Source organism: Hordeum vulgare, chromosome 1H (genome assembly GCF_904849725.1).
Source record: "Hordeum vulgare subsp. vulgare chromosome 1H, MorexV3_pseudomolecules_assembly, whole genome shotgun sequence".
In the NCBI taxonomy this organism is placed as follows: Eukaryota; Viridiplantae; Streptophyta; class Magnoliopsida; order Poales; family Poaceae; genus Hordeum; species Hordeum vulgare.
In genome coordinates, this window is record NC_058518.1 from 53,309,880 (window position 1) to 53,454,058 (window position 144,179).

A 144,179-nucleotide genomic window follows, 5' to 3' on the forward strand; every position below is an offset into this window, starting at 1 on the left:
ATCATGTATCACGTAGATGACTAGAGGGATGTCGATTTAAGTGGGAGTTCATACTTAATTTGATTAAATGAACTTAATTGTCATGAACTTAGTCTAAAAGTTGTCTTTATAAATATTGTAGATGGCCAACGTCAACCTCAATTTCAACGCATGCCTAGAGAAAAACAAGCTGAAAGATGATGGTAGCAACTATGCGGACTGGGTTCGCAACTTGAAGCTCATCCTTGAAGCAGCTAAAAAGGCTTATGTCCTTGATGCGCCGCTAGATGACCCTCCCGCTCCCGCAGCAGCCCAGGACATTCTGAACGTCTGGCAAACGCGGAGTGATGACTACTCTCTGGTTAGGTGTGGCATGTTATACAGTTTAGAAACGGGGCTACAAAGGCGTTTTGAGCAACACGGAGCATATGAGATGTTCCACGAGCTGAAGCTAGTTTTTCAAGCTCATGCCCGTGTCGAGACATATGAAGTCTCCGACAAGTTCTTTAGCTGTAAGATGGAGGAGAACAGTTTTGTCAGTGAGCACATACTCAAAATGTCTGGGTTACACGGTCGTCTGACTTCATTTGGAGTCGAACTTCCGGATGATGCTATAATTGACAGAATCCTCCAGTCTCTCCCACCAAGCTACAAAGTCTATGTGCTTAGCTACAACATGCAAGGGATGGAAAAGACCATTCCCGAGTTGTACTCGATGCTCAAGTCTGCAGAAGTAGAAATCAAGAAAGAGCATCAAGTGTTGATGGTCAACAAGACCACTAGTTTCAAGAAAGGCAAGGGTAAGAAGAACTTCCAAAAAGACGACAAAGCTGTTGCCATGCCCGGTAAGCCAGATGCCGGGAAGAAGAAAAAGAATGGACCCAAGCCTAAGACTGAGTGCTTCTATTGCAAGGGAAAGGGTCACTGGAAGCGGAACTGCCCCAAATACTTAGCAGACAAGAAGGCCGGCAACGTTAAAGGTATATGTGATATACATGTTATAGATGTGTACCTTACTAGCGCTCATAGTAGCTCCTGGGTATTTGATACCAGTGCTGTTGCTCACATTTGCAACTCAAAGCAGGAACTGCGGAATAAGCGGAGACTCGCCAAGGACGAGGTGACGATGCGCGTCGGGAATAGTTCAAAGGTCGATGTGATCGCCGTCGGCACGCTAGCTCTACATCTACCGTCGGGATTAGTTTTAAACCTTAATAATTGTTATTTAGCACCAGCTTTAAGCATGAACATTGTATCAGGGTCTTGCTTAATGCGAGACGGCTACTCATTTAAGTCAGAGAATAATGGTTGTTCTATTTATATGAGTGATATGTTTTATGGTCATGCTCCGCTTGTGAATAGTTTATTCTTGATGAATCTCGATCGTGATGTTACACATAGTCATAGTGTGAGTACCAAAGGATGTAAAGTTGATAATGATAGTCCCACATACTTGTGGCACTGCCGCCTTGGTCATATCGGCGTTAAGCGCATGAAGAACCTCCATACTGATGGACTATTAGAGTCTCTTGATTTTGAATCGTTTGACACATGCGAACCGTGCCTCATGGGCAAGATGACTAAGACTCCATTCTCAGGACTAATGGAGAGAGCAACCGACTTATTGGAAATAATGCATACTGATGTGTGTGGTCCGATGAACGTTGAAGCTCGCGGTGGCTATCGTTATGTTCTCACTCTCACCGATGATTTGAGTAGGTACGGGTATATCTACTTGATGAAGCACAAATCTGAGACCTTTGAAAAGTTCAAGGAATTTTAGAGTGAGGTTGAGAATCAACGTGACAGAAAAATTAAATGTCTACGATCTGATCGTGGAGGAGAATATTTGAGTCACGAGTTTCGCACACACCTAAGGAAGTGTGGAATCGTTTCAGAACTCACGTTGCCTGGCACACCGCAACGCAACGGAGTGTCTGAACGTCGTAATCGCACTTTATTAGATATGGTACGATCTATGATGTCTCTTACCGACTTACCGCTATCATTTTGGGGATACGCATTAGAAACTGCAGCATTCACTTTAAATAGGGCACTGTCTAAATCCGTTGAGATGACACCGTATGAACCATGGTTTGGCAAGAAACCTAAGTTGTCGTTTCTTAAAGTTTGAGGCTGCGATGCTTATGTGAAGAAACTTCAACCAGAAAAGCTCGAACCCAAAGCAAAGAAATGTGTATTCAGAGGATACCCTAAGGAAACTATTGGGTATACCTTCTATCTTAGATCCGAAGGTAAAACCTTTGTTGCCAAGAACAGATCCTTTCTAGAGAAAGAGTTTCTCTCGAAAGAAGTAAGTGGGAGGAAGGTAGAACTTGATGAGGTAATTACACCCCCTCTCGAATAGGATAGTAACACAGCGCGGGAAGTTGTTCCTGTGGCGCCTACACCAACTGAAGAGGAAGTTAATGATGATGATCATGAAGCTTCGGATCAAGTTACTACTAAACCGCGAAGGTCCACAAGGGCACGCTCCGGACCAGAGTGGTACGGCAACCCTGTGATGGAAATCATGTTGTTAGACGACGGTGAACCTTCGAACTATGAAGAAGTGATGGCGGGCCCAGATTCCAACAAATGGCTTGAGGCTATGAAATCCGAGATAGGATCCATGTATGAGAACAAAGTATGGACTTTGGTGGACTTGCCCGATGACCGGCGAGCCATAGAAAATAAATGGATCTTCAAGAACAAGACTGATGCAAACGGTAATGTAACCATTTACAATGCTCGACCTATCGCAAAGGGTTTTCGACAAATTCAATGAGTTGACTACGAAGAGACTTTCTCTCCCGTAGCGAAGCTGAAATCAGTCCGAATCATGTTAGCAATTGCCGCCTTTTATGATTATGAAATTTGGCAAATAGACGTCAAAACAGCGTTCCTTAACGGGAACCTTAAGGAAGAGTTGTATATGATGCAACCAGAAGGTTTTGTCAACCCTAAGGGTGCTAACAAAGTGTGCAAGCTCCAGCGCTCCATCTATGGGTTGGTGCAAGCATCTCGGAGTTGGAACATTCGCTTTAATGAGGTGATTAAAGTGTTTGGGTTCATACAGGTTTACGGAGAAGCATATCCGTACAAGAAAGTGAGTGGGAGCTCTGTAGCTTTCCTCATACTATATGTGGATGACATATTATTGATGGGGAATAATATAGAGATGTTGGAGAGCATAAAGGCCTATTTGAACAAGAGTTTTTCAATGAAGGACCTTGGAGAAGTTGCATACATATTAGGCATCAAGATCTATAGAGATAGATCGAGACGCCTGATAGGTATTTTGCAAAGTACTTACCTTGACAAGATATTGAAGAAGTTCAATATGGAAAACTCAAAGAAGGGGTTCTTGTCAGTTTCGCAAGGTATGAGATTGAGTAAGACTCAGTCACCGACCATGGCATCAGATAGAGAGAAGATGAGTTATGTCCCCTACGCATCAGCCGTGGGCTCTCTAATGTATGCCATGTTGTGTACCAGACCTGATATAAACCTTGCCATAAGCTTGGTAGGGAGGTACCAAAGTGATCCCGGTATGGAACACTGGACAGCGGTCAAGAATATCCTTAAGTACCTGAAAAGGACTAAGGAAATGTTTCTCGTTTATGGAGGTGACGAAGAGCTCGTCGTAAAGGGTTACGTCGACGCTAGCTTCGACACAGATCCGGATGACTCTAAGTCACAGACCGGATACGTATATGTGTTGAATGGTGGGGCAGTGAGCTGGTGCAGCAACAAGCAAGAAGTCGTGGCAGCATCTACATGTGAAGCGGAGTACATAGCTGCTTCAGAAGCAGCTCATGAAGGAATTTGGATGAAGGAGCTCATTACCGACCTTGGAGTGGTTCCAAGCGCGTTGGGTCCAATGACACTCTTCTGTGATAACACTGGGGCCATTGCCATAGCCAAGGAGCCCAGGTTTCGCCGGAAGACGAAGCGCATCAAACGCCGGTACAACTCCATCCAGGACCATGTCCAGAGTGGAGTGATAGATATTTGTAAAGTACACACGGATCTGAATATTGCAGACCCGTTGACTAAACCTCTTCCACGAGTGAAACATGATCAACACCATAATGCTATGGGTGTTCGATACATCACAATGTAACTAAATTATTGACTCTAGTGCAAGTGGGAGACTGTTGGAAATATGCCCTAGAGGCAATAATAAAATGGTTATTATCATATTTCCTTGTTCATGATAATCGTCTATTGTTCATGCTATAATTGTATTAACAGGAAACATTAATACATGTGTGAATAAATAGATCACAAAGTGTCCCTAGCAAGCCTCTAGTTGGCTAGCTCGTTAGTCAATAGATGATCATGGTTTCCTAATCATGGGCATTAGATGTCATTGATAACGGGATCACATCATTGGGAGAATGATGTGATGGACAAGACCCAATCCTAAGCATAGCACTAGATCGTATTGTTCGTATGCTAAAGCTTTTCTAATGTCAAGTATCTTTTCCTTCGACCGTGAGATTGTGCAACTCCCGGATACCATAGGAGTGCTTTGGGTATATCAAACGTCACAACGTAATTGGGTGACTATAAAGGTGCACTACGGGTACCTCCGAAAGTGTATGTTGGGTTGGTACGAATCGAGATCGGGATTTGTCACTCCGTGTGACGGAGAGGTATCTCTAGGCCCACTCGGTAGAACATCATCATGAGCTCAATGTGACTAAGGAGTTAGTCACACGATGACGTGCTACGGAACGAGTAAAGAGACTTACCGGTAACGAGATTGAACAAGGTATTGGTATACCGACGATCGAATCTCGGGCAAGTTCTATACCGACAGACAAAGGGAATTGTGTACGGGATTGATTGAATCCTTGACATCGTGGTTCATACATGAGATCATCATGGAGCAAGTGGGAGCCACCATGGGTATCCAGACCCCGCTGATGGTTATTGGCCAGAGAGGTGTCTCGGTCATGGCTACCTGTCTCCCGAACCCGTAGGGTCTACACACTTAAGGTTTGGTGACGCTAGGGTTATAGGGAATTGTTATATGAGGTTACCGAATGTTTTTCGGATTCCCGGATGAGATCCCGGACGTCACGAGGAGCTCCGGAATGGTCCGGAGGTAAAGATTGATATATACGACGGATGGTTTCGGACACCGGAAGTGTTTCGGGCATCACCGGTAACGTACCGGGACCACCTGGACCACCGGAGGTGGCCCCGGGGGTCCACCAAAGGGGGGAAACGACCCCGGGAGGTAAGGTGGGCCAAGTGGGGGTGGCAACCAGCCCCTAGGTGGGCTGGTGCGCCTCCCCACTCAGCCCAATGCGCAGGGGAGAGGGAAGGAGGGCAAACCCTAGGCACAGGTGGGCCTTAGGCCCACCAGGTGGTGCACCACCCCTTCCCACCCTAGCCACCGCCCCTTTCCCATCTGATGGCTGCCGCACCACCTAGGGGGGAACCCTAGGGGTGGTGCACCCCCCTCCCCCTCCTCCTATAAATAGAGAGGGGTTTTGGCCATTGGGAGACAGACTTCTCCCCTCTCCCTCGGCGCAGCCCTGCCCTTCTTCCTCCTTCTCTCTGCCGGTGCTTGGCGAAGCCCTGCCGGGAGACCTCTTCTCTCCATAGACACCACGCCGTCGTGCTGCTGGATTTCTTCCCCAACCTCTCCCTCCTCCTTGCTGGATCAAGGTGCGGGAGACGTCACCGGGCTGCACGTGTGTTGAACGCGGAGGTGTCGTAGTTCGGCACTAGATCGGAATCGCTGCGAGTACGACTCCATCAACTGCGTTCTAGCAACGCTTCTGCTTAGCGATCTTCAAAGGTATGAAGATGCTCTTAACCCACTCTCGTTGCTGGTCTCTCCATAGGAAGAACTGAATATGCGTAGGAAAATTTTGAATTTATGCTACGTTACCCGACATACTCATGTACCTAGCTAGCGCTACAAGACCAGACATCTCTTTTGCTGTGAGCAAACTGAGTAGGTTCAAGTCCAACCCGGGTAATGATCATTGGCATGCACTAGAAAGGGTCTTGCATTATATGAGAGGTACTATTAGTTATGGAATTGACTATTCAGGGCACCCTATTGTGCTAGAAGGATATAGTGATTCACATTGGATACCTGATGTTGATGTACTCTATGCTACAAGGGGGTATGTGTTTATTCATGGAGGTGGTACGGTGTCATGGAGGTCTTGCAAGCAAACCATATTGAAAAGGTCAACTATGGAAGCATAACTGCTTTAGACAGAAACACTGTAGAGGTAGAATGGCTGCGTGAACTCTTGATGGACTTGCGTGTGGTTGAAAACCCCGTACCGGCTATTCTTATGAATTGTGACAACCAAAAAGTTCTCGCTAAAGTAAATAATTCTAAGGATAAATCAAAGTCATCAAGACGCGTGAAGAGACGTTTGAAATCTTTCAGGAAGTTGAGAAACTCTGGAGTAATAACTGTTACGTATATTCAAATAAACAAAGAACCTGGCAGATCCTTTTACAAAGGGACTATCACGAAATGTGATAGATATTGCATCGAGGGAGATGGGTATGAGACCCTAATAACCCACAAGTATAGGGGATCGATCATAGTCCTTTCGATAAGTAAGAGTGTCGAACCCAACGAGGAGCAGAAGGATCTGACAAGTGGTTTTCAGCAAGGTAATATCTGCAAGCACTGAAATTATCGGTAACAAGTAGTTGTGTGGTGAGATGATTCATAGCAAGTAGCAAGTAACAAAAGTAACAACGGTGCAGCAAAGCGGCCCAATCCCTTTTGTAGCAAGGGAAAAGCCTGGACAAAGTCTTAGAGGAGGAAAAACGCTCCCGAGGACACACGGGAATTTCTGTCATGCTAGTTTTCATCATGTTCATATGATTCGCGTTCGTTACTTTGATAGTTTGATATGTGGGTGGACCGGCGCTTGGGTAGTGCCCTTACTTGGACAAGCATCCCACTTATGATTAACCCCTCTCGCAAGCATCCGCAACTACGAAAGAAGAATTAAGACAAAGTCTAACCATAACATTAAACTATTGGATCCAAATCAGCCCTTACGAAGCAACGCATAAACTAGGGTTTAAGCTTCTGTCACTCTAGCAACCCATCATCTAATTACTACTTCCCAATGCCTTCCTCTAGGCCCAAATAATGGTGAAGTGTTATGTAGTCGACGTTCACATAACACCACTAGAGGAAAAACAACATACAACACATCAAAATATCGAACGAATACCAAATTCACATGACTACTTATAGCATGACTTATCCCATGTCACTAGGAACAAAAGTAACTACTCTCAAAGCATAATAATATTCATGACCGGAGAGGTAATGAGTAGCATCAAAGATCTGAACATAAACTCTTCCACCAAGTAATCCAACTAGCATCAACTAAAAGGAGTAATTAACAGTACTAGCAACCTTACAAGTACCAATCAGAGTCGCGAGACGGAGACTGGTTACAAGTGATGGACTAGGGTTTGGAGATGAGATGGTGCTGATGAAGATGTTGATGGTGATGATCCCCTCCGATGAGAGGAGTGTTGGTGTCGACGATGGCGATGATTTCCCCCTCCGGGAGGGAAGTTTCCCCAGCAGGATCGTCCTGCCGGAGCTCTAGATTGGTTATGCTCAAGTTCCACCTCGTGGGTTGATACGTCTCCAACGTATCTATAATTTTTGATGGTTTCATGCTATTATCTTGTCAAACTTTGGATGTTTTGCATGCCTTTTATATATTTTTTGGGACTAACTTATTAACTCAGTGCCAAGTGACAATTCCTATTTTTTCATGTTTTTTACCCCTTTCAGAGGAGATTTTGAAACGGAGTCCAAACGGAAGAAAATCCCCGAATTTGTTTTTCGTCACGGAAGAAGATCGGGAAGCTTGAGAGCCAAGGCAGGGGAGCCTTAGGGGCCCCACGCGCCCCCACCCCGCGGCCAGGGTGGAGGCCACGGGCCACAGGCTTGTGGGCCCCCTGTGCGCCCTCTGCCCTAGAGGTTGCGCCTATATATTCCCTAAAAATCCCAAAAAAATCAGGAGATCATCGAAATCACTTTTCCGCCGCCGCAAGCTTCTGTCTCCGCAAGATCCCATCTGGGGCATGTTCTGGTGCCCTCCCGGAGGGGGGATTCGGATACGGAGGGCTTCTTCATCAACACCATGACCTCTCTGATGATGCGTGAGTAGTTCACCATAGACCTACGGTTCCATAGTTAGTATCTAGATGGCCTCTTCTCTCTCTTGGATCTTCAATACAAAGTTCTCCCTGATCTTCATGGAGATCTATCCGATGTAATCTTCTTTTGCGGTGTGTTTGTCGAGATACGATGAATTGTGTATTTATGATCAGATTATCTATGAATATTATTTGAGTTTCTTCTGATCTCTCTTATGCATGATTTCATATCCTTGTAATTCTCTTCAAGTTGTGGGTTTTGTTTGGCCAACTAGATCTATGATTCTTGCAATGGGAGAAGTCCTTGGTTTTGGGTTCATACCATGCGGTGACCTCAGCCAGTGACAGAAGGGGTAGCGAGGCACGCATCGTGTTGTTGCCATCAAGGGTAAAAAGATGGGGTTTTCATCATTGGTTTGAGATTATCCCTCTACATCATGTCACCTTGCTTAAGGCGTTACTCTGTTCGTCATGAACTCAATACACTAGATGCATGCTAGATAGCGGTCGATGTGTGGAGTAATAGTAGTAGATGCAGAAAGTATCGGTCTAGTTGTCTCGGACGTGATGCCTATATGTATGATCATTGCCTTAGATATCGTCATGACTTTGCGCGGTTCTATCAATTGCTCGACAGTAATTTGTTCACCCACCGTGATATTTGCTATTTTGAGAGAAGCCTCTAGTGAACGCTATGGCCCCCAGGGTTTGACACCATATTTTCAGCCTTACACACCATATTTGTAATTTTTTCAAACGCGGGTCTACTCCACACCATGTTTTCAGCCTTACACTTTTTACTTCGTTGCACTTTCCGCCTTCAGATCTCACTTTGCAAACAATCTTGAAGGGATTGACAACCCCTTTGAAGCGTTGGGTGCAAGCTTGTTTGTGTTTGCGCAGGTACACTGGATCGATACCTTGGTTCTCAAACTGAGGGAAATACTTACTGCTCCTGTGCTGCATCACCCTTTGCTCTTCAAGGGAAAAAAACCAACGCAAGCCGAGTCTCTGTCAACGTGTCAATTTCTGGCGCTGTTGTTTGAGAAGTAGCAGAAGGATTTCTGGTGCTGTTGCCAGGGAGGAAGATCAAGTCAAGAACTCATCCAAGTAGGTGTCGCAAACTCATCTCTTGCATTTACATTGTTTGCCAGTTGCCTCTCGTTTTCCTCTCCCCCACTTCACCAATTTGCCTTTTCCGCCCTTTTTCTCTCCTGCTCCTTGTTGTCTTGTGTGCCTGCTTGCTTGCTGAAGTCACCATGAATGAAAACACCAAACTTTGTGACTTCTCGAATACTAATAATAATGATTTTATTAGTACTCCGATTGCTCCCGCCACTAATGTGGGGTCATACGAAATCAATGCCGCTTTGCTGAATCTTGCTATGAAAGAGCAATTCTCTGGCCTTCCTAGTGAAGATGTCGCATCCCATCTCAATACCTTCATTGAGCTTTGCGATATGTAAAAGAAGAAATATGTGGATAATGACATGATTAAATTGAAGCTTTTTTCCTTTCTCGTTCCGAGATCGCGCAAAAACTTGGTTTTCTTCTTTGCCCAAAAATAGTATCGATTCATGGGATAAGTGCAAAGATGCTTATATATCCAAGTATTTTCCGCGGGCTAAGATCATCTCTCTCCGTAATGATATCATGAATTTTAAGCAACTTGATCATGAACATGTTGCACAATCTTTCGAGAGAATGAAATTAATGATTAGAAATTCTCCCGCTCATGGCTTGAGTCTTTGTATGATTATACAAATCTTTTACGCTGGCTTGAATTTCACTTATAGAAATATCTTGGACTCCGCCTCAGGTGGAACGTTCATGGAAATCACGTTAGGGGAATCCACAAAGCTCTTAGACAACATCATGACGAACTACTCTCAGTGGCACACTTAAAGGTCACCTACTAGTAAGAAGGTACACGCTATAGAGCAAATTAACTCGTTGAGTGCTAAGATGGACGAGTTAATGAATTTGGTTGCTAGTAGAAGTGCTCCTTTGGATCCTAATGATATGCCCTTGTATTCTTTGATTGAGAGTAGCAACGCTAGCTTGGACGTTAATTTTGTTGGTAGGAATAACTTTGGCAACAACAATGATTTTAGAGGAAACTATGTTCCTAGGCCTTTTCCTAGTAACTCCTCTAATAATTTTGGCAACTCCTACAACAATACTCATGGAAATTACAATAGATTACCCTCTAATCTAGAGAGTAATATCAAAGAGTTCATCAACTCTCAAAATTTTGCAATGCGTCCATAGAGGAAAACCTACTCAAAATTGACGATTTGGCTAAGAGCGATGATAGAATGTCTAGTGATGTTGATGCTTTGAAAGTTAGATGTTCTCATCCCAAAATCAACATGGATGAAACTTTGAAAGCTATGTGTGTTTCCATGATTGAGAGCCAAGAAAGAACCGCCAAAATTCGTGCTAGACATGAATGGCTTAAAAAGGCGTGTTCTCGTGATGAGAATCACGAAGATCTTAAAGTGCTTGGTGTGACTCCCATTGAATCTTTGTTTTCTTGTGTCAAACCTAATGATTATGTGGCTGGATATGAATCCACTTTGGTTGAAAAGTGCCCCAATGATTCAGAGTCCATCTATCTTGATGCTAAAAGAATTGAAAGTGGAGTGGAAGATGTTAAAACTTTGAGTAGTACTGAAATTACTATTGTGGATTTCAAGGAATTCAATTATGATAGTTTCTCCTTGATTGAATGCATTTCTTTGATGCAATCCATTTTAAACTCTCCACACGCTTATAGCAAAAACAAGGCCTTTACCGATCATATCGTAGAAGCTATGATAAAATATCTTGAAGAGCAACTTGAATTGGAAGTCTCTATCCGTAGAAAGCTTCATGATGAGTGGGAACCTACCATCAAAATCAAAATCAAAAACTATGAATGCAGTGCTTTGTGTGATTTGGGTGCTAGTGTTTCTGCGATTCCAAAGTCTTTGTGTGATGTTCTAGGTTTTAATGAGATTGAAGAGTGTTCTCTTAATTTGCATCTTGTTGATTCTATTGTCAAGAAACCCATGGGAAGGATCAATGATGTTCTTATTATTGCAAATAGGAACTATGTACCCGTGGATTTCATTGTGCTTGACATTGATTGCGATCCTACATGCCCTATTATTCTTGGTAGACCTTTCCCAAGGACTACTGGTGCTATCATCGATATGAAGGAAGGGAATATTAGATTTCAATTTCCTTTAAGGAAGGGCATGGAACACTTTCCTAGAAAGAAAATAAGATTGCCTTATGAATCCACGATGAGGGCCACTTATGGTTTGAGCACCAAAGACGACGATACGTGATTCTATCACTTTTCTGCCTAGCTAAGGGTGTTAAACAATAGCGTTTGTTGGGAGGCAACCCAATGAATTTATCTTTTTTCTTTCTGTTTTGTTGCGTCCACACCATCATAATTCTGTTGTGATTGTGATTTTTTTGTTTCCTTTTTTGTTTGAGCCAAGCCAAACCTTTATGACTAGTCTTGGTAATGGTTGATTCGTTCACCAGATGATTTTTCATTATTATTCAGAAAGATATTTTGAGTTGATTCGTTTTTCTTCTGGTTGATATGCTTTTTGCCCAGGCCTTCGTAATTTTTCAGATTTTTTGAGGTACCAGAAGTATACGAACTATACAGATTGCTACAGACTGGTCTGTTTTTGACAGATTCTGTTTTTGTTGAGTTGGTTGCTTGTTTTGATGAAACTATGGTTAGTATCAGGGGTACTAGCCATGGAAAAGTGAGAATAAAGTAACCCAACACCAATATACATAGAATTCAAGTTTGCTACAGTACCAAAAAAAAGTGGTAGTTTGTTTTTTTGTGCTAATGTTATCACGAGTTTCCATTTAAGTTTTGTGTTGTGAAGTTTTCAAGTTTTGGGTGATGTTCTCATGGACAAAGAGATAAGGAGTGTAAATAGCTCAAGCTTGGGGATGCCCAAGGCATCCCAAGACAAATTCAAGGACACCAAAAAGCCTAAGCTTGGGGATGCCCGGGAAGGCATCCCCTCTTTCGTCTTCAATCCATCGGTAACATTACTTGGACCTATATTTTTATTCACCACATGATATGTGTTTTTCTTGGAGCTTCTTGTACCATAGGAGTCTTTTATTTTTGTTGTGTCACAATCATCCTTGCTGCACACCTTTTTGATAGAGAGAGACATGCACTCATCGTGATTTTGCAAGAATGCTCATAGTGCTTCACTTATATCTTTTGAGCTAGATACTTTTGCTCTAGTGCTTCACTTATATCTTTTAGAGCACGGCGGTGCGTGACTTGGTATTTGGCTTATGCTATGAAAGTAGTCCCAAAGGTGATAGGTACCCAAAGAGGTTGCAAATACCTCCATCTTCATGTGCATTGAGTAGAAAGAGAAGTTTTGATTCCTCTCAATTAGTTTTGAGACATGGATTTGGTAATATTAAGAGCTATGTTAGTAGGGTGTTGTGAATTTACAAATACTTGTGTTGAAGTTAGTGATTCCCGTAGCATGCACGTATGGTGAACCGCTATGTTAGGAAGTCGAAGCATAATTGATCTATTGATTGTCATCCTTTGTGTTACACCTACCAACCCTTCCCCTCGGAGTATGCGTTTAGCATTTTGTTTCGATTACTAATAGAAACTTTTGCAACAAGTATGTGAGTTCTTCATGACTAATGCGAGTCCATGGTATAGATGCACTTTCACCTTCCACCATTGCTAGCCTCTCTAGTGCAGTGCAATTCTCGCCGGTACACAAACCCACCATATGCCTTCCTCAAAACAGCCACCATACCTACCTACTATGGCATTTTCATAGCCATTCCGAGATATATTGCGATGCAACACCCACCGTTCCGTCTCATGACTTGTGTCGTCACTCTCATATTGCCATTGCATGATCGTAAGATAGCTAGCGAGATGTTTCAACGTCATACGCCATGCTAGATCGTTGCACATCCCGGTACAGTGCCAGAGGCATTTCCTATGGAGTCATCATCATTATGAGCTTTGAGCTGTGAGTAAATAAAAGTGTGATGATCATCATTATTAGAGCATTGTCCCATGTGAGGGGGAAAAAGAGGCCAAAGAGCCCAAAAACAAAAACAAAAAAGAAAAGAAAAGAAAAGAAAAAAGAGAGGCATAAGAGCCCAAATGAAAAAAAGAGAAAAAGAGAGAAGGGACAATGCTATTATCTTTTTCCACACTTGTGCTTAATAATAGCACCATGTTCTTCACGATTGAGAGCTTCTTACTTTGTCACTACCATATGCTAGTGGGAATCTTCATTATAACACTTGGCTTGTATATTCCAATGTAGCGACCCGACTCAAAACATGTCAAGCCTCTGTGTTTCTGTGCCATCCCTGGATCAGTATGCTGGCACAAACAGTACATCAATGTATATATCAAAGTGCAATCACATGTAAATAGCGTAAAACTGATATATACCTTAAATATCTCAGCAGAAGCGGTCAAGGGAGTGGAGTCCCAATAAACACCAACGGCAAGTTGAGTGTAGACCGTAACCCTGAATCGTACTCTTACTCGTCGAAGAAAAATATCTGCAACATAAGACGTTGCAGCCGTGTAGGTCAGCATATTGAATATGCCGGCAAGTCACATAAGAGAGGGGTAAAATGTTATCGATACTATATGCATATATGGCAGGTGGGGTTATAAGTTTTAGCGTAAAGCAAATTTTTCTCCTACAACAAGAGAGGGCTAAAAGCAAAATGTTACTACATTGTTGGTTGTTAACGAGATGGTTTCGCCAACCAGTTCTCGTACCCGAGTTGTCAATAATTACCCTCATCAAATATATATATATAATGGTGTTGAGAAATCCAGATAACTTCAGTTCCTTTGGCTCAAGTTGTCCATGACCGTGGACACGGCTAATCGATTAGGTTTGAGTACTCTGCAGAGTTTTGCACACGTTCCCCACAAGATTTGATCGCCCCCGTGTATGTCCTCGCACTTCAGGATGTTTGAAGACCGGATGATCAAAACATGGTCTTTCAACGGGTCCCTCTGAATCCCTGTCGGTGCCCATCCATTCCTATCGTTCTTCTACATCTGCTAGCACCGCCTGTCCAGAGTCGCCGCGTTGTCCAACCAAGCCAGAGCCCATAATGACTTGTGGCTATGCAGGTAAGTCTTGGGTCTTGAAAATATCCATCCGTCTCTTTGAGCCTGGGTGAAGCTTTTCGTAGGATGTCATGGCCGTCCCCAACATCCTGGGCATCCACTGGGTTCTCCAGGGAGCCGATCAACCGTCCTTCATCCAGAGTTGCATTGCGTCCGAGGTCTTGAAAATCTTGTCTTAACCGGTCTTGATTATTTAATCAACCTCGCATCACTCGTGTTATGCACTCAACCGAAAACCCGTCTACTCAAGCATAGCAAATAGAAATTTTCGTCCCGGGGCCAAGTATCGGGGTTGTTGTGTGCCTACCACATGATACTACAACTTATACCAAAATTTCCAAGTACCTAAGCAGCATGCAATTTGGGCATAGGATGGTAGAACTACGATGCATAAAACATAGGTGATAGTATGATCAAAGTGACTTGCCTGGTGATGTTGACGAAGAAGAATTTCTCGAGAAAATAACTTGATAGCCTACTCGTCACTCTCCGATGAAATCTATATAACAAACATATCATTCACATAAGCACTCATACTAGCAATCATTCTAGCAATCAAAACAAAAGAGAGAGAGCGAATAAGAATTCGAAGGAAACTTCAAATAAGACTAGGGAATCTTCTACTACGTCAAACACTAAATAGTTTTTTTCTAACAGAAAATAATAACAAGGAACTAAAAAAAAATTAACTAAGATAAAATAAAGTATTTTTCACAAAACTTTTTGAAAGTATTCCCAAATGGGATTTGAAACAGTGCGGAAACCAATTGCAAGTTACTAAGGAACTAGAATTGATTTCACGAAAACAAATAAAAATAAAATCAACACTTGTTGCAAAACTACTTTTTAACTAACATAAACAAAACAATAATCTTTCTGAAATAATAAAGAAAATATTTTAAAACAAAGATAGAAAAGGAATTAGCCGAAATCCTAAAAGCGGTGAAACAGAAATTGTTTCACAAGAAACAGTGAGCGAAAATAATCAAACAAATCTGAATTTTTTAACACTGATATATAAGATCACTAGAGATCAGCACCAAAAGGAGTCAAATTAAAAGCTATTTTGAAACTCGTGGAATGGGCAAAACAATGTTTAAACTAAATCTGATCTAACTTATATTTGAAAATTTCAAAAATAGACAAATTATATGTTTTTAAAAACTACAGGAAATTTGTGAGCTACTGGAAAACGAATCACTATCATTGGACTTCGGGATCAAAAGTTAGAGGCGAAACAAGATTGGAACTTTCTGTTTTTGGAATTAAATCTGGAAAAACAGAATAAAAGCTAACTAACTACGGGCCACATGGCGATCTCTGGTTGGCTTAGACCTGTGCGCTGCGGTGCTAAACTAACAAACGTCCGTACGTTAGGAGAAAACTGTTTGGCTAACTAATTAAATAAAAACCACCGCCGGTTCTTTTTAGAAAACCAAAGGGGTAAGTCACTCTAATCTATACCGTTAAAAATAGATCTAAGGGCTACTACAAAAAAAACAAAAATGAAACAGGAGGGGGGGAGGTTACCTCGGCTCGGAAGCTGATCCCGTGCTGGCTGCTGGTGGCGAGGTGGAGTGGGGCTCCGGTGGGGTGGGTCGCCGGTGGGGAAGGGGGGCACTCCGGCGGGGGTGGGGAAGGAGTGGGGCGGCGAGGTAGAGCTGCAGGGGGAGGGAGGCGAGGTGGAGGGGGGGTTGCAGGGGGGGCGTGGTGGGAAAAGTTACTGGTGGTGCATGCTGCTCGTTGGTTTCCAGGGAGGGGAGGAGCAGCAGGGGGGCCGAAGGTGGGGTGGGGTGGCAGGGGGCCAAAGGGTGGAGGGAGTGCAGGGGGAGGGGCTGGGCAGGGAGGAGTTCCTGGGAGGAAAAGCTCCTAGTCGTGGCGAGGTGGAGGAGTTCTCTGGTGAGTTTTCCGGTGACGACTCCAGCGAGGGGTGCGTGAGCTAGAGGCGAGGAGAGGAGAAGATTTCAACGGGAATGGAACGAGGAGGACGTGGGGCTTCTTATAGAGGCGACGGGAGGCGCTGGGAGGGAAAGGATTTCGCGAATTCCGGAGGTGGGGATCTCCTCTCCATGGAAGGCAAGTTTTTTCTGTGACGTGAGGGAGAGATGGAGGTAGGAGATGATCTTCCTGGGCCAAAATAGGGAAAGGTCTTAATTGGGCCAGCTCCTATTTCCTAATAAAAGTGATTCTATTCCTATTTTCAAAACTAGGAAACTAAAACGTTAAAAAGAAAATCAAATCAATTCGCAATAAAGAGTTTTTATATACTAAAATTATCAGAACAATAAAATATAAATGATGGGCATTTTTCCACGGCAAAAATAAAAACTTCAGAAAAAATATTTTCACAAAATTGCCTAAAAGGTTTATTTTCTTTTGCAAATAATTTTCAAATGACCCTCTAAGTTTTAGGGTGCAAATAACATTCAAAATGCCCGGGTATTTGAGGGTCATGTTCCTCCGCTCTTTAGAATGTATTTCCCGGCATTTCTTGCACGAAGAAAACGAATGGAAATTCAATGCAAATATCTCCGTTCAAATTCTTTATAGTTGAAGAAGTCATGTCATCTTCTCTCTTTGCTTTTAAAAGATTGAATTTGAATTCACCGGAGAAGGGGAAAGTCATTTTATTCCCTCTCATTCAAAAGTTTCGAAAAGTTTCAAATTTCACACAAGTTTCAGTCACTCAGGCAACCAACAAACAATCAATCTAATAGTAATTATATTAACATTCCAAAATTTATAATTTTGGGATGTTACATTCCAATGATGGGCTTCCTCAAAATTGCCCTAGGTCTTCGTGAGCAAGCAAGTTGGATGCACACCCACTAGTTTTCCTTTTGAGCTTTCACATACTTATAGCTCTAGTGCATCCCTTGTATGGCAATCCCTACTCATTCACATTGATATCTATTAATGGGCATCTCCTTAGCCCTTTGATACGTCGAGTCAATGTGACCATCTCCTCCTTTTTGTATTGCGTGATAGTTATAAACAGTTTGAGAAAGTAAGAGCGCGAAGACAATAACTTGGCCAATACCCGGGTTGTGCATGATTTACATTAGTTGTGTGAGGATGATGGAGCATAGCCAAACTATATGATTTTGTAGGGATAACTTTCCTTGGCCTTGTTATTTTGAAAGTTAATGATTACCTTGCTAGTTTGCTTGAAGTATTATTGTTTTCATGTCAATAGCAAACTATTGTTTTGAATCTTACAGATCTGAACATTCATGTCACGTGAAAGAAGTTGCAAAGGACAATTATGCTAGGTAGCATTCCACCTCAAAAATTCAGTCTTTATCACTTCCCTACTCGAGGACGAGCAGGAGTTAAGCTTGGGGATGCTTGATATGTCTCCAACGTATTTATAATTTTTGATGGTTTCATGCTATTATCTTATCAAACTTTGGATGTTTTGCATGCCTTTTATATATTTTTTGGGACTAACTTATTAACTCAGTGCCAAGTGCCAGTTCCTGTTTTTTCCATGTTTTTGACCCCTTTCACAGGAGATTTTGAAACGGAGTCCAAACGGAAGAAAATCCCCGAAGAGATTTTTTTGTAACGGAAGAAGATCGGGAAGCTTGAGAGCCAAGGCAAGGGAGCCTAAGGGGCCCCACAAGCCCCCACCTCGCGGCCAGGGGGAGGCCGCGGCCCACAGGCTTGTGGGCCCCCTGGGCGCCCTCTGCCCTAGGGGTTGCGCCTATGTATTCCCTAAAAATCCCAAAAAAATCAGGAGATCATCGAAATCACTTTTCCGCCGCCGCAAGCTTCTGTCTCCGCAAGATCCCATCTGGGGCACATTCTGGTGCCCTGCCGGAGGGGGGATTCGGATACGAAGGGCTTCTTCATTAACACCATGACCTCTCCGATGATGCGTGAGTAGTTCACCATAGACCTACGGGTCCATAGTTAGTATCTAGATGGTTTCTTCTCTCTCTTGGATCTTCAATACAAAGTTCTCCATGATCTTCATGGAGATCTATCTGATGTAATCTTCTTTTGCGGTGTGTTTGTCGAGATCCGATGAATTATGGATTTATGATCAGATTATCTATGAATATTATTTGAGTTTCTTCTGATCTCTCTTATGCATGATTTCATATCCTTGTATATCGGGACCCCGATCCTAAGCCATCGGAATCCAGCCTGTAACACATCGCATCCCTTTGCGGTCTCACGCACGGTTAACTCCACGGCTGCAGCCTTACCTTAGCCGGGACCGTTTGCGTCTTTTGACTCACGTATGCAATAGTGTCGCTAGCATTCCAATCTCAAAGAACCCGAATCGACATGTCTAGACATAAACCAAAGTGGCAGTACCGCACAAGGACAGGCATACATGACCCAACAAAGCAGGTGTCGGTCATCAGCGAATGTAGACGAGTCGTAGCAAGCTACAAGGACTCCATTACATCGCGTGACATTTCCCCAAAGGGGACAGACACAGCAACTAAGAAGGACACATGCCGGTCAACCAATGTGTCCGGAGCAGTAGCGAACTACCAAGGCTCATTGGATCACAAAGGGGCATTTCCTTGTAAGGAGTGCTACTAAAGTTCACGACTAGGTAATCGAACCCCATACATATCAAGTACGACACACGTACGCATGGCATACCGATATGTATAGATATATCGATGGCATCACAACATAACCATAAACATACAAGCTTTATTTAAGAGGCTCGGAAGAGCCACACATATAATATTACACATTAAGGGCCTCACGACCCATAATAGCAGTCATTCAGTTACAAGCCAACGGAAGAGTTTAAACTATCTGAGTACAGACAGGGCAACTAGAAGGCACATGGCCTGACTATAGTACAGACCAAACATAGGGCCAGATCGTAGCTGGGACACCAGCTACTCGTCGTCGTCGATGTCTACGAAGAACCCTCCATTAGGGTCATTAGCAACCTCTACAACATTTATTAAGCAAACATGAGTACGAAGGTACTCAGCAAGACTTTAGGATAACTAACTACTCATGCAAGGTATCAAAAGGGTATTGTGGGGTATCATGCGGAAAGCCAGCATTTGACTCATGGCTAGACAACTTGCATTTTTAAATAATTTTGACAACTTGATTTCTCACACACGAGTCCACTAACACCACAACAATACACCATCGTGGAATCATTCCGTCACCATTCGGAATTGCCGTCCACGACACTCACGCTTATCTTGACAATTTTATGAGTAGCCATTGAAGTTATCTATGAACAACATATGTCTCCAAGTAGTCTATATCCGCGGACGCGGCTATTCGAATAGATCATAACCCTGCAGGAGTGTACTTCATCACACACGCTCTTGCCACTTATCGCCATGTGCACGTCATGCACCTCGGAAACCTTCAAGCGGAAGCCTAGCGAGGGAGTCGGCCACGACCGTTAACCACACTAGTACCTAGTCCGGGTTTATCGCCTATCTGAGAGTAACCCGTACGGAAGTCCGGCCGAGGTTTCCGCCACGGCCTCAAACGATGTGCGCAGGGTTCCCAAGCCCACCATCCGGGTGCCACTTGGTATACCATGCCACTACCTACCGCATCACGGCCCACCTCTCAGGTCAGCACCATGCACGGCCTCCAGCAATACTATAAACACCAGAAACTAGTTGCAACTCCAGGACCGAGTACTAAGCGATTAATAGGCCGAGCGGGGTCATATTTCAGGGCCCAGCATGTGGTAGTATCTAGTCTTGGATTACATACACGGAACTCAGTTCCTAAGGACGGTTCCAATGAAACAACCCGCCATGTACTCCTACACAGCCTTTCACCGGTACCTTTACCAAATCAGGTTCAACACACAACCTTTACTTACCGAACACATTCTCACAATTCTGTTCATCTCCCAGATGACAGACCATACACAACTCTAAGCATAGCATGCATCGCAGGATAAGGCACAACATAGCTCAAGCAACTATCAGGTATGCTAGGTTGCAAGGTTCGGCTATTTACTGTGACAAGGTTAGGTCATGCAAAGGAAGTGGTTTCAACTAACGTGGCAAAAGCATTTCAAGCATTTGATCCTAATGCAATAAGTAAGTGCAGGAGAAAGAACATGGGATTTATCGGGATGATCAAAATGGTTGCTTGCCTTGTTGCTCAGAGGAGGGACAATATCCGTCAGACGGATATTCGGTGGAATCCGGGGGTGCGGAGCCTACCGAGATGAAGGACAACAATTAATAACAATCATATGCAAACAAGATGATGCATGAGCATGGCATGAGAATGCAAGGTGGTATACTAATAAGGTCAACATGTATTAGGTTTGAAGTTGATTTGAATCACATTCAAATATCAATTCAAACGAGGTTTTCTCGGATACCGATTTAATTGATTCGACCAGATGCTCAGATCAACTTGAGGTTAGCATGCATGAGATGTCATGTTATGGTACTGGTTTTTTATTAGAACAATGTTTGATCATGTCAAACATAATGAAATTTGAATATTTTCCAAATTCCATTTATAAAGTATTTATAAGAATTGACTTATTCATTAATCTACATGTTTGGGTTCTGTAACTTTTCCAAACATGATTGAAAATAGCATATTCAGATTCCTTGAATTTTTCTGATACTTTTTCATATATAAATTATTTTCATTGGAGTTACAGATTAATTTCTATGAACTTTTGAAGTTTTAAACATTTCTGGAATTATTTTTATACTGGAAAATACTTTTATTGCATCAGCATGACATCAGCTGGTCCATTTGGCCGTTGAAAGTCAAACCTGACCAGTGGGACCCACTGGTCAGTCTCTGTGGTCAATTTTAGATTAGGATTAATCTTATTTAGTTAATGAAACTCACTGGACCCACATGTCAGTGTCTTATTTATTAATCTGATTTATTTATTTTTTGTCTCTAAACTATCCAGAGGCTGGCCCCACACGTCAGTGGCTCAGGCCAGCTGAGATCCACCGGCGGCGAGGTCGTTCTCGCCGGCGGGGAGCCTCCGGCGACCACCAGAACGGCGGAGGGGCTCGGAAACGGCGCACAGCGGGCCAAACGCTACGCGGAGAGCACCAGAGGAACGGCACATCTCCCGCAGCTCCATTTGTGCACTTAGCCGGGGCAGATCTGGCCGGAGATGACGCCGGCGACGAGCTTGGCGGCGGCCAAGGTTCGGGCGTCATCGAGGTCATCGATACAGAGAGAACTACGCACGGTTCTTAGCTCCTACAGCATCTACGCGACGGCCTGAAGCTGCTGGTGCCCTCGGAAGGACGAGCTGATCACCGGAGGGCTACCGGCGACGAGCTGCAGCGGCGGATCTTGACAGGCTCTGGTGGAACTAGGCCTAGAGGAGGGGATCGACGGGGAGATCTTAGGGGAAATGACCGCATGCTCACGGGGAGTGCAGTGGTGGCGCTAGTCTGCTCGGGGATGGCCTGGAGAGGGAGATCGTCGGCGGCAATCTTCGGTGACCCAAGGAAGAAGACGACAGCTGCGCGTCGATTCACTCCATCTGGGCGTCGGGTTCGTGGCTAGGAAGCTTCAGGGGGTTGCGGCGGAGCTAATGCGCGGCTCAGAAGGAAGGGAGGTCGGCTAGAACTACGACGATCTCGAGCTCTGCTCGAGCTCCAATGGCGGCAGAAGGAGGGAGGAGAGATCCGAGAGGAGGGGGAGAACTGGCGCTGGGAATGGATAGCCACGGGCTCGGGGAGCTTATCCCCGGCCATGCCAGCGCGAGGCGGCGGCCAGGCAGGCGCACAGGTGCGTGGCCGTGCCGGAGAACGCGGCGCCCACCTCCTGCTGCCCACTGGCGGGGGAGGAAGACGACAGGAGTTGAGATGGGCCGGGCCAAGTGAGCGACAGGTAACTTCTTTTCCCTTTTTTCTCTGTTTTGTTTCTGTTTTGCTATTTCACTGATTTTCTATTTATTTCAACTCCCAAATAAAATGTAAAGACTATGTTGATCACCCTAGAATATTTGTTGGAATAATTCCAACCATTCCTAAAGTTTTCAACATTTTTGAAAGCTTGAAGTTTCTGTTCTCAAATTTAAAACTTGAAACCAGTAGCTTTTTGCATTTATTTAAAATGCTTAATGTGTCAAGAAAATAGTTTTCTTCATTGCTCATTTACTTTCATGATTTATCAGTAAGTTTGAACTTTTCTTGAGGCCATTTTGGGTTCATTGATTTTAACTAGTTTGAGATTTCCTTTATTTAAAGAAGTGGCTAGGGTTTGAGTTTTTCCTTCACCTCTTTCTTTGTTCTTGTTGAAAGTTTCTTAGATGCAATGCAAAGAAGACATGAGCACAAGACTAACTTGCTTAAGGTGTCACGGATGTGACAACTCACCCCCACTCAAAGGAATCTCGTCCCGAGATTTAGAAGTCGTCGGGACTAACGCAGGATACTCAAGTCGGAGACGATCCTCTCTTTCCCAAGTTGCCTCCTTTTCAGAATAATTTGACCATTGAACTTTAAGAAACTTGAGGTTTCGACGTCGAGTGGTACGCTCAGCTTGATCAAGAATACGCACAGGGTATTCTTGGTATGAAAGGTTATCTTGGAGATCAAGCGTTTTGTGGTCCACTTCACGGATAGGATCCGAAAAGCAACGCCTGAGTTGCGAGACGTGGAAAACATCATGAACCTTGGAAAGATGTGGAGGAAGTTCCAACTGGTAGGAAACTTCTCCTCGTTTGGCAAGAATGTGAAAAGGACCAATGTAACGAGGAGCCAACTTGCCCTTGATACCGAATCGATGGGTACCCTTCAAAGGTGTAACCCGAAGGTAAGCCTTCTCGTCAACTTCAAAGGTCACAGCCTTATGATGACGATCATATTGGCTCTTTTGACGAGACTGGGCTGTTTTCAACTTTTCACGAATGATGCGAACCTGCTCTTCTGCATCCTGAATCATATCCGGGCCAAAGAGTTGCCTCTCTCCGGTTTCTGACCAATTAAGAGGTGTTCGACATCTTCGTCCATAGAGAACTTCAAAAGGGGCTTTGCCCAAGCTTGATTGATAACTATTGTTATAAGCGAATTCCGCGAATGGAAGACACTTCTCCCAATTCATACCGAACGATATAATACAAGCTCAGAGCATATCTTCTAGGATTTGATTCACTCTTTCTACTTGACCATTTGATTGGGGATGGAAAGCAGTGCTAAAAGATAAGTGAGCCCCCATGGCATTCTGAAAACTTTCCCAGAAGCGAGAAGTAAAGATACTCCCACGGTCCGAGTTAATCTCCAGGGGAACACCATGAAGAGACACTATTTGGGAGATATATAACTCTGCTAGCTGGCTAGCTGTTATGCTCTCACGAACAGGAAGAAAATGAGCCACTTTGGAAAGACGGTCAATGACCACAAAGATAGCATTATTTCCTTTCTTGGTCTTGGGAAATCCGGTAATGAAATCCATACTAACTTTATCCCATTTCCATTCAGGAATAGCTAGAGGTTGAAGGGTGCCAGCAGGCCTTTGATGTTCTGCCTTAACTCGACGACAAACGTCGCAGTTAGCAACGAACTCAGCAATTTCTCTCTTCATCCTAGTCCACCAGAACCTCTGGCGTAGGTCCTGATACATCTTAGTACTACCGAGATGAATGGTGAGAGGAGAATCATGAGCCTCCTCAAGGATTAACTGCCTTAGATGTGGGTTCTTAGGAACCACTAGACGATTCTGGAAGAACACAACACCTTGATCATTCATGGAAAATTCTTTAACGTTTCCGCTAAAAATATTCTCCTTGATCCGTGATATACCCTTACCACGCTTTTGGCCAGCTATAATTTGATCCTTAAGAGTAGGCTTCGCCACCAGGGTAGAAAGGAATCCTTGAGGAACAATATGAAGATTCAACTTCCGAAAGTCCTCATGGAGATGTGGTTGACCTTGTTGTAGCATCAAATTGTTACAATAAGATTTACGACTTAGTGCATCGGCCATAAGATTGGCCTTCCCCGGGGTGTAAGTTATCCCTAAGTCGTAATCCGAGATCAACTCAACCCACCGTCTTTGCCTGAGATTCAAATCCGGCTGGGTGAAGATATACTTCAGACTTTGGTGATCAGTCGATATTTCGCAACGATTACCCAGAAGGTAATGTCGCCAAGTTTTTAGTGCATGGACCACAGCTGCAAGCTCAGGGTCATGTGTGGGATAATTATCCTCATGTGGACGCAACTGTCGAGATGCGTATGCGATCACATGACGATCCTGCATGAGAATGCAACCTAATCCTTGTCGCGAGGCGTCGCAATAGATAACAAAGTCCTTAGAAAAATCTGGTGGTAGCAACATAGGTGCGGAAGTCAGGCGTCTTTTCAGTTCTTGAAAACTATGCTCACACTGTGATGTCCACTCGAACTTTTTATCCTTCTTGAGGAGTTCAGTTAGAGGCTTTGAAACCTTGGAGAAATTCTCGACAAAGCGGCGACAATAGCTCGCTAGACCAAGAAAACTCCTAACTTGCTTAACCGATTCAGGTTGAGTCCAATCAAGGACAGCTTGAACTCTCTCGGGATTGACAGCAATACCCTTACCAGAGATTACGTGTCCTAGATAGGTCACTTCTGGTAACCAGAATTCACATTTTGAAAACTTGGCATAAAGGCGATGCTCTCGAAGTTTCATCAATACCAGCCTTAGATGCTCGGCATGTTCTTGTTCATTCTTCGAGTAGATGAGAATATCATCGAGATATACCACGACGAATTTATCCAAATGCTCCATGAAGATTGAATTCATCAGATGAGAGAAAGTGGCTGGGGCATTGGTTAACCCGAAGGACATGACGGTGTACTCGTATTGGCCATAACGAGTAACAAAAGCCGTTTTTGGAATGTCCCCGTTCTTGATCTTGATTTGAAGGTATCCCAAACTCAAATCCATTTTGGAGAAGACTGAGGATCCAGCGAGCTGATCGTACAGGTCGTTGATCCTGGGGAGCGGATACTTGTTCTTTATGGTGACCAGATTAACTGGTCGGTAATCTACAACCATCCGATCCGTTCCGTCTTTCTTCTTGACGAAGAGGACGGGGCAAGCCCAAGGAGAAGAGCTAGGACGAATGAAACCTTTATTCAAGGCCTCATCTAGTTGCTTCTTAAGTTCGGCTAGCTCCAGGGGTGCCATCTTATATGGTCTTCTGGCTATTGGGACAGTTCCCGGAACAAGGTCTATCACGAACTCTACATCTCTGTCAGGTGGAATTCCTGGCAGTTCCTCTGGAAAAACATCCGGGAAGTCACGGACTACCGGAATGTCTTCAAGTTTCGAAGAGGGTTGGAATTCAAGGAATAGAGTTGGCATTTGGCAACTCGAGTAGAGACATTTAATATCTCACCCGAGGGATGGGTAAGCTGGACATTTCTATAATGAGTATCAATCTTGGCATAGTGAGCTGACATCCAGTCCATGCCCAAGATGATATTAATATTCGAAGATTTCAAGGCTATCAATGAGGCTAGAAAAACTAGCCTGTCTACTAGAACTTCATTGTCATAGGTTATCCTAGAGGTTTGCCATTTACTACCAGGGGTTTGGACAACCAATGGGATTGGCATATCACAAAAAGACATGTTATGCAACTGTGCATAACTTTCTGAAATGAAGGAATGAGAAGACCCAGTGTCAAAGAGAACGGACGCTAGGTGATGATTAACAAGAAGCGTACCCAGCATGACGTCGGGATCCTCTGCAGCTTCTTCTGCTGACACATAGTTCACACGGCCACGTGCAGGAGTTGGCTTCACATAGTAAGCTTTGCCCGACTTGGCCTGCCCAACGGACTTTCCGGGTTGCTTGGCACCCATATTCTGAGGACACTCACGGGAATAGTGCCCTGGTTCTCCACACTTGTAGCATATCACCTGGTTGGCACGTGGTGCAGCATTGCTAGCTGGACCACCATAAGCTTTTGCTGGAGGGTTGGCCTGATTCGTCTCAGGCGCCACGTAGGATGGCCTCGGAGTGTATCTTGGCGGCAGAGAACTGTTCGGAACCCACAGCCTGCATTTTGGAAACGCGGAACCAGAAGACGAGCCAAAATCACGGGAGTGCTTCCTTGTGGCTTCGAAGTCAGTATGACCAGTCTCGGCACTGATCGCCTTGTTGACCAGGGCTTGAAAGCTTGCACACTCATGGAGGCGCAGATCACGACGGAGCTCAGGGCTCAGACCCTTACGTAATCTTGCTTGCTTCTTGGCGTCAGTAGACACCTCCTCTGTTGCATAGCGGGCGAGGTTACCGAACTCGCGACTATAGGCATCCACGGTCAACTTGCCCTGAGTGAAGGCACATAACTCCTCTCTCTTTCTGTCCATCAGGCCCTCTAGAATATGGTGCAGACGAAAAGCTGCACTGAAGTCTGCCCATGTGACTACTGGTTCAGCGGGACGCATAGCTTCAAAGTTCTCCCACCATAGATTGGCGGGTCCCTCCAGGAAATATGCCGCAAAGGTCACCTTGTCGGCCTCAGACACATTCGCAGAGCGAATCTTGCGTGAGATGCTGCACAACCAGTCATCAGCGTCGAGGGGGTCGACGGAATGCTGAAACTTTGGAGGATTCAGCTTCACAAAGTCGTTGAGGGACACTGCAGCATTCCTAGGCTGACGAGCCGTATTCTGCTCAATACGCTCTAGCAGTCGGTTGGTCTCCCTTTTGTTTCTCTCTGCCTCAAGCATCACTTCCGCCACAGAGGGCGGGTGAGGCAGGTCTTCCTGCGACGCTTGACTACCCTCGCCTTGCTCATGACCAGGGGCACGGTTCAACCTGGTGAACACCATCCTGACAAACAAACTCATATCTTAGACCAATATCATATCAATACTAGCTATGGATTAAGAATGTACTGAACACACGGAATGCGGAAATGAATATCCGAACAGCATGGTAACAAGCAACTGCTATATATACACCATGGTTCATACACACCCTTACATAGTTCAGTACAGACTTACTCGAAGAGCAAACTACTGAAATTATGAAACTACTCATCAGAGGCTTACAAGCTTCCTATACATTATTTATCTAGGACTCCGGAATTCATTTCACATTACAGGCATACTTCACAAGTCACGCAGGACTGTGAATGTACGGCTACTACCATACTATCCTTCCGCTCACTGCTCAGGCATCCGCATAGAACACCTCATAGAGATTACCTCCATGACCTGGAAGCTCAACCTGCGGATCAGGAAACACTCTAGCCTAAGATCCCTGGGATCCATAAAGACACGGATGTGGCCTTGGTCCCCTGACTGGTGGTAAGAGGGGTCCCCGAAGAGGTGTGACTCCTCCTATAGCTGGCCAGTCAACGTGGGCCGGAAGATGGGTCCTAACAGGGTTCAGCATCTCCATATCTCCATACCCTGTCTGGACTACTGGTGCCAGCTGCGTCAAAGCCATCCACAGACGGGCACGGGTAGCATAAAGCTCCATGCGGAGAGCACGAGCATCCCTGTCTCTATTCTCTAGCATCTCAACAGTGGACTGCAGTAGTGGATCCTCCATAGAAGAATCAAAATAGACTCCACTTAGGTATCCCTCTTCACCAGGCTGAGAGGCCGGAACATAGCAGAACTCTGAATTCTGCAGCAGTGCATGTCTCGCTCTCATAATGGTCAGCATTGAATAGGCAGTATCTTGTACTGCCATGTCAACAGTGACTCCCAACCCATAGGACCAATGGATTGGCTCCTCAGCTCCAGGGTAGTCTGGAAATACCCTAACAGTGCAGATGTACTGACTCTGGTTGAATTCTCGGTACTGTTCCTCCACTGTGTACTCGGGGTACCAGCGGTAACCGCACACCGACATCACCCTCACCAGCATGGCCGTATGACCCGGTACATCAATGCACCTGGTCAGACGTACCACCTGACGAGAAGGACGGCCAGGCATCTGTAAATAGAGAGTAATGCAAAAGCATTAGAGCTCTGAATGCAAAATTGGGCAGCATAAGGCTGTAAATGCTCAAAAACAAATTTTTGAGACAACCCAAAATGGAATGGCGTAACCACTCAACTATCAACTTCAACTCTCTGATCATCAAACTTACTTCCTTTTTCCTAGGAATGAAAGAAACCCAATATCTCTTGACCCGTAGTCCTATAATCTACCGATCAGAAACACGAGCCTAGAAGAAGATGAGTAACCTAGTCCTTAATTCCCACAGAAAAGACAAGGATGACCAGAATAGAATAACTTGAGAAGAGAACAAGAGTCTTACGTTCCCTTCCACAAACAATTCCCTTATATATAACTAACGCAATTCTAGACTCAACTTCGACCAGTTTGGCTTAGTAATCCTACAGTCAGTCAGGCTCTGATACCAACGCTGTCGGGACCCCGATCCTAAGCCATAGGAATCCAGCCTGTAACACATCGCATCCCTTTGCGGTCTCACGCACGGTTAACTCCACGGCTGCAGCCTTACCTTAGCCGGGACCGTTTGCGTCTTTTGACTCACGTATGCAATAGTGTCGCTAGCATTCCAATGTCAAAGAACCCGGATCGACATGTCTAGTCATAAACCAAAGTGGCAGTACCGCACAAGGACAGGCATACATGACCCAACAAAGCAGGTGTCGGTCATCAGCGAATGTAGACGAGTCATAGCAAGCTACAAGGACTCCATTACATCGCGTGACATTTCCCCAAAGGGGACAGACACAGCAGCTAAGAAGGACACATGCCGGTCAACCAATGTGTCCGGAGCAGTAGCGAACTACCAAGGCTCATTGGATCACAAAGGGGTATTTCCTTGTAAGGAGTGCTACTAAAGTTCAAGACTTGGTAATCGAACCCCATACATATCAAGTACAACACACGTACGCATGGCATACCGATATGTATAGATACATCGATGGCATCACAACATAACCATAAACATACAACTTTATTTAAGAGGCTCGGAAGAGGCACACATATAATATTACACATTAAGGGCCTCACGACCCATAATAGCAGTCATTCAGTTACAAGCCAACGGAAGAGTTTAAACTATCTGAGTACAGACAGGGCAACTAGAAGGCACATGGCCTGACTATACTACAGACCAAACGTAGGGCCAGATCGTAGCTGGGACACCAGCTACTCGTCGTCGTCGATGTCTACGAAGAACCCTCCATTAGGGTCATTAGCAACCTCTACAACATTTATTAAGCAAACATGAGTACGAAGGTACTCAGCAAGACTTTAGGATAACTAACTACTCATGCAAGGTATCAAAAGGGTATTGTGGGGTATCATGCGGAAAGCCAGCATTTGACTCATGGCTAGACAACTTGCATTTTTAAATAATTTTGACAACTTGATTTCGCGCACACGAGTCCACTAACACCACAACAATACACCATCGTGGAATCATTCCGTCACCATTCGGAATTGCCGTCCACGACACTCACGCTTATCTTGACAATTTTATGAGTAGCCATTGAAGTTATCTATGAACAACATATGTCTCCAAGTAGTCCATATCCGCGGACGCGGCTATTCGAATAGATCATAACCCTGCAGGGGTGTACTTCGTCACACACGCTCTCGCCACTTATCGCCATGTGCACGTCATGCACCTCGGCAACCTTCAAGGGGAAGCCTAGCGAGGGAGTCGGCCACGACCGTTAACCACACAGTACCTAGTCCAGGTTTATCTCCTATCTGAGAGTAACCCGTACGGAAGTCCGGCCGAGGTTTCCGCCACGGCCTCAAACGATGTGCGCAGGGTTCCCAAGCCCACCATCCGGGTGCCACTTGGTACACCGTGCCACTGCCTACCGCATCACGGCCCACCTCTCAGGTCAGCACCATGCACGGCCTCCAGCAATACTATAAACACCAGAAACTACTTGCCACTCCTGGACCGAGTACTAAGCGATTAATAGGCCGAGCAGGGTCATATTTCAGGGCCCAGCATGTGGTAGTATCTAGTCTTGAATTACATACACGGAACTCAGTTCCTAAGGACGGTTCCAATGAAACAACCCGCCATGTACTCCTACACAGCCTTTCACCGGTACCTTTACCAAATCAGGTTCAACACACAACCTTTACTTACCGAACACATTCTCACAATTCTGTTCATCTCCCAGATGACAGATCATACACAACTCTAAGCATAGCATGCATAGCAGGATAAGGCACAACATAGCTCAAGCAACTATCAGGTATGCTAGGTTGCAAGGTTCGGCTATTTACTGTGACAAGGTTAGGTCATGCAAAGGAAGTGGTTTCAACTAACGTGGCAAAAGCATTTGAAGCATTTGATCCTAATGCAATAAGTAAGTGTAGGAGCAAGAACATGGGATTTATCGGGATGATCAAAATGGTTGCTTGCCTTGTTGCTCAGAGGAGGGACAATATCCGTCAGACGGATATTCGATGGAATCCAGGGGTGTGGAGCATACCGAGATGAAGGACAACAATCAATAACAATCATATGCAAACAATATTATGCATGAGCATGGCATGAGAATGCAAGGTGGTATACTAATAAGGTCAACATGTATTAGGTTTGAAGTTGATTTGAATCACATTCAAATATCAATTCAAACGAGGTTTTCTCGGATACCGATTTAATTGATTCGACCAGATGCTCAGATCAACTTGATGTTAGCATGCATGAGATGTCATGTTATGGTACTGGTTTGTTATTAGAACAATGTTTGATCATGTCAAAGATAATGAAATTTGAATATTTTCCAAATTCCATTTATAAAGTATTTATAAGAATTGACTTATTCATTAATCTACATGTTTGGGTTTTGTAACTTTTTCAAACATGATTGAAAATAGCATATTCAGATTCCTTGAATTTTTCTGATACTTTTTCATATATAAATTATTTTCATTGGAGTTACAGATTAATTTCTATGTAGTTTTGAAGTTTTAAACATTTCTGGAATTATTTTTATACTGGAAAATACTTTTATTGCATCAGCATGACATCGGCAGGTCCATCTGGCCGTTGAAAGTCAAACCTGACCAGTGGGACCCACTGGTCAGTCTCTGTGGTCAATTTTAGATTAGGATTAATCTTATTTAGTTAATTAAACTCACTGGACCCACATGTCAGTGTCTTATTTATTAATCTGATTTTTTTTAACTCTAAACTATCCAGAGGCTGGCCCCACACGTGAGTGGCTCAGGCCAGCTGAGATCCACCGGCGGCGAGGTTGTTCTCCCCGGCGGGGAGCCTCCGGCGACCACCAGAACGGCGGAGGGGCTCAGAAACGGCGCACAGCGGGCCAAACGCTGCGTGGAGAGCAACAGAGGAATGACACATCTCCCGCAGCTCCATTTCTGCACTTAGCCGGGGCAGATCTGGCCGGAGATGACGCCGGCGACGGGCTTGGCGGCGGCCAAGGTTCGGGCGTCATCGAGGTCATCGATACAGAGAGAACTACGCACGATTCTTAGCTCCTACAGCATCTACGGGACGGCCTGAAGCTGCTGGTGCACTCGGAAGGACGAGCTGATCACCGGAGGGCTACCGACGACGAGCTGCAGCGGCGGATCTTGACGGGCTCTGGTGGAACTAGGCCTAGAGGAGGGGATCAACGGGGAGATCTTAGGGGAAATGACCGCATGCTCACGGGGAGTGCAGTGGTGGCGCTAGTCTGCTCGGGGATGGCCTGGAGAGGGAGATCGTCGGGTGGGATCTTCGGTGACCCGAGGAAGAAGACGACAGCTGCGCGTCGATTCACTTCATCTGGGCGTCGGGCTCGTGGCTAGGCAGCTTCAGGGGGTTGCGGCGGAGCTAATGCGCGGCTCAGAAGGAAGGGAGGTCGGCTAGAACTACGACGAGCTCGAGCTCTGCTCGGGCTCCAATGGCGGCAGAAGGAGGGAGGAGAGATCCGAGAGGAGGGGGAGAACTGGCGCTGGGAATGGATAGCCACGGGCTCGGGGAGCTTATCCCCGGCCATGCCAGTGCGAGGCGGCGGCCAGGCAGGCGCACAGGTGCGTGGCCGCGCCGGAGAACGCGGCGCCCACCTCCTGCTGCCCACTGGCGGGGGAGGAAGACGACAGGAGTTGAGATGGGCCGGGCCAAGTGAGCGACAGGTAACTTCTTTTCCCTTTTTTCTCTGTTTTGTTTCTGTTTTGCTATTTCACTGATTTTCTATTTATTTCAACTCTCAAATAAAATGTAAAAACTATGTTGAGCGCCCTAGAATATTTGTTGGAATAATTCCAACCATTCCTAAAGTTTTCAACATTTTTGAAAGCTTAAAGTTTCTGTTTTCAAATTTAAAACTTGAAACCAGTAGCTTTTTGCATTTATTTAAAATTCTTAAAGTGTCAAGAAAATAGTTTTCTTCATTGCTCATTTACTTTCATGATTTATCAGTAAGTTTGAACTTTTCTTGAGGCCATTTTGGGTTCATTGATTTTAACTAGTTTGAAATTTCCTTTATTTAAAGAAGTGGCTAGGGTTTGAGTTTTTCCTTCATCTCTTTCTTTGTTCTTGTTGAAAGTTTCTTAGATACAATGCAAAGAAGACATGAGCACAAGACTAACTTGCTTAAGGTGTCCGGGATGTGACAATGTAATTCTCTTCAAGTTGTGGGTTTTGTTTGGCCAACTAGACCTATGATTCTTGCAATGGGAGAAGTGATTGGTTTTGGGTTCATACCGTGCGGTGACCTCATCCAGTGACAAAAGGGGTAGCGAGGCACGCATCGTGTTGTTGCCATCAAGGGTAAAAAGATGGGGTTTTCATCATTGGTTTGAGATTATCCCTCTACATCAAGTCATCTTGCTTAAGGCGTTACTCTGTTCGTCATGAACTCAATACACTAGATGCATGTTGGATGTCGGTCGATGTGTGGAGTAATAGTAGTAGATGAAGAAAGTATTGGTCTACTTGTCTCGGACGTGATGCCTATATGTATAATCATTGCCTTAGATATCGTCATGTTGTGCGGTTCTATCAATTGCTCGATAGTAATTTGTTCACCCACCGTGATATTTGCTATTTTGAGAGAAGCCTCTAGTGAACATTATGGCCCCCACGGTCTACTCCACACCATATTTTCAGCCTTACAATTTTTACTTCGTTGCACTTTCCGCCTTCAGATCTCACTTTGCAAACAATCTTGAAGGGATTGACAACCCCTTTGAAGCGTTGGGTGCAAGCTTGTTTGTGTTTGCGCAGGTACTCTGGACATGACGAGACCCTCCTTCTGGATCGATACCTTGGTTCTCAAACTGAGGGAAATACTTATTGCTCCTGTGTTGCATCACCATTTCCTCTTCAAGGGAAAAAACCAACGCAAGCCCAATCTTCGTCAACGTGTCAATTTATGCCGCTGTTGTTTGAGAAGTAGCATGGCGGCGGCGAATCCTCCGAAAAGCCCCCCCTTGATTTTTTCCAGACTGAAACCCTTCTTGTAGCAAAAGAGGGGGCCAGTGGGCGAGCAGGGAGCTCACAAGCCCCCTAGGCGTGGCCAGGGGGTGGCCGAGGCTAGTAGGCTTGTGGCCACCTGCTGGTGCCCCTCTGGCACTTCTTCGGCCTAGTATTTTTTATAAATCCCAAAAAAAATCCACGATGATTTTTACGGCTTTTGGAGTTGCGCAGAATAGGCATCTCAAACTTGCTCCTTTTTCAGGCCAGAATTCCAGCTGCCAGCATTCTCCCTCTTTATGTAAACCTTGCGAAATAAGAGAGAAAAGGCATAAGGATTGTACCGTGAAGTGTAATAACAGCCCAAAAATCGATAAATATCAACATGAAAGCATGGTGCAAAATGGACGTATCAACTCCCCAAGCTTAGACCTCGCTTGTCCTCAAGCGAAAGCCGAGATCAATAAATATACCCACATGTTTAGAGAGAGAGGTGTCGACAAAACAAGATACGAACATGCAGGCATCTTGATCATGATCTGAACAGCAATACCAACATATAATCTCTTATGCTAAAGTGATAATTCCTTCACAAAGTAAAGCATGGATCAAGAACCTTACCGAGAAATAACAACCGATAGCCTTTAGTCATTGAAGCAATTGCAATTTATCAAAACATCGGAAAGAGTCAAATAAGAGCTTGTAAAGCAAATCCAAATACTCATCATCTTTTCGTTCTCTACAATTGCTACAGCTCACGTGGTACTCATGAGATCAAAGTTTCAGCTGGACACAGAGAAAGATATGTTGGAATTATGCCCTAGAGGCAATAATAAATATAGTTATTATTATAATTCATGTATCAAGATAATCGTTTATTATCCATGCTATAATTGTATTGAATGAAGACTCATTTACATGTGTGGATACATAGACAAAACACCGTCCCTAGCAAGCCTCTAGTTGGCTAGCCAGTTGATCAAAGATAGTCAGTGCCTTCTGATTATGAACAAGGTGTTGTTGCTTGATAACTGGATCACGTCATTAGGAGAATCACGTGATGGACTAGACCCAAACTAATAGACGTAGCATGTTGATCGTGTCATTTTGTTGCTACTGTTTTCTGCGTGTCAAGTATTTATTCCTATGACCATGAGATCATATAACTCACTGACACCGGAGGAATGCTTTGTGTGTATCAAACGTCGCAACGTAACTGGGTGACTATAAAGATGCTCTACAGGTATCTCCGAAGGTGTTAGTTGAGTTAGTATGGATCAAGACTGGGATTTGTCACTCCGTGTGAACGGAGAGGTATCTCGGGGCCCACTCGGTAATACAACATCACACACAAGCCTTGCAAGCAATGTAACTTAGTGTAAGTTGCGGGATCTTGTATTACGGAACGAGTAAAGAGACTTGTTGGTAAACGAGATTGAAATAGGTATACAGATACTAACGATCGAATCTCGAGCAAGTAACATACCGAAGGACAAAGGGAATGACATACGGGATTATATGAATCCTTGGCACTGAGGTTCAAACGATAAGATCTTCGTAGAATATGTAGGATCCAATATGGGCATCCAGGTCCCGCTATTGGATATTGACCGAGGAGTCTCTCGGGTCATGTCTACATAGTTCTCGAACCTGCAGGGTCTGCACACTTAAGGTTCGACGTTGTTTTATGCGTATTTGAGTTATATGGTTGGTTACCGAATGTTGTTCGGAGTCCCGGATGAGATCATGGACGTCACGAGGGTTTCCGGAATAGTCCGGAAACGAAGATTGATATATAGGATGACCTTATTTGATTACCGGAAGGTTTTCGGAGTTACCGGGAATGTACCGGGAATGACGAATGGGTTCCGGGAGTTCACCGGGGGGGCAACCCACCCCGGGGAAGCCCATAGGCCTTGAGGGTGGCACACCAGCCCTTAGTGGGCTGGTGGGATAGCCCAAAAGGGCTCTATGCGCCAAGAAGAGAAAATCAAGAGAAAAAAAAAGGGAGGAGGTGGGAAGGAAGGGGGACTCCCTCCCACCAAACCAAGTCCAACTCGGTTTGGGGGGGGAGTCCTCCCCCCTTGGACTCGGCCGACCCCCTTGGGGCTCCTTGAGCCCCAAGGAAAGGTCCCCTCCCTCCCACCTATATATACGGAGGTTTTAGGGCTGATTTGAGACGACTTTTGCACGGCAGCCCGACCACATACCTCCACGGTTTTTCCTCTAGATCGCGTTTCTGCGGAGCTCGGGCGGAGCCCTGCTGACACAAGGTCATCACCAACCTCCGGAGCGCCGTCACGCTGCCGGAGAACTCTTCTACCTCTCCGTCTCTCTTGCTGGATCAAGAAGGCCGAGATCATCGTCGAGCTGTACGTGTGCTGAACGCGGAGGTGCCGTCCGTTCGGTACTAGATCGTGGGACTTATCGCGGGATTGTTCGCGAGGCGGATCGAGGGACGTGAGGACGTTCCACTACATCAACCGCGTTCACTAACGCTTCTGCTGTACGATCTACAAGGGTACGTAGATCACTCATCCCCTCTCGTAGATGGACATCACCATGATAGGTCTTCGTGCGCGTAGGAAAATTTTTGTTTCCCATGCGACGTTCCCAACAAGATAGGGGCTTATAGTTTCGCCTCCCAACCATTTATCTCAAGGGTAATGTCAACAATAATAATTCATGAATACTTACCTCCAAGTTGACATATGAATATAGATCTTTCCCAAGCATATGACGTTAGCCAAGATAAAGGCGAAATAAGGAATTGGTGAAGATCACCATGACTCTTTCAAGGGCAAAACGTAAAGGTACAAGAAAGGCCCTTCGCAGAGGGAAACAGAGGTTGTCATGCGCTTTTGAGGTTTGGATGCGTGTCCTCTTAGTGCGGAGGAACGTCACTTTATATTGCCTCCTGTGATAAAGAACTTTATTATGTAGTCTGTCGCTTTTATGTCTTCCTCATCACAGGTTCATACAAAGCTTATTTTACACACACTAATAGATCACACATATTAGGGAGCAATTTTTATTGCTTGCACCGATGACAACTTACTTGAGGGATCTTATTCAATCCATGGGTAGGTATGGTGGACTCTCATGGCAAAACTGGGTTGAAAGTTTATGGATGCACAATTAGTATCTCTACTTGGTGTGGGAGTTTTGGCTAGTATGAGGTGGAAGCAATCGTCACATGCTAAGGGATCTCTAATCATATAACATTGTTCGGAACCAAGCAAACACGATTCATTATGTTGTCTCCCAACATCTACTTCTAAGCATGTAATAGTTTAGTGAGTGTTCACAATCATAGATGGTGTTAAAGATGATATATTTATATGTGAACCTCTCCTTCTTAATCACTTCCTATTAATTGCAACAATGACCAAGGTCTACATTTGTCTACCCTCAACAAGTTTCAATCAACATTCTTTTTATATGTGAAGCCATCACTTTCCATAAGATCATTACATGATCTTTCATGCTTTTGTTCTTTTATCATTCTTTTGATCATGGCATGAGGCAAGGCCCTTCAACTAAGACACTCTTTGTTATATGGCTCACGAGCTCGAATACATCGGGGGTGACACAAAGCAAAACTCAAGCCTAAAACACTAAGACCTTTATTCTACTAGAGAAAGAGAAAACTGAAAAGGAACAAACTAAAACAAAGGTAAAGGCAAAAGATGTGATGGTGATACGATACCGGGGCAACTCCCCCAAGCTTGGCACAAGCTAAGGGGATTGCCCATACCCATGCTCAGTTTTCTTCCTTTGGAGGTGATGGTGGTGGTGTTGTTGCAACGTTTGATTCCAAGAGGGCCATCAATCTTTGATTTATACCTTGGAGATCTGTGATATGTTTCTCCAGCAAAACAACTTCATGAGTGAGGTAAGTATTGCGAGCACGAGTTGTTTCACAAAACCTCAAGAGTTCAATCAAGGATGGAGACAGTAGGTGGAGGTAGGGTTGGAGGAAATCCACTTCTTCAACTTCTTCCTTGTTGAACACAGATTGTACTTCGTCCCACGCCTGATTCTTCTCCTTAGTTTTGCCCTTGGTTTCTTTAGGTAGCCTTTCCCTAGCCTCCATCACCTCCATTCTTTTCGGATCAACATTTACTTCTCCATAGACTTGAGGGAGATTGTTCTCCCCCACAGATTCTTGAGAAGACATCTTGCTCTAAATCTGCAGCAGAAAACAGGCTCGAAACGAAAAAAGAGGAAATCTGCGTGATACGAGGGTCAGACCTTTCGGGAGAATATATAATGATTTTTTCCTGACCAGAAGGAGTACTCCGCACGAAACCGGAGTCTGTGAGGCACACGAGGTGGCCACGAGCCCCCCAGGTGCGGCCAGGGGGTGGCACGCGCCTGGCCGGCTTGTCGCCTCCTCGTGCGCTTTCCAGACTACTTCAAATTTTTCTCTTTTTTCAAATATTCCAAAACAGAGAAAAATTCCTACTAGAAAAGTTTTGGAGTCTGTTTTCTTACCGAATCACATAACTTTTCGTTTTCGGAGTCTGAAACACGCTGATAGATATCCCTTAGGTATTCTTCTGGAGTTATGGTATTGATAATATTGTTTTCAACATTTATGTGAGTACCTGAGATATAATGCTTGATTCTCTGCCCATTTACCACTCTCGAACAATTAGTTTCCGTGTTGTTGATCTTGATAGCACCGGAACGATATACTTCCTCAACAATATAGGGACCTTCCCATTTCGAGAGAAGCTTGCCTGCAAAAAATCATAAACGAGAATTATATAGCAAAACATAATCACCTACATTGAACTCACATTTTTGTATCCTCTTATCATGCCACCTCTTAACTTTTTCTTTGAACAACTTGGCATTTTCATATGCCTGAGTTCTCCATTCATCAAGCGAGCTAATATCAAATAACCTCTTCTCACCAGCAAGTTTGAAATCAAAGTTGAGCTCTTTGATTGCCCAATAAGCTTTATGCTCTAGCTCAAGAGGTAAATGACATGCTTTGTCGTACACCATTTTGTACGGAGACATGCCCATGGGATTCTTATAGGCAGTTCTATAAGCCCACAGTGCATCATCGAGCTTCATAGACCAATTCTTTCTAGACCTGTTGACAGTATTTTGCAAAATTAGTTTAATCTCTCTATTCCTTAGCTCTACTTGGCCACTGGACTGAGGGTGATAGGGAGACGCAATTCTATGGTTGACATCGTACTTAGCAAGCGTTTTACGGAAATCACCATGAATGAAGTGTGAACCACCGTCGGTCATTAGATATCTAGGGACTCAAAATCTAGGGAAAATAACTTCTTTAAGCATCCTGATAGAAGTGTTGTGATCAGCACTACTGGTTGGGATAGCTTCTACCCACTTAGTGACGTAGTCAACAACAACTAGGATATGAGTATACCCGTTGGATTTTGGAAAAGGTCCCATATAATCAAAGCCCCAAACATCAAATGGTTCAATGACGTGTGAATAGTTCATAGGCATTTCCTGACATTTACTGATATTACCTATTCTTTGACATTCGTCACAAGACAAGACAAACTTACGGGCATCCTTGAAGAGAGTGGGCCAATAGAAACCTGATTGCAATACCTCGTGTGCAGTTCTATCTCCCGCATGGTGTCCTCCGTAGGCCTCGGAGTGACACTTCTGTAGGATATGTCCCTGTTCATGTTTAGGTACACAATGTCTAATAACACCATCTACTCCTTCCTTATAGAGGTGAGGATCATCCCAGAAGTAATGTCTCAAGTCAAAGAAGAATTTCTTCTTTTGCTGGTATGTGAAACTAGGTCGTATATATTTGGCAATGATATAGTTTGCATAATCAGCATACCACGGTGCACTACGTGAAGCATTGATGACATTCAGTTGCTCATCAGGAAAGCTATCATCAATAGGTTGTGGGTCATCAAGAACGTTCTCCAACCTAGACAAATTATCTGCTACGGGATTATCAGCACCCTTCCTGTCGACAACGTGCAAATAAAATTCCTGTAGCAAGAGAACCCATCTGATAAGTTTAGGTTTAGCGTCTTTCTTCTCCATGAGGTACTTAATAGCAGCGTGATCAGTGTGAATAGTGACTTTGGAATCAACTATGTAAGACCTTAACTTTTCACATGCAAACACGACTGCTAAAAATTCCTTTTCCGTAGTAGCATAGTTTCTTTGGGCACTGTCTAGAGTTTTACTAGCATAGTGAATGACATTCAACTTCTTATCAACTCTTTGTCCTAGGACAACACCAACAGCATAATCACTAGCATCACACATGATTTCAAAAGGTAAGTTCCAATTAGGTGGTTGAACAATAGGCGCAATTATCAAGGCCTTCTTAAGTATTTAGAAGGCTTCCTCACAGTCATCGTCAAAAACAAAAGGAATATCCTTTTGTAAGAGATTGGTAAGAGGCCTAGAAATCTTAGAGGAGTCTTTAATGAACCTCCTATAGAAACCAGCATGACCAAGGAAACTTCTTATACCTTTGAGATATGTGGGGTATGGCATTTTCTCGATTGCATCAACCTTAGACTAATCGACTTCAATAACTCTTTCAGAAATTTTATGTCCTAAGATGATGCATTCATTAACCATAAAGTGGCACTTCTCCCAATTCAAGACAAGATTGGTGTCTTTACATCTCTGCAAGACTCGATCAAGGTTGTTGAGGCAATCATCAAAAGAAGACCCGTAAACGGAGAAGTCATCCATGAAAACCTCAACAATCTTTTCACAAAAGTTAGAGAATATAGCCATCATACATCTTTGAAAGGTGGCAGGTGCATTACATAAGCCAAAAGGCATACGTCTGTAAGCAAAGGTACCTAAAGGGCAGGTGAAAGTGGTTTTCTCCTGATCAGATTGTGCAACTGGTATTTGGGAGAAACCAGAATAACCGTCTAGAAAGCACAAGTGTGTGTGTTTAGACAGTCTTTCTAGCATTTGGTCGATAAAAGGCAAAGGTTGATGATCTTTCCTAGTGGCCTTATTCAATTTACTAAAATCGATCACCATCCTATAGCCAGTAATAATCCTCTGTGGGATCAATTCATCCTTATCATTAGGGACAACGGTAATACCTCCCTTCTTAGGGACGCAATGCACCGGACTCACCCAATCACTATGAGCAACAAGATATATAATACCTGCTTCCAGGAGCTTTAGTATTTCTTTTCTTACTACCTCTTTCATCTTAGGATTTAATCTCCTTTGATGATCAGCAACTGGTTTGGAATCAGGATCGGTTTTAATCTTGTGCTGGCATAGAGTGGGACTAATGCCCTTAAGATCATCAAGAGTATATCCCATAGCAGCACGGTGCTTCCTAGGAGTTTTTAGTAACTTCTTTTCTTCATGCTCTCAGAGGCTAGAACTAATAATAACAGGATATATCTCTTTTTCATCAAGGTAAGCATACTTAAGAGTATCAGGCAACTGTTTAAGCTCGAACACAGGATCACCCTTTGGTGGGGGTGGATCCCCAAGTAGTTCAACAGGCAAATTATTCTTAAGGATAGGATATTGTTCTAAGACAAGTCTATCTATCTCATCCCTTTCATCCATATGCATATCATTTTCATGCTCAAGCAAGTATTGCTCTAAGGGATCAGTAGGAGGCACGGCAATAGAAGCTAAGGCAATAGTTTCATCCTTATCGGGCAACTTTTTTTCATGAGGTTGTCTACCAAACTTGGAGAAATTGAACTCAAGTGACACACCTTCAAACCCAACAGTGACAGTTTGCTTCTCACAGTCAATATGAGCATTCACAGTATTGAGAAAAGGTCGGCCAAATATGATGGGACAAAAGCTATCTTGAGTGGTGGCAAGAACGAGGAAATCAGCAGGATATTTGTTTTACCACACAAGACTTCAACATCCCTAACAATTCCCACATGGCAGATAGTATCCCTATTGGCAAGCTAAATAGTGACATCAATAGGTTCTATCTCAATAGGTGCAATCTCGTCTTTGATTTTCATCATATAAGGATTGAGGTATTGCACTAACACTAGCACCCACATCACATAAACCATGATAACAATGATCTCCTATCTTAACAGAAACAACAGGCGTGCCAACAATAGGCCTATGTTTGTCTCTAGCGTGTGGTTTAGCAATTCTAGTATCATCTTCACAGAAGTGAATATCATGGCCATCAACATTGTCGGACAGGAGATCTTTGATAATAGCAATGCTAAGTTCAACTCTAATTTGCTCAGGGGGTGTAGGTGTTCCAATGTAGCCCCTACGTATCACAGTTGAAGCTTTAGAATGATCCTTTATCCTAACAGGGAAGGTGGTTTCTCAATGTAAGCACTAGGAACAATAGGATCATTATAGGCAATGACTTTCTCTTCAACTAGATTAGGTTTAACTACATTGACTTATAAGGGAGGATGATATTTAAACCACTTCTCTTTGGGGAGATCAATATGAGCAGCAAATGATTCACACAATGAAGCTACTATCTCAAAGTCAAGTCCATACTTAGCGCTAAAGTCACAAAAAGTATTCGTTTCAACAAAGGATTTAACGCAATCAAACTTGAAATTCATACATGACTCCTCACCTTCTTCAAGAACCCAATTTTCAGAGTTGCGTTTAATTATTTCCAATAAATTCCATTTGAAGTCAATATCTCTCTTCATAAAAGAACTGGTACAAGAAGTGTCAATTATTGTGTGAACATCATGAGAAAGCTGAGCATAGAAGTTCTGAATGATAATTTCTCTCGAGAGCTCATGATTGGGGCATGAATATAACATTGATTTAATCCTCCCCCAAGCTTGAGCGAAGCTTTCTCTATCACGAGGACAAAAATTATAAATATAATTCCGATCACGATGTACTAAATGCATAGGATAAAACTTTTGATGAAATTCCAATTTCAACCGATTGTAGTTCCATGATCCAGTATCATCACATAGCCTATACCATGTCAACGCCTTATCCCTCAAAGATTAGGGAAAGACCTTCTTCTTGACCTCATCCTCGGGCAAACCTGCAAGCTTAAATAAATCACAAACTTCATCTACATAGATTATATGCAAGTCTGGATGTGATGTTCCATCTCCTGTAAAAGGATTAGCCAGCAGTTTCTCAAGCATACCCTAAGGAAATTCATAGAAAATATTTTCAGTAGGTGCAGCATGTTGAGGAGAAAATCTTTGTGCTTCCATTCGAGGTGAAGATACCCCGAACAAGCCCCTAAAAGGATTAGTTTCCATAGTGACAAGTGACAACAAATTTCAGCACACTATATGAATGTTTCCTTACCAATTTCCACTTACCAAAGGCGCTTCACTCCCCAGCAACGGCGCCAGAAAAGAGTCTTGATGACCCACAAGTATAGGATATCTATCATAGTCCTTTCGATAAGTAAGAGTGTCGAACCCAACGAGGAGCAGAAGGATCTCACAAGTGGTTTTCAGCAAGGTAATATCTGCAAGCACTGAAATTATCGGTAACAAGTAGTTGTTTGGTGAGATGATTCGTAGCAAGTAGCAAGTAACAAAAGTAACAACGGTGCAGCAAAGTGACCCGATCCCTTTTGTATCAAGGGACAAGCCTGGACAAAGTCTTATAGGAGGAAAAACACTCCCGGGGATACACGGGAATTTCTATCATGCTAGTTTTCATCATGTTCATATGATTCGCGTTCGTTACTTTGATAGTTTGATATGTGGGTGGACCGGCGCTTGGGTACTGCCCTTACTTGGACAAGCATCCCACTTATGATTAACCCCTCTCGCAAGCATCCGAAACTATGAAAGAAGAATTAAGACAAAGTCTAACCATAGCATTAAACTAGTGGATCCAAATCAGCCCCTTACGAAGCAACGCATAAACTAGGGTTTAAGCTTCTGTCACTCTAGCAACCCATCATCTACTTACTACTTCCCAATGCCTTCCTCTAGGCCCAAATAATGGTGAAGTTTTATGTAGTCGACGTTCACATAACACCACTAGAGGAAAAACAACATACAACACATCAAAATATCGAACGAATACCAAATTCACATGACTACTTATAACAAGACTTATCCCATGTCCTCAGGAACAAAATTAACTACTCACAAAGAATAATCATATTCATGAACAGAGAGGTAATGAGTAGCATCAAAGATCTGAACATAAACTCTTCCACCAAGTAATCCAACTAGCATCAACTACAAGGAGTAATTAACACTACTAACAACCTTACAAGTACCAATCGGAGTCGCGAGACCGAGATTGGTTACAAGTGATGAACTAGGGTTTGGAGATGAGATGGTGGTGATGAAGATGTTGATGGTGATGAATCCCCTCCGATGAGAGGAGTGTTGGTGATGACGATGGCAACGATTTCCCCCTCCGGGAGGGAAGTTTCCCCGGCAGGATCGTCCTACCGGAGCTCTAGATTGGTTCTGCTCAAGTTCCGCCTCGTGGCGGCGGCGAATCCTCCGAAAAGCCTCCCCTGGATTTTTTCCAAACCAAAACCCTTCTTGTAGCAAAAGAGGGGGGGCAGTGGGCTAGCAGGGAGCTCACAAGCCCCCTAGGCGCGGCCAGGGGGTGGCCGCGCCTAGCACGCTTGTGGCCACCTGCTGGCGCCCCTCTCGCACTTCTTCGGCCCAGTATTTTTTATAAATCCCAAAAAAAATCCACGTTGATTTTTACGGCTTTCGGAGTTGCGCAGAATAGGCATCTCAAACTTACTCCTTTTTCAGGCCAGAATTCCAGCTACCGACATTCTCCCTCTTTATGTAAACCTTGCAAAATAATAGAGAAAAGGCATAAGGATTGTACCGTGAAGTGTAATAACAGCCCAAAAAGTGATAAATATCAACATGAAAGCATGATGCAAAATGGACGTATCAGACCCATAGACGTTACACCATAGTAGTAACCCAACCTTTGTGATCGGAGATCCCGTGAATTAGGACCTGGGAAGAACAAGCTATTGGTTAACAAAGGAGTGTAATAAGTAACTGTCTCTAAGTAAAGATGTAAAACTCTCAGAGTTGTATGGCTTAAGTGCTGTAAGGCAGGTTCACAAGATGCCTTAATGTGATTCTATTGGCTATTATAGCAAACATATTGTCCTACAGAGCAATCTTGAAAGAACACACCTATATGAGCTCCGATTGTAAAACGTCGCAATCTAGGAGATTTGGGTAATCTCTAGTAAGCTCATGAAGAGACCAGGGAATACGACGTATATGCTCCAAACCGCGGGGTAGCCTACTGGCAGCCAGGTACTGGTTAATAGTTTGAGTGAAACCTATTCACATCAAACTAGCAATTCAAGGCATAGTCCATTGTCAAGTTGTGGATGGATGTAGCTTAAAGTTCCATACAGAAGTTCAACTTAACAGTCTCTCATGAAATACTCGTATATTAAACAAGTGGAGAGAAAAGGCAAATCTCTAAATGGGTATTTGAAATCTCGTGAGGCTTGTTAGAATTAATGGGCTTGGCCCATCTACAAATTCTGAAATCTCAAATTGAGCCCATGAATAAAATGGCAAGTGGTGGTGTGGTGGTGCTAAAGTTTAGTCTCATACCGCTAGTGGAGGAAGAGTTGGACCTCTTTATATAGTGAGTTCTCCTCACCACTCTAAGTGTGTGTTGAGAAGAGAAAGAAGAGAATCACACACGCGCGCGCGCTCGCCTCACCTCGGCTGACCGGGTTGGGCGGCGCGTACGTGCGATATGCGGGTGAATGGTCCGCCGAATCCGGTCCGATGCCTTGCAGGGGCGCGGCTTCCTTTTGCCGTTTTATTTTTTATGTCTTGGCACACAAGTTGAGAATTTTTTTTCCGGTAAGTATATGACTTGGAAACCAAGTCGGTTTGAGACGTGGTCGCGACACGGAACCAACCTTGGTCGTCCTATATATACTGCTTACCGTGATCGGCCAAAGACACACCGAAAATATCTAGGGTTTTGCCTCGTCTCACAACTTGCACCGCCATCATAGTCTACCTCATCTCGAACGTCAGCGTGCATTGGCGTGCGAGAAAGCAGGTCTTCGGAACCGTTCGTCTTTGCGATCCTGCGCCGGGAGATGACGAATTAGGTTTTTGGAAAACGTTTTGCGCGACTGCTCAAATTCGTCACCACAGGTCGTATACCGTTCAAGTCGGACGGTGCTACTCATCGTCGTCTTCATCGCCATCAACAAAGGATCGGCACCAACATCATCGTCAACACAGTCGCTCCCGCTGCAGCTAACGAACAGTACGTTACTCGTAATCTGTTTATGTTGATCGCTGTAGTTGTTGCTTCTTGCGCGATGATGTGATACATGTTCAGTTGATCCGCCGGATTGCTAGAGTATTGCTTGCTGTATTTTGTTTTAGTCATAAATTATTTAATAAAATTAATTATGAACTTGTCTAATCTTCCAACAACATCTTATCTTCTGAAGAAGTCGATGACACCAGGCTTTGGCTTCCTGGAGCATCCACGTGTATGACCGGCCTCACCGTGCCTCATTGGTTGTCATATAACCAAGTAGACAATAGTGAAAACCTTGAATGGCGAAAAAAAAAAAATTTGCATGGAGGCAGGCAACAATGGGGCACAATGACTGCTTCTATCTGCACCGCCTTGCGAATAATCCAAGTAAGCACCCTTTTTCAATTGATGTATGTAGCCTATGAGTTTCTTGATTGGTTTTCTTATCGATCCTGAGTTTTTGGCCAACAATTATTGGTACTGGTTATCAAGGGAGAGATGGAGGGAGAGAGGGCGAATGAACGGTTCTACTATGTTCTAAAACTTTGTTAGAGCATCTCCAACAGCCGCGCTAAATTAGCGCCGCGCCGCAAATTCGACCGTTTTAGCGCGCGCGACGCGGCGGGAGGCTCCAGCGGGCGCGCAAAAACCGCGCGCGCGCTATAACAAGTTGGGCGCGCGGTCGGATACACTATCCCGTGCGGTGTATTTGGGGCGCCCGCTTCCGCGCGCAGCAGACTCGAGCGCTCGTGCCGCACTCTCTCCTCTCCTCCTCCTACGCACCGCGCGCGCCGGCGCCGACGCCCTGGCACCCATGGATGCGCACACCGGCACCCCGCTCACCCCATTGTACAGCCCCCCCCCCCCCCCCCCCGCCACCGCCGCCGAAAACCCTAGCACGGGGAGCGTTGGTGTCGCCACCGCCGGAGCTCCGCCAAGCGTCGGCCTCGCGCGCAGCCTCTTCTTGCCGCCGCGGATGACCACGGCGACGGGTGGCGTCGCGTCGGCGCCGTCCCGTGCCGCCGCCGCACCATCGAAGCTCCCCAATGCGGCGCGGGCGAAGAAGGGAAAAACATCCGCGAAGAAGAACAAGGCGGCGGACGGCTCCGGCAGCTCAAAGGCGAGGGGAAAGAAGCTTGCCGGGCGGCGGACGGGCGCGGCGGCTACCGAAGCGCTGGCGAGCTCACTCGTTGAGCCGGCCGCCGACGCGCACCACGTGTTCGACGAAATGCCCCCAAGGTGAAAAAAATCCAACTTTTATTTTCTTGTTATTTTTTCAATGCATCATCACATATAGATAGCTTATTTTTTCAATTCAAAAAACTTTGTAGTCTCAACGATGATGCATACATGTCAACTATGGGTGTTGGGTCCAACAATTCGCATTGGTCTCAAACCAATGACATCCATTTGGAAGACCATGAGTTTGAGGTGGACGAGGAGGGTGAGGGCATTGTCGATGCGCCGAAAGGATGAGCGGGCAATTACACCACCAACGATGACAAGTTACTATGCAATACTTGGTTGCAAGTGTCGAGGAATCCATCCGTTGGAGATGATCAAAGTAGAGATGCTTATTGGGGGCGAATGAAAGAACACTTTGATGCTCAGAACGTGAGTGGAATTGACCGCTCCGAGAGATCACTTCGGTCCCGATGGTCGACAATCAACTCAGATTGTCAAAAGTGGGCGGCCGCACAAAAGGCAGTTGACAAGATTAACCCAAGTGGCACAAATGAGGATGATAGAGTAAGTGGCATCTCATACATGTTCATCGTACTTGTTTTTGGTGTCCGAAGTGCTAACTTGTTTTGTTTTTCTTGTAGTACAACATTGCACAAAACTTGTTCAAAGAAGAGACGAGGACAACCAAGAAGGGGAAGATCAAGAAAGGAAAGATCTTTACCTTGCCTCATTGCTATGAAGTGTTAAAGGATGATGAGAAATGGAAGAAGCGTGAAGATTTGGATGATTTGCATTTGAGCAACAAACGCAAGCGAACAATTGAGTTGAATGATGATGATGAGGAGGATGATGCATCAAGTGATGACGGCAAGAGAGGCCCCACACCCAACTCGGTTTCATACTCGAAGCCAAAACGACCGGATGGGTGCAAGAAAGACAAAACCGAAAAGAAGAAGAGGAAAGGAGATGATGAGCTCACAAATGTTGTGGAAGCTATTGTGAAGGCAAGAAAAGAAGCCAACGAGGTGAGGAAAATGGCAAGGAACCAAGATGCCGCGGCCGAGGAGAGGAGGTTGGCGGCCGAGGAGAGGAGGGTGGCCGCCGAGGAGAGGAAGGTGGGCATGGAGGAGCGAGCTAAGTTGTTGGAATGGGAGAAGCACTTGTTCTTCTTGGACACATCTTTGTTCAATGATGCGCAAAAGGAATATGTCAACCTTGCCCGTGAGGAAGACTTCATCCAAAAAAGAGCCATGATCCGCACAATGGCTGGCGGTGCCCTTGGCGCCATGGGTGGCGGTGGCCTCGGCGGCATGGGTGGCGGTGGCCTCGACGCCATGGGAGGCATGGGTGGCTTCGGAGCCATGGGAGGCATGGGTGGCTTCGGAGCCATGGGAGGCATGGGTGCACCTTCGGCCGCCATGGGAGGCATGGGTGGCTTTGGAGCACCCTCCGACGCTATGGCCGCCATGGGAGGCATGAGTTTTGCTTCTCTCATGGGAGGCATGGGTGCACCTCCGGCCATGGGTGGAATGTCTTTCGATGTGCCTCCTCACATACATTCCCATGAAAATGTCGTTGAAGATCTTGCCAACACCGTCGGAGCTTCACATGATGCAGTGCATGATGAGGTTAGGGAGGAAGATTCATCTTCGGAGGCGGAAGAATCGTCTTCGAAAGATGAGGACGAAGACGAGGAAGATGATTGATGTGTCTTTCATTTATGTCTTGAACTTTAGTTTGCATTTTGAACTTGGTTGGATGAACTTATGGGCATGAACTTTTATTCATCAACTTGTTTATGTCAAATTTTATATGTTCATTGCATTTTGATGAATATTTCAAACTCATTTTATGTCCAAAATGCCATATATGTTAAAATGTCTGGCGAATCGTGCGCGCTGCTGGAGCGACGCGCGCCGCTGCATTTTAGCGCGGCTGCTGGAGCCAGCGCTGCGCGCCGCGCCAAACCAGTTGATGGACGCGCGGCAAACAGATTTTTTACGCGCGGCGCGTTCGACGCCTGTTGGAGATGCTCAGGATTACAGCTGTATGTATGGGTGGCCGTCTGTGAGCCATGGATGCTCTTGGAACATTGGTTAGCTTGTGGCTTGATACTTCGTACGCCCTGAGTCGCTCTCATGAGCGACAGGGGGAACTCCATGCCCCCGCCCAACCCATTCCCTCCCGCCACTGCTGGAGCGCAATGTGTGGTGAAGACCGGCCAATGTTGGTTTTGGTTGGTCCTCCGCTCCCCTTTGCTCGTACCTCCCGATTGGCGTAAGTCGGCTTGTGCAAGTGGTGACACAGTGCTTATGTGAGGGTGCCTATGCGACGTCAAGTGTTTGGGCCGACGGGATGACCCGTATTGGTGGCACGGTGGTGGCCTAGACATCAGCTAACGGCGCGACAGCTTCATGAGATCTGGACGTGGTGGTGCGTGCTCGCCAGAATCCTATCTGGACCTTCCAGCTCCGGATCCTGGACGATGGCATGCGGCGCGGGGTGACCTTTCAATGAGCTATTTTGATGGCAGGGAGTTGTCAATTTGGCTTTTCACATCAACGGGCGCACGGCTGCGGATGGCCCTGCATGGATCTGTGCTGACGACCTCTTCCATCGTTGCGTCGGAGCCAGCCCGTGATGCCGGGCATCATGCCCGACTAGCATCGACAGCGACAGGTCCTCCTTTCCCCTTCGCTCGTACCTACTGGCTGCCGCAAGACGACTTGTGCGAGCTACGACGAAGTGCTTGCGTGCACGACGTTGGGCGTTTGGGCCAGCGACGGTAACCAGTGTTGGCGGTGCGGTAGCGGCATGGACATCAGCACGCGACGCGGCCGCTTCAAGACATTTGGATGTGGTTGTGTGTGCTGGCCAAGATCCAATGTGGATCTTCTAGCTCTAGCGCTCCGATGAGCTCTTTTGACTGCAGGTTGTGGTCAATTTGGTCTCATCGATGGGGAGACGGCCATCGGCGGCGTCACGTGGATCTGTTCTGATGGATGTGGTGGGGCGTTACAGGGGTGTGTTCAATGTGGAGGTTAGCACGAGGGATGGATGGCTCCGACGTGGTCAGGCCATCCGTCACCGGCCAGGCTGCATGTGGGACTCCCACTACAATCCCACTAGGTCCCACCGCTCCTTGATGGGCATTAAGGGACAGCCCACCAGAAATTAGATGGATTAAGTGAGGTCCCACATAAGAAGTGTTCTACATAATGCGAGAGATCGCCGGCATCAGTGAAGCCATATGCCTTGAAGCGCTCGGAAGGGTCGAAGGAGTAGGAGCATGAATGAACAATAAATATACAAATGAGTTGGTCGTCTTCATCGTCCCACCATCAGGACTCTGCCGGAGCTCCAGCGAAAGATCATTGTGACAGTCAGCATATCTTCTGAGGTCTTGTTCCCCGCGCCGGCGCAGTTCACTTGCTCCTCTTCTTGGCCTCGCCGTACAGGACCACTCCAGCGATGGTCACCCGTAGCCCAGCATCCCCATGGCGGTCACCGAGTTCTTGAATATCAGGATGGAGACCACGACGGCGACAGCCCCATTCGCGTTCCTAAGGACCTGCAACGACCAACCAAGCACAAGGCGCGTGAGCATCAACTTGTGTGTGTTCATCTGAAGAGTTGTGTCAATGAGCAGACAGAGCATCATGGTTGGCAGGACGAACCTAGAGGGTAAGCTGGCTGGTCTGCTTGGTCACGAGGAAGTTGGTCAGGTTCACCAGGTAGGCCAGCGAGGAGTTGCCGATCAACATCCACACAAAGCTGGGGTCCTCCCGTGCGAGCGCCGTCGCCGCGTCGAGCGCGTCCGGCTCCACCATCAGCGTCGCCGGCCGGCACCAGCAGCACCACGGCCACCGGCGCCATGTACTGCAGCAGGTCCATGGAGTTGAGAGCTTCTCGTTGCACGCACCATTGCACCTTGAAGTGCTCGGAAGGATCGATGGTGCCGTCGGCGTTGCCCACGAAGAGCAGGCAGTCGGCGCGGCACGGGGAGAGGTACGTGAGCACGGCAGTGACCGGGGAGTCGGCGAAGGCTTTGCCGGGGGTACGACGAGCACGCGGCCGAACCCACGACAGTGTATGTGCGCGTTGTGCAAGTCAACATCGACAGTACCAGTGCAGCTATGCAGGCATGTACTTGCCATGGTGCATCTCTCAGGCTCTGTGGGATGGCACAAACATGTCCAGCCGTGAGCCCTTGACTAGCTAGCTGCCTCTGCCCCCTCTTTTCATCCATGTTGAAACAGAAGTAGAGATGAAAAAACTGCAGCAGGTTGAGACTTGAGAGCGGTCAGAAACACTTATCTAGTGCTCTTGGTAAGCTTAATAGGACGAGGTGGGCTTCCAATGAAGTAAGTGGGATAGCCCGATTAATTTTGTCTCTGTCCAATGAAATCTCATTAAGGCCTCGTCTGGTTAAGGGGATTGGGAGGTTTTGAGAGGAAAATCCCCGAGGGTCCAGAAACTCCACAGATCCTCGGACGCCCATTTGATAGGACGGGTTTGCTTAGCCCAATCCCCTTCGTTCTCCTTCAATCCCTTCCTATCCATGTGTTTCAAAACCCTCCTCGGAGGACTAGTGGAAGCAAAACCCGGGGATTTAAGAGGATTGGGTGGAACAAAGGGATTCACCCAATCCCCTAAAATCTCTCCCTTTCAAAACCTTCCCAATTCCCCTTAACCAAACGAGGCCTAAAGCAATATAAATGGATGGGCTAAGTTAGTCCCACTTAAACCCACTTACACCTGCAGCCTGAGTCACCGGAGTAGTGGGGCAATGTTCATGGATTCCTTCGCTCCTCATCCCCCCCTTTCTCTGACCACGTGCTCGCGGACACAGTCTATGCGATGTTTAGGTCTGGGAATTTTTTGGCTTCTCTATCAGTTGTGGGTTGCAGGTCGAGCCAAAGACGAGGTCTTTGGATGTTCACTGAGTGGTCTGGATGGTCATGTAGGGTGGCGGCCCTAGTGGTTGCTGTGGGTGGAACGCTCGTCTTATGTGTATGGGGGATCCATGGGCAGACGGGTGGCATGAGCGGTTTGTGTTCGGCGTACCATGGTGGCTGAGGGGTGTGAGCATCATGGTTCATAATCTGAGTATGTAGCTTGCCACGAGATACATAATCTGACGTGCGTTGTACTCCCTCCGTTTATAAATATAAGTCTTTTAAGATATTTCATTAAGAGTCTACATACAAAGCAAAATGAGTGAATCTACATTCTAAAATATGTCTATATACATTCGTATATAGTCTACTAGTGAAATCTGTAGAAAGACTTATATTTGAGTAGCTCGTAGCATGGCGATGGAGGGGTGTGAGCGGATGGATACATGATCATCGAGTTATATATACCGCCCACCTCCCCCACTCCTCTCCATATCCCCTCCACCTTCTTCCTCCCACGCCCTACCCCCCGATCCACCAACTCACCGCCGCACACATCGCGTCGCGCCCCCAAGCCGGCCCAATAGCCCCATCTTTGCCGACGCGCCCAGCCCCCCGACTATCGACGCGGATCCTTGGGCACCGCCAGCCTCGCGCGGTTGTCGCCGCAGATCTAGTCTCGCCGCCCACCATCCATGCATCTCCCTTCCCTTCCCTAGCCACCTACCCCTGCCGGCGCTTCAACTCGTCGCGTCCTCTCGCCCCTACGCAGCTACCATTGGAGCAGCCCCGTGGCTGGGGCCTTTCGCCAGTGTCGGTGGCCTGCTATGACGCTCAATCTAGCCAGAGAGCATCCGACTCTCTTCCTCCTCTTCAGTGAGGATTGGCCGCCATCCTCCTCTAGTGCAGACTATCCACCTCGGATCCCGACCCTCACCGCCATCACCTACGCTCTACACCTCGAACGGATCTAGGGCGTGACTGCCAGTGTCGTGTCCCTGCCTTCCCCTAAGTCTGACGAGATCCCTCGTGTCCACCGCTACCTACCGCTGCCAGCGAGATTTGCCTCATCAGGTCCGGTGACCGAGGCCACGGATCCTTTGATATCGAGCGGATCCGTCGATGTGAGGCGCAAGAGGACAACACCATTAGATTCACGTGGTGTAGCAGCATCACCACGACTACCATGGCAAAGAGGCCAGGCCCGCCGTAGCACCCTCCTGCTCCTGATGCTGCCTCGTTCTCTTTCCTGCCGGATCAAGTCTCCCAAGCTTCTTTGTTCTCTCCCGTCGACCTCTACCGTTCCCTCACCCCCACCCCGACTAGCAGTGCCACCACCTCACCCGTCCTTGCCTCCCACTCTGGATTGCATCCCACTACCGAAAAAGAGGACTGCATCCCAACCACCATGAACTAGAACACCGACGGAAGAGCACTGCATCCCCGCCGCTGTGAACTACACCATTGGATCAGAAGAGGAAGCAGTGCTCGCCGTCGACAAACGTGCCACATACGTGGGCCACTTCTAATCATGCTACAGTTCACAGGAGCTCCCATGTGCACCTTGGTTGAATATTCATTTGTTGTTCTTTTCATTCAGTTTTGCACTGAAGTGCCTATGTGCAGTATAAGAATTGGTTTATATTTTGTTATAGTTCATTTTTATTTGCATTCAAAAAATTGTTATGCATTGTGTAGTGCGGTTAACTATTGGGGTGCTCCCGTGTCAAATTCATATGTAATTTGATGGTTGTATGACAGATGCAGTCTATTTGTAGGTAGGCAGCCCACTCATCTCATCCCCATTGTTCATTGCGCAGTGCGGATTGCATCGACGAGTAGTGCGACAAATGTAAAAAGGATGCAAAAAGAATGTCATCATTTTCCTAAAGTTCATTTTATTGTTCGAGAAAACACAGACCTAAGGCTTGTGTGTGATGTTTTTTTATAGAAATATAACTACTCTGTGGTTCACTTGGTAAAGAAAAAGAAAAACATCTCAAAGAAACTCGCTTCTTATATTAGATGTAGTTCACACGCTTAGTCCATCCGGTCCACACACCCCGGTCTACGCGCGTAAAGAAATAAGTATGAAAAAAGAAAACCATAACTCATGCGGTTCACTTTGGGTAGTGTCGTGGTCCATGTTTAATGGCGTCTCGGGTTACTTTCTCTGAACTATGAAGTGCCAAAAAACTATGATGAAAACAAGCACAAAAGTAATGCGATTTGCTTCTTGATGAAGTGCGCTTTTCAGTCCTAAGCAATGCAGTTTCCCATCGGATGAAGTTCACGCGTCAATTTTGGTGTCACGAAAAACAATGCGTTCCCATTTCGGTAAATTCAGAACTGCTTTTAAACCGTAAGGAATTAGAGAGAGAGCGATCTACATGAAAAATTGTGCCTCATCGATATATTTCAAATGTTGTATTATTTGCATCATTCCGATGAGCGGTTTGGAAAAATTCACGAAAATACTCTCGCTGTTACTCGTGGGCAGCCGCACCGTTTTCAACATTCATTTAGAACTGTGAGGAATCTCAACAAATGATCAACATATGAAAGTTGCTTCTATTTCATAGCTTTCCAACGCCGTATCACACGCATCATTCTGACAAACGGTTATTAAACTGCAGCAAAAACCGTACCAAAAGATCAAAGAAATTTGAAAAATAGAATTTCGTGTTTCGGTAAATTTGAAACTACTCTTAAATCGTAAGAATTACAGAGTGTATTATACATGAAAAATTTGTGTCTCGATGATATATTTCCAACACCGTTTAATTTGCTTGATCCCGACGAGCAGTTTAGAAAAAATCAAGAAAATACGCTAGCTGCCACTCTTGACGTGCCCATCGTTTTAGAAACTGGTCTTAAACCATGAGGAATCTGAAAAAGTATTCAACATGGCGAAGTTGCTCATTTTCCATAGATATCCAATGGTATATTATACGCCTTGTTACGACAAACGTTTTAGAAACTGGAGTGAAAACAGTGCCAAAAAATGTGTGCAATTTATTCTACTAATATTCCAGTGCTCATTTGATAGGGAAACAATTTACTCGCATTAATCGTGCAGTTTGAAAATGGTGTCAGAATAGTTATTATGTGCCGAATGTCAGAATATATATAGATAAAATGTTTGGGCACCTCGAGCATTAGGCGTCGATCAACTCATCATCATATCAAGGTGTATTGGGTTTACAATTGCTCAACCCGTTAAGGCAATAACCTTTCCATGTTATACCCTTTTGATAATGTTAAAAATATTTATTAGCATCCACGATTCCCACCTTTCAAGTATATTACGTGTGGATGAATTAAGACCTATAATAATGTTTCACATTATTCTATCGTTGTTTAATTAGATTGTTTTCAAAAATAAAAGTTGCCCTCTAATTTGATTGCTTACCAAAAATTGGACCAAGCACTTGCCATAATTTGGCCGAGGAATTAAAGTCGGACGAAATCAAAGCATACATCACACATTACATGCCTATAAGTGATCCAATCTGCCTAACTCATTTTCTACATGAGCTCACCCCGTTGATTTCACCTCTCCTTCGTTCGTGTTCTTCAGAAGCATACGCAGGTCATCATCGCTCCATCGTCCATCTTTTACACGGGCATACCCAAGTAATCATCCTTCCATCGTTTATCTTGGCCAATGTAGCTAGTATCTCCTCCATGGTCACCGATTGCGGTCATAGGCTGTTTTTAAATCCATCCCGCTATAGCAGTTTACCCATTTATTTTCCAATTATAGGTATATTCATGTCCAGGTTACAAACATGTGCTACAACACGAAGAAAGAAAATTGTTAGGGTTGGCAATGGCAAGATGGCTACCGCCGTAGACGACGATGACGATTTAGTGGAGCCACCGATCAGGTCATCATCACTTCCTGTTAAATATGTGGTGCCGGTTTCTAGATGCACATTCGTTTCTATTTGGTCTATCATAAAATAATTTAACAATGAAAAGAAATGTTTAGTCAGTTAAATGAAGTTTGACGGTATTTTGAAACTAGCGGAAATCACAAACTCCCATGAATTTAGCCACAACCTTCTATCTAGGGTATCCACTGAAGATGTAGCAATTAGAATGAGTGATGGAACTCTTTTATACTTCACCGATGGTGATGTTAACAAAGTTCTGGGTATCCCATTCTCGGGAAAGGAGTTGTAAATTCCTTCCGTGGAAGAAATCAGTGACATAAAAAAGATCACATGCATCCAACCGACAGTCCTGGAGTTTAATAAAATCACGAGAAGTGTATTCACTGATATTCTAACCAAAAAACATGAAGCACCAATGTGGGATGACGAAATTGCTGCCTTCAAGACTGCATTCATTCTGATTGTGATGACAAAATTCCTTGCGCCCCAAACTTTACTGGACAATATATGTGAAAAATATTTTATGGCTCTCAAGAATTTAGATGATATCCTGAACTGAAACTGGGCGAGGTATGTCGTCAATGACATTATATCAACAGCACGGGCATTGGCCAACAAGCTCAGCTACATACATAAACGGATGTGTCATATTTCTACAGGGAGACTTCCTTCGAGTTCCCATCAGGACCCCTGCGCCCGTGTGGTGTCGTCCGCCGCACCGGAGCGCCCCTACCTGCCCCCTTCCTCTGGTCCTCTCTAACATCATCTCCCCTACCCTCGCCAATACCCGCGGTTCGCAGGCAAAGCCTGTGCGCCGCAGCGGTGGCGGTAGTGGTGGGGACGGCTCAGGGGTGCATTGGGTGCGTCACGTGGTGGTGCCCGTGGTCTAGATTTAACCATCCGACGGCCGGGGGTGGTTGTGGGGCTACTCGGTCTTCGGTGGTTCTGGCTTTGGCGGGCGTCCTTGGGCGGCGCTGCTCTGGGTGGTTTGGTCGCGGTGGCGCGGCCACTTTGCTGCGGGCTGGTGCAACGGCCGGCTACGGTTCGCCTATGATGGCTCCGACGGAAGGGGGTGCAGCTCGTGCGGGGGGTTGCAAGGACGGTGGCGTGCCTACTGCAGCGCGGTGGCGGTGAAGCCGCGGGAGCTTCACGAGCATCTTTCAGGCTTGGCCGAGCCTAGAAGGCCTGGTGTGCTTCCCTTGCTGCGTCCGGTCGGTGACCGCCGTTGGTACTGGAGGTGGCCCCCTCTCGCGTGGCTGCTGACCCCATCGGTCCTCGTTCAGCCTGGACGTACCGAGCGGGCTTCATGGACCGCTCGGTCCGAGCCGGCTCGGTCCAGGCCCGACCACAAAAACCGGCCGGTCCGGTCCCTCAAAACAAGAGCGAAATTTGCTCGGTCCGGTCCGGTTAAAGCCCGGTCCGACCGAGCGGACCGAACAGCTCACCGGCGGCATGGCGAGGGCACGGCCGCGGCATGGCGGGGGCGTGCTGGAGGCATGGCGGGGGCGTGCTGGAGGAGTGCCGGGGGTGTGCTGGAGGTGTGGCGGCTCACGCATGGCGGGGGAGATGTGCTATGCCGCCGCCGTCCAGAGCACGAGATGGAGGAGGACGTGGCCACTGTCCTCTCCAGGACGAACCACCATGTCCAGGAGCTTCGCAAGCATCGGATCTCCTCTCCCCCCACGTAACAAATCGATGGGATTTGGCACGAATCAGTCGAGATCTTGATCCATCTCCAGCTCCGGCCGTCGCCGTTCGTCGTCGATTCCGTCGCTGTCGCTGCTTCTCCGGCCTCCCCGACTTCGGTACCAATCTGTACATGAGTGCCCGCACCTATTTCCTCTATCTCCACTTCCAGTTACGACTTACAACCTTCGATAGCCGATGCCATGGTCACCACCTCGCCGCCGGTGAGCTGTTGGCCGGTCCGCCGGTCCGGCCCGGGCTTTTGCCTCGCCGGTGCGGTCCCTGAAAAGAGGACCGCCAGCCTGCTCGGTCCGGTCCGGACCGGACCGCCGGCGGCCGGTCCAAACGCCGGCTCGGACCGGCCCGGACCGTGTCCACCCTGAGTCCTCGTTCCCGGCTGTTTCTCTCGGTTCCGTCGTTCTCGCGTCACTCACCACGGGGAGACGGTGATGATGATTGCAAGACCGTGGTGGCGCATGTTGGTGGGTGACAAGTTTGGTGGAGCATGATGGATCGTTCGGGGTTGTGGTTGTTTGGTGAACGGGAGAAATTCCTGTCGACTTGCCGACACCGATGCGGTGATGCCCGCGGGCGCCGCCACCCCTTCCTGAAGGGCGCCGGGTATTCCCCTTCCACACGCCCCATCGTGTACCGGGGGAAACCCTAGGACTAGTATAGGCAGCAGCGTCGTCGTTGTCGTGTTCCTTCTTGAAGGTGTTGTTTGTATGTAGAGATTCAAAGTGCTAATAGCGTAGTAGGAATCCTTCGGTGGGCACAGTGGTTGCGGGTCATCATCGTTTTCTTCGATCCGATGTTGTTGACATTTGTTTCTCTCTTCTTTATTTCTTCTAGGCATGCTTGTGTTGTTTGCTTTAGAATTGGACTCGGTGGTTGCTATATCTATATAGCGGGGCGAAAGCCTAATTCTTGATCTAGTTCTATTTGGTTAGCTCATGTCAAGCCAACTCCGATCAAATTAACATGGAAAAACATCCGTAATTTCATTGAAGGCAATGGCATAGTTGATTATCCAACTACGAGTGTTTATACTAGAAGGCTCATTCGACTAGATTTTGAAATGTATGGGGAAACTGATGCTTATGGAAAGCGCCACTTTATTAAGCATGATTTTGGGGTTAGTTATCTTATTATCCTGCTCCATGTAAATTTCATCTAATACCCAAACTTTTATTTACGGAAGATATTTGCAGGTTCATGCAATTGCTGGTGGAGATTGTTTGAACCTGGAATTATTTCGACAACAGTTCACTGGTCCGCACCGCACCTCAAGTACAACGTCTCCAAGTGTGAAAATGTAAGCGTTATTCAGATATAATTACAAATTTTTCTATTCTAGAAATGTGTTCTTTATCTAACGGCCGGGTATATGGCCCCTGCAGATTCATCTTTACTATGCGATATTAAACATTGGTCTTGCTATACATTCAACTTGCATCAGAGAGTTATTTACATCCTTGACTCTAGTAAGTCTGAAAAGAGAGAGGATGTTAGGACATACAGTAGACATACTTGGATTGTACCTATGTTGGCTTCTGCCATGCAACAATGCTTGAGCCTGTTCTTCAGTGACTAGAAAGAAGATGTAACCAAATGGGCTTATAAGAAACCTGTTGAGTTTACACACCGATTTGAGTAAGAATTTCTTCTGGCTAACCTTATGTGCCATGATAATGCAAGATTTTACTGTTTTAATTATATAACCGTCGCAACTAATTATGCAGGGTTGAGAGTGGTGTTTATACTGTGGAGTTCATGAAGAATTGGAATGGGACAGAGGTCGCCAGAGAGCTCAATCCCGTAAGCTTTCCATGATTTTAGTTTCAACATTTTCATTAAAAAAACTCTCATCCTCTTCTTGCATTACTTACTCCCGGCTTCCATGGACAAGGTTAGGACCAACATTCTAATGGATATTCTTACCATCATAGACAATGTAGCGGCGCTTCCAGATTTCGTCAAATAACTTGTGAGGCAATACGAGGATGGAGTCATCGTGAAGAAATGAAGACTGTCTTATTACCTTTATTTCATATTTTACATAATTATGTGAAATTTGCTGTCATTTTGGGACAGAGTATTGAACATTCTATGTAATAAATACGATTATTTGCTTCACTTTATGCCAAAACAACTGTTGAGCAATTGCTCAATCCCTTCATAATTTCCCTTGGGTATCATGTTGTCCGCCCAAATTCCCGCGGATGTGTCTTGTTGTTGTATTTTTTGGTGCCGACACTTGAAATTCATACACGAAGCATTATACAAATTAGACTACAAACTTTGCCTCAATTTTTGATTTATGCTTCAACTCATTTGGGTATCCCATACTCCAATGAGATCAAAAACCAAATCTTACATTCACTTTCATACATACACTAAACCATCTCCTCTAATACCCATTCATCGATCATATTCATACCTCGCATTTATGCATATTATTTGATCACATCAACTTCAAACGCTAAAACTAGAATTTTCCACATCACATTATTGGGTTTACATAAGCCACCACGTCGCACCGACAAGTCATTATGATCTGCTGATGCTGTCCTGCGACTCGGGATATGCCGACTGCGCATCGACATGGGTCAGCTAAATGGCGCCACAGAGATTATCGCCCCGGATACCCCAAGTTTATTGTTACATAGTTTCTTCATTTATTTGAATTTTAAAAATCGACTACTACACACTACTATCGTACATTTAGTGGCATTGCAAATAACCAATATCCACACCTTCTGTAGTGCTCACAGTACTCAGTTCAATTGCAATGGCGCCACAGTAATCATGCTACAGTTCACAGGAGCTCCCATGTGCACCTTGGTTGAATATTCATTTGTTGTTCTTTTCATTCAGTTTTGCACTGAAGTGCCTATGTGCAGTATAAGAATTGGTTTATATTTTGTTATAGTTCATTTTTATTTGCATTCAAAAAATTGTTATGCATTGTGTAGTGCGGTTAACTATTGGGGTGCTCCCGTGTCAAATTCATATGTAATTTGATGGTTGTATGACAGATGCAGTCTATTTGTAGGTAGGCAGCCCACTCATCCCATCCCCATTGTTCATTGCGCAGTGCGGATTGCATCGACGAGTAGTGCGACAAATGTAAAAAGGATGCAAAAAGAATGTCATCATTTTTCTAAAGTTCATTTTATTGTTTGAGAAAACACAGACCTAAGGCTTGTGTGTGATGTTTTTTTATAGAAATATAACTACTCTGTGGTTCACTTGGTAAAGAAAAAGAAAAACATCTCAAAGAAACTCGCTTCTTATATTAGATGTAGTTCACACGCTTAGTCCATCCGGTCCACACACCCCGGTCTACGCGCGTAAAGAAATAAGTATGAAAAAAGAAAACCATAACTCATGCGGTTCACTTTGGGTAGTGTCGTAGTCCATGTTTAATGGCGTTTCGGGTTACTTTCTCTGAACTATGAAGTGCCAAAAAACTATGATGAAAACAAGCACAAAAGTAATGCGATTTGCTTCTTGATGCAGTGCGCTTTTCAGTCCTAAGCAGTGCAGTTTCCCATCGGATGAAGTTCACGCGTCAATTTTGGTGTCACGAAAAACAATGCGTTCGCATTTCGGTAAATTCAGAACTTCTTTTAAACCGTAAGGAATTAGAGAGAGAGCGATCTACATGAAAAATTGTGCCTCATCGATATATTTCAAATGTTGTATTATTTGCATCGTTCCGATGAGCGGTTTGGAAAAATTCACGAAAATACTCTCGCTGTTACTCGTGGGCAGCCGCACCGTTTTCAACATTCATTTAGAACTGTGAAGAATCTCAACAAATGATCAACATATGAAAGTTGCTTCTATTTCATAGCTTTCCAACGCCGTATCACATGCATCATTCTGACAAACGGTTATTAAACTGCAGCAAAAACCGTACCAAAAGATCAAAGAAATTTGAAAAATAGAATTTCGTGTTTCGGTAAATTTGAAACTACTCTTAAATCGTAAGAATTACAGAGTGTATTATACATGAAAAATTTGTGTCTCGATGATATATTTCTAACACCGTTTAATTTGCTTGATCCCGACGAGCAGTTTAGAAAAAATTAAGAAAATACGCTAGCTGCCACTCTTGACGTGCCCATCGTTTCAGAAACTGGTCTTAAACCATGAGGAATCTGAAAAAGTATTCAACATGGCGAAGTTGCTCATTTTCCATAGATATCCAATGGTATATTATACGCCTTGTTACGATAAACGCTTTAGAAACTGGAGTGAAAACAGTGCCAAAAATTGCGTGCAATTTATTCTACTAATATTCCAGTGCTCATTTGATAGGGAAACAATTTACTCGCATTAATGGTGCAGTTTGAAAATGGTGTCAGAATAGTTATTATGTGCCGAATGTCAGAATATATATAGATAAAATGTTTGGGCACCTAGAGCATTAGGCGTCGATCAACTCATCATCATATCAAGGTGCATTGGGTTTACAATTGCTCAACCCGTTAAGGCAATAACCTTTCCATGTTATACCCTTTTGATAATGTTAAAAATAAAAGTTGCCCTCTAATTTGATTGCTTACCAAAAATTGGACCAAGCACTTGCCATAATTTGGCCGAGGAATTAAAGTCGGACGAAATCAAAGCATACATCACACATTACATGCCTATAAGTGATCCAATCTGCCTAACTCATTTTCTACATGAGCTCACCCCGTTGATTTCACCTCTCCTTCGTTCGTGTTCTTCAGAAGCATACGCAGGTCATCATCGCTCCATCGTCCATCTTCTACACGGGCATACCCAAGTAATCATCCTTTCATCGTTTATCTTGGCCAATGTAGCTAGTATCTCCTCCATGGTCACCGATTGCGGTCATAGGCTGTTTTTAAATCCATCCCGCTATAGCAGTCACTGGTAGAAAAAGAGGCTTCCGTCCAGCCCCATAAGTCGCGAAACTGTAGGAACCGCGACTAATGAATTCTTTAGTCGCGGTTCGGAGGACGAACCGCGACCAAAGGCCTGGGCCCAGGGTGCTCGGTGGCCAGCTGGTGCACGTGAGGGGCTTTAGTCGCGGTTGGCCAGGCCAACCGCGACTAAATCTCATCCCCTATATATTATTTGTATTTTTAAGATTTTGGAAAAGAAAAGTATTTTGAAAAATACCTTTAGTCGCGGTTAGCCTGGCCTGGCCAACCGCGACTAAAGGTCGTTGCGCGCGGGAACGCAAAAACCCGCCAAAAAACCCTTTAGTCGCGGTTGGTCTGGCCAACCGCGAATAAAGGTTACCCTTTAGTCGCGGGTCGCCTCCCCAACCGCGACTAAAGGGGGGGGGGCTATAAATACAAGGGCCCGAACCGTCGCCTCCATTTCTCGTCTTCTCCGATCTCTGCCGCGCCAAAGGCCTGCCGCCGTCGCCCTCGCCCTCGACGCCGCCCGCCGTCGCCCTCGCCCTCGACGCCGCCCGCCGTCGCCCTCGCCGTCCGCCGTCGCCCTCGCCCTCGACGCCGCCCGCCGTCGCCCGCCGTCGCCCTCGCCCTCGACGCCGCCCCCTCTCGCCCACGTACGGCGCCGCCGGCCGCTATCACCGGCCTCCCTCGCCCACCGCGCGCGCGCCGCCTCGCTCGCCCGCCCTCAACGCCGCCGGCCGGCCGGTACTGCCGCGCGCGCACGCGCGCGCCTCTCTCAGTTCTTAGAATTTGTAAAAACTACGGAAAAAAGTTTGTAAAAACTACTTGTAAAGGTTTTGCATTTTTTGTAGCTTTCAATGGTATATTATTTGCCCCATTGTGATAAAATTTGTAACCGTAGAATATGTGAAACTCCTTCAAAATTAAAATAAAGCACAAAAGAAATAACACAATACAAATTAAACAGAAAACAGGTTTAGGGGGGGGGGGCTACCTAAACCTGCGGCGGCCTTTAGTCGCGGTTGGCCAGAAGAACCGCGACTAAAGGTCCTCCGCCCCGACGGCTGCCTGGCGCCCACGTGGACGGGCCTTTAGTTGCGGTTCTTAAGCAACCGCGACTAAGGGGGGCCTTTAGTCGCGCCTATTTGGTCGCGGTTGCGCAACCACGACTAATGGCAGTTGCGAACCGCGACCAAAGGCCCTTTTTCCACCAGTGAGTTTACCCATTTATTTTCCAATTATAGGTATATTCATGTCCAGGTTACAAACATGTGCTACAACACGAAGAAAGAAAATTGTTAGGGTTGGTCATGGCAAGATGGCTACCGCCGTAGACGACCACGATGACGATTTAGTGGAGCCACCGATCAGGTCATCATCAGTTCCTGTTAAATATGTGGTGCCGGTTTCTAGATGCACATTCGTTTCTATTTGGTCTATCATAAAAGAATTTAACAATGAAAAGAAATGTTTAGTCAGTTAAATGAAGTTTGACGCTATTTTGAAACTAGCGGAAATCACAAACTCCCATGAATTTAGCCACAACCTTCTATCTAGGGTATCCACTGAAGATGTAGCAATTAGAATGAGTGATGGAACTCTTGTATACTTCACCGATGGTGATGTTAACAAAGTTCTGGGTATCCCATTCTCGGGAAAGGAGTTGTAACACTGGTGGAAAAAAGGCCTTTGGTCGCGGTTCGCAACTGCCATTAGTCGCGGTTGCGCAACCGCGACCAACTAAGCGCGACTAAAGCCCCCCACCTTTAGTCGCGGTTTCTTAAGAACCGCGACTAAAGGCCCGTCCACGTGGGCGCCAGGCGGCCGTCGGGGCGGAGGACCTTTAGTCGCGGTTCTTCTGGCCAACCGCGACTAAAGGCCGCCACAGGTTTAGGGTTTTAGCGCGCGCCCCCCCCCTAAACCTGTTTTCTGTTTAATTTGTATTGTTTTATTTGTTTTGTGCTTTATTTTAATTTTGAAGGAATTTCATATATTCTACGGTACTACATACATGCATATGAATGTACAATTTCAAACAAATTTGAAATTAGAACCAAAAAGAATTCAAGAGGAATATACAATATATATTCAATATCATCGGATGACCATATACAATTTTGAACAAGTTTCCATACATAATTTAATGCATATAAAGTTCTACGTCCTCGTAATGGTGTTCTCCTTTAGGATGGAGGACTTCCCTGCTGAACCATCCAGCTAGTTCCTCTTGAAGTGGTCGGAAGCGAGCTTCTGGACTAAGCATCATCCGGAGGTTATTCCTCCCCGCATTGGTATCACTCGGAACCCGCTCAGAGGTGTATCTCCGGATCATCTCACAGACATAGTATCCACATAGATTGGTCCCCGCTGGCTAAATATCCCCAGCATTCTTAGGCTTTGACCTTTTGAATTCTAGCTCTTTTTTGAATTCACCGACCTTTGTATCTACGAACCGTCTCCAAACCCTACGAGGCAAAGAAAATTAAATGAACAAGAGAGTTATTAGTTACTTGATATTAGGAAATGAACGAAATAGGCCGATCGATATAGAGCGCAAATGAATGAAAATAATTACTTCTGCAGCATTCTTCTCATGCCGCCCCAAAGCTTTGGATCCATATTCAGAGAGTCGTGGACGAGACATTCTGAGGTGTTAACTTTAATTACTAGCAGAATCCAGTGGAACCTGCGGACACGATACATGCACAGTACGTCATGCATAACTCATCGATTAGCCGGCCACATACCATGCATGGAGTAAACAAAAGAGAATGTGCTCAAGACAGAAACACTCACCCAAAATGGTAAGGAAATAGAATATCACTTTTGAGTTCCTGCTTTGTAAGAAACTGCCACAGGTCTGCCTCCATGTCGGCGGGGTGATGCTCCAACACATGTCCATTAACGATGTGTGGGTCAATGAACCCAACATCATGGATGTTCCTTACTCTGCATTCCTTAATCTTCATTCTGCATGTATAATAGCGGACACAACAATATAGTTAGGACATATATATAGTGCAGGCAATATGAACGAGATGGGGTAGAAATAAATCACTTACAGAACGTAGCAACTGATGATAGATTTGTCGAGATCGCGCAGATTGAAAAGCTGGAACAATTCACTCAGTTCAATTTGTACATAGTAATGTTTGAAGTGATGCTCATGTCTAACTTCCGCATAAATATAATCTTTGGCGTTTTTATTTTTTATGTAACCCTTGTACCATTTCAGCAGACCTTTCATTTGTGGAGGTAGATCCTTTTCCTGCGCAGGCTCGACGAGAGGCCCATTCTTGACATATGTAATTACTACCTCCTTCACTGGCGCCTCATCAAGGCCTAACAGTTCACGAAGAGTAATACCTAAGTTGGCCGCTTGTTCTCTGGCACTCGTTGCAGTCAATCCCTGTGCTGCCGCAGCTTGTATGATCTCGGGGGCATCCGGACCGGCGGCTTCCACTATAAGCGGGGCAATCGATTGTTTACTTTGTTCCCCGAGCTGGGCAACTTGTTTCCCGCTTTTTTTACTTTCGGCCTTCTCCCGCTCTTTGTTCTCCTTGAACATGAGTGCCTGCCTGCGAAGTTCACGTGCATAGTCGTCAGGCAGATTCTTCGCGGCTTGGGACGGTGTGCTCAAAAATGACTTAGCCCACTTCTTTTGCTCATCAGAAAATACTGGCTTGGGCTCGGGCTCTCTTTTCTTCTTGCAGTCCGCCTTCCATTTCTCCAAATCAGCAGTCGCGGCCGCGTCGACTTCCTCGGCACTACGTTCCCAAGGCCTTGTGGGGAGAGGCTTCAGTGATGGCTCCGGTACCTTTGTGGTCTTAGGTACATAAGGGTCCGGGTTAATAATCCAGGACTGCTTCTGCTTCTGCTTCTTTGCCGGAGGTGGATTGGGGGGCGGCGTCTGATCACCCGCCGGACGAGGACTGGGGGGCGGCGTCTGATCACCCGCCGGACGTTGTGGACTGGGGGGCGTCGGCTGACGTGACGGAGGTGTAGGTGAACCGCCACCACCACCACAACCACCACCACCGCCACCGCCACCACCACCACCGTAGGGGGGTGGACTTGTTGTCCTTGGCGCCTCGCCTGGAAACTTGATAAACTTCTTTTGCCATAGAATGAAATGGCGCTTGACATCTCCAAGTCTTTTCTCCCCTTCAGGTGTAGCAATGTCAATCTCCAGGTCCTCAAACCCTTGGACTATGTCCTCCACCGTGACACGAGCATAGCCATCTTGAATGGGGTTGTTGTGGTGGAGTGCTCCAGGTAAACATGGTAAAGCACTGCCGATGGCTACCTTCATGGACATGTTCCCGATAGGATAATACAGATGACATTCTTTCATCTCCTTTATATCGTCCACGGGGTAGCGAGGAGGCTCCGGTGCAGTAATTTCGACCACCAGAGGCTCCGGTGCAGTAATTTCGACCACCAGAGGCTCCGGTGCATTAATTTCGATCGTCGGTGCATCTGCACCAGCCGGTGGGGCCTCCGTGGAAGCCACGCTGCTTCTCCGCTGCTGGCTTCCGAGATCCGCTGGATGATCTTCATGCTGCACCCGAGCTGCATCTCTTTCGGCTACTAGTACACTCATGGTTTTCTTCATCACATCCATTTCCGATGCCAACCGCGCCACAACATCTGCTTCCCGATCCATCTTTCTCTTACGGCTTCTGTAACCGTACGGGTCATCGTTCTGGGGGAACCCTATTTTCCACGGAATGTGCCCCATGCCTCGTACACGTCCTCCGTGTTCAGGATTCCCGAGGGCTTTTGTCAGCACGTCGTTCTCTCTGTTGAACTTGATCTTCCCCTCTTGAGCATCCCTCATTGCGTCAATAAGGGCTTGGGTGGGTTTAATTAATTTGCCCCGGTAAACACACTCCCCTGTCTCCGGGTTCAGCGTTCCCCCATGCCCGTACCACCAGCTTTTGGCCCTTGGGTCCCATCCCTCCGTACCTGGACGGATTCCTCGCGCCCTCAGCTCGTTCTCCATCTTCTCCAACCTAGGCAACAAAATGCGATACCCTCCTGGCCCCATAATATGATTGTACTCCTTCTTAGCCGCATTTTCCTTATTTTTTTTCGATATTTGAATGAACTGCTCCGATTTCTTTTGCTTCACAAATTCTGGCCAATCATGTTTCAGTTTCTCATATTGTCCTTTGAAATCCGGAGTCTTGTTCTGCTTGACAAAGTCATGGGCTAGATTTTGCTTGAATTTCCGGAATGCGTCGGCCATCTTATGAAGAGCGAACTGTTTGACTAGCCTCCTCCTCTCCTTGTTTTCCTCAATCTTGTTACCCTCCTCATCGAATTTGTTGTATTCCGGAGGTAGAACGAAATGTTCCATAAGCTTCTTGAAGCAATCTTTTTTTGTTCTCTTATCGACAAAAGTGAAACATGCAGCAATTCGTGCCTTCTTTGGCTCATTCCACTCCTGGACGGTGATCGAGACGTTGTCTCTAACAACGGCTCCGCATTGGCTGACAAACTTGGTGGCGTTCTTGCGGGGCTCCAGCGGCCTGCCGGTTGCACTGTCGACAACCTCGATGGTGCATGTTTCTCCTTGTTTCATCGTCTTGGTTGCGCCACGCTTTGACGACGTACTCGATTGTTTCGACGATCCGGCCGAGGGCTAAAATAAGAAAGAGAGTCGCGCGCGTTAGTACACACATATTTATTCAAATCAGTTAGTTTGTATCACCAGAGGCTCAATGTATATATATACCTCGGCGCCGGAGGTGGTTGCTACTTCCATTTGAAGATCGTCGTTTATCGACGTTTGTTCGGCATCATCTTGCTGACGGCGCCCTTCATCTTCACCGTCAAGGTTCAGATAAGAAGAGATATCATCTTCTTCTTCTCCGGTCGGCACATATAGAATATCGCCGTTTATGATGCCGAACATATGTGCTTCACCGTCCGGATCATAGTTGTCCATAATCGGGTCAGCTCTATCGTCTGCCATTATGTCAGTCCTGAAAACATGTAGTAAAAACAAATTAATTAAGTGAAGAAGGGGGGCGGTGGCGGTGGCGGTGGCGAAAGGGCGGTGGCAAAAGGAGGGGGCGAGGAAGGGGTGGGAGAGGGTGTCGCGGTAGAGCGCGAGACGGGGCGGCAGACGACGGCGTCACGGAGAGGGAGACCCGGGACCATACTTTTTTTCTCATCACTGCCGTGTGTACTAACCACACGAGTATGAGACCCGGGACTGTGCAGGTGCATCGAGAAATCATAGGGCTCGACAATATGTTTTCTCTTCGTGGGATGCTAGCGGTCGCATCAACTGAGCGTTTTCTTCCCGACGTCTTCTATTCTCAAGATGAAGTGATGACCTCCCTTTCTTTATTTCTTTTTCTTTGTTCTTGCATAGTCTTCCCGACGGCTGTGGCTGAATATTCGACACATGAAAAAGTTTTAACTAGAGTTTTTGACCGTGAACCTGCTGCTTCAGCTTTGCACTGGCCGACCGCCGATTCGCTGGTTCATTTGCTAGTTTTTAATCATAAAAGAAAATACTTTCTTTGTTCCTAAATAATTGTAGTTAAAAAAACTAGACTATCTTTTTTTGACTATAATTATTTAAAAACGGAGGGAGTAAATATTATGTAAGTATCTCATTATTAAAAGAGGAGTTGGTTCCGTTGCCTCTCCTACTCCCTTTGTTTTTTCGTCCCATGACTCCCTCTCTTCTTGGTTTTCTCTTGATTTTTTGATACTCACAATTGATCCCACACATAATTTAAACTACACAAATAAAGTAACTTGAAATAATCTAAAAGATAATTGATACATTCCCAAAATCATGTCCTGCAATAACTCAACCAAAATAGATAGTCTTAAACTCAACCAAAAATGGTGAACTTTTCCAAATTCGCTAATTTTTTTCAATTTAGATTGATTAATTATTTAAATTGATGATTTTTTAACTCGATGATCTTTTTTATATTCGATGAAACTTTTTCATATTTGATAGTCTCTGTTCTTTTTCATATTCGATGAAACTTTTTATATTCGATGAAACTTTTAAATAGATAGTCTCTGTTCTTTTTCTTCCAAGACGTTCTTCCAAGACGAACTACCCACGGGACGTCGGGATGAGATGTTCTTCGTTCTTGATTTCTGCGAGCCCTGTCGGCATCGATGGGCGCGGGGACGAGGGCGGCTATGAGCGCAGCGACGAGCGCAATGCTTCGAGCGGAGGAAGCGAGGAAGGCGGCGACAGGAAGCGAGGAAGGCGGGCGCGGCGCGGGAAAGATGAAAGGATAGGGGTGAACCCTTTAGTCGCGGGCGAGGGCGACGGCGGGCGGAGACGACGGCGAGGGCGACGGCGGGCGGCGTCGACGAGGGCGAGGGCGACGGCGGCGGCAGGCCTTCGGCGCGCGCGGCAGAGAATCGGAGAAGACGAGAGAGATGGAGAAGACGGCGGCAGGGGAGGCGACCCGCACTTGTATTTATAGCCCCCCCCTTTAGTCGCGGTTGGGGACGAGACCCGCGACTAAAGGTACCCTTTAGTCGCGGGTCGCCTCCCCAACCGCGACTAAAGGGTTTTTGGCGGGTTTTTTGCGTTCCCGCGCCCCCCCCCTTTAGTCGCGGTTGGGGAGGCGACCCGCGACTAAAGGGTAACCTTTAGTCGCGGTTTGCCAGACCAACCGCGACTAAAGGCCCCCCCCAAATCTTCTTTTATTTTCAGAACCTTTTATCTTTTTCTTTTCAGAAAAATCATCATTGCTTTTATAGAAACTTCAAACATTTTATTTTCTGTTTTCTAAGCATATTTTCGTAGGAAAAATATGCATAGAGACAATACATTGAATCTGCCTAAAACGGGACAGAAAAAAGAGAATCCATTTAAAGGGAACATTGGCCAGAGCCTCTCTCCCCCCCCGGCCTGGGCCGGCCTTCGGCCTCGACCCATCTTGCTCACGCCAGCCTGGTGCGGTGGCTGTGATGCCCCGCTGAGAGGCCTCTCGCCCGAGCCGTGAGCGCGCCGCCCCTTTCTTCTCCTATCCGCCCGCTGAGAGGTCGTTTTTGCGTTCCCCGCGCGCAACGACCTTTAGTCGCGGTTGGTCTGGCCTTTAGTCCCGGTTGCACCAACCAGCCGGGACTAAAGGTTAGATGACCAGCTCTGGATTCCTCTTCTTCCCGCCATTTCTTCCCTGTCTTCCCGCCTCTTTCTTCCCGCCACTTTCTTCCCGCCTCCTGTCTTCCCGCCTCCTGTCTTCCCGCTCCCATTTTTCCCGCCATTTCTCACTACATATATGTAGCCCGGCTTGGCCAGCATTATCACATCTCTACAATCTCTCATCACTCTCTCATGGCTTCCACCGCACCCACTCTAACCTACCAGCAGGTGGAGGAGCTTTGCGCCTCGAACTACCCTTGTCCACCGGGCTACCGCGTCCCCACCGGCTGGAGCCTAAGCGCCGGCGGCGTGCCGGTCCCTCCCGTCCCTCAGGGTACTGCGCGCCGGGTGGCCATCACGAACCACTACTACCTCGACCTCACGCCGGAGCAGCGGATGAATCCCCGCTGGCATCCCGATAACCAGCATACTTGGGACGCCTTCTTCATCAATCGGCGTGAGAGGGCGCTCGCCAGGTATGAGGAGGACGGTCTGCCTCCTGGGAACTTCCACGAGGCCGGCCGTCGGCTATGGTGGTACGGCCGGACTCTGCAGAGCGTCATGGACTACATCACGGCCGGCGATATCCCCCGCCTGCGCTACCCTCAGTTCGAGCCACGAGCGCCGCCCGACGACAGCGACGACAGCAGCGACGACGACGGCGGCAACTTAGAAGGCGACGACTACCAGTACAACGACGACGGCGGCTATGAAGACTACGAGTATGCATATTATACGCCTAGGCAGGAGTATGACTAAATCACTCCAAATTTCATGTATCATCAGTGGTATCTCGAATCATTCGAAAATGGACACCAAACACATCACGGGTAATATAATTCACATGATCCATTCAACAAAGTTTGGTACAATAAATTATTACACATCATTTCTTCCCTTGTGTCCCTGCTTGCTTACGATTGTGCCGTATCCATGGAGCATCCTCATCATTTAACTTAATGCTTGGGTCGGTGTTCACTTTGAAGGGCGGAATTTCAGCAAACATATTATAATCTTCTGACATGTCTGTCTTGTCCTCCACTCCCACGATGTTTCTTTTCCCTGAAAGAACAATGTGGCGCTTTGGATCATCGCATGATGTACTGATCGTTTTCTTATCTTTCCGTTTCCTCGGTTTGCTACTCATGTCCTTCACATAGAAAACCTGAGCGACATCTTTCGCTAGGACGAATGGTTCGTCAAGGTAACCAAGATTGTTGAAATCCACCATTGTCATTCCGTATTGCTGGTCCACCTTTACCCCACCTCCTGTTAGCTTGAACCATTTGCACCGGAACAAAGGGACCTTAAAGGAGGGTCCATAGTCAAGTTCCCATATCTCCTCTATGTAACCATAATATGTGACCTCTTGCCCATTCTCGGTTGCTGCATCAAAGCGGACACCACTGTTTTGGTTGGTGCTCTTTTTATCTTGGGCGATCGTGTAAAATGTATTCCCATTTATCTCGTACCCTTGGAAAGTCGTTATAGTCGAAGATGGTGTCTTGGCCAACATGTACAGCTGATCTACAACATCATTGTCATTCATTAAATGTTTTCTCAACCAACTGCCGAAAGTCTCCATGTGGGCCTTCCTAATCCAGGATTCAGGCTTCCCCGGGTTGTCAGAGCGTAAAATATTCTTGTGTTTCTCAAAGTACGGAGCCACCAAGCTAGAATTGGTCAGTACAGTGTGGTGTGCTTCAGTCAGAGAATGGCCGTCCATACATATCGTTGATTTCCTTCCGATCGTGCCTTTTCCACTTAGTCTCCCCTCGTGCCGCGATCGAGGAAGACCAATCGGCTTAAGGTCAGGAACAAAGTCAACACAAAACTCAATTACCTCCTCATTTCCATAGCCCTTGGCGATGCTTCCTTCTGGCCTAGCACGGTTACGAACATATTTCTTTAATACTCCCATGAACCTCTCGAAGGGGAACATATTGTGTAGAAATACAGGACCGAGAACGAAAATCTCTTCGACTAGGTGAACCAGGAGGTGCGTCATAATATTGAAGAAGGATGGCGGGAACACCAACTCGAAACTGACAAGACATTGGATCACATCGTTCTGTAACCGTGGTAGAACTTCTGGATTGATTACCTTCTGAGAGATTGCATTGAGGAATGCACATAGCTTCACAATGGCTACTCGAACATTTTCCGGCAGGAGCCCCCTCAAAGCAATCGGAAGCAATTGCGTCATAATCACGTGGCAGTCGTGAGACTTCAGGTTTTGGAACTTTTTCTCCGCCATGTTTATTATTCCCTTTATATTGGACGAGAATCCAGACGGGACCTTCATACTGCTCAGGCATTCAAAAAAGATGACCTTCTCTTCTTTGGTCAGAGCGTAGCTGGCACGACCTTGAAACCATTCCGGATGCCGGTCATCAGGGTCTTTCAAACGTTGCTGGTCCTGCCGTGCTTCCTTTGTATCATTTGTCTTCCCATACACGCCCAAGAAGCTTAGGAGGTTCACGCAAATATTCTTCGTAACGTGCATCACGTCGATTGCAGAGCGGACATCTAGGACTTTCCAATATTCTAGCTCCCAGAATATAGATTTCTTCTTCCACATGGCTGCGTGCCCGTCAGCTCCCTTCGGAACTGATTGTCCGCCAGGACCCTTTCCAAAGATGACTTTCAAATCCTTGACCATATCAAATACCTCAGCACCAGTGCGTTCCGCAGGCTTCGGCCGGTGATCTGCCTTGCCGTTGTAATGCTTGCCTTTCTTTCTTACTGGATGAATTTTCGAAAGAAATCGACGATGCCCAAGGTACACGTTCTTCTTACAATTTGGCAAATGTACACTTTCAGTCTCATGTAAGCAGTGCGTACATGCATTGTATCCCTTATTTGACAGTCCCGAAAGGTTACTAAGAGCAGGCCAATCGTTGATGGTTACGAAAAGCAACGCTCGTAGGTCAAATTCCTCTTGTTTGTGCTCATCCCACACACGGACACCACCCCACAGCTGTAAAATTTCATCAACTAATGGCCTTAGGTACACATCGATGTCGTTGCCGGGTTGCTTCGGACCTTGGATGAGCACTGGCATCATAATGAACTTCCGCTTCATGCACAACCAAGGAGGAAGGTTGTAGATGCATAGAGTCACGGGCCAGGTGCTATGGCTGGAGCTCTGCTCGCCAAAAGGATTCATGCCATCCGTACTTAGAGCAAATCTTATGTTCCTTGCGTCAGCTGCAAAATCTTTGAACCATCTGTCGATCTTTCTCCATTGCGTTCCATCTGCGGTGTGTCTCAACTCCCCGTCCGACTTACGGTCCTCTTTGTGCCATCGCAACAACTTGGCATGCTCTTTGTTCCTGAACAGACGTTTCAACCGTGGTATTATAGGAGCATACCACATCACCTTGGCGGGAACCCTCTTCCTGGGTTTCTGGCCCTCAACATCGTCACCAGGGTCATCGCCTCTGATCTTATAACGCAATGCAGTGCATACCGGGCATTCATTCAAATTCTCGTATTCACCGCGGTAGAGGATGCAGTCGTTGATGCATGCATGTATCTTCAGAACCTCTAAACCTAGAGGGCAGACAACCTTCTTTGCTTCGTACGTACTGGTGGGCAACTCGTTATCCTTTGGAAACATATTCTTCAACATTTTCAGCAAGTTTTCAAATGCCGAGTCAGCTACACCTGCCTCTGCCTTCCATTTCAGCAAATCCAGTGTGCAGCCCAGCTTTTTCAGACCATCATCGCATCCGGGGTACAGCGCCTTTCTGTGTCCTCTAACATGCGATCCAAATTCTCCCTCTCCTTTTCAGTTTCGCAGCGTCTCCGTGCATCAGCAATGGTCCGACCAAGATCATCAACGGGATCATCACGTGCCTCTTCTTCACCTTCCCCTTCACCTTCAGCATCCTCCATGAAAGTATCACCGAAATGAGCAAGATAGCTTTCATCGATGAAATCATCCCCTTCTTCATCTTCTTCCATTATAACCCCTCTTTCTCCATGCTTGGTCCAACAATTATAGCTTGGCATGAAACCGTGCCGAAGCAGATGCATGTGAACATCTCTTGAGGAAGAGTAACCCTTCTGATTCTTACAGTTAACACATGGACAGATAACAAAACCCCCCCGCTTGTTCGCATTAGCCACTACGAGGAAATCTTTCAAACCCGTAGTGAACTCGCCGGAGAGTCGGTTAACGTACATCCATTGCCGATTCATCTGCATTATTATAATATAAAATATATAATTAACCATCATGCATTTGTTAAACTAACTAGCTACAAACAATATAAATTAAACAATGAACTACACACATGCATATTTTATCAATGACACATCAAAGGTTCATCAAGTTGCTAACCGCGATCGAGGAGTGTGGCTCCAACACTTCATGTCATGTTTGTTTCATGCTCTTGGGGCATTTCATCAAACACCTTATGTGCATAAGAGGAACCAAAAGCAAACCTAAACCCTAAGTGTGAAGAGAATGGCTCTAAATGGCTAAGTGTTGGCTGCTGGATGGGTATATATAGGGGAGGGGCTTTAGTTGCGGTTGGCCTGGCAAACCGTGACTAAAGGTGCCCGAAGGCCTTTAGTCGCGGTTGTCCTGGCCAACCGCGACTAAAGCCCCTCACGTGCACCAGCTGGCCACCGAGCGCCCTGGGCCCAGGCCTTTGGTCGCGGTTCACCTCCAAAACCGCGACTAAAGGTCCCATTAGTCGCGGTTCCTACAGCTTCGCGACTTATGGGGCTGGACGGAAGCCTGTTTTTCCACCAGTGTAAATTCCTTCCGTGGAAGAAATCAGTGACATAAAAAAGATCACATGCATCCAACCGACAGTCCTGGAGTTTAAAAAAATCACGAGAACTGTATTCACTGATATTCTAACCAAAAAACATGAAGCACCAATGTGGGATGACGAAATTGCTGCCTTCAAGACTGCATTCATTCTTATTGTGATGAAAAAATTCCTTGCGCCCCAAACTTTACTGGACAATATATGTGAAAAATATTTTATGGCTCTCAAGAATTTAGATGATATCCTGAACTGAAACTGGGCGAGGTATGTCGTCAATGACATTATATCAACAGCACGGGCATTGGCCAACAAGCTCAGCTACATACATAAACGGATGTGTCATATTTCTACAGGGAGACTTCCTTCGAGTTCCCATCAGGACCCCTGCGCCCGTGTGGTGCCGTCCGCCGCACCGGAGCGCCCCTACCTTCCCCCTTCCTCTGGTCCTCTCTAACATCATCTCCCCTACCCTCGCCAATACCGGCGGTTCGCAGGCAAAGCCTGTGCGCCGCAGCGGTGGCGGTAGTGGTGGCGACGGCTCAGGGGTGCATTGGGTGGGTCACGTGGTGGTGCCCGTGGTCTAAATTTAACCATCCGACGGCCGGGGGTGGTTGTGGGGCTACTCGGTCTTCGGTGGTTCTGGCTTTGGCGGGCGTCCTTGGGCGGCGCTGCTCCGGGTGGTTTGGTCGCGGTGGCGCGGCCACTTTGTTGCGGGCTGGTGCAACGGCCGGCTACGGTTCGCCTATGATGGCTCCGACGGAAGGGGGTGCAGCTCGTGCGGGGGGTTGCGAGGACGGTGGCGTGCCTACTGCAGCGCGGTGGCGGTGAAGCCGCGGGAGCTTCACGAGCATCTTTCAGGCTTGGCCGAGCCTAGAAGGCCTGGTGTGCTTCCCTTGCTGCGTCCGGTCGGTGACCGCCGTTGGTACTGGAGGTGGTCCCCTCTCGCGTGGCTGCTGACCCCATCGGTCCTCGTTCAGCCTGGACGTACCGAGCGGGCTTCATGGACCGCTCGGTCCGAGCCGGCTCGGTCCAGGCCCGACCACAAAAACCGGCCGGTCCGGTCCCTCAAAACAAGACCGAAATTTGCTCGGTCCAGTCCGGTTAAAGCCCGGTCCGACCAAGCGGACCGAACAGCTCACCGGCGGCATGGCGAGGGCACGGCCGCGGCATGGCGGGGGCGTGCTGGAGGAGTGCCGGGGGTGTGCTCGAGGTGTGGCGGCTCACGCATGGCGGGGGAGATGTGCTATGCCGCCGCCGTCCAGAGCACGAGATGGAGGAGGACGTGGTCACTGTCCTCTCCAGGACGAACCACCATGTCCAGGAGCTTCGCAAGCATCGGATCTCCTCTCCCCCCACGTAACAAATCGATGGGATTCGGCATGAATCAGTCGAGATCTTGCTCCATCTCCAGCTCCGGCCGTCGCCGTTCGTCGTCGATTCCGTCGCTGTCGCTGCTTCTCCGGCCTCCCCGACCTCGGTACCAAGCTCTACATGAGTGCCTGCACCTATTTCCTCTGTCTCCGCTTCCGATTACGACCTACAACCTTCGATAGCCGATGCCATGGTCACCACCTCGCCGCCGGTGAGCTGTTGGCCGGTCCGCCGGTCCGGCCCGGGCTTTTGCCTCGCCGGTGCGGTCCCTGAAAAGAGGACCGCCAGCCTGCTCGGTCCGGTCCGGACCGGACCGCCGGCGGCCAGTCCAAATGCCGGCTCGGACCGGGACCGGACCGGCCCGGACCGTGTCCACCCTGAGTCCTCGTTCCCGGTTGTTTCTCTCGGTTCCGTCGTTCTCGCGTCACTCACCACGGGGAGACGGTGATGATGATTGCAAGACCGTGGTGGCGCATGTTGGTGGGTGACAAGTTTGGTGGAGCATGATGGATCGTTCGGGGTTGTGGTTGTTTGGTGAACGGGAGAAATTCCTGTCGACTTGCCGACACCGACGCGGTGATGCCCGCGGGCGCCGCCACCCCTTCCTGAAGGGCGTCGGGTATTCCCCTTCCACACGCCCCGTCGTGTACCGGGGGAAACCTAGGACTGGTATAGGCAGCAGCGTCGTCGTTGTCGTGTTCCTTCTTGAAGGTGTTGTTTGTATGTAGAGATTCAAAGTGCTAGGAGCGTAGTAGGAATCCTTCGGTGGGCACAGTGGTTGCGGGTCATCATCGTTTTCTTCGATCCGATGTTGTTGACATTTGTTTCTCTCTTCTTTATTTCTTCTGGGCATGCTTGTGTTGTTTGCTTTAGAATTGGACTCGGTGGTTGCTATATCTATATAGCGGGGCGAAAGCCTAATTCTTGATCTAGTTCTATTTGGTTAGCTCATGTCAAGCCAACTCCGATCAAATTAACATGGAAAAACATCCGTAATTTCATTGAAGGCAATGGCATAGTTGATTATCCAACTACGAGTGTTTATACTAGAAGGCTCATTCGACTAGATTTTGAAATGTATGGGGAAACTGATGCTTATGGAAAGCGCCACTTTATTAAGCATGATTTTGGGGTTAGTTATCTTGTTATCCTGCTCCATGTAAATTTCATCTAATACCCAAACTTTTATTTACGGAAGATATTTGCAGGTTCATGCAATTGCTGGTGGAGATTGTTTGAACCTGGAATTATTTCGACAACAGTTCACTGGTCCGCACCTCAAGTACAACGTCTCCAAGTGTGAAAATGTAAGCGTTATTTAGATATAATTACAAATTTTTCTATTCTAGAAATGTGTTCTTTATCTAACGGCCGGGTATATGGCCCCTGCAGATTCATCTTTACTATGCGATATTAAACATTGGTCTTGCTATACATTCAACTTGCATCAGAGAGTTATTTACATCCTTGACTCTAGTAAGTCTGAAAAGAGAGAGGATGTTAGGACATACAGTAGACATACTTGGATTGTACCTATGTTGGCTTCTGCCATGCAACAATGCTTGAGCCTGTTCTTCAGTGACTAGAAAGAAGATGTAACTAAATGGGCTTATAAGAAACCTGTTGTGTTTACACACCGATTTGAGTAAGAATTTCTTCTGGCTAACCTTATGTGCCATGATAATGCAAGATTTTACTGTTTTAATTATATAACCGTTGCAACTAATTATGCAGGGTTGAGAGTGGTGTTTATACTGTGGAGTTCATGAAGAATTGGAATGGGACAGAGGTCGCCAGAGAGCTCAATCCCGTTAGCTTTCCATGATTTTAGTTTCAACATTTTCATTAAAAAAACTCTCATCCTCTTCTTGCATTACTTACTCCCGGCTTCCATGGACAAGGTTAGGACCAACATTCTAATGGACATTCTTACCATCATAGACAATGTAGCGGCGCTTCCAGATTTCGTCAAATAACTTGTGAGGCAATACGAGGATGGAGTCATCGTGAAGAAATGAAGACTGTCTTATTACCTTTATTTCATATTTTACATAATTATGTGAAATTTGCTGTCATTTTGGGACAGAGTATTGAACATTCTATGTAATAAATACGATTATTTGCTTCACTTTATGCCAAAACAACTGTTGATCAATTGCTCAATCCCTTCATAATTTCCCTTGGGTATCATGTTGTCCGCCCAGATTCCCGCGGATGTGTCTTGTTGTTGTATTTTTTGGTGCCGACACTTGAAATTCATACACGAAGCATTATACAAGTTAGACTACAAACTTTGCCTCAATTTTTGATTTATGCTTCAACTCATTTGGGTATCCCATACTCCAATGAGATCAAAAACCAAATCTTACATTCACTTTCATACATACACTAAACCATCTCCTCTAATACCCATTCATCGATCATATTGATACCTCGCATTTATGCTTATTATTTGATCACATTAACTTCAAACGCTAAAACTAGAATTTTCCATATCACATTATTGGGTTTACATAAGCCACCACGTCGCACCGACAAGTCATTATGATCTGCTGATGTTGTGCTGCTACTCGGGATATGCCGACTGCGCATCGACATGGGTCAGCTAAATGGCGCCACAGAGATTATCGCCCCGGATACCCCAAGTTTATTGTTACATAGTTTCTTCATTTATTTGAATTTTAAAAATCGACTACTACACACTACTATCGTACATTTAGTGGCATTGCAAATAACCAATATCCACACCTTCTGTAGTGCTCACAGTACTCAGTTCAATTCTTCAAACAAAAAATGAAAGGGAAAGGATCATATCACACATCAATTTTTAATATAGAATCAGGGCTGATTTTTTAACTTGGTGTCATGCAATTAAGAGGCAAATTACAATCCTTCATAAAATAAAAGCTGAGGTGCGCGTGGACTTCCTTGTACGCTGTACCACTACTAGTTGTATATTACATAATCTGAATGCAACAAATCGCTGATTCCTAGTAACTACGCAATGAATCACACCAATAACTATGAGTTAATAACCCGAATTAGTAACAGATCATGGCTATTGGATTCTCCTCGTACGTCACATATGTATATTTAAATCAAATCCCTCCATCCTAGACACACCATTTCACAACGAAACATCATAGACTGAAACGCAACCTGATGGCTACTCCTTCTGAAGGACATGTTACTGGTGGCACGAAAAGAAGTTCTTCTCTGGATTGTTTTGATCAAGGCAAGGCTACGAGTGGCAGGTGATCAGTGTTGTTACTATTATACTTATCTTCGGTAACGTACTGCACACATTAGACTTTTTCTTACTAAAGCTGTACTGAGTATTGACTCATTCTATATTTTATAATTAGTGATGGCTCTGGAACTGCGCTGGTTAGTATTCCACCAGAATATTGCGATAAAACGATTATGGATCCTTTTTTAGGTCAGGTGTTCAATGATGAAACTGATGCCTTCCAGTTTTATAACATGTATGCATTGAAAAGAGAGTTTGGTATAAGAATTCTCTTCGGTGAAAATAAAATGCAAAAATAAAATCCCTCTTTTCAAAAATAAAATACAAATTCGATGTATGTAGTATGACCAGAAACGGACGCCTTCCATTTTTGACTTGAGAAGAGGGTTTGGTATAAGAATTCGTAAACAAGTCAAAAATGTTGCTGGTCATACTACATATATCGAATTGGTATTTTATTTTTGAAAAAAGGGTTTTTATTTTTGTATTTTATTTTCATTGAAGAGAATTCTTATACCAAACCCTCTTTTCAATGCATAAATGTTATAAAACTAGAAGGCATCAATTTCATCATTGAACACCTGACCTAGAAAAGGATCCATAATCTCTGCATCACAATATTCTGGTGGAATAGTAACCAGCGCAGTTTCAGAGTCATCACTAATTATAAAATATAGAATGAGTCAATACTCAGTACAGCTTCAGTAAAACAAAAAATACTGATGGGTGCACTACGTAGGGAAGATAAGTATAATAGTAACAACACTCACCTGTCACTGGTAGCCTTGCCTTGATCAGAACAATCCACAGAAGAACATCTTTTTGTGCCACCAGCAACATGTCCTTCTGAAGGTGTAGCCATCAGGTTGCGTTTCGGTCTATGATGTTTCCTTGTGAAATGGTGTGTCTCGGATGGAGGGATTTGATTTAAATACACATACGTGAGGTAATAGGGGAATCCTATAGCCATGATCAGTTGCTGATTCAGGTTATTAACTCATAGTTATTGGTGTGATTCATTGCTTACTAGGAATGAGCGATTTGTTGAATTCAGATTATGTAATATACAACTAGTAGTGGTACAGCGTACAAGGAAGTCCACACGCACTTGCTCAGCTTCCATTTTATGAAGGATTGTAATTTGGCTCTTAATTTCATGACACCTAGTTACAGAATCATCACTCATTCTAAGTTAAAAATTGATGTGTGATATGATCCTTTCCTCTTTTTTTTTTGAAGAATTGAATTAGGTACTGTGAGCACTACAGAAGGTGTGGACAGGGGCGGAGCTGGGCCCCGGGCACCCAGGGCCCAGGCCCGGGGAGTGGAAATTGGAACAGCCTATTAGACATATACTCCCTCCGTTTCAAAATAAAAGATCTTTTAGAGATTACACTAGGAGACTACATACGGAGTAAAACGAGTGAATCTACGTTTTAAAAGATGTCTATGTACATCCGTATGTAGTTCAGTGCAATATCTAAAAGGTCTTATATTTAAAAACGAAGGGAGTATATGTTTATCTGCAGACCAAAGGAATGAAAAAAAGAAGGCTCAAAGCTTGGTAAACTGTCTGATCTGAAATGCTGAAACGGACGCACGAGGCAACACCTCAACTCTTCATGAGGCCACGATCCAACTCCAAGACGTAGCGTACGCGGCCGCCGTCGACGACCTAATTCGCCTCACGCAGCATCCGTCTTCAGAGTTCAGACTCCATCGCTCGCGCGGCCGTCCGCCCCCGCGACGTCGTCCATCGGCCGACTCCGCTCGTCCCTCTTTCCTCCTGTGCGTCGTTCGTCCGTGTGGGCGTCATCCCCTGGTTGCTGCTTGATTGGCGCATCTTGGTAAAAAACATTGATGATTTCTCGGGTTTTCCTGATGCTTTCTACTTGTAGTCATGTACCACATTCTACAATGTTAATGTAAACTGAAATTTAATTGAAATAATATATGTGTGTGTATCAGTGTATGCATACAGTCATATATGTAGGGTGTTGTTGAACTCAAACTTATGTAATTGTCAATTTCATTTCATATATTGTAGAAGGAAGAAGAATTTTTGTTTCATTAGTGTCCGCAACAGGGTTGTCTAGACCTATTGTTTCAGATGGAGGAAATCAAGCTTTCAATCATATAGCTAGGTCTCGTAAAGGGCTTTTACTGGTGAAGTGGTAAGTTCTTAGATTTCTATCCATACCTACCTTCTAATAAAGCAATGAGTGCTTCTGCCGTACGTCATTAAATTTACCTTTGAAGTTGGCAAAAATTACCCACCGATGCCACATAAGTGATACTAATAATAAAGCGTGGATTGCTTCTGTCGTCCGTCGTGTCACTTTTACAAAAAAGGCCCCGACGTTTCCTGAAATCAACCCGCAGTCCGGATTTAAGTCAGAAAAACGAATCGTTTTTTGCATTTTTTAGAAAACCCCCTGATGTTTCAGTTAATCAACCCGCAGTCCGAATTTAAGTCAGAAAACTAATCGTTTTTTGCACTGTTCAGAAAACCCCCTGATGTTTTAGGTAATCAACCCGCCCTTCGTATTTTAACAAAAAAAACCTAACTTTTCAGTTAATCAATCCAAATTTTATCTAAAACAAAATTATCTATATCTTTTAAACCGTAACTTCGATTTTAACATGTTATATATGAAGTTTGATTAAAAAAATATGTAGAATCTAAATAGGATGTTATTTTTAGCTGTTGAATACTTCTTAAATATTATTTTTGATGCAAACTTAATCTGTACTAGTGTACGGTCCATTTTTCTCTCTTTTTGGCGACGATACGAATTGCAATAAACATCCACTAAATTAAAACCAAATTAAGAGGAAAGAAAACATCGTTAACCACACATGCACACCTTTGAAAAACCTCGTGGGGAGAAACAACGTGTTTCTCATCTTATTCCAAGTGACTATACATTCAAACGCGTTTTCGTTGTGTAAGCATTAAAGCCATCGTCGGCAACACAAATGTGATGACATGTGAAAATATAGTGCGTTTAGAGTGTGTGTTATTTTCTCTTCCGTTGCAACGCACGGGCTCTTTTGCTAGTAAGTGATAAAAAACGGTTCGGCCAGTGTAAAGGCGTCAGCGCCACACATGGTTCATGTATATAATTATCCTGTAGCAAATCACCTGAGCACTAGCAGCCAACTGGCTAGAGCCGTCTGGTCCCTCCTAGCTGATCTGTGTTTGATCCCTCCTTCTCCCTGTGTTTCTCTGCTTTTCTCGATTATTTCAGTTGAGCGCAAAGATTAAGTGGCATCGGTTATTTCAGTTGAGCGCAAGATGAAGTGGCATCGCCCAAGTGACATCTTATCTCATGGGCTGGACAGTGTTTCAATTTCGGTTTAACTTTTTTTTGGCAGATTCAAGTATTTTTAAAATATCCATATATTTCAAATCCCAACTCCAAAATTAAAAATTTATATAGAAAAATCACTCAAAAAATTGTGTACATTCCAAATATGATATTATCTTCCGTGTTAAAACTTACGTTTATGTTGCACCTTATGATGGGCTGGACAGTGTTTCAATTTCAGTCCAACTTTTCTTTTGCAGATTCAAGTGTTTTTAAAATATTTATATATTTCAAATCCTAACTCCAAAATTGAAAATTTATACACAAAAATCACTCAGAAAATTGTGTACATTCCAAATATGATATTATCTTACATGTTAAAAGTTACATTTATGTTGCACCTTAAACTTTAATTAATACTTTTCTCCGTTGTTTCTCGTATATATTGCAAAATTCCTTTATATTTGTGCACAACACAACTTATCATGTTGTTTCTGGTTTGGCACTCTGAAAGATTTCAAGTAGTTTGTTGTTGTCGTTGATTGTGTGTATGGCGGGTGTTTTTTCTCTTCCGTTGCAACGCACGGGTAGTCAATAATAATTGTTTCACTTGATGTCTATAATTTCTTTTATGTAATTTTTATTTCGATGTATTGAAGGTGTTGGCTCTTCTTCCACCCATAATGAGCTTATGTGAGGCGTTGATGAGGCAACCATTGATTTGGTACCCTTTTTCTTCATCACGTACTGTTCTTTATAATTTTTGTCATGTATTTTTCTAGAGTTAAATTAACTTTTATATGGGGTATCTTTAGTGTTAGCTAAAATCTTTGTAGACGTTAAGTATTTCCCTCACGGCAAAAACGTTTTTTTAGGCCTGGGGCTTGCTGCAATCCTGGCTACACCACTGGGTGTGGATATTGGTTATTTGCAGTGACGCTAAATGTACGATATTAGTGTGTACTCGATTTTTAAAAATCAAGCAAATGAGAAAATTATGTATCAATAAACTTGGGTATCTCGGGGACAATCTCTGTGGCGCCATTTAGCTGACCCATGTCGATGCGCAGCCTGTTAGACACACTGTAACGTACACGATATTATAACATGTGCGCCTAGGCTATGTTGGGATATGTCCCAACTGTTTCAAAGTGATTGTAATCTAGTTAGCCTAGCTTATCTGTTCCTTCTTGATCTCTAAGTTTCCTTATAATCCAAACAAACTGTGTATGCGCTGTTATCAGGGATGTGCGCCCCTGCCAATATAAACACACAGCGCATCCCTCCGATGAGGTTACTGCTACTACTGTTACTAGCAAAAGGGTCCATGCGTTGCAACAGGAGAAAGAAATACCGCACGACACATGCTCTTAATTTATAAAAAATGTCTATAATTTGAGAATTTATAGTTACGATACAAATAAAGATGGTCTTATCCTACAAAAATGTAGTTCAAAATTTCACAGGTCTTCTATTTTAACACGGCTTGCATGTAGATTTAATACGTACAAAGAATCAGTCATGTGACCTTCAGTTTCATCTCTAATCCTGATTTTGTTGACGTGTTCATTCCCAACCCGGATGAGTACCGATATGAAAGAAAGACGAATAATGAATTATTTATTAAGATTGCACCCTAGATAGTATTTTTATTAAACGTCTAACAGATAAAATAATATCATATTTAAATTCTACATATTTTTCTAATCAAATTCCATGTATAATATGTTAAATTTGGAGTTACGGCTTAAAAGATATGAGTATTTAAAAAAATATTTAATTTAATATATACTACGAGTTTAATGTCATAAACAGTAAGGGCTTTTTTGTAAAATCACCTCGGTGGGTTTTCCGACGGAAGCGATAGCCTCTTTATTATTAGGTAAAGATTACTTGCCATGTTAGTAAACCTTGTTGCAGAAAGATATACCAGGTGCGGTTGATACTCGTGATCCGCGTTGGCTTTTTCGTGAAGAGAAACGGGTTAGTGCAGCATAAAGTGGGTAAGTATTTTCTTGAGTTATGAAACCAAGGTTTATATCAAACCAATAAGAACATCAATCCACAACCGTCTTCAGTGACTTCACACAAAAGAACAAACATCTTGCATCCAACGCGGGTAAGAGGGTTGTCAATCCCCTTGGTCTCATTATTTGCAAGCGAATGAGGTGCAGGGGCGGACCTAGAGAGAAAATGACCCGGTGTCCTAGCATATGATCACTCATAAATTTCATCTAAAGATGAGGTGTCACACACTATATTTTGCATGAAATTTACAAAGAAAACATTTTGCACCCGGTGTCCTGTGCACCCGGATAGCACAACGTGGGTACGCCCCTAATGAGGTGTCTAGGCTGTTTCCTGGTGGACTTTGAGTAGAATGGATTAGCCATGTCCAAAGATTGGTGGACTTTGAGTAGAATGGATTAGCCATGTCCAAAGATCGGGGAGCCGCAGGTGGGGACTGTCACGACTAGCCAGCGGTGACTGTCAGAACTAGCCGGCGGTGACTGTCAGAACTAGCCGGCGGTGAGCCTGATGGTGGTTCCCCCTCCACCGCCGGGGCTGGACTCCGCGCCGGAGGCGGCCGCTGCTGTGTGTCGCGGTCCCTCCCTCTGCTTCAGGCGTTCGCCCACGTCCCGGGTTGACTCGGCGGAGGAGGAGAATGCAGAGGACCCAATGGAGCTCCCGGTTTCCCTCGCGCCGCCGCAGCTGGGGGTCTTCTTGGATGCTGCCCGTCCTGCTCGTCCGCGAGCGGGGTCGGCGGCGACTAGGAAGGCTAGCGTCCCGGCGGCCGCTGCTCTCTCTAGCCGGCGTGCGCCGCCCCTCCACTGCCCTGGAACGGTCCGTTGTGTCGCCCGGGCTATACCCCGCGGTGGCGCCCGTTCCCAATGTCGGCGGTGGCCTGCCAGTCGCCGGTGCCCCGTGCCTTCTCGCGCCGGCGGCGCCGGTGCCTTGGTCGGGAGCTGCTCGCGCTGCGCGGCCCCCGGCTGTGCCCTAGCGCCATGGGGAGGACAGACGGCGGTTGGGCCGGATGTCGCCCTGGTGGGCCGGCTAGAGGTGGGCTGGGGGGCCTCTCGGCCCAGGAGGTATCGATGGCGTCCTAGAGAGCTAAGGAGGCGTTGCCTGGGCCAACAGGAAGTGGGAGTTGGCCCACGAGGATCTGGCCCACTGGCTGTGGATCCAGCATGGCGGCCCAGGACCATGGTCAGGTTGGCCGGCCTCTCGCGTTGATGTGAGGTGATGGGGTAGGGTTTCGGCCTCCTTAACCCGCTCCATGTTCGCGCCGCCCCTGGTCACGCCTCCCTGCTCACGCCGCCGGCTACGCCCATCGCCTAGCTCGAGCTCTCGCCGCCTGATGTGGCTGCCACCCTGCTCGCACGGCCGTCCTGCTCCCTGCGCTCCCACTCTCCCGCCCCCTTCCCTCACGACCCTGCGCGCCATCTCTCCCATGCCGCCACGCTCCTACCGCGACGCCTTGATGACCAGGCCCGTCGGCGACGGCCAGGCGCGGCCGAAGCGCCCTCTGCCGGCAAGCATGGCGCCCCGTCCAGGGGGCGGAGATCTTGCGCCCGTCCCGAAGGTGGGGTTTGCCGCGGCCTCCTCACATTCCGGCCGGGGCGGGGCTGGCCGGCCGGAGAGGTCATCGGAGTTCTACTCCGGCACCTCCCTGCGTCGTCCCCCGCCTCCCCGGGACCCGGCCAGGGACCCCCGCTTGCCGCTTCCGGGCTCGTCGGGGGATGCACACCGTCGGGAGGCCGCCCGCCTGCGGCGCGACGATGTGGATAGGGAGAATGCGCTCCGGGCCGAGCTGGTGGCGCGCCCTCCTACGGTCGCTCGGGCCCGGGACGACCAGGTCCCCCAGGCGCCGACTTCTCGGGAGACGGCCACTCGGCCCTCGGAGCTGGACTGGTGATGATCCACAAGTGTAGGGGATCTATGGTAGTCCTTTTGATAAGTAAGAGTGTTGAACCCACCGAGGAGCAGAAGAATCTAACAAGTGGTTTTCAGCAAGGTATTCTCTGCAAGCACTGAAATTATCGGTAACAGAAAGTTGTGTGGTAAGATGATTCGCAGCAAGTAGCAAGTAACAATAGTGACGACGGTGTAGCAAAGTGGCCCAATCCCTTTTGTAGCAAGGGACAAGACTGGATAAACTCTTACAGGAGGTACAACGCAACCGAGGACACATGGGAATTTCTGTCAAGCTAGTTTTCATCATGTTCATATGATTCACGTTCGCTACTTTGATAGTTTGATATGTGGGTGGACCGGTGCTTGGGTGCTGCCCTTACTTGGACAAACCTCCCACTTATGATTAACCCCTCTTGCAAGCATCTGCAACTACGAAAGAAGAATTAAGACAAAGTCTAACCATAGCATTAAACTAGTGGATCCAAATCAGCCCCTTACGAAGCAACGCATAAACTAGGGTTTAAGATTTTGTCACTCTAGCAACCCATCATCTAGTTACTACTTCCCAATGCCTTAATCTAGGCCCAAATAATGGTGAAGTGTTATGTAGTCGACGTTCACATAACACCACTAGAGGAAAAACAACATACAACGCATCAAAATATCGAACGAATACCAAATTCACATGACTACTTATAGCATGACTTATCCCATGTCCTTAGGAACAAAAGTGACTACTCACAAAGCATAATAATATTCATGACCAGAGAGGTAAGGAATAGCATCAAGGATCTGAACATATAATCTTCCACCGAGTAATCCAACTAGCATCAACTACAAAGAGTAATTAACACTACTAGCAACCTTACAAGTACCAATCGAAGTCGCGAGACGGAGATTGGTTTCAAGAGATGAACTAGGGTTTGGAGATGAGATGGTGCTGATGAAGATGTTGATGGTGATGAGTCCCCTCCGATGAGAGGAGTGTTGGTGATGACGATGGTGACGATTTCACTCTCCGGGAGGAAAGTTTCCCCGGCAGGACGACCCTGTCGGAGCTCTAGATTGGTTCTGCTCAAGTTCCGCCTCGTGGCGGCGGCGATTCCTCCCGAAACCCTCATCTTGATTTTTATGGAACGAAACCCTCCTTATGGCAAAAGAGGGGAGCCAGAGGGCCAACAGGGAGCCCACAAGCTCCCTAGGCGCGACCAGGGGGGTAGGCCGCGCCTAGCAGGCTTGTGGCCTCCTGCTGGCTCCCCTCTGGTACTTCTTCGGCCCAGTTTTTTTTATAAATTCCAAAATAAATCCTCGTTGATTTTCACGGCTTTTGGAGTTGCACATAATAGGTATCTCAAACTTGCTCCTTTTTCAGGCCAGAATTCCAGCTGCCGGCATTCTCCCTCTTCATGTAAACCTTGCAAAATAAGAGAGAAAAGGCATAAGAATTGTACCGTGAAGTGTAATAATAGCCCATAAAGCGATAAATATCAACATGAAAACATGATGCAAAATGGACGTATCAACTGGTGCCGGGGACGGGGCGGCTCTACCCACGAGGATTGCCGGGATGCTCCTGCCCCGCTATGTGATGAGCCCCGGAGGCCGGCCCATGAGGCTGGTCGTCAGTCTGATTGTCGGTCCTCTCGGGCGGATGGATCGGACTAGCGCCGGGATGACTGGTCTCCCGGGCGGAGATCCCCGGGGCGTCGGTCTGCTGAGCCGCCTGCGATGCCGGCTCAGGCTAAGAAGAAGAAGAAGCCTAAGAAGAAGAAGGCGGCTGAAGCGACCCCTGGAGTGGCTGGTTGTCCGGCTCCGTTGGGGGTTCCTGAGTAGAAGGCTCCGGAAACCCCGCTCGGGTCGCTCGTCAGCGTTCCCGCGGAGACACGATGTGCATAAACTGTGGGTGCGCGGGCCACTTCCGCTTGGAGTGTGAGGTCCCCCCGCGGTGCCCCACGACCCTTGCCTACCTTGGGTACGAGACCGACATGGGGAGCTTTTACTTTGTGGATGCGGAGATCGAGGAAGAGGTGGCGCGACCACACCTGGCGTCGGTCACCCTCGCCCCCGAGCAGGTCCTACTGCCTAGGTTGGTGATCTCGGCTGACCTCATCCAGGCCGAGCTAGCCGCTTACATTGGTGACTTCCGAGATTCCGAGTTCGCTTGGGAGGTGACTGAGACGGATCTCTCGTCTTTCGGTCCCCTTCCTCTCGGCCGAGGTGCTCCGGGTGTGCTCCCACGATTTCATCCACTGCCGCATCAACAAGTTCTTGATCTCCGTCCATCCTCCGACGGCTGAGCCTGAGCTTGTGCCGCCTCTGGAGAGGTGTGGGTCCTTGTCTACGGCCTGCCTAGGGGAGGATGGGAGGCACCGCGGGGAGGCAAGCTTACGCACATCCTCAAGGCGATCTCCGAGCTAGTGGGCAAACTAGCCACCGCGGACTTGGCCTCCTTCGAGGATGATGGCTCTGTCCGCATTGAGATCCTCTGCCCTGCCCCGGCGGAGATTGATGGTTTGTCCCTGATTTTCTACTTCGGCACCAAGGGGAGGCGCCTCACCTTTGAGCTTGAGTCCCCAGGTTCGATGGACCTGCTCAGTCCGACCCCTGCTGCCACTATTCCTGGCGACGATGGGCGCGATGGGGATGGGGGCTCGTCTGAGGAGAGCTCCTTCTGTGAGGAGGATGATGATGGCGGGGTGCCGCCGGCCGCGTCTGATGGCCGGTGTACCCTGGTCTCCTCTGCTACTGGCCCTACCGGTCCTGCCGGGGCGGTCTCCCGGGTGGCATCAGGGATTGAGTTTGTGGTCTTCGCCGGGCCTTCCCCTGTCGTCACTGACCTGGTGGTCGTGGATGGGGATGAGGTCATTGCCGGCCCTCCCCCTGTCGCAACCACGGCGGCTGACCTGGAGATCGTGGAGGCGGACGTGCTGAGTGTGGGGATGGAGGTGTGCCCTTCGTCATCGTCGCACTCGCTGGGGGTGGTCTGCTACTCGCACTTGCCGGGGTCCCCCTCCTCTCCTGCCTTGGGGTCCTCGGATCGGGAGCAGCCGCCGCACCTGGACCTGGTCATGACGGTTGTGACCCCTGCGGCATTCGGCCCCAAGTCTCGGGGTGGGGCTTCTCCATTGGTGTCAGCGCGCCAGAGTGCGAGGCTCAGCTAGTCTCGGCTCCTCCTGGATGGCCGTGTCCCAACGATCCAGGAGAATGCCACCCTGCGCGCGGGTGCTCACGACCTGTACCCAGGTAACTCCACCATCCCTCCCGCTCCTTGATGACCCACAAGTATATGGGATCAATCGTAGTCCTTTCGATAAGTAAGAGTGTCGAACCCAACGAGGAGTAGAAGGATCTTACAAGTGGTTTTCAGCAAGGTAAAATCTGCAAGCACTGAAATTATCGGTAACAAGTGATTGTGTGGTGAGATGATTCGTAGCAAGCAACAAGTAACAAAAGTAGCAACATTGCAGCAAAGTGGCCCAGTCCCTTTTGTAGGAAGGGACAAGCCTGGACAAAGTCTTATAGGAGGAAAAACGCTCCCGAGGACACACGGGAATTTCTATCATGCTAGTTTTCATCATGTTCATAAGATTCGCGTTCGTTATGTGGGTGGACCGGCGCTTGGGTACTGCCCTTACTTGGACAAGCATCCCACTTATGATTAACCCCTCTCGCAAGTATCCGCAACTACGAAAGAAGAATTAAGACAAAGTGTAACCATAGCATTAAACTAGTGGATCCAAATCAGCCCCTTACGAAGCAACACATAAACTAGGGTTTATGCTTCTGTCACTCTAGCAACCCATCATCTACTTACTACTTCCCAATGCCTTCCTCTAGGCCCAAATAATGGTGAAGTGTTATATAGTCGACGTTCACATAACACCACTAGAGGAAAAACAACATACAACACATCAAAATACCGAACGAATACCAAACTCACATGACTACTATTAGCATGACTTATCCCATGTCCTCAGGAACAAAAGTAACTACTCACAAAACATAATCATATTCATGACCAGAGAGGTAATGAATAGCATCAAAGATCTGAACATAAACTCCTCGACCAAGTAAACCAACTAGCATCAACTACAAAGAGTAATTAACACTACTAGCAACCTTACAAGTACCAATCGGAGTCGCGAGGCGGAGATTGGTTACAAGTGATGAAGTAGGGTTTGGAGATGAGATGGTGCTGATGAATATGTTGATGGTGACGAGTCCCCTGCGATGAGAGGAGTGTTGGTGATGACGATGGCGACGATTTCCCCCTCTGGGAGGGAAGTTTGCCCGGCAAGATTGTCCTGCTGGAGCTCTAGATTGGTTCTGCTCAAGTTCCACCTCATGGCGGCGGCGAATCCTTGGAAAAGCCTCCTTCTATTTTTTTCCGGACGAAACCCTTCTTGTAGCCAACGGGGGGAGCCAGAGGGCCAGCTGGGTGCCCACAAGCCCCCTAGGCGCGGCCAGGAGGGTGGCCGCGCCTAGTAGGCTTATGGCCACCTGCTAGCGCCCCTCTAGCACTTCTTCGGCCCAATATTTTTTATAATTCCTGAAAAAAATCCTCGTTGATTTTTACGGCGTTTGGAGTTGCGCAGAATAGGTATCTCAAACTTGCTCCTTTTTCAGGCTAGAATTCCAGCTGCCGGCATTCTACCTCTTCATGCAAACCTTGCAAAATAAGAGAGAAAAGGCATAAGTATTGTACCGTGAAGTGAAATAACAGCCCAAGAAGCGATAAATATCCACATGAAAACATGATGCAAAATGGACGTATCAACTCCCCCAAGCTTACACCTCGCTTGTCCTCAATCGAAAGCCTAGCTCAATAAATATGTCCACATGTTTAGGGAGAGAGGTGTCGACAAAACAAGATACGAACATGCAGGCATCATGATCATGATCGGAACAGAAATACCAACATATAATCTCTCATGCTAAAGTGATAATTCCTTCACAAAGTAAAGCATTGATCAAGAACCTTACCGAGAAGTAACAACCGATAGCCTTTAGTCATTGAAGCAACTGCAATTTATCACAACATTAGAAAGAGTCAAATAAAAGCTTGTAAAGAAAATCCACATACTCAATCATCCTTTCGTTCTCTACAATTGCTACAACTTACGTGGTACCAATGAGATCACAGTTTCAGCTGGACACAGAGAGAGATAGGGGCTTATAGTTTTGCCTCCCAACTGCTTACTGATGTTTGCTGTGTATCCCTTGCAACGGCGCCAGGAAATAGTTGTGTCGACGGCACCAGGAATCCTTCAGCTACGGCTACGCCTTAAGGGACTTCCTAGGCAAGTATGCAAAGGATTTCCCCCGTGGCCTTGGAGCCTTGCGTTGGTGTTCCCTCGAAGTGGAAAGGGTGATGTAGCACAACGACGGTAATTATTTCCCTCAGTTTGAGAACCAAGGTATCAATCCGGCGGAAGAGTATCTCAAGATCCCGCACAAACACAAAAGCTTGCACCCAATGCTATGAAGGGGTTGTCAATCCCTTATAGATTGTTTGCCAAGTTAGAACTGAAAGCAACAAAGTCACAAAGCAAAGTAAAAGCGGAGGTGTAAACGATGGATCTGAATAGACCCGGGGGCCGTAGTGTTTACTAGTGGCTTCTCTCATGAAAGCAAGTAGACGGTGGGTGAACAAATTACTGTCGAGCAATTGATAGAACCACGCTGAGTCGTGACGATATCTACGTGATGATTATTTCTATAGGCATCACGTCCGAAACAAGTAGACCGATACTTTCTGCATCTACTACTATTACTCCACACGTCAACCGCTATCTAGCATGCATCTAGTGTATTAAGTCCATAAGAACAGAGTAACGCCTTAAGGAAGATGACATGATGTAGAGGGATAATCTCAAACCAATGATAAAATCCCCATCTTTTTACCCTTGATGGAAACTACTTGATGTGTGCCTTGCTGCCCCTACTGTCACTGGGAAAGGTCACCACATGGTAGAACCCAAAACCAAGCACTTGTCCCATTGCAAGAATCATAGATCTAGTTGTCCAAACAAAACCCAAGACTCGCAGAGACTTACAAGGATATCAAATCATGCATATAAGAAATCAGCAAAGACTCAAATATATATCATAGATAATCTGATCACAAATCCACAATTCATCGGATCTTGACAAACACACCGCCAAAGAAGATTACATCGGATAGATCTCTATGAAGATCATGGAGAACTTTGTATTGAAGATCCAAGAGAGAGAAGAAGCCATCTAGGTACTAACTACGGGACCCGTAGGTCTGAAGTGAACTACTCACGAGTCATTGGAGGGGCGATGATGATGATGAAGAAGCCCTCCAACTCCAAAGTCCCCTCCGGCAGGGCGCCGGGAAGGGTCTCCAGATGAGATCTCGCGGAAACGGAAGCTTGCGACGGCGGAAAAGTATTTTCGAGGCTCCCCTGATTTTTTGCGGAATATTTGGGAATTTATAGGCCAAAGACCTAGGTTAGGGGGCGGCCAGGGAGCCCACAAGCCTGCCCACCGCTGCCTATCCCTGGTGGCGGAGTGGGGGCTTGTGGGATCCCTGAAGCCCTCCTGGCTTGGCCTAAAAGCCCCCTGGTTTTCTTCCGTTCGGGAAAAAATCCTTTCGGGGTTTTTCTTCCGTTTGGACTCTGTTCCAAAATCAGATCTGAAAAGAGTCAAAAACACGGAAAAAAGAGGAACTGGCACTTGGCACTGAATTAATAAGTTAGTCCCAAAAAAGATATAAAAGGTACATAAAATAACCAAAGAAGACAAGATAACTGCGTGAAACCATCAAAAATTATAGATACGTTTGAGATGTATCAAGGAGCCCCAAGCTTAACTCCTGCTCGTCCTCGAGTAGGGAAGTGATAAGAATGAATTTTTGATGCTTTCATGCTACCTAGCATGGGTGTCCTTTGTAATTCCTCTTATGTGACGTGAATGTTCAGATCCATTAGATTCAAAACAATAGTTTGCTATTGACGTGGAAACAATAATAATTCAAGCAAACTAGCAAAGTAATCATGAACTTTCAAAATAACAAGGCCAAAAGAAAGTTATCCCTACAAAAGCATATAGTCTGGCTATGCTCTATCATCATTTGCACAACAAATTTAAATCATGCACAACCCCGGTATTGGCCAAGTAATTGTTTCACAACTTTACTTTCTCAAACATTTTCAACTCTCACGCAATACATGAGCGTGAGCCATGGTTATAGCACTACAGATGGTGTGTAGTGGAGGTTGCAAGACAAAAAGGAGAAGATAGTCACATTAACTAGGCATATCAATGAGCTGTGGAGATGCTCATCAATAGATATCAATGTGACTGAGTAGGGTTTGCCATACAAATGATGCACTAGAGCTACGAGTATGTGAAAGCTCTTAAAGAGAACTAGTGGGTGTGCATCCAACTTGCTTGCTCACGAAGACCTAAGGCAATTTTGAGGAAGCCTATCATTGGAATATACAAGCCAAGTTATATAATGAAAATTTCCCACTAGCTATATGCTGGTGACAAAACGAGAGACTCTCAATCATGAAGATCATGGTGCTTAATATGCACAAGTGTGGAAAAAGTGGTAGCATTGTCCCTTCTCTCTTTTTCTCTCATTTTTTTATTTGTTGGGCTCTTTGGCCTCTTTTTTTATGGGCTTCTTTGGCCTCTTTTATTTCCTCACATGGGACAATGCTCCATTAATGATGATCATCACACTCTCAACTCAAAACTTAGAGTAACGATGACTCTATATGGAATGCCTTCAGTAGTGTACCGTGGCAATGATCTAGCATGGCATATACATGAATGGAAACATCATGCTAGCTATCTTACGATCGTGCAAAGGCAAGTAGACGTGGTGGCACATGTCATGGTGGTAGTTGCATGGCAATATATCTCGGAATGACTTTGAAAAAGCCATAGTAGGTAGGTATGGTGGCTGTTTTGAGGGAGGCTAATGGTGGGTTTTGTGCACCGGCGAAAGTTGCACGGCACTAAGAAGATAGTGATGGTGGAAGGTGAAAGTGCATCTAAACCATGGACTCAACATTAGTCATGAAGAACTCATATACTTGTTGCAAAAAATTTATTAGTAATCGAAACAAAGCATTCAACGCATACTCCTAGGGGAAGGGTTGGTAGGTATAAACCATCGCGCGATCCCGACCGCCACGCAAAGGATGACAATCAATATACTAATCATGCTCAGATTTCATCACATAGCGGTTCACCATACGTGCATGCTACGGGAATCACTAACTTCAACACAAGTATTTCTAGATCCACAACACCTTACTAGCATGCCTTCAATATTACCATAACCACAACTCAAAACTAATTGAGATGAATCAAACTTCTCTAACTATTCAATGCACATGAAGGTGGAAGTTTTCGTATCCCTTTGGATAACTACCCCTTTTGAGACAACTTTCAAAGCATAGATCAACTACCAAGCCACGCACCGCTGTGCTATAAAAGATATAAGTGAAGCACAAAGAGCAAAAGTATCTAGCTCAAAATATATAATTGAAGCACATGTGAGCCGAATTGTCTACCAAAGGATATAAGTGAAGCTCGACAAAATCACGGTGAGTGCATGTCTCTCTCTAGGTGTGCAGAAAGGATGATTGTGACACAACAAAAATAAAAGACTCCTACGATACAAGACGCTCCAAGCAAAAACACATGACATGTGGTGAATAAAAATATAGCCCCAAGTAACGTTACCGATGGATTGAAGAGGAGAGAGGGGATGCCTTCCCGGGGCATCCCCAAGCTTAGGGTTTTACGGCATCCTTGAATCTGTTTGGGTGCCTTTGGCGTCGCCAAGCTCAAGCTCTTTCCACTCTTTTATCTCTTTGTCCATAAGAACTTCACCCAAAACTTGAAAACTTCAGAACACGAAACTTAAACAGAAACTCATGATAACATTAGTACAAGAAAGCAAACCACCACTTCCTTCGGTACTGTAGAAAACTTAAATTCTACTTGTGCTGATGTTGGGTTACTGTACTTTCAATCTTCCATGGCTAATACCCCCCCGATACTATCCATAGTTTCATCAAAATAAGCAACCAACACAACAAAAAAGAATCTGTTAACAGCAGACCAGTCTGTAGCAATCTGTATGTTTCGTATACCTATGGTACTTCACAAATTCTGAAAAACTACGACAGTCTGAAGAATTTTCATAGTAATCAGCAGCAAAAAGAATAAACTCAAAATCTCTTACAGAAAAAAATGAAAATTCTTTTCCTGAGCAGAAAGTTTCTGTCTTTTCCAGCATGACCAAACGATCATCCCCAAGACTAATCATAACGGTTTTTCTTGGCACAAACGCAAAAAGAAACACAAAAAACACAATCATAACAGAATTATGAAAGTGTGGAAAACACAAAACAGAAAGAAAAAGGATAGATTCGTTGGGTTGCCTCCCAACAAGCGCTTTTGTTTAACGCCCTTAGCTAGGCGAAAGTGATGGAATCACATATAGTCATCTTTGGTGCTCAAACCATAGGTAGCGTGATCATTTATCATCTTAAGATTTTCATCTTTGGTGCTCAAAACAGGCTTGACGGTCTTTTTGAGAGTAAGATTTGGAGTATTTTTCACAGCGGCAAAAGCGGAACCCAAGTTGGTTATGACATCTTCTAATTTGCCAATTCTAGAAGAATCGTTAACTATAAGTTCCTTCTCCTTTGAATTTTTCAAAAAGTTTCCCACTTTCGATCCGTATTGAGTAATTTGATTGTGGATCTTTCTATCGAAACCCTCAATAAGTTCAACTGTGGCAATTTTGTTTTCAATAGCGTCAAGCCTTTGCATCACGCATTCCAAGGTCAAGGTAGTTCCATTAACCATGAGCGGGAGGGGAGCCTACCAAATTAATGATAGCTCTATAGGAGTCAACAGTATGGCTCCCCAAAAAGTTCCCTCCTACAATGGTATCAAGGATATACCCATTCCAAGGAGAAATTCCAACATAGAAACTGCGAAGGAGGACGGTAGTGGATTGCTTATGAGTAGATCTACTTTGAGCATTGCAAATCCTGTACCAAGCGTCCTTCAAATTTTCTTCCTCATTCTGCCTGAAATTGAGAACTTCATTTTCAGGGGTGTCGTTTGGAGTGGTGGGTCTAGCAATTGATGGTCTATCTCACACACAAACGAGAAGGAAGAGAGAGTGAAACGGGCAAAAGAAAACAGAAAAAGGCAAAAGAAAACGGCGAAGGAGAAAGGTGAATGAAAATGGCAAATGTGAAGTGGGGGAGAGGAAAACGAGAGGCAACTGGCAACAAAAGTAAATGCAAGAGAAGACTTTGTGATACCTACTTGGATAGATCTTGATTCCTCCTCCCCGGCAACGGCGCCAGAAATACTTCTGATGTTTGCTGTGTATCCCTTGCAACGGCGCCAGGAAATAGTTGTGTCGACGGCACCAGGAATCCTTCAGCTACGGCTACGCCTTAAGGGACTTCCTAGGCAAGTATGCAAAGGATTTCCCCCGTGGCCTTGGAGCCTTGCGTTGGTGTTCCCTCGAAGCGGAAAGGGTGATGTAGCACAGTGCCGGTAAGTATTTCCCTCAGTTTGAGAACCAAGGTATCAATCCGGCGGAAGAGTATGTCAAGATCCTGCACAAACACAAAATCTTGCACCCAACGCTATGAAGGGGTTGTCAATCCCTTATAGATTGTTTGCCAAGTGAGAACTGAAAGCAACAAAGTAACAAAGCAAAGTAAAAGCAGAGGTGTAAACGATGGATGTGAATAGACCCGGGGGTCGTAGTGTTTACTAGTGGCTTCTCTCATGAATGCAAGTAGACGGTGGGTGAACAAATTACTGTCGAGCAATTGGTAGAACCCGCTGAGTCGTGACGATATCTATGCGATGATTATTTCTATAGGCAGCACGTCCGAAACAACTAGACCGATACTTTTCTGCATCTACTACTATTACTCCACACGTCGACCGCTATCCAGCATGCATCTAGTGTATTAAGTCCATAAGAACAGAGTAACGCCTTAAGCAAGATAACATGATGTAGAGGGATAATCTCAAACCAATGATAAAAACCCCAACTTTTTACCCTTGATGGCAACTACTTGATGTGTGCCTTGCTGCCCCTACTGTCACTGGGAAAGGTCACCACATGGTAGAACCCAAAACAAAGCACTTCTCCCATTGCAAGAATCATAGATCTAGTTGTCCAAACAAAACCCAAGACCCGGAGAGACTTACAAGGATATCAAATCATGCATATAAGAAATTAGCAAAGACTCAAATATATATCATAGATAATCTGATCACAAATCCACAATTCATCGGATCTCGACAAACACACCGCCAAAGAAGATTACATCGGATAGATCTCCATGAAGATCATGGATAACTTTGTATTGAAGATCCAAAAGAGAGAAGAAGCCATCTAGCTACTAACTACGGACTCGTAGGTCTGAAGTGAACTACTCACGAGTCATTGGAGGGGCGATGATGATGATGAAGAAGCCTTCCAACTCCAAAGTCCCCTCCAGCAGGGCGCCGGGAAGGGTCTCCAGATGAGATCTCGCGAAAACGGAAGCTTGCGGCGGCGGAAAAGTATTTTCGAGGCTCCCCTGATTTTTTGTGGAATATTTGGGAATTTATAGGCCAAAGACCAAGGTCAGGGGGCGGCTAGGGAGGCCACAAGCCTACCCACCGCCGCCTCCCCTGGTTGCTGAGTGGGGGCTTGTGGGCTCCCTGGAGCCCACCTGGCTTGGCCCAAAAGCCCCCTGGTCTTCTTCCGTTCGGGAAAAAATCATTTCGGGGTTTTTCTTCCATTTGGACTCCATTCCAAAATCAGATCTGAAAAGAGTCAAAAACACGGAAAAAATAGGAACTGACACTTGGCACTAAATTAATAAGTTAGTCCCAAAAAAGATATAAAAGGTACATAAAACAACCAAAGAAGACAAGATAACAGCGTGAAACCATCAAAAATTATAGATACGCTTGAGACGTATCACTTACCTCAAGGGTAATGTCAACAATAATAATTCATGAATACTTACTTCCAAGTTGACATATGAATATAGATCTTTCCCTAGAATATGACGTTAGCCAAGATAAAGGCCAAACAAGGAATTGGTGAAGATAACCATGACTCTTTCAAGGGCAAAAAGTAAAGGTACAAGATAGGCCCTTCGCAGAGGGAAGCATAGGTTGTCATGCGCTTTTGAGGTTTGGATGTGTGTCATCTTAGTGCGGAAGAACGTCACTTTATATTGCCTCATGTGATAAAGAACTTTATTATGCAGTCTGTCGCTTTTATGTCTTCCTCATCACAGGTTCGTACAAAGCTTATTTTCCACGCACTAATAGATCATACTATTAGAGAGCAATTTTTATTGCTTGCACCGATGACAACTTACTTTTGGGATCTTATTCAATCCATAGGTAGGTATGGTGGACACTCATGGCAAAACTGGGTTGAAGGTTTATGGATGCACAAGTAGTATCTCTACTTGGTGCGGGAGTTTTGGCTAATATGAGGTGGAAGCACTCGTCACATGTTGAGGGATCTCTAATCATATAACATTCTTCGGAACCAAGCAAACATAACTCATTATGTTGTCTTCCTTGTCTACATCTACTTCTAGGCATGCAATAGTTTAGTGAGTATTCACAATCATAGATGGTGTCAAAGATTATATATTTATATGTGAACCTCTCCTTCTTTACCACTTCCTATTAATTGCAACAATGGCCAAGGTCTACGTTTGTCTACCCTCAACAAGTTTCAATCATCATTCTTTTTATATGTGAAGCCATCACTTTCCATAAGATCATTACATGATCTTTCATGCTTTTTTTCTTTCTCAATATTTTGATCATGGCAAGAGGCAAAGCCCTTCAACTAAGACACTCTTTATTATATGGCTCGCGAGCTCAAATACATCGGGGGTGACACGAAGCAAAACTCAAGCCTAAAACACTAAGACCTTTAATCTACTATAGAAAGAGAAAACTGAAAAGGAACAAACTAAAACAAAGGTAAAGGCAAAAGATATGATGGTGATACGATACCGGGGCAACTCCCCCAAGCTTGGCGCAAGCCAAGGGGATTGCCCATACCCATGCTTAGTTTTCTTCCTTTGGAGATGATGGTGGTGGAGTTGTTGCAACATGGGTTTGATCCTCCGTCTTCCAAGGCATAGGTGCTCCATCATGGAAAGATGAACGAGTCTCCGTAATCCTCAAATCTGCAGCCAACCGTATTGATTTAAATCTATACTCATACTCACAGTTTTGGTTCTGCAGGTCATAGATCTGGGCCTGGAGGTGATCAATCCTATCATAGAGCCTGGAGAGGTGCTTCCCAATGTCATTGGCATCAATCCTGTGCTTGTTGGTGAACTCCGTGGTCATCATGTGGTTGGCGTTGAGTCCACGCTCCACCATCCCTTGGCACTTGAAAACTTGTTCCTCCATTGCTTCGAGCCTCGTCTCCATGTTCCCAGTCTTCTTGGGCCCCTCAACATCACGGATGTGCAACATCCCCTCACGCATCTCGATAGATTGAAAGTGTTGCATCACTCCCGTGAGGTAGGGGTTGATGACCTTCTCAAAGATCTTGTCCTTAGGAGCTTTTGGGGACGTCATAGCGATCTAGATCTGCAACAGAAAAAGGACAAGCTCGAAACGAAAACAGAGGAAATCTGCGTGATACGAGGGTCAGACCAAACGGGAGAATATATAATGATTTTTTCAGACCACAAGGAGTACTCCGCATGAAAACGGAGTCCGGGAGGCACACGAGGTGGCCACAACCCCCCCCCCCCCAGGCGCGGCCAGGGGGTGGGCCCGCGCCTGGCAGGCTTGTGGCCTCCTCGCGCGCTTTCTGGACAACTTCCAATTTTTGAATTTTTTCAAATATTCCAAAACGGAGAAAAATTCCTACTAGAAAAGTTTTGGAGTCTGTTTACTTACCGAAACACATACCTCTTCGTTTTTGAAGTCTGAAACAGGCTGATAAATATCCCTTAGGTATTCTTCCAGACTTATGGTATTGATAATATTGCTTTCAACATTTATGTTAGTACCTGAGATATAATGCTTGATTCTCTGCCCATTTACAACTCTCGGACAATTACCTTCCGTGTTATTGATCTTGATAGCACCGGAATGATGTACTTCCTCAACAATATAAGGACCTTCCCATTTAGAGAGAAGCTTGCCTGCAAAGAATCTTAAACGAGAATTATCTAGCAAGACATAATCACCTACATTGAACTCATGCTTTTGTATCCTCTTATCATACCACCTCTTAACCTTCTCATATGCCCGAGTTCTCCATTCATCAAGCGAGCTAATATCAAATAACCTCTTCTCACCAGCAAGTTTGAAATCAAAGTTGAGCTCTTTGATTGCCCAATAAGCTTTATGCTCCAGCTCAAGAGGTAAATGACATGCTTTACCATATACCATTTTGTACGGAGAAATGCCAATGGGATTCTTATAAGCAGTTCTATAAGCCCACAATGCATCATCGAGCTTCTTAGACCAATTCTTTCTAGACCTGTTGATAGTCTTTTGCAGAATTAGTTTAATCTCTCTGTTGCTTAGCTCTACTTGACCACTGGACTGAGGGTCATAGGGAGACGCAGTTCTATGGTTGACATCGTACTTAGCAAGCGTTTTACAGAAAGAACCATGAATGAAGTGTGAACCCCCGTCGGTCATTAGATATCTAGGCACTCCAAATCTAGGGAAAATAACTTCTTTAAGCATCCTGATAGAGGTGTTGTGATCAGCACTACTAGTGGGGATAGCTTCTACCCACTTAGTGACGTAATCAACAGCAACTAGGATGTGAGTATACCCGTTGGATTTTGGAAAAGGTCCCATATAATCAAAGCCCCAGACATCAAATGGTTCAATGACAAGTGAATAGTTCATAGGCATTTCCTGACGTTTACTGATATTACCTATTCTTTGACATTCGTCACAAGACAAGACAAACTTACGGGCATCCTTGAAGAGAGTTGGCCAATAGAAACCTGATTGCAATACCTTGTGTGCAGTTCTATCTCCCGCATGGTGTCCTCCGTAGGCCTCGGAGTGATACTTCTGTAGGATCTGTCCCTGTTCAAGTTCAGGTACACAACGTCTAATAATACCGTCTACTCCTTCCTTATAAAGGTGAGGATCATCCCGAAAGTATTGTCTCAAGTCAAAGAAGAATTTCTTCTTTTGCTGGTATGTGTAACTCGGTGGTATATATTTGGCAACGATATAGTTTGCATAATCAGCATACTGATGACCCAGAAGTATAGGGGATCAATCGTAGTCCTTTCGATAAGTAAGAGTGTCGAACCAACGAGGAGCAGAAGGATCTGACAAATAGTTCTCAGCAAGGTAATATCTGCAAGCACTGAAATTATCGGTAACAAGTAGTTGTGTGGTGAGATGATTCATAGCAAGGAGCAAGTAACAAAAGTAACAACGGTGCATCAAAGTGGCCCAATCCCTTTTGTCGCAAGGGACAAGTATGGACAAAGTCTTATAGGAGGAAAAACGATCCCGAGGACACACGGGAATTTCTGTCAAGCTAGTTTTCATCATGTTCATATGATTCGTGTTCGTTACTTTGATAGTTTGATATGTGGATGGACCGGTGCTTGGGTACTGCCCTTACTTGGACAAGCATCCCACTTATAATTAACCCCTCTCGCAAGCATTCACAACTACGAAAGAAGAATTAATACAAAGTCTAACCATAGCATTAAACTAGTGGATCGAAATCAGCCCCTTACGAAGCAACGCATAAACTAGGGTTTAAGCTTCTGTCACTCTAGCAACCCATCATCTACTTACTACTTCCCAATGCCTTCCTCTAGGCCCAACTAATGGTGAAGTGTTATGTAGTCGATGTTCACATAACACCACTAGAGGAAAAACAACATACAACACATCAAAATATCGAACGAATACCAAATTCACATGACTACTTATAGCATGACTTATCCCATGTCCTCAGGAACAAAAGTAACTACTCACAAAGCATAATCATATTCATGACCAGAGAGGTAATGAATAGCATCAAAGATCTGAACATAAACTCTTCCAACAAGTAATCCAACTAGCATCAACTACAAGGAGTAATTAACACTACTAGCAACCTTACAAGTACAAATCGGAGTCGCGAGACGGAGATTGGTTACAAGTGATGAACTAGGGTTTGGAGAAGATATGGTGCTGATGAAGATGTTGATGGTGATGAGTCCCCTCCGATGAGAGGAGTGTTGGTGATGACGATGGCAACGATTTCCCCCTCCGGGAGGGAAGTTTCCCCGGCAGGATCGTCCTGCCGGAGCTCTAGATTGGTTCTGCTCAAGTTCCGCTTCGTGGCGGCGTCGAATCCACGAAAAAGCCTCCTCCTGAATTTTTTTCAGACGAAACCCTTCGTATAGCAGAAGAGGGGGCAGATGGCCAGCTGGCTGCCCACAAGCCACCTAGGCACGGCCAGGGGGGTGGCCGCGCTTAGCAGGCTTGTGATCACCTCCTGGGGCCCCTCTGGCAGTTCTTCGGCCCAGTATTTTTTATAAATCCAGAAAAAAATCATCGTTGATTTTTACGGCGTTTGGAGTTGCACAGAATAGGTATCTCAAACTTGCTCCACTTTCAGGCCAGAATTCTAGTTGCTGGCATTCTCCCTCTTCATGTAAACCTTGCAAAATAAGAAAAAAGGCATAAGTATTGTACCGTGAAGTCAAATAACAGCCCAAAAAGTGATAAATATCAACATGCGAACATGATGCAAAATGGACGTATCAACTCCCCCAAGCTTAGACCTCGCTTGTCCTCAAGTGAAAGCCTAGCTCAATAAATATGTCCACATGTTTAGGGAGACAGGTGTCGACAAAACAAGATACGAACATGCAGGCATCATGATCAAGATCAGAACAACAATACCAACATATAATCTCTAATGCTAAAGTGATAATTCATTCACAAAGTAAAGTATGGATCAAGAACCTTACCGAGAAGTAACAACCGATAGCCTTTAGTCATTGAAGCAATTGCAATTTATGACAACATCAGAAAGAGTCAAATAAGAGCTTGTAAAGCAAATCCACATACTCAATCATCATTTCGTTCTCTACAATTGCTACAACTCACGTGGTACTCATGAGATCAAAGTTTCAGCTGGGCATACAGAAATATAGGGGCTTATAGTTTTGCCTCCCAACTGCTTACCTGAAGGGTAATGTCAACAATAATAATTCATGAATACTTACTTCCAAGTTGACATATGAATATAGATCTTTCCCAAGCATATGACGTTAGCCAAGATAAAGGAGAAACAAGGAATTGGTGAAGATCACCATGACTCTTTCAAGGGCAAAAAGTAAAGGTACAAGGTAGGCCCTTCGCAGAGGGAAGCGGAGGTTGTCATGCGCTTTTGAGGTTTGGATGTGTGTCCTCTTAGTGCAGAGGAACGTCACTTTATATTGCCTCCTGTGATAAAGAACTTTATTATGCAGTCTGTCGCTTTTATGTCTTCCTCATCACAGGTTCGTACAAACTTATTTTCTACACACTAATAGATCATACATATTAGGGAGCAATTTTTATTGCTTGCACCGATGAAAACTTACTTGAGGGATCTTATTCAATCCATAGGTAGGTATGGTGGACTCTCATGGCAAAACTGGGTTGAAGGTTTGTGGATACACAAGTAGTGTCTCTACTTGGTGCGGGAGGTTTTGGCTAATATGAGGTGGAAGCAATCGTCACATGCTGAGGGATCTCTAATCATATAACATTGTTCGGAACCAAGCAAACACAATTCATTATGTTGTCTTGCTTGTCCAACATCTACTTCTAAGAATGTAATAGTTTAGTGAGTGTTCAAATCATAGATGGTGTCCAAGATGATATATTTATATGTGAACCTCTCCTTCTTTATCACTTCCTATTAATTGCAACAATGACCAAGGTCTACATTTGTCTACCCTCAACAAGTTTCAATCATCATTCTTTTTATATGTGAAGCCATCACTTCCCATAAGATCATTACATGATCTTCCATGCTTTTGCTCTTTTCTAAATCTTTTGATCATGGCAAGAGGCAAAGCCCTTCAACTAAGACACTCTTTATTATATGGCTCACGAGCTCGGATACATCGGGGGTGACACAAAGAAAAACTCAAGACTAAAACACTAAGACCTTTATTCTACTAGAGAAAAAACAAAAAAAGAAAACTGAAAAGGAACAAACTGAAACAAAGGTAAAAGCAAAAGATGTGATGGTGATACGATACCGGGGCAACTCCCCCAAGCTTGGCACAAGCCAAGGGGATTGCCCATACCCATGCTCAGTTGTCTTCCTTTGGAGGTGATGGTGGTGGAGTTGCAATCTTTGATTCCAAGAGGGCCATTAATCTTTGATTTATACCTTGGAGATCTGTGACATGTTTCTCCAGCAAAACAACTTCACGAGTGAGATAAGTATTGCGAGCACGAGTTGTTTCACAAAACCTCAAGAGTTCAATCAAGGATGGAGACAGTAGGTGGAGGTAGGGTTGGAGGAAATCCACTTCTTCAACTTCTTCCTTGTTGAGCACAGATTGCACTTCGTCCCACGCCTCATTTTTCTCCTTAGTTTTTCACTTGGTTTCTTTAGGTAGCCTTTCCCTAGCCTCCATGACCTCCATTTTTTTCAGATCAGCATATACTTCTCCATAGACTTGAGGGAGATTGTTCTCCCCCACAGAGTCCTGAGACGACACCTTGCTCTAAATCTGTGGCAGAAAACAAGCTCGAAACGAAAACAGAGGAAATTTGCGTGATACGAGGGTCAGATCTTTTGGAAGAATATATAATCATTTTTTCCAGACCAGAAGGAGTACTCCGCACGAAAACGGAGTCCAGGAGGCGCACGAGGTGACCACAAGCCCCCACGCGCGACCAGGGGGTGGGCCCACGCCTGGCAGGCTTGTCGCCTCCTCGCGCGCTTTCCGGACTACTTCCATTTTTTCTATTTTTTCAAATATTCCAAAATGGAGAAAAATTCCTACTAGAAAAGTTTGGGAGTGTGTTTTCTTACCGAATCACATACCTCTTCGTTTTCAGAGTCTGAAACAGGCTGATAAATATCCCTTAGGTATTCTTCCGGAGTTATGGTATTGATAATATTGCTTTAAACATTTATGGGAGTACGTGAGATATAATGCTTGATTCTCTGCCCATTTACAACTCTCGGACAATTACCTTCCGTGTTGTTGATCTTGATAGCTCCGGAACGATATACTTCCTCAACAATATAGGGACCTTCCCATTTAGAAAGAAGCTTGCCTGCAAAAAATCTTAAAAGGGAATTATATAGCAAGACATAATCACCTACATTGAACTCACGCTTTTGTATCCTCTTATCATGCCACCTCTTAACCTTTTCCTTGAACAACTTGGCATTCTCATATGCCTGAGTTCTCCATTCATCAAGGGAGCTAATGTGAAATAACCTCTTCTCACCAGCAAGTTTGAAATTAAAGTTGAGCTCTTTAATTGCCCAATAAGCTTTATTCTCTAGCTCAAGAGGTACATGACATGCTTTACCGTACACCATTTTGTACAGAGACATGCCCATGGGATTCTTATAGGCAGTTCTATAAGCCCACAGTGCATCATCGAGCTTCTTAGACCAATTCTTTCTAGACCTATTGACAGTCTTTTGCAGAATCAGTTTAATCTCTCTGTTGCTTAGCTCTACTTGACCACTGTACTGAGGGTGATAGGGAGACGCAATTCTATGGTTGACATCGTACTTAGCAAGCATTTTATGGAAAGCACCATGAATGAAATGTGAACCACCGTCGGTCATTAGATATCTAGGGACTCCAAATCTAGGGAAAATAACTTCTTTAAGCATCCTGATAGAAGTGTTGTGATCAACACTACTAGTGGGGATAGCTTCCACCCACTTAGTGACGTAATCAACAACAACTAGGATATGAGTATACCCATTGGATTTTGGAAAAGGTCCCATATAATCAAAGCCCCAAACATCAAATGGTTCAATGACAAGTGAATAGTTCATAGGCATTTCCTGACGTTTACTAATATGACCTACTCTTTGACATTCGTCACAATACAAGACAAACTTACGGGCATCCTTGAAGAGAGTGGGCCAATAGAAACCTGATTGCAATACCTTGTGTGCAGTTCTATCTCCCGCATGGTGTCCTCCGTAGGCCGCGGAGTGACACTTCTGTAGGATCTGTCCCTGTTCATGTTCAGGTACACAACGTCTAATAACACCATCTACTCCTTCCTTATAGAGGTGAGGATCATCCCAAAAGTAATGTCTCAAGTCAAAGAAGAATTTCTTCTTTTGATGGTATGTGAAACTAGGTGTTATATATTTGGCAACGATATAGTTTGCATAATCAGCATACCACGATGCACTACGTGAAGCATTGATGACATTCAGTGGCTCATCAGGAAAGCTATCATCAATAGGTTGTGGGACATCAAGAACATTCTCCAACCTAGACAAGTTATCTGCTACGGGGTTATCAGCACCCTACTTGTCGACAACGTGCAAATCAAATTCCTGTAGCAAGAGAACCCATCTGATAAGTCTAGGTTTAGCGTCTTTCTTCTCCATGAGGTACTTAATAGCAGCATGATCAGTGTGAATAGTGACTTTGGAATCAACTATGTAAGACCTGAACTTTTCACATGCAAACACGACTGCTAAAAATTCCTTTTTCGTTGTAGCATAGTTTCTTTGGGCACTGTTTAGAGTTTTACTAGCATAGTGAACAACATTCAACTTCTTATCAACTCTTTTCCCGAGGACAGCACCAACAACATAATCACTAGCATCACACATGATTTCAAAAGGTAAGTTCCAATCAGGTGGTTGAACAATAGGTGCAGTTATCAAGGCCTTCTTAAGTATTTCAAAGGCTTCCTCACAATCCTCGTCAAAAACAAAAGGAATATCCTTTTGCAAGAGATTGGTAAGAGGCCTAGAAATCTTAGAGAAGTCTTTAATGAACCTTCTATAGAAACCAACATGACCAAGGAAACTTCTTATACCTTTGATATCTACGGGGTATGGCATTTCCTCGATTGCATCAACTTTAGCCTTATCGACTTCAATACCTCTTTCAGAAATTTTATGTCCTAAGACGATGCCTTCATTAACCATAAAGTGGCACTTCTGCCAATTCAAGACAAGATTGGTGTCTTTACATCCTTGCAAGACTAGATCAAGGTTGCTGAGGCAATCATCAAAAGAAGACCCGTAAACGGAGAAGTCATCCATGAAAACCTCAACAATCTTTTCACAAAAGTCAGAGAATATAGCCATCATACATCTTTGAAAGGTGGCAGGTGCATTACACAAGCCAAAAGGCATACGTCTATAAGCAAAGGTACCGAAAGGGACGGTGAAAGTGGTTTTCTCCCGATCAGATTGTGCAACTGGTATTTGGGAGAAACCAGAATAACCGTCTAGAAAGCAGAAGTGTGTGTGTTTAGACAGTCTTTCTAGCATTTGTTCGATAAAAGGCAATGGGTAATGATCTTTCCTAGTGGCTTTATTCAATTTCCTAAAATCGATCACCATCCTATAGCCAGTAATAATCCTGTGTGGGATCAATTCATCCTTATCATTAGGGGCAACGGTGATACCTCCCTTCTTAGGGATGCAATGCACCGGACTCACCCAACCGCTATGAGAAACAGGATAAATAATACATGCTTCCAGGAGCTTTAGTATTTCTTTTCTTAGTACTTGTTTCATCTTAGGATTCAATCTCCTTTGATGATAAACAACTGGTTTGGAATCAGGATCGGTTTTGATCTTGTGCTGGCATAGAGTGGGACTAATGCCCTTAAGATCATCAAGAGTATATCCAATAGTAGCACGGTGCTTCCTTAGAGTTTTTAGTAACTTCTTTTCTTCATGCTCTGAGAGGCTAGCACTAATAATAACATGATATATCTCTTTTTCATCAAGATAAGCATACTTAAGAGTATCTGGCAACTGTTTAAGCTCAAACACAGGATCACCCTTTGGTGGGGGCGGATCCCCAAGCAGTTCAACAGGCAAGTTATTCTTAAGAATACGATATTGTTCTAAGACGACTCTATCTATCTCATCCCTTTCATCCATATCCATATCCATATCATTTTCATGCTCAAGCAAGTATTGCTCTAAGGGGTTAGTAGGAGGCACGACAATAGAAGCTAGGGCAATAGTTTCATCTTTACTAGGCAACTCCTTTTCATGAGGTTGTCTGCCAAACTTGGAGAAATTGAACTCATGTGACACACCTTCGAAGCCAACAGTGATAGTTTGCTTCTCACAATCAATATGAGCATTGACGGTATTGAGCAAGGGTCTGCCAAATATGATGGGACAAAAGCTATCTTGGGTGGTAGCAAGAACGAGGAAATCAGCAGGATACTTCGTTTTATCACAGAAGACTTCAACATCCCTAACAATTCCCACAGTGCAGATAGTATCTCTATTGGCAAGCTTAATAGTGACATCAATAGACTCTATCTCAATAGGTGCAATTTCGTCTTTGATTTCATCACATAAGGATTGAGGTATTGCACTAACACTAGCACCCACGTCACATAAACCATGATAACAATGATCTCCTATCTTAACAGAAACAACAGGTGTGCCAACAACAGGCCTATGTTTGTCTCTAGCGTGAGGTTTAGCAATTCTAGCATCATCTTCACAGAAGTGAATATTATGTCCCTCAACATCATCGGACAGAAGATCTTTGATGATAGAAACGCTAGGTTCAACTCTAATTTGCTCAAGGGGTGTAGGTGTTCTAATGTACCCTCTACGTATCACAGTTGAAGCTTTAGAATGATCCTTTATCCTAATAGGGAAAGGTGGTTTCTGATACGTCTGAAACGTATCTATATTTTTTGATGGTTTCACGCTGTTATCTTGTCATCTTTGGATGTTTTATGTACCTTTTATATCTTTGTTGGGACTAACTTTATTAATTCAGTGCCAAGTGCTAGTTCCTATTTTTGTGTGTGTTTTTGGCTCTTTTCAGATCTGATTTTGGAACGGAGTCCAAATAGAATAAAATCCCCGAAATTATTTTTTCCCGAACGGAAGAAGATCAGGGGGCGTGTGGGCCAAGCCAGGAGGGCTCCTGGGAGCCCACAAGCCCCCACTCCGCCACCAGGGGGAGGCGGCGGTGGCATGGCTTGTGGCCTCCCTGGCCGCCCCTAACCTAGATCCTTGGCCTATATATTCCCTAAAATATAGCAAAAAATCAGGGGAGCCTCGAAAATACTTTTCTGCCGCCGCAAGCTTCCATTTCCGCGAGATCTCATTGGAGACCCTTCCCGACACCGTGCCGGAGGGGACTTTGGAGTTGGAGGGCTTCTTCATCATCATCATTGCCCCTCCAATGACTCATGAGTAGTTCACTTCAGACCTAAGGGTCCGTAGTTAGTAGCTAGATGGCTTCTTCTCTCTCCTGGATCTTCAATACAAAGTTCTCCATGATCTTCATGGAGATCTATCCGATGTAATCTTTTTTGGCGGTGTGTTTGTCGAGATCCGATGAATCCTGGATTTTTGATCAGATTATCTATGATATATTTGAGTCTTTGCTGATTTCTTATAGGCATGATTTGATATCCTTGTAAGTCTCTCCGAGTCTTGGGTTTTGTTTGGCCAACTAGATCTATGATTCTTGCAATGGGAGAAGTGCTTGGTTTTGGGTTCTACCATGTGGTGACCTTTCCCAGTGAAAGTAGGGGCAACAAGGCACACATTAAGTAGTTGCCATCAAGGGTAACAAGATGGGCTCTGTCGTTGATATGAGATTGTCCATCTACCTCATGTCATCTTGCTTAAGGCGTTACTCTGTTCTTTTGGACTTAATACGCTAGATGCATGCTGGATAGCAGTCGACGTGTGGAGTAATAGTAGTAGATGCAGAAAGTATCGGTCTACTTGTTTTGGACGTGATGCCTATAGATATAATCATTGCCATAGATATCGTCACGACTTTCGGCGGTTCTATCAATTGCTCGACAATAATTTGTTCACCCACCGTCTACTTGCTTTCATGAGAGAAGCCACTAGTAAACACTATGGCCCCGGGTCTATTCACATCCATCGTTTACACCTCCGCTTTTACTTTGCTTTGTTACTTTGTGGCTTTTAGTTCTCACTTGGCGAACAATCTATAAGGGATTGACAACCCCTTCATAGCGTTGGGAGCAAGCTTTTGTGTTTGTGCAGGATCTTGTCATACTCCTCCACTAGATTGATACCTCGGTTCTCAAACTGAGGGAAATACTTACCACCGTTGTGCTACATCACCCTTTCCGCTTCGAGGGAACACCAACGCAAGGCTCCATAGCCGTAGGAGAAGGATTCCTGGTGCCGTCGACACGACTATTCCTGTCGCCGTTGCCAGGGAAGCACAGCTGACATCAGAAGTATTTCTGGCGCCATTGCCGGGGAGGAGAGATCAAGATTTATCCAAGTAGGTCTCACAAACTGATCTCGTGCATTTACTTTTTTGCCAGTTGCCTCTCGTTTTCCTCTCCCCCACTTCACATTTCCCGTTTTCATTTTCCTTTCTCCTTTGCCTTTTCGTTTGGCTTTTTCTCTCGCTTGCTTTATGTTCGCTTGTGTGCCATGTGCCCTCAATATGGTTGCATCTTCGCTTGCTGAAAATCTAGTGATATGGATCCTCATCCAATTGCTAATCTCTTTAAGAGACCCACTTATGTGGAACGAATTTCTAGTGAGTTGAGTGCACTTGACTATCTTTATGGAGTTTTGCTTGAGATGCGTGAATCTAAAAATCATGATAAAGAAATTTATGAAATGATTCACAAGGGCTCCTTGGATGAAAAGCATGATTGCAATGGTTTCACTATAAATCCTATTAGTGACAATCATGCTAAAAATATGCAAAACCCTAAGCTTGGGGATGCTAGTTTTGCTATGACCACAACTTGTTGCAATAATCACGATTGGGGTGATGATCTTTCTTATGATCTTGAAAATTTGTTCAAACCTCATGATGAATATGATATTTGCAACAATACTGAAAGTGGGATTGGAGAAGTCATGACTTTATTTCATGATAATCCCACTATTTTTGAAGAGCATCAACTTTGCATGCATGTGGATCATGAAAAGAATATACTATGTGATAGTTACATTGTTGAATTCATTCATGATGCTACTAAAAATTAGTATGATAGGGGATCATATGCTTCTACTTATTGCAATAGTATCAAGCTTCCTCTCCATGTGTTGAATTTTTTGAAGCTATGCTTGTTTTGCCTTCCTATGCTAGTTGATTCTTGCTCCAACAATTTGTTTGTTCACAAAATCCCTATGCATAGGAAGTATGTTAGACTTAGATGTGATTTTCACATGCTTTAGGATGCTCTCATTGTGCTTCAATTCTTGTCTTTTCTAAGAGCATCATTGAATGCCTAGCTAAGGGCGTTAAACAAAAGCGCTTGTTGGGTGGAAACCCAATGAATCGATCCTTTTTCTTTCCGTTTTGTGTTTTCCACACTTTCATAATTCTATTATGATTGTGTTTTTTGTGTTTCTTTTTGCGTTTGTGCTAAGAAAAACTTTTATGATTAGTCTTGGGGATGATCGTTTGGTCATGCTGGAAAAGACAGAAACTTTCTGCTCACGAAAATAATTTTAATTTTTTTCTATAAGAGCTTTTGAGTTGATTCTTTTTGGTTCTGATTGCTACGCAAATTTTTCAGACTGTCGTAATTTTTCAGATATTTTGAATTACCAGAGGTATACGAAATATACAGATTGCTAGAGACTGGTCTGATGTTAACAGATTCTGTTTTTGTTGTGTTGGTTGCTTATTTTGATGAAACTATGGATAGTATCGGGGGGGGGGGGGGTATTAGCCATGGAAGATTGAAAATAGAGTAACCCAACATCAGCATAAGTAGAATTTAAGTTTGCTATAGTACCTAAGGAAGTGGTGGTTTGCTTTCTCATACTAATGTTATCACGAGTTTCTGTTTAAGTTTCCTGTTGTGAAGTTTTCAAGTTTTGGGTGAAGTTCTTATGGACAAAAAGATAAAGAGTGGCAAGAGATCAAGCTTGGGGATTCCCAAGGCACCCCAAGAGATTCAAGGATGCCGTAAAAGCCTAAGCTTGGGGATGCCCTGGGAAGGCATCCCCTCTCTAGTCTTCAATCCATCGGTAACGTTACTTGGGGCTATATTTTTATTCACCACATGTTATGTGTTTTTGCTTGGAGCGTCTTGTATCGTAGGAGTCTTTTATTTTTGTTGTGTCACAATCATCCTTGCTGCACACCTAGAGAGAGATACATGCACTCACCATGATTTTGTCGAGCTTCACTTATATCTTCTGGTAGACAATTCAGCTCACATGTGTTTCACTTATATCTTTTGAGCTAGATACTTTTGCTCTATGTGCTTCACTTATATCTTTTAGAGCACAGCGGTGCGTGGCTTGGTAGTTGATATATGCTTTGAAATTAGTCTCAAAAGGGGTAGTTATCCAAAGGGATACGAAAACTTAACCTTCATGTGCATTGAATAGTTAGAGAAGTTTGATTCATCTCAATTAGTTTTGAGTTGTGGTTATGGTAATATTGAAGTCATGCTAGTAAGGTGTTGTGGATCTAGAAATACTTGTGTTGAAGTTAGTGATTCCCGTAGCATGCACGTATGGTGAACCGCTATGTGATGAAATCTGAGCATGATTAGTATATTGATTGTCATCCTTTGCGTGGCGGTCGGGATCGCGCGATGGTTTATACCTACCAACCCTTCCCCTAGGAGTATGCGTTGAATGCTTTGTTTCGATTACTAATAAAAATTTTGCAACAAGTATATGAGTTCTTCATGACTAATGTTGAGTCCATGGTTTAGATGCAGTTTCACCTTCCACCATCACTATCTTCTTAGTGTCGTGCAACTTTCGCCGGTGCACAAAACCCACCATTAGCCTCCCTCAAAACAGCCACCATACCTACCTACTATGGCCTTTTCAAAGTCATTCCGAGATATATTTCCATGCAACTACCACCATGACATGTGCCACTATGTCTACATTGCCATTGCATGATCGTAAGATAGCTAGCATGATGTTTGCATTGATGTCTATGCCATGCTAGATCATTGCCATGGTACACTACCGAAGGCATTCCATATAGAGTCATAGTTTCTCTTACTTTTGAGTTGAAAGTGTGATGATCATCATTAATGGAGCATTATCCCATGTGAGGAAATAAATGAGGCCAAAGAAGCCCACCAATATAAAAAATAAAATAAAAAAAGAGGCCAAAGAGCCCACCAAAAATTAAAAAAATGAGAGAAAAAGAGAGAAGGGACAATGATACCATTTTTTTCCACACTTGTGCATTTTAAGCACCATGATCTTCATGATTGAGAGTCTCTTGTTTTGTCACCACCATATAGCTAGTGGGAAATTTTCATTATATAACTTGGCTTGTACATTCCAATGATAGGCTTCCTCAAAATTGCCTGAGGTCTTCGTGAGCAAGCAAGTTGGATGCACAACCACTAGTTTTCTTTAAGAGCTTTCACATACTCTTAGCTCTAGTGCATCATTTGTATGGAAAACACTACTCATTCATGTTGACATCTATTGATGAGCATCTCCATAGCTCGTTGATATGCCTAGTCAATGTGACCATCTTCTCCTTGTTTGCCTTGCAACCTCCACCACACTCCATTCCACTTATAGTGCTAAAACCATGGCTCACTCTCATGTATTGCGTGAGAGTTGAAAAGGTTTGAGAAAGTAAAGGTGTGAAAACAATTACTTGGCCAATACCGAGGTTGTGCATGATTTAAATTCATTGTGCAAGGATGATAGAGCATAGCCAGACTATATGATTTTGTAGGGATAACTTTCTTTTGGCCTTGTTATTTTGAAAGTTCATGATTACCTTGCTAGTTTGCTTGAAGTACTATTATCTCCACGTCAATAGCAAACTTTTGTTTTGAATCTAATGGATCTGAATATTCATGTCACATAAGAGGAGTTAGAAAGGACATCTATGCTATGTAGCATGAAAGCATCAAAAATTCATTCTTTATCACTTCTCTACTCGAGGACGAGCAAGAGTTAAGCTTGCGGATGCTTGATACGTCTCAAACGTATCTATAATTTTTGATAGTTTCATGCTTTTATCTTGTCAACTTTGGATGTTTTATATACCTTTTATATCTTTTTTGGGACTAACTTATTAATTCAGTGCCAAGTGCCAGTTTCTGTTTTTTCTATGGTTTTGACTCTTTTCAGATCTGATTTTGGAACGGAGTCCAAACGGAATAAAATCCCAGAAATGATTTTTTCCCAAACGGAAGAAGATCAGGGGGCCTGTGGGCCAAGCCAGGTGGGCTCCTGGAAGCCCACAAGCCCCCACTCCGCCACCAGGGGAGGCGGCGTTGGTAGGTATTACGGCCTCCCTGGCCGCCCCCTGACCTAGATCCTTGGCCTATATATTCCCTAAAATACAACAAAAAATCAGAGGAGCCTCAAAAATACTTTTCCACCGCCGCAAGCTTCCGTTTCCGCGAGATCTCATTTGGAGACCCTTCCCGGCACCCTCCGTAGGGGACTTCGGAGTTGGAGGGCTTCTTCTTCATCATCATCGCCCCTCCAATGACTCGTGAGTAGTTCACTTCAGACCTACGGGTCCGTAGTTAGTAGCTACATGGCTTCTTCTCTCTCTTGGATCTTCAATACAAATTTCTCCATGATTTTCATGGAGATCTATCCGATGTAATCTTCTTTGGCGGTGTGTTTGTCGAGATCCGATGAATTGTGGATTCGTGATCAGATTATCTATGATATATATTTGAGTCTTTGCTGATTTCTTATATGCATGATTTGATATCCTTGTAAGTCTCTCCGAGTCTTGGGTTTTGTTTGGCCAACTAGATCTATGATTCTTGCAATGGGAGAAGTGCTTGGTTTTGGGTTCTACCATGTGGTGACCTTTCCTAGTGACAGTAGGGACAGCAAGGCACACGTTAAGTAGTTGCCATCAAGGGTAACAAGATGTGTTCTGTCGTTGATATGAGATTGTCCATCTACTGATCACCGGCTGTGCTACATCACCCTTTCCGCTTCGAGGGAACACCAACGCAAGGCTCCATAGCCATAGCAGAAGGATTCCTGGTGCCGTCGACACGACTATTCCTGTCGCCGTTGCCGGGGAAGCACAACTCGCATCAGTTTCTCAATGTAAGCACTGGGAACAATAGGATCATTATAGGCAATGACTTTCTCTTCAACTGGATTGGGTTTAACTACATTGACTTCTAAAGGAGGATGATATTTAAACCACGTCTCTTTGGGTAGATCAATATGAGCAGCAAAGGATTCACACAATGAAGCTACTATCTCAGAGTCAAGTCCGTACTTAGCGCTACAGTCACAAAAAGTATTTGTTTCAACAAAAGATTTAACGCAATCAAACTTGAAATTCATACCTGACTCTTTACCTTCTTCAAGCTCCCAATCTTCAGAGTTGCGTTTAATTCTCTCCAATAAATTCCATTTGAAGTCAATATCTCTCTTCATAAAAGAACCGGTACAAGAAGTGTCAAGCATGGTGCAATCATCATGAGAAACCGAGCATAGAAGTTCTGAATGATAATTTCTCTCGAGAGCTCATGATTGGGGCATGAATATAACATTGATTTAAGCCTCCTCCAAGCTTGAGCGATGATTTCTCTGTCACGAGGCCAAAAATTGTAAATATAATTCCAATCACGATGTACTAAATGCGTAGGATAAAACTTTTGATGAAATTCCAATTTCAACCGATTGTAGTCCCATAATCTAGTATCATCACATAGCCTATACCATGTCAATGCCTTATCCTTCAAAGATAAAGGAAAGACCTTCTTCTTGACCTCATCCTCGGGCAAACCTGCAAGTTTTAATAAACCACAAACTTCATCTACCATAGATTAGATCCAAGTCTAGGTGTGATGTTCCATCTCCTGTAAAGGATTAGCCAGCAGTTTCTCAAGCATACCCGAAGGAAATTCAAAGAAAATATTTTCACTAGGTGCAGAAGGTTGAGGAGCAACTCTTTGTGCTTCAGTTCGAGGTGAAGATACCCCGAACAAGCCTCTGTAAGGATTAGTTTCCATAGTGACAAGTGACAATAAATTTCAGCACACTATATGAATGTTTCCTTACCAAGTTTCACATACCAAAGGCGCTTCACGCCCCGGTAACCGCGCCAGAAAAGAGCCTTGATGACCCAGAAGTATAGGGGATCAATCGTAGTCCTTTTGATAAGTAAGCCTGTGGAACCCAACGAGGAGCAGAAGGATCTGACAAGTGGTTTTCAGCAAGGTAAAATCTGCAAGCACTGAAATTATAAATATAAATGTTTCCTTACCAAATTCCACTTACCAAAGGCGCTTCACTCCCCGGCACCGGCGCCTCTCCAATAAATTATGAATGTTTCCTATGCATTTATATTTATAATTTCAGTGCTTGCAGATTTTACCTTGCTCAAAACCACTTGTCACATCCTTCTGCTCCTCGTTGGGTTCGACACTCTTACTTATCGAAAGGACTACGATTGATCCCCTATACTTGTGGGTCATCAAGACTCATTTCTGGCGCCGTTGCCGGGGAGTGAAGCGCCTTTGGTAGGTGGAAATTGGTAAGGAAACATTCATATAGTGTGCTGAAATTCATTGTCACTTGTCACTATGGATACTAATCCTTTGAGGGGCTTGTTCGGGGTATCTTCACCTCGAACGGAAGCACAAATATTTGCCCCTCAACCTTCTGCACCTACTGAAAAAATTTGCTTTGAATTTCCACCGGGTATGCTAGAGAAATTGCTGTCTAATCCTTTTACAGAAGATGGAACATGACATCCAGACTTGCATCTAATCTGTGTAGATGAAGTTTGTGGTTTATTTAAGCTTGCAGGTTTGCCCGAGGATGAGGTCAAGAAGAAGGTCTTTCCTTTATCTTTGAAGGATAAGGCGTTGACATGGTATAGGCTATGTGATGATACTGGAACATGGGACTACAATCAGTTGAAATTGGAATTTCATCAAAAGTTTTATCCTATGCATGTAGTATATGGTGATTGGAATTATATTTATAATATATGGCCTCGTGACAGAGAAAACATTTCTCAAGCTTGGGGGAGGCTTAAATCAATGTTATATTCATGCCCCAATCATGTGCTCTCAAGAGAAATTATCATTCAGAACTTCTATGCTCGGCTTTCCCATGATGATCGCACCATGCTTGACACTTCTTGTACCGGTTCTTTTATGAAGAGAGATATTGACTTTAGATGGAATTTATTGGAGAGAATTAAACGCAACTCTGAAGATTGGGAACTTGAAGAAGGTAAGGAGTCAGGTATGAATTTCAAGTTTGATTGCGTTAAATCCTTTGTTGAAACAAATACGTTTTGTGACTTTAGCGCTAAGTATGGACTTGACTCTGAGATATTAGCTTCATTTTGTGAATCATTTGCTGCTCATATTGATCTCCCCAAAGAGAAGTGGTTTAAATATCATCCTCCTTTAGAAGTCAATGTAGTTAAGCCCACTCCAGTTGAAGAGAAAGTCATTGCCTATAATGATCCTATTGTTCACAGTGCTTACATTGAGAAACCACCTTTCCCTATTAGGATAAAGGATCATTCTAAAGCTTCAACTGTGATACGTAGAGGCTACATTAGAACACCTACACCCCCTAAGCAAATTAGAGTTGAACCTAGCATTGCTATTATCAAAGATCTTCTGTCCGACGATGTTGAGGGACATAATATTCACTTATGTGAAGATGCTGCTAGAATTGCTAAACCTCAAGCTAGAGACAAACATAGGCCTGTTGTTGGCACGCCTGTTGTTTCTGTTAAGATAGGAGATCATTGCTTTCATGGTTTATGTGGCGTGGGTGCTAGTGTTAGTGCAATACCTCAATCCTTATATGATGAAATCGAAGATGAGATTGCACCTATTGAGATAGAGCCTATTGATGTCACTATTCAGCTTGCCAATAGAGATACTATCTGCCCTGTGGGTATTGTTAGGGATGTTGAAGTCTTGTGTGGTAAAACGAAGTATCCTGCTGATTTCCTCGTTCTTGCTACCGCTCAAGATAGCTTTTGTCCCATCATATTTGGCAGACCCTTCCTCAATACCATCAATGCTCATATTGACGGTCAGAAGCAAACTATCACTGTTGGCTTTGAAGGTGTGTCACATGAGTTCAATTTTTCCAAGTTTGGTAGATAAGCTAATGAAAAAGAGTTGCCTAGTAGGGATGAAACTATTGCTTTAGCTTCTATTGCTGTGCCTCCTACTTATCCCTTAAAGCAATACTTGCTTGAGCATGAAAATGATATGCGTATGGATGAAAGGGATGAGATAGATAGAGTTGTCTTAGAACAATATCCTATCCTTAAGAATAATTTGCATGTTTAACTGCTTGGGGATCCACCCCCACCAAAGGGTGATCCTGTGTTCGAGCTTAAACAATTGCGAGATGCTCTTAATATGCTTATCTTGATGAAAAAGAGATATATCCTATTATAATTAGTGCTAGCCTCTCAGAGCATGAAGAAAAGAAGTTACTAAAAACTCTGAGGAAGCACCGTGCTGCTATTGGATATACTCTTGATGATCTTGAGGGCATTAGTCCCACTCTATGCGAGCACAAGATTAAAATTGATCCTGACTTCAAACTAGTTGCTGATCATCAAAGGAGATTAAATCTTAAGATGAAAGAGGTAGTAGGAAAAGAAATACTAAAGCTCCCGGAAGCATGTATTATTTACCTGTTGCTCATAGCGATTGGTTGAGTCTGGTGCATTGCGTCCCTAAGAAGGGAGGCATTACCGTTGTCCCTAATGATAAGGATGAAATGATCCCGCAGAGGATTATTACTGGCTATAGGACGGTGATCGATTTTAGGAAATTGAATAAAGCCACGAGGAAAGATCATTACCCTTTGCCTTTTATCGACCAAATGCTAGAAAGACTATCTAAACACACACACTTTTGCTTTCTAGACGGTTATTCTGGTTTCTCCCAAATACCAGTTGCACAATCTGATCAGGAGAAAACCACTTTCACCTGCCCTTTCGGTACCCTTGCTTAAAGACGCATGCCTTTTGGCTTATGCAACGAACCTGCCACTTTTCAAACATGTATGATGGCTATATTATCTGCTTTTGTGGAAAGATTGTCGAGGTTTTCATGGATGACTTCTCCGTTTACGGGTCTTCTTTTGATGATTGCCTCAGCAACCTTGATCGAGTCTTACAGAGATGTAAATACACCAATCTTGTCTTGAATTGGGAGAAGTGCCACTTTATGGTTAATGAAGGCATCGTCTTAGGACATAAAATTTCTGAAAGAGGTATTGAAGTCGATAAGGCTAAGGTTGATGCAATCGAGAAAATGCCATACCCCACAGATATCAAAGGTATAAGAAGTTTCCTTGGTCATGCTGGTTTCTATAGAAGGTTCATTAAAGACTTCTCTAAGATTTCTAGGCCTCTTACAATCTCTTGCAAAAGGATATTCCTTTTGTTTTTACGATGATTGTGAGCAAGCCTTCGAACTACTTAATAAGGCTTTGATAACTGCACCTATAGTTCAACCACCTGATTGGAACCTACCTTTTTATATCATGTGTGATGCTAGTGATTATGTTGTTGGTGTTGTCCTAGGGAAAAGAGTTGATAAGAAGTTGAATGTTATTCACTATGCTAGTAAAACTCTAGACAGTGCCCAAAGAAACTATGCTACTACGGAAAAGGAATTTTTAGCAGTCGTGTTTGCATGTGAAAAGTTCAGGTCTTACATAGTTGATTCCAAAGTCACTATTCACACTGATCATGCTGCTATCAAGTACCTCATGGAGAAGAAAGACGCTAAACCTAGACTTACCAGATGGGTTCTCCTGCTACAAGAATTTGATTTGCACGTTGTCAACAGGAAGGGTGTTGATAACCCAGTAGCAGATATCTTGTCTAGGTTGGAGAACGTTCTTGATGACCCACAACCTATTGATGATAGCTTTCCTGATGAGCAATTGGATGTCATCAATGGTTCATGTAATGCACCGTGGTATGCTCATTATGCAAACTATATTGTTGCCAAATATATACCACCTAGTTTCACATACCAGCAAAATAAGAAATTCTTCTTTGACTTGAGACATTACTTCTGGGATGATCCTCACCTTTATAAGGAAGGAGTAGATGGTGTTATTAGACGTTGTGTACCTGAACACGAACAGGGACAGATCCTACAGAAGTGTCACTCCGAGGCTTACGGAGGCCACCATGCGGGAGATAGAACAACACACAAGGTCTTGCAATGAGGTTTCTATTGGCCCACTCTCTTCAAGGATGCCCGTAAGTTTGTCTTGTCTTGTGACAAATGTCAAAGAATAGGTAATATTAATAAACGTCAGGAAATGCCTATGAACTATTCACTTGTCACTGAACCATTTGATGTTTGGGGCTTCGATTATATGGGACCTTTTCCAAAATCCAACGGGTATACTCATATCCTAGTTGCTGTTGATTACGTCACTAAGTGGGTAGAAGTTATCCCCACTAGTAGTGCTGATCACAACACTTCTATCAGGATGCTTAAAGAAGTTATTTTCCCTAGATTTCGAGGCCCTGGATATCTAGTGACCGACGGTGGTTCACACTTCATTCATGGTGCTTTTCGTAAAACACTCGCTAAGTACGATGTCAACCATAGAATTGCGTCTCCCTATCACCCTCAGTCCAGTGGTGAAGTGGAGCTAAGCAACAGAGAGATTAAACTGATTCTACAAAAGACTGTCAACAGGTCTAGAAAGAATTGGTCTAAGAAGCTCGATGATGCACTATGGGCTTATAGAACTGCCTATAAGAATCCCATGGGCATGTCTCCGTACAAAATGGTGTACGGTAAAGCATGTCATTTACCTCTTGAGCTAGAGCATAAAGCTTATTGGGCAATCAAAGAACTCAACTTTGATGTTAAACTTGCTGGTGGGAAGAGGTTATTTGACATTAGCTCGCTTGATGAATGGAGAACTCAGGCATATAAGAATGCCAAGTTGTTCAAAGAAAAGGTTAAGAGGTGGCATCATAAGAGGATACAAAAGCGTGAGTTCAATGTAGGTGATTATGTCTTGCTATATAACTCTCGTTTAAGATTCTTTGCAGGCAAGCTTCTCTCTAAATGGGAAGGTCCCTATGTTGTTGAGGAAGTATATCGTTCCGGTGCTATCAAGATCAACAACATGGAAGGTAATTGTCCAAGAGTTGTAAATGGGCAGAGAATCAATCATTATATCTCAGGTACTCCCATAAATGTTGAAAGCAATATTATCAATACCATAACTCCGGAAGAATACCTAAGGGATATTTATCAGCCTGTTTCAGACTCCAAAAATGAAGAGGTATGTGATTCGGTAAGAAAACAGACTCCAAAACTTTTATAGTAGGAAATTTTCTCCGTTTTGGAATTTTTGAAAAAATACAAAAATTCGAAGTAGTCCGGAAAGATAATAGTAGTCATGTGAATTTGGTATTCGTTCTATATTTTGATGTGTTGTATGTTGTTTCTCCTCTAGTGGTGTTATGTGAACGTCGACTACATAACACTTCACCATTATTTGGGCCCAGAGGAAGGCATTGGGAAGTAGTAAGTAGATGATGGGTTGCTAGAGTGACAGAAGCTTAAACCCTAGTTTATGCGTTGCTTCGTAAGGGGCTGATTTTGATCCACTAGTTTAATGCTATGGTTAGACTTTGTCTTAATTCTTCTTTCGTAGTTTCAGATGCTTGCGAGAGGGGTTAATCATAAGTGAGATGCTTGTCCAAGTAAGGGTAGTACCCAAGCGCCGGTCCACCCACATATCAAACTATCAAAGTAACGAACGCGAATCATAAGAACATGATGAAAACTAGCGTGACAGAAATTCCTGTGTGTCCTCGGGAGCGTTTTTCCTCCTATAAGACTTTGTCCAGGCTTGTCCCTTGCTACAAAAAGGATTGGTCCACTTTGCTGCACCGTTTCTGCTTTTGTTACTTGCTACTTGCTACGAATCATCTCACCACACAATCACGTGTTACCGATAATTTCAGTGCTTGCAGATTTTACCTTGCTGAAAACCACTTGTCAGATCCTTCTCCTCCTCGTTGGGTTCGACACTCTTACTTAGCGAAAGGACTATGATTGATCCCCTATATTTGTGGGTCATCACTAACCCACAAGTATAGGGGATCGCGACAGTTTTCGAGGGTAGAGTATTCAACCCAAATTTATTGATTTGACTCAAGGGGAAGCCAAAGAGTATTCTCAAGTATTAGCAGTTGAATTGTCAATTCAACCACACCTGAAAGATTTAGTATCTGCAGCAAAGTATCAGTAGCAAGGTAGTATGATAGCAGCAGTAGCAACAGCAACCAGTAGCAGCAAAGTGACAGTAGTAGCAACAAAGTAAGAGCAGTAGTAACAGAGACAACAGTATCGGCAATGTAACGTAGCAAGGACCAGTAGTAAAAGACTCGTAGGCATTCGATTGGTGATGGATGATTATGCCGGATGTTATTCATCATGCAACAGTTATAACACAGAGAGATATGTAACTAGCTCCCATTCGTCAATGTAATGTAGGCATGTATTCCGTATTTAGTCATACGTGCTTAGGGAAAAGAACTTGCATGACATCTATTGTCCATCCCTCCCGTGGCAGCGGGGTCCTAATGGAAACTTTGGGATATTAAGGTTCTCCTTTTTATAAAGAACCGGACCAACGCATTAACACTTAGTGAATACATGAACTCCTCATACTCTGGTCATCTACGGGAGTGATTCCGGCTATTGTCACTCCGGGGTTGCCGAGTCATAACACATAGTAGGTGACTACAACTTGCAAGATAGGATCAAGAACACACATATATTGACGAGAACATAACAGGTTCAGATATGAAATTATGGCACTCGGGCCCTAGTGACAAGCATTAAGAATGGTAAAGTAATAGCAACATCTATCTCAGAACATAGTGGATACTAGGGATCAATCCCCGTCAAAACTAACTCGATTACATGATAGATATCATCCAGCCCATCACCGTCCAAGAAGCCTACGATGAGATTACTCACGAACGGTGAAGAGCATCATGGAATTGGCGATGAAGGAAGGTTGGTGATGACGATGGAGACGATCTCCCCTCTCCGGAGCCGAGAACGGACTCCAGAACTGCCCTCCGAAGGAAGAACGGGAGGTGGCGGCGCCTCCGTATCGTAAAACGCGATGAATTCTTCTCCCTAATTTTTTTCTAGACGAAAGGTACTAAATAGAGCTGAGATTGGAGGCTGTGAAACTTTGTGGGCCCCACAAGCCTGCCAGGCGCGGCCAGGGGGCTCGCGCCTGGTGGGCTTGTGGGCTCCATGCTCCACTTCCTCCGTTGATTCTTGCGCTGGTATTTTTTATATATTCCACAAAAATTCTCCGTAAATTTCCAGGTCATTCCGAGAACTTTTATTTGTGCACAAAAACAACACCATGGCAATTCTGCTGAAAACAGCGTTAGTCCGGGTTAGTTCCATTCAAATCATGCAAATTAGAGTCCAAGACAAGGGCAAAAGAGTTTGGAAAAGTAGATACGATGGAGATGTATCAAGCAACCAGGTTTCTTAGAGCTGGTTCGCGACCGCTAGCGTGAGGCGGTCTCGTCCCCCCTTGTGTGTTCTGTGCGGTGGATGTATGGCATCAGTGTTCTAAGTTGCCTCGTCAGGCCATGAAGGGCTGGGGGCGAACCTGGACGCTAACGTCCGGGCCCGTAAAGGGGCCTTGCTGGATCAGATTAAGGTGCTGGATGACCTGGCGGACGGGCCGGGTCTGTCCCCTGACGGCTAGATCAGGAGATACTCCCTCGAGGCCTCCCTCATGGATATCTTCAAGCGCGAGGAGCTGTTCTGGTAGCGTCGAGGGGGCCAGAACTGGCTTCTTAAGGGGGATGCGAACACTGCCTACTTTCAGGCGATTGATAATGCTCGTAGGCGGAAATGTGTCATTCCTTTCCACTGGGATGGGGATGTTCTCCTGGAAAGCCCAGAGGACATCTCATCCCATATCTACTCCTTTTATAAGGAGTTGTTCTCGGCTGAGCCGTGTGGAGGCACCTCCCTATGTGAGGACTTCTGGTCGCTTGCTCCTCAAGTATCCGACACGGAGAATGCGGATCTTACTCTCCCGTTCTCCCCGGAGGAGGTGGGTCAGGCGATTGCCTCTATGAAGGCTTGCTTGGCCCAGGGGCCGGATGGTCTCCCGGTAGTATTCTTCCAGAAATTATGGGAGATCTTGTGTCCGGTCATCATGCCCATGTTCCATGAGTTTTATATCGGCACCCTGGACATGGGGAGGATTAAATTTGGCGCCATTGCTCTCATCCCCAAAGTAGTTGGGGCTTCGGATATCTGGCAATTCCGTCCCATCACGGTGATCAACGTGTTAGCACGAATCTTTGCAAAGGTTTGCGTGACTCATTTGTCACCCGTGGCGGAACGGATTTCCCACCCCCTTCATTCCGCGTTCCTGAAGGGCACGCGGATCCATGATGGGATTCTTGCCCTTCACGAGATTGTCCACGAGGTGGCGTCGAAGGGTCTTAAGGGGGTCTTCCTCAAATTGGACTTCCAGAAAGCGTATGACCGTCTCGATTGGTCCTTTTTGAGGTTGGTGATGCAGCGACGCGGGTTTGACGAGAGGTGGTGTTCCTGGATCATGGAACTGCTTAGATCTGGTAACACGGCGATCAACATCAACGGCGAAGTGTGACCCTTTTTCTAGGCTTCCACGGGGGTAAAGCAAGGGGATCTTGTATCCTCCTTGCTTTTCAACATTGTTGTCGACGCCCTCGCCGGCATCCTGGATAAGGCCAAGCTAGCCGGCCATCTTCAGGGGGTGGTTGACCACCTCATTCCGGGCGGTGGAGTTTCCCACTTGCAATATGCGGACGACACCATGATGGGTTGCGGGCACCGACTCGGACATTGTTAACCGTAAGTTCCTTTTGCTCTCCTTCGAGGAAATGTCTGGGCTTAAGATTAACTTTGATAAGAGCAAGGTTGTGGTCCTTGGCTACTCCGAGGCTGAGGAGCACAGGATCGCGGACAACCTCAATTGCAGGCTGGCTTCCTTCCCCATTTCATACTTGGGGATGCCCCTGGCTGAGTCCAGGATCTTGGTAAGCGGGTTTGATCCATTTGTGGGATGAGTAGCGTCTCGTGCGGAGCCCTGGTGCGGTAGATTCACGTCTAAGGGCAGCAAGACCATCCTCATTATCTCTAACCTTGCGAGCCTCCCCATGTATATGATGGGGATGTACATCTTGCCCGAAGGTGTGATAGCGCCTTGCCAATGAGCTGGCTAGGATCTTTTGGCAGGCAGGGGATGGTCGACCCAAATACCATATGGTGAAGTGGGCTGAAATATGCCTGCCGAAGGACTGAGGGGGGTTGGGCATCCGTGGTCTTCTCGTATGAACGTTGCCCTCATGCTTCGTTGGGTGTTGTGGATCCTGCGGGGAGATGGGGGTTTGTGGCTACAACTGATTAAGGCCAAGTACAAGTAGGGTAAGCCCCTCTTGGCCTGCTCGCACTCAGATGGGTCCCAGTTTTTAAAACCTATCCAAGACATCAAGGATGATATTAGGTATGGGACCCAATTTTGGTTGGACCCCTGGCTTGCTGGAGAGCCTCTGCGCTTGCGGTTTCCGAGGCTCTTTGCTATTTGTGACGACCTGGCTGACCTTGTCTCTGCGGCTGCTTCGGAGGACGGATGGCATTTTGCGTTCGGCCGCTCCTTCGGACTAGCCAAGGTCCAGGAATGGGATGTCTTGAAGGGAGTGGTCCCTCTCCCGGGCTCTTCGGTCAATGACAATGTTTCTTGGAGTCTCTCTCCTTCGAGAGAATTCTCCGTTAGTTAAGCTTAGCAGGTGCTCTGCCGGGTGCCGGTTCTTCCGTGGCTATCCTCACTTTGGCAGCTTCTCCGCGACCGTCTGCCTTCGGGGACCGAGGTGCTGAAACGCCATGGTCCGGGCAACGCCACCTGTCCCATGTGCCACGTCCCGTAAACAGGAACACACATTCTATTGTTGTGCGTAGCTGCACATGCCCTTTGGTGCTTTGTGCGTGAGGCTCTGGGACCGGAGTGGGAGGCCCATGATCTTGCAGAGTTTCTGCAAGTAAGGGCCACCCAGCTTGGCCGTAAGCGCCGATTGTTCTGGCTGGTCTTCGCAGCAATGATGTGGACTCTTTGGACTACTCGCAATAAAATGGTGATTGAGCGCGGGTTTCAGCGGCGTGCCTCTGACTCGTTCTTCAAATTTCTTGCCTTATTACAGCTCTGGCATCCGCTCGCTAGGCCCCGAGACCGTGACCGACTTCAGCTGTATCTGGATGCACCACTGACGTCCGCCCGACGGCTCTCCGTCCGTTCGCCTGCCTCTTAGCTTACCCCTATGATGGCCTTTTATGTTTCCTTTTCTTTCACTTGGGCATGACTGTGTTGTGGCCCCAACCATTTTCTGTTTATTCACTATGTTGGGTTGTGGTTGTCTGGATGCTGGAATATTTGCTTTATATATAAAGCGGGGGAAAGCCTTTTTAGAGAGAAATGAGGTGTCTAGATAATTGTAAAATGTAAAATAAAATAAAACCAAATAAATGGCAACAAAGTATTGGAGGTTTTAACAATATGTTGTGAATAGATCCAAAGGCCATAGCTTTCCCTAATGGCATCTCTTATGAAAATAGCACATGATGGGTAAATAAATTACTCTTGAGCAATTGATAAAATAGAAAATAGTTATGCGATTTTTACGACAATAATCATGTAAATATAGGCATAACGTTCATGAAAAACTAGGCCGACTCCTGCCTGCACCTATCTATCTTCATATTATTAAGATGATAGAAAACGAACTATGGAGATTTAATATTACAAAGTTATGAAAAATGAACGGCAATAATTCATTGTCCTCAACTTGGCAAGTCAACAACGTATAGGCAAAAGAGACCCATAATCAGTTAAAAAGAGAGTCCAGAGTACATACAGCTAGCTTTTTTGCACATAATCCATATGTCTACCTATTCTATTTTCAAGGCCTACGCATAGGCAAAAGGAGTCCACACAGATTAGAGCAACTCTTGCACACCCCGCATCCCGTCCCGGCCCGCAAAATAACCGCCAAATTATGGGTCGGGGCCGAAAAATCCGCACGATCACACCCCGCATCCCGCCCCGGCCTGCAACTTTTTTTGCAGGGCATGGCAAATCTTCTCCCCCGACCTCTATCTTCACGGGCTGGGAGGCCGACCCGAGCTGAATCCCTATCCGACACGAGATTTGGCGGGAGGGACATTTTCACGCGCCCTTTCCCGCCTCTTGCACCCTCTGCCACTATTGCTCCCCTCCACAACCTTCGGTTCCTCCTCCCCGGCCGTTCCTCACCTCCATGAAGGACCCCATGCTGTCCCCCGCACCGTCGAGGTTGCGCATGCTCCTTCCCCTCGGGCGGATCTCTTCGTCGGCCATGTTGCCCCCGCCGCCGTCGCCCAAGGACACGTCGCGGCTTCCCGCAAGCGGCAGGGCAACATGGTTGTGCAGGGCAGGAATCCGGCTACCCCCGCCGCGACATGCCGCTCTCCAGGCGCCAACGCCGTAGTGCGATCACGGCCGGCGGCGGAGAAGGCTGGCAAGGCCACGAGCGTAAAGCGGAGGAAGGTTCCGGCTTCAAGGAAGCCACCTTATTCAACCTGTGACTTCATCCCCCCGCAAGGAGGTGCTCCAGCGATGCCGTTCAACGATGCCGCTCCCCCCGCGAGCGAGGTGTTCGACGAAATGGCCGGAAGGTATGCCTCTTCGGTCTTGGCGATTCCCTTTTATTTTTCGCCATTAGTCTGGATAGCTCCTGACTTGTTATTGTTCGCTATAGCGGTGGTTCGAGCAATGCAACAACCGAGTTCGTGAACATGTTGGACAAAGATGAGGATGATGATGGCTCAAGAAATTTGCACAAGACCGATGGCGACAAGAAGACTAAAGAGAAGATGAAGAGAGAGAAAGAAGCAGCGAGCTTGAGGGAGATGATTGATGCCATGGTGCAATCAAACGAGTTGATGTTGTTGAAGTCGTTGGAGATCAAGAAAGAGTTGGCCCAAAAGAAGGCAAAAGAGAAGCAAGAAAATGGCAAATGCTCAAGGAAGAGGGGCTCCGCAAAGCTGCCATTGATGAGAGAAAAGCACGCGCCTCTGAAAACAAATCGATGTCATTGTTGCTCGCCGAGGAGAACAAGATCATGTCAATGAACAGCAATGACATGGACGACCTCACCAAAACATGGCATGATATGGCAAGAAGAGAGATCTTGAAGAGGAGAATGGTCGCGTGCGGTCCGTGTTCCAGTTCCGGTGATGTTTTCTCTGCTCCATATGGTGCCAATGTGGATGATTTCGGTGCGGGAGTTGGAACAAGTGACGGAGGTGGATTCGGTGGCGCCGATGAACTTCAATATGGACTCCATGGCGCGGAGTGAAGATCGACCCCCAAGATGATGTCGGACATGGGCGGAAACCTTTGCATTCCCTCTTTTACGTAATGAACTTTGCTTTTATTTGCACGCAAACTGTTTATGTCGTTTGAATTTAAACTTGTTTGCCAAACCCTACGTCAAATGCGAGATTTGCAGTTTTTCTGTTTGCGGGTCGTCGCGGTGGATCCCGAGCAGAACCCGCAGAAGTCGACCCGTAAAAAAACATATTCCATGAATATATTTTTTTACGGATCCGTTTGGGGGGTTTGCATCCATGCCAGCCCGCGCCGGCCCGCAAAAAGGGTTGCACGAGCTGCAAATGCGTTTTGCAGACCGGCGGGATGCGGGGTCAGCTAGAGTTGCTCTTAATACTTTAGTAGTCGAGTCATGTTCTTGCATCGCCACAACTTTATGTTTTTTATTACTAAGATAGTACGTACACACATAACATCTGACTGCATGTCTTTATTTTATTATCGAAATAAAATACTACAATTTTACTCCTTTGTATGAGTTCCTGTGAACCCATAAAGAAGGCAGGATCATGGGACCATTTTCTATCAGATAGGAGGGGCTCTTGTACAAAATAGACTTACTAAATAATAACCCCATAGAATCCAGATTTTATTCAAGTCAAGGAATATTTTTAGGTTCTTTTCCTATATGTGCATTTGTGCGGATTGTAACAAGAAACTCGACAGGAGAACACTGATGTTTTTGTTTTTGTTTTTGAAACGGATGAGTACATTGATCTAAGTAGTCAAGGAAAGCAAGAATATTGTTTAGAAATATGACGATTACATCTTGTTAAAAAACCATGATTAATGGATCGAATGTGTTGATCAACAGTTAAGAGTGCACACCAGTGAAAATATTGGCAATTTGCTTACATGAAAAGTATATATTTATTATTTTTGTTCTTGCATGGCAGACATTCTTGAAACACACTGAATACCAACCTAAGCACACAAACACACTCACACCACTATTCACATACTCACACAACGTTTATAAATGAAAACAAATAAGAAGGGAAAAGGTAAGTAATATATTTGTTCGCACAAGAAACCATAGAAATTTTATACTCTCTTTGTTTCAAAATACTCATAGCTAGAATAAACAAGGATAGAGTACCGCTCGGCCACAAGCCATAAGCTATCCTAAAACTAATCTAAAAGACAAGGTCAGCCGGTTGAGTATAAACTATAAACGTCAGATAGATGCATGTATTGTACTATACAGTGATTCATATAATTAACTAGAAATAGATATTTATAATATAATGTATTTCTTTCAATTGTATTATATAATCCATACAACACTCACTAGTAGAAAACAAAGATTTCGTCCCAGCTCGATTTACACATTTGTCCCGGTTCCATTACGAAACGGGAGTAATGCTAACATTAGTCCCGGTTCGAGCGACACAGGCGCCGGTCGGGCATCAGTCCTGGTTCAAATGGGACCTTTAGTCCCGGTCCATGTCTCGAACCGGGACTAAAGGGTTTGGAGGCTTTAGTCCCGGTTCGTGTCTCCAACCGGGACTAAAGGGTAGACCTTTAGTCCCGGTTCGAGACACGAACTGGGATTAAAGGGGTTCTGAGTTTTTATTTTTTTCTGTTTTAAAATTTGTTTTCTGTTTGTGTTTCTGTTTTAAATTGCTTATATCTTTAGGATATTTGATGTTTTTGAGTGATCCTTTTTGCATTAGATTTAAAATTTTGTCTAGTTTCTGTTTGTGGCATTAGTTTTGAAATTTAGATGGTTTAAATTTGAATCTCTTCAAATTTGCTTCAAACCCAGATTGTGAATAACTTGAGTTTACAAATAGTTTTTTAATTTAATTCTTTTTTCTCCTAGTCATGTGTTAGATTGTTGTCACACTAATATTTATTTGGTTATTTTTAGAATAATTAAATTAGGGTTTTAATTAAAACAATACTGTTGTGCTTATATAGTTGTTTTAGTCATTTAATTGTTGTTTTATTATTATTTTAATTAGTTCTTTTTGTAGATTTTAACATGTTGTAGTCTGGTGCATATTGTATGCATAAAAAGTCTAGAGCTGAAATAATTTAAAAAATGCCGTTGTAACACACGAGTTTTCGTCCGAAACCTTGATACTTCGAAGGAGTTTGCACACGAAGTGCATCCAGTTTTTGTCGTAGCCCTCTCAAATTTGTAGCACATGTTATGTGGGTGAAATGATGATACCATACCAAGTTTCAACCTTTTCATAGTTCATTTGTCGCGCTTTTTAATTTCAGGGTCATTTAGCTCAAAAAATCATTAAATGAATGAAAAATAGCAAATGAGGTAACAAAGGGTTGAAATTTTAGGATGTTGTTTTGAATGGTGCATATTGAATGCACAAAATGCCCAAAAAGTCTAGAGTTGAAATAAGTAAAAAAATGAAATGCCTTTGTAGCAAATGGGTTTTCGTCTGAAACCTTGATACTTCGAAGGAGATGGTCCAGTTTGTACACGAAGTGCATCTGGTTTTTCCCGTAACCCTCTCAACATTTTAGCACAGGCTATGTGGGTGAAATGATGATACCAAGCCAAGTTTCAACATTTTCAGAGTTCATTTATAGTGCTTTTCAAATTTAAGGGTCATTTAGCTCAAAAAATAATAATTAAATGCATGAAAAATAGCAAATGAAGTTAGAAAGGTTTAACTCTGGCTTGGTTAACCTTAGTTGTGACTCTGGCGGGGACGGTGCTAGCAGATGTAGTCGACGGTATGATTGGACTCTTTGGCTAAAGGTGGATTCTGAAATTTTCAATCTCTACTCCCTTGGACCGCATTTTTTAGTTTTGTAGAAAATAAACAAAAATGACAAAATCTTCAAAAAATAAAATATTTTGAGATGTACTTAGGTTTTAGTGTCTAGTTGGTACAGAAATTTTGAGATATGAATTTTGACCGTTTTGGCAAAAACAAAGAAAAAATTGTAAAACGGCCATAACTTTTGCATACGACGTCAAAAAAAATTAATATATCAAAAAAAACTAGAGAAACATTGTGACTCTATTTCACACGGGTTTCCCGGTGAAGTTTTGTGAGATGCTCAAACTTCCAAATGTAAAAAAGTTATTTCAAAAAGAAGTTTTTTTTCCAGAAAAATCAGAAAAAATAATTTTATATAAAAATAAATAAATGATGTCATATTTGGATTCCTCTCATTTTTCTGATAATAATGGATATATTATTTGTTGAATTTTGATTTACATATTTAAAGATATTAATTATGCCCTATTAAATGAATAAATGGCAATAACGAATACAATATTATTTTGTTTTCATTGAAATTCACTATTATTATTACTTATTTTGTTTATTTTAATAATTGTTTGGAATTCAAAAACTTAAATCATGTGAGATGACATCAAGACCTAAGGTTGTTTAGGTTTGATAGCTTACTATTGTTAGGAAAACAACAAGTGCACACTTGGCAACTAGGGGCGATAGAACTAGAAAGTTAAGCGTGCTCGCGCTGAAGCAGTGAGAGGATGGGTGATCGGTCGGGAAGTTAGACGATTTAGAATAAGTGCTTAGTGAGGATGGTTGATTAGAGATTAAATTGTCAAATAATTCAAAGATTTGAAAATTGGAATAAAACAAATCAAAAAAATTCTACCTTTTCGGGTCAGACAAAATAAGTCCCGGTTCGTAATAAGAACTGGGACTAATACCCCTTCCCCCCTCGCCCCTAGCCCCGCCACGTGGAGGACTATTTGCCCCGGTTCGGGGCCGAACCGGGGCTAGCATTAGTCCCGCTTTGTTAGCCCCGGTTCGTGAACCGGGGCTAATGGTCCAACCGAACCGGAGTTATAGCCCCTTTTTCTACTAGTGACTGTATTAGTCCAGAAATATATATTATAAGGATGACAAAGGAAGGAAAAACATTAACAATGAGAAAACTTGCATTTTACACAAGCTACCCTTTTAATACATAGAGGATTATATTCATAATTGACATGACGAAACCACACAAAAAACAACAAGCTACTTCATCATGACCCCACACAAAAACTATTTCCTCATAATATACATATGGACTAAATATTTTTATTTTGAAATGTAAATCTGGATAATCCCATATAGATTAGTAAGTAAAATAATACAATTATCCTGCCAATAGATAACTTAGTGAAAATGATGAGTTTCTACAATGTGTATTTGACTACAAGTTTTCTTATACTTCTATAGGTATTTAAAAATATAGGAAATACATAGGAAATCTAGCCGCGCAAATGCGCGGGCCACCCAGCTAGTTACTATTACTTCACTTCAAGAGTGCTTCTATGCTTGCCTCTCTACATATTAAGTTCATGACAAACAAAGTAATGCTTGGAGTAAGATGACATGATGTAGATAAAGTAAACTCAACTAATATGAATAAACCCCATCGTTTTACCCTTAGTAGCAGCAACACAAAGACGCAACTTGTTACCTTCTATCACTCGGATATAGAAAGTCAACAGGTTGAACCTACTACAACACACCTCTCTCATCGAAGAAATATCAATCTAGTCGGCCAAAGTATTTCAATAGATCGGAGAGAATTACGAAGCTATCGTAATCATGCTCATAAGAATCATATTATATATCAAAGAGACTCAAATATTTATGACGAATAATCTGAACATAAACCCACAATTCATCGAATACCAACAAATGAACCGTACAAAAGAGTTACCTTATATGGATCAAAGTGAAGATGCGATGATCTTTGTATTGAAGATCAAAGAGAGAGAGATATGCCATTTAGGTACTGCTAGGGACCCCTAGGTCTATGGTGAACTACTCACACATCATCATGAGGGTGGCAAGGTTGATGAAGAAGCCCTTCGTGATTGATCCCCCCTCCGGTAGAGTGCCAGAACGGAGCTCTAGATGGCCTCCCATCAAAACGGAGACTTGCGGTGGCGTAATAAGTGCTTCGGGACCTCCTCTGGAGCTTTTAGGGTAAATAGGAATTTATAAGCCAGAGAACTGGGTCGGGAGAGCCACGCGGCGGCCACAAGCCATCAACCCCCCCGGGCCATGCCCTGGTGGCTTGTGGGGGTCTCGCGTGCCTCCCGGCCTTCTTCCGATGCTCCACGGTCTTCTTTTGGGCCAGAAACAATTCACAAAAAGTTTTAGGTCAATTGGGCTTCATTTGGTATTGGAACGTGAAAAGTGAAAAAACACACGGAACACAACAACTCGCACTAGGCACTAGGTTAATAGGTTAGTGAACAAAATAATATAAATTGGTAGATAAGTGCCTAAAAAATGTTCTAAAATGATAACATAATAGCATGGAACAATCAAAAGTTATAGATACATTGGAGACGTATCAAGCATCCCCAAGCTTAATTCTTGCTCGTCCTCGAGTAGGTAAATGATAAAATCAGAATTTTTGATGTGACATGTTATCCATGATGTATTCTAATGCATGTATGTTCATTGAGAAACAATGAATTAACAAATATTAGCATAGCAATATTTATTAGTATAAGAAGCAAAACAATTAATCTTTCAAAGTGTGCGATCCTCAAAGATTGTTTCAACCCTTTCCATCTTTATTATATTAGCAAGGCATGGCTCCATCTTTACCACATAACTACAAATGTCAAGCACCATGGTGCCCAAGTCAGGCAGTTGGATCGTACCTTTTAAACGTGAATCAACTTTTTATTCTTCACCTAGTACATGAGCATAAAACATTGGGCAAATCATACAAGTGGAATATACTAAGGTGGTAGGTTTCAAAGGTTTTGAAATGTGGAGAAGATAGTCTCATATCAACTAGGTCCTTCAAAACTAGATCCCATGTCAGTATGTTTTGACGACTTTTTTTCTCGGGTCAAAAGTTAGCAGACCTAGGCAAAATAAGTTATTATGTGTGTGAAATGCCAGTTACCATCTAGTTTACATATAAATTACCAGGACATAAAAATAGCTCCTCCAACATCCTCTCCACATGTAAATGTTCTAGAGCATAGGAAAGATGATGTCATTGTAGATTCTCACTATTTAGATGTTTCCCTATTTCAAAACTTCAAAACATTCTACAATGCAAACCGAGTCAAAGTTACCATGGGTTGTACATAAGTTATCATGTCTTCGAGATGTAAAATACCATGTTATTTGCACAGAATTTAATATGATATTATTTAACAACTCCCCACCCGCACCGTCGTCGTCGAAGTTCCCTGGACCGAGGTACATAAGTTATCAGGTATCGATGTGTGAGTTACCATGCTATTCGCACAAAAGTTAATGAGGGGATATTTATCAACTGCAGGCCCCCACCCCGTTGCCGAAGTTACCAGAACCAGGATACATAAGTTATCAGGTCTGTGAATTATGAGTTACCATGCGATTCATACAAAAGTTACCGATGAGATAGTTCATTAAGTCCCCTCCCACCCACGTCGCCAAAGTTATTAGGACCAGGGCATATAAGTTATCTGGTATACGATGTGTGAGTTACCATGCTTTTCACAACAAAAGTTATTGAGGGGAAATTTCATCAACTACCCCCGCACTCTCCATCGCCAAGGTTACTAGGACCGTGGTGCATAAGTTATCAGGTCTATGAAGTGTGAGTTACCAAGTTATTAACTGATACGTCTCCATCGTATCTACTTTTCCAAACTCTTTTGCCCTTGTTTTGGACTCTAATTTGCATGATTTGAATGGAACTAACCCGGACTGGCGATGTTTTCAGCAGAATTGCCATGGTGTTGTTTTTGTGTAGAAATGAAAGTTCTCGGAACGTCCTGAAAATTTACAGAGAATATTTCTGGAAAATATGAAAAATACCCGCGCAAAGATCCACCGGAGGGGGTGAGCTAGTGGGCGACAAGCCTTGTGGCCGCGGCCACCCCCCCTCGGTCGCGTCGTCAGGGCTTGGGGGCCCACGTGGCTCCACCGCCTCCAAATCCAGCGCTATTTATTCCCTTTCGTCCCAAAAAAATCAAGAGAGAAGATTTCATCGCGTTTCATGATTCAGAGGCGCCACCACATCCCGTTCTTGCCCTGGAGGGCAGATCTGGAGTCCGTTTTGGGCTCCGGATCAAGGAGATCGTCGCCATCGTCATCATCAACCTTCTCCCCTCTCCAATTCCATGAAGCTCTTCATCGTTCGTGAGTAATCTATTCGTAGGCTCGCTGGGCGGTGATGAGTACGATGAGATCTATCATGTAATCGAGTTAGTTTTGACGGGGATTGATCCCTAGTATCCACTATGTTCTGAGATTGATGTTGCTACTACTTTGCCATGCTTAATGCTTGTCACTAGGGCCCGAGTGCCATGATTCCACATATGAAATTATTATGTTGTCACCAATATATGTGTGTTTTAGATCCGATCTTGCAAGTTGTAGTTACCTACTATGTGTTATGATCCGGCAACCCCGGAGTGACAATAACCGGAACCACTCCCGGTGATGACCATAGTTTGAGGAGTTCATGTGTTTACCAAGTGCTAATGCGTTGGTCCGGTTCTTTATTAAATGGAGAACCTTAATAGATGTCATGGGACCCCGCTGCCACGGGAGGGATGGACAATAGATGTCATGCCATTCTTTTCCCTAAGCACGTATGACTACACACGGAATGCATGCCTACATCACATTGACGAACGGGAGCTAGTCACATATCTCTCCGTATTATAACTGTTGCATGATGAATGTCATCCAACAAATCACCGATCCATTGCCTACGAGTTTGTCCCACTGCTGATGTTACTTTCTTTGCTCTACCGTTACTACTGTTGTTGCTACTGTTACTTGCTATGCCCTGCTGCTGCTGCCACTACTGTTGCTACTACTGTTACTTGCTGTTGCTGTTACTTGCTACTGTTGCTAGTTGCTACTGCTGTCACTACTGCTGTTCCTTGCTACAGTTGTTACTCGTTACACTGCTGCTACCTGCTACAATACTTTTCTAGCGTCGTTGATACAACCGTTAGGAATAGTCTGTCTTGTTACCAGATCGTTTCTAGCACCGTTGCTATCATCCTACTTTGCTTGCAGACACTCATCTTTCACGTGTGGTTGAATCTGACACATTCGGCTGCTAATACTTGAGAATATTCTTTCACTTCCCGTCGTGCGAACCAACAAATCTGGGTTGTATACTCTACCCTTGAAAACTGTCGCGATCCCACATGCTGGTGGTCCATTGCAAGACAATTGCTAATTGTTGAGCAACTGGAAGCAACTCTTTTCTGGCGCCGTTGCTGGGGTGGCATCAAGTCAGGAATAGTTGCACGTCAACAACATTTTTCTGGCACCGTTGCCGGGAAGGATAACTATATTCTCTAAGTCACTTGGGATTTATATCTATTGATCACTATGAAGAATCTGAAAGATCCAAGAACCAAAGTCTTGCTTTCAACTACGAGGGGAGGTAAGGAACTGCCATCTAGCTCTGCACTTGATTCGCCTTCAGTTATGAGTAAGTTTGCGACACCGCCTCCTGCTAGAAATCTTGATGTGTCGCCTGTGCTTGATGATGCTGCTATGCCTGATACGGCTAGAGATGCTATGCCTGATACTTCTAGAGATGCTACGCTTGATACTGCTTTGCCAGATGATTCTAGAGATGTTATTTTGCCTGTTGATGCTATGCTTGATAATGCTAGAGATACTACTTTGCCTGATATGCCACTAGGGGTATTCCTTGATGCTCATATTGCTAGAGTTACTGCCAATGCTCGTGATGCTTCTGAAACTGCTGATACTATTGAGATAGAACCTGCTTTTGCTCGTGCTAGATCTAGCTCTCCTAGATATGAATTGCCTGATATACCTGAGGGTTATGTTATGGAGGGAGAGATAGCTGAGGATTTTCTTGCGTGTAAGGATGCCTATGACGCTGAGAAATTACTTCTCAAGTGGAAGGAAAAATCTCTGAAAGCTAGGATGAAATACGACCCGAAGTTTCCACTTCACCTATCTTTATCACCGATGAGGATTATGAATTCTCTATCGACCCTGAGAGAATCTCTCTAGTCGAATCTGATCCTTTCCACGGTTATGAGTCTGAGACGGTCGTAGCCCATCTTACCAAACTACACGATATAGCCACCCTTTTCACTAGTGAGGAGAAGATCCGCTACTACTATATCCTTAAGTTGTTTCCTTTCTCTCTAAAGGATGACGCTAAAGCCTGGTTCACTTCTCTTGCTCCTGGATATGTGAGTGCTACTGCAACAAAATACCTTCCAACGGCGCTAGAAATACGTGCTGACGGGAGACTGTTCTTGTCTTGATTCTCCTCAGCAACGGCACCAGGAATCCTTAAGCTACGGCTACGCCTGTAGGGACTTCCTAGGCAAGTATGCAAAGGATTTCCCTGTGGCGTTGGAGCCTTGCATTGGTGTTCCCTCGAAGCGGAAAGGGTGATGTAGCGCAGCGGTGGTAAGTATTTCCCTCAGTTTTGAGAACCAAGGTATTGTCCAGTGAAGGAGTATCACAAGTGCCTGCACAAACACAAAGAACCTGCTCCCAACGCTATGAAGGGGTTGTCAATCCCTTATATATTGTTCGCAAAGTGAGAACTGAAAGCAACAAAGTAACAAAGCAAAGTAAAAGCGGAGGTGTAAAGATAGATGTCACTACTGGAAAACAGTTTTTTGCCATCTGCCTTGTCTTTGCCGTCTGCTAGCTGATGACAAAGAGTGTCTTTGCCGTCAGCTTCCACAAAGCAGACGGCAAAGCACTGGCTGATGGCATAGAGTGTTTTTGCCATCAGTCACATCTTTGCCGTCAGCTAGCAGACGACAAAGAGTCGCACAGCAGACGGCAAAGATGTAGATGGGCCACCTGACCGCGGGGTTGTTAGGTCAAACTGGAGTCCCTTCTTTGCCCTCTGCTAGCGGACGGCAAAGTGTCCGGAGGCAGACGGCAAAGAGTCTAGACTCTTTGCCGTTCGCCGGCAGATCGCAAAGCGCTAACTCCGTTAACGGCTCCTTCCCCCACCCCGCCCCTCTCTCTCTTTGTAACAGCTCACCCCGCGCACCCCTCTCTCTCTCCCAATCCCCGATGTCCACCGGTCACCGCCACCACCGTCGCGCCGCCGCCCCTGTCGTGCCGCCGCCCCTGTCGCCCCCGCCGCCGCCCCTGTCGCCCCCACCGCCGCCCCTGTCGCCCCCGCCACCACCGTTGCGCCACCACCACCGTCCTGCCGCTGCCCCACCTCGCCCCCGCTGTCGCTGCCCCACCACAGTCGCGCCGCCACCCCTGGCACCCCCGGCGCCGCCCCGCCACCCCCAACACCCCGGCCCCTCCACAGCCGCCCTCCCGGTGAGCCCCCACACCCCCCCGCACCCGCATTATTTTTTAGTAGTTTTAGTAGTTTTAGTAGTTGTTATTGTTAGTAGTTTTAGTGGTAGATTTAGTTAGGTCAGTAGTTTTAGTTAGGTTAGGTTAGTTAGCTTGGTTAGGTAGGTGGAGGAGGAGAAGAGGAGAAGAGGAGGAGGAGGAGGACGAGAAGAGGAGAAGAAGAAGAGGAGTAGGAGGAGGAGGAGGAGGAGAAGAAAAAGAAGAAGAAGAAGAAGAAGAAGAAGAAGAAGAAGAGAAGAAAAAAATAAGGAGAAGAAGAAGAAGAAGAAAAGAAGAAGAGAAGAAAAAAATAAGAAGGAGAAGAAGTAAAGAAGAAGAGAAGAAGAAGAAAAGAAGAGAATAAGAAAAAAAATAAGAAGGAGAAGAATAGAAAAAAGAAGAAGAAGTTGATTTTTTTTTTGTTATTTAGTGGTAGCTAGATTCTTTTTTAGTTACTTAGTGGTAGGTTCTGTTTTTTTGTGCTGTTTAGTGCTATCTAGGTTTAGCGATAGGTTTAGTTAGCTTGGTTAGTTAGGTTAGTTAGTCAGTTAGCTTAATAGAAAGAATAGGAAGAAGAAGAAGAGGAGGAGGAGGAGAAGAGGAAAGAGGAGGAGGAGAAGAAGAAGAGGAAGAAGAAGAAGAGAAGACAAGAAGAAGAGAAGAAGAGAAGAAGAATACCTTCTCCTCCTCCTTCTCCTCCTCCTCCTTCTCCTTCTTCTTGATTTCTTCTTCTTCTCCTCCTCTTCCTCTTTCTTCTCCTCTATCTTATTCTCCTTACCTTATTTTTCCCAACAATGAGATAATTAGCCCATTTAGCTACAAAATGGCATAAAAACCTTGGTTAGCTCATGAATATTATATTCTTAACTTGTTTTCCTCTAAAATGACATAATTAGAATATTTGTGTTGATCGGGTGGATTTACATGTGATAGTTGTCTCGTCGCTGTGAGGTCTGCTGTGCGAAGACTTTCCCGTGCGTTGTATGAGCTCCGCCCCTGCATTCGTCAGTACAAATTTCATCTCTGTGGGGACCCCGACTAGCAAGTCGAGTTCGCCGTGCCCAGTGACCCCAAGGATTAATGTTCACTGAACACAGATACTGAATAATAGAGTCTTACATCCAAGTACCGAAATTATTACATCAAACGACCAGAAGGTTGGGTTCAAGATCGAGGCGTAAAGCCAATTAAACAGATACATTAGGTAGCAGAAACTCGTAAGGGCTAAGCGGTGCCCATGCCATCAAGCCTACACCGACAGGCATTCTGACTTGGAAGCGTCCTAGATCGTAGGTTCGTCTCCGACGGCGTACTCGTCACCAAACTCCGGTCGTTCCATGTCTGGTCAATAATATAACCAGTGGCAAGCCAATGAGTACTTTGAATGTACTCGCAAACAGCCCATGATATGAACATTTATAGTGAAGAATAACATGTAGCATGTGTCTTAGGTGGAATGCAATTTGGTGGGATGTTCAGGTATATGCAACAAGTTAAAGAACTACTCTTGAACAACAGGTTACAGATATCGACATATCTGACAAGGGTTGAACACACCGGGTTCACCCTATATGCCAAGTCATCGGACTTGTCATAATCTCAATGTATTAATGAGGGCTAAACCATCCGGGTTTACCCTATATGTCAAGTCCTCGAACTTGGTCATATTATTGTGATTATCATAACAACACCTTTTTAAACACCACACACACACACTTGGTTTATACGGAAACGCTGGACGTAGTTTAAGCAGCACCACCCAACTGTCCTTGACCGTGGACACGGCTATTCGAATAGTTTGACACTCTGCAGAGGTAGTACGCTGGACCCACGAGAAACGGGAAACTTCCGTGTCATCCACGAGTCGCGGTATATCACATATACCCGAGGTAAGTACCCGATCATCATCTTTCCCCTGACGATACTAGACAAAGAGGTCCACTCGATTGGTACCCAGCCCACATGTTGTACGTCTTACGAGCACCGACTGTGGACTGTATCAACCATGCAGGGACCAACGGTGTGCCTGGAACTCATAATAATGGCATAGTCGTCCTACCTGGCACGACCCCATCACGAGAGTGACACCGATCACTCCCGCCACTAGTAATGTGGCTCTTTGCTAGTACCGACCAGAGTAATCAACAAAGCCCCGTCCCATAAAGGGGTATCGTGGTCGTACTGGTAAGGTTGGGACGGTCCACACATCATAAATCTAATCCCATTTCCGAAACCATACTCACACAAAGACACCGGTGCTTCACTTCACCAAAAGTGATCACCAACTCATCATCACCCTCGGGCATTAGTGGCACCCGACGGGGTTTTCGTAAACTCTTTATTTAACTCATCATCATGCTCATGATAAAATGCTTCTATCTTTACTTGTCAACATGGTATTATCATGACCCTTAAGGGGTAGAGTCAAGCTCAGTGCAATGATCTTACTCTACTAGTCAACATGACAGTAGCATGATCCTCATAGATGGTAGGGTCAAGCTCATCATGCTTGTGCTCCGAGGAGCTATATGAATAACATCACTACCATGCAAGTGCTTTGAAGAAGCCTTCGGTACCATCACCACAATGATGAACCGGCATCGTGATCACATGCAATGGGAAAATACCAATTATACTAGGATGCAACAATGTTTGTGCTCGAGTCATGGTCAAAGGACTGCTTGCCTTGGTCAACTAGGTATCCGGGGTCTTTGAGGTCTTCCGCTCCAGATCCTCCGTCACTCGGTAACTCTGCTCGTGGTCGGGACGTCACCGGAGGTGGTCTGGGTCGCCGGGAACGAGGTAATCGTGGCGGAAGGGTTTTGGGTGGGCGTCGAGCTAGTGGCTAGGGGCACAGATTCGCTCGGGGAAGTTGGGGGAAATGGTCCTGGCGTCAAGGGGAGTGCAATGGGAGGTCGGGCAGCGCAGGAGCCGACGTGTAGTCGGAGATCGACCGGAGCTCCGAGGCGGAGGGGCCTCGGTCGATCTCGAGAACCGGGGCTCTGCGAGCTCGATTGGGCGGCTAGGGGGAGTCTAGTGGTTGTGCCGAAGCTGCCTGGAGGGTGCTGGGGTGCCGGGGGGACCTATTTCTAGGCCAACGACGGTGAGCCGAATCGGGCACGCCGGTGACTCACCGTGGCGCGCGTGCGTGCACAGTGAGGAGATGGTCGTGAAACCATGGGTTCGGGACGTGGTTTAGGACCTCCTGGTGCATCGGCCGCAGAGGGAAAGCGAGTGGGGTCGAGCCGCAGCGACCGTGCATGCTTGGCCGCGTCATGCGCGCGCGGGCACGCGTCGCTTGAGCTCTTGCACGAGGGGAGGGGGTCCCTGGTGGTAGCTTTGCACTGAATGGCTGTCGGGGGAGCATTTGGACATTACTGGGGAGGTTGGGACTCGTCGGGGCGACGTCCCCTTGTTGGAGGCTCTCTGCAGCGCGCCCAGAGCGCAGTTTTGGCAAGCCACGGCATGCTGGCGCGCTCTGGGGCACTTGGGACGTGTCCTCCATGTCCTGAGTGTTTCTGGGAGTGTGCCTAGCAGTTGTGTGTTAGTGGGAGCACGAGCTGGTCAAAGGAGGCAAGGAACAGTAGTGTTGCCAGTACTGGCCTGCGGCTCAAATTGAAGATCTTGTCACTTGTGCTTGGAGTTGGGGAAGGGCTGGTTGACTGGGTGCTCAGGGTGTTCTGGGGCTCTAACTCACCAAGTTTGGGGCCTTGACAATGTGTAAAACAGTGGCTAGGAGGGGTTTTACCTTCCTGTCAGTAGGTGTTCGACAGTGGTTTGGGGTGCTTCCACTCCACCACTGGAACTGGAACTTAACAGGTTTGGTCTTGGGGTAAAAACATGGGGTTTCACCAAATTTGAGCTCCATTGAACAAGTTTAGCTTTGTAAACTTGAAAATGCCTCAAAATGACCAGTACTGTCCTTTACAAAGGAAGTGTGGCCAAACAGAGTCT